Source organism: Manis pentadactyla, chromosome 10, assembly GCF_030020395.1.
Source record: "Manis pentadactyla isolate mManPen7 chromosome 10, mManPen7.hap1, whole genome shotgun sequence".
Classification (NCBI taxonomy): Eukaryota; Metazoa; Chordata; class Mammalia; order Pholidota; family Manidae; genus Manis; species Manis pentadactyla.
The window spans coordinates 96,997,372-97,133,810 of record NC_080028.1 but is presented as its reverse complement, the minus strand read 5'-3'; the positions used below and the strand labels follow the sequence as shown (position 1 = coordinate 97,133,810).

Sequence of the window (136,439 nt, the reverse complement as noted above, 5' to 3'; positions counted from 1 at the left end):
CCCTTGGATGGCAGCTCACACTGAAGCGTGGGCCTCTTCGCCTTAGGGCAGACCCTCCCTGAGCTAGTCACCGTTACCAGGTGAGTTTTAGAAGCTCCTTCCTTCCCATTCTCTTGAGCTCATTTATTTTTCTGGTTTCGTGCATGGGGATGGGATCTTCAATATGACAATGGGATCTGCAATAGAAGCAGAGATAGAGTGTATCTTTATCTGGTTGCTGGCGTTGAAAGGAAAGCTTCTGAAGTCTCACCATCAGCTATGAAGTTCAAGGCTGTAAACCAAACACCTCAGGTTACCAGGTTAAGGAAGGTCCCTCCTATCCCTCATTTGCTAAGAGAATTTTAAAAGATAAAATATATGCATTTGAGAATTTTATTAAATACCTTTTCTGTCATCCATTGAGATTGTATTTTTGGTTCTTTTTCAGATGTGATATTATACTTTTAATAAATTTGAAATCCATGCCAAAATTGACAGTCTGTGTCAGATAAACCAGTTCTGAATTCCTGTGGGTTTGTGTCTGTTGTGTGCCTACATGGGTTCTTGCTCTTAGAATTTTGTCTCCTTCAGTGTGTTCATTCTTCATAATGACGGTGTTTGTAAGTACAGTTTTTACTGTTCTAACAGCCCGCCTAGCTGGAGTAGGTCCTTAGTGAATGCTTTTCAATTTAAGAAGTGTTTTGATTCTGGTAAAATACACATAACGTAAAATATACCATCTGAATCATACATAAGTACACCATGAAGTACTGTTATGTACATTCACATTGCTGGGCAGCCATCACCAACATTCATCTCCAGAACCTTCTTCATCTTGCAAAACTAAAACTGTACCCATTAAGCAACTCACCATGATCCCTTCCACCAGCCCCTGGAAACCAGTATTATACTTTGTCTCTCTGAGTTTGACTGCTCTTGCTACCTCACGTAAGTGGAATCATGCTGTATTTGTCTCTCTGTGGCTGGCTCATTTCACTTAGCATAATGTTATCAAAGTTCTTCCATGTTGTAGCACGTGTCAGAATTTCCTTCCTTTATAAGGCTGGATAATATTCCATCGAATGTATATACACATTTTGCTTATCTGTTTTTACATCAGTGGACACTGGGCTGCTTATACCTTTTGGCTGTTGTGAATAATACTGCAATCAATGATCATGGAAGTACAATTATCTGTTTGAGATCCTGTTTCCAGGTCTTAGGGTACATGCCCAGAACTAGAATTGCTGAACCATAATGGTACCTTCATTTTCAAGTTTTTGAGGAACTTATATACTATGTTCCATATTGGCTATACTATTTTACATTGCAACCAGCAGGGCACAATGGTGCCAACTTCTCCACATCCTCACTATCCCTTGTTTTCTAGTTCTTTTTATTAGAAAATGAGCCATGCTAATGGGTGTGAGGTAGTATCTCTGTGTGGTTTTGATTCACATTTCCCTAATGATTAATGATGTTGAGCATTTTCTCCTGTGCTTTTTGGCCATTTTTTATATCTTCTTTGGAGAAAAGTCTATTCAAGTCCTTTGACCATTTTTCAAATCAGGTTGTTTTGTTGTGGAGTTGTAGAAGTTCTTTATATATTTGATATATTAACCTTTTAATAGAAATGATTTGCGAATATTTTCTCCTATTCCATAGGTTGCCTTTATATTCTGTTGATTGTATCATCTTATGCAGCGAAGTTTTTAATTTGATGAACTTCAGTGTCTGTTTCTTCTTTTGTTGTTGCTCCTAAGAAATTATTGCCAAATTGCCAAATCCAATGTCATGATACTTACCCTCTGTTTTCTTCTAAGAGTTTTATCATTTTAGTTCTCATATTTAGGCATTTGATCCATTTTGAGCTAATATACGGTGTAAGGTAAAGATCCAACTTCATTTTTTTGTTTGAGATGTCTATTTTCCCTACCATCATTTGTTGAAAAGACTACTTTCTCCACTGAATGGTTTTGACATCCTTGACCACATACACAGGGTTTATTTCTGTGTTCTCTATTCGGTTTCATTGATCTTGCTTTGATGCTAGTACCATAGTGTTTTGATTACTGTGGCTTCTTTGTTGCAAGTTTTGAAACTAGGAAGTTTGAGACTTTCCTCTTTCTCAAGATTGTTTTGGCTATTGGGGGTCCTTTGAGATTCTACATCAATTTTAAGATTGTTGTCTTCCAATACGTGAACATGAGTTGTTTTTCCAGTGAATTGTATCTTCTTTCTTTAGCAATGTTTTATAGCCTTCAGTATCCAAGTCTTTAAAGTTCTTGGTTAGTTTATTCCTAAGATTTTCTTCTTTTTGATGGTGGTGTAAATGGAATTATTAATTTCCTTTTTGGATTGTTCATTGTTAGTGTACAGAAATGTAACTGATCATTGTGTGTCGATTTTGTATTCTGCGGCTTTACCAAACTTGCTTATTAGTTTTCAAAGGTGTTTTGTGTGGAATCTTTAGGGTTTTCTACATATACGTTGGTTTTATAAGATGATGTCATCTGAGAACAAAGATAACTTGTTCCTTCCCAATTTGGATGCCTTTTATTTCTTTTTCTTGCTTAATTGCCCTGTCTAGGATTTCTAGTCCTGTATTAAATAGAAGTGGCAAACAAAAGCAGGCATCCTTTTCATATTCCTGATCTTAGAGGAACAGCTTTCAGTCTTTCACCATTGACTGTGATGTTAGCTATGGGCTTGTCTTATGTGGCCTTTATTATGTTAGGTAGTCTCCTTCTATTAGTTGAGTGTTTTTATCATGAGTGTTGAGTTTTGTCAAATGCTTTCTCTGTGTCATTCGAGATGATCATACAGTTTTTTGACTTTCATTTTGTTCATGTGGTATATTACATAAATTGATTTTCCTATGTTGACCCATCCTTGCATTTCAGGAGTAAATCCCACTTGGCTGTGGTGTATAATCCTTTTAATGTGCTCCTGAATTCTTTTTGTGTGTGTGTGTGTGTGGATTTTTATGTCTGTATTCATCAGGGATATTGGTCTGTAGTTTTCTTTTCTGGAAGTGTCTTTTTCTGGCTTTGGTATAGAGGTAATACTAGTAGCCTCATAAAATGGAGTTGGAGGTGTTCCCTCTTACTCAGTTTTCTTTTTTTTTTATTTTATTAATTTATTTTTTTTTAAGAACATTATGTTTACTAGGCTCTCCCCTACCCTAAGTACCCCCCACAATCCCCATTACAGTCACTGTCCTTCAGCATAGTAAGATGTTGTAGAATCACTACTTCTCTTCTCTGTGTTGCAAAGCCCTCCCCCTTTCCCCACCCCCTACATTATACATGCTGATCATAATACCCCCTTTCTTCTTCCCCACCCTTTTCCCTCCCTACCCTCCCATTCTCCCCATTCTCTTTCCCTTTGGTAACTGTTAGTCCATTCTTGGGTTCTGTGCTTCTGCTGCTGTTTTGTTCCTTCAGTTTTTCTTTAGCTCTTATACTCAGATGAGTGAAATCATTTGGTATTTGTCTTTCTCCACTTGGCTTATTTCACTGCGCATAATACCCTCTAGCTCCATCCATGTTGTTGCAAATGGTAGGATTTGTTTTCTTCTTATGGCTGAATAATATTCCATTGTGTATATGTACCACATCTTCTTTATCCATTCATCTACTGATGGACACTTAGGTTGCTTCCATTTCTTGGCTATTGTAAATAGTGCTGCGATAAACATAGGGGTGCATCTGTCTTTTTCAAACTGGAGTGCTGCATCCTTAGGGTAAATTCCTAGAAGTGGAATTCCTGGGTCAAATGGTAAGTCTATTTTGAGCATTTTGAGGAACCTCCATATTGCTTTCCACAATGGTTGACCTAATTTACATTCCCACCAGCAGTGTAGGAGGGTTCCCTTTCTCCACAACCTCGCCAACATTTGTTGTTGTTTGTCTTTTGGATGGTGGCCATCCATACTGGTGTGAGGTGATATCTCATTGTGGTTTTAATTTGCATTTCTCTGATAACTAGTGATGTGGAGCATCTTTTCATGAGTCTGTTGGCCATCTGAATTTCTTCTTTGGAGAACTGTCTGTTCAGCTCCTCTGCCCATTTTTTAATTGGATTATTTGTTTTTTGTTTGTCGAGGAGCATGAGCTCTTTATATATTTTGGATGTCAAGCCTTTATCGGATCTGTTATTTACAAAAATACTCTCCCATACTCTAGGGTACCATTTTGTTCCATTGATGGTGTCCTTTGCTGTACAGAAGCTTTTCAGTTTGATATAGTCCCACTTGTGCATTTTTGCTTTTGTTTTCCTTGCCTGGGGAGATATATTCATGAAGAAGTTGCTAATGTTCACATCCGAGAGATTTTTGCCTATGTTTTTTTCTAAGAGTTTTATGGTTTCATGACTTACATTCAGGTCTTTGATCCATTTTGAATTTACTTTTGTGTATGCAGTTTGACAGTGATCCAGTTTCATTCTCTTACATGTAGCTGTCCAGTTCTGCCAGCACCACCTGTTGAAGAGACTGTCATTTCCCCATTGTACGTCCATGGCTCCTTTATCGAATATTAATTGACCATATATGTCTGGGTTAATGTCTGGAGTCTCTAATCTGTTCCACTGGTCTGTGGCTCTGTTCTTGTGCCAGTACCAAATTGTCTTGATTACTATGGCTTTGTAGTAGAGCTTGAGGTTGGGGAGTGAGATCCCCACCACTTTATTCTTCCTTCTCAGGATTGCTTTGGCTATTCGGGGTCTTTGGTGTTTCCATATGAATTTTTGAACTATTTGTTCCAGTTCCCTGAAGAATGTTGTTGGTAATTTGATAGGGATTGCATCAAATCTGTACGTTGCTTTGGGCAGGATGGCCATTTTGACGATATTAATTCTTCCTAGCCAAGAGCATGGGATGAGTTTCCATTTGTTAGTGTCCTCTTTAACTTCTCTTAAGAGTGTCTTATAGTTTTCAGGGTATAGGTCTTTCACTTCTTTGGTTAGGTTTATTCCTAGGTATTTTATTCTTTTTGATGCAATTGTGAATGGAATTGTTTTCCTGATTTCTCTTTCTATTGGCTCATTGTTAGTGTATAGGAAAGCACCGATTTCTGTGTGTTAATTTTGTATCCTGCAATGTTGCTGTATTCCAATATCAGTTCTAGTAGTTTCAGAGTGGAGTCTTTAAGGTTTTTTATGTACAATATCATGTCATCTGGAAATAGTGACAGTTTAACTTCCTCTTTTCCAATCTGGATTCCTTGTATTTCTCAGTTTTCTTTTAAGAGATTTAGGAAGATTGGATTTAAATCTTTAAGTGCTTGGTAGCATTCACTAGTGAAGCCATCTGGTTCTGGGTTTTTCTGTTTTGGGGAGGTTTTTAATGACTAATTCAGTCTTCTTCCTAGCTATAGGTCTGTTCAGATTTCTGTTATGATTCAGTTTGGACAGTTTTCTTGGAATTTATCCATTTCATCTAGGTTGTTCAATTTGTTGTCAATTCTTCATAGTACTATCACTTTTGTTTCTATAAAAATTGGTCCTGAACTCCCTATTTCATTTCTGATTTTAGTTGAGTCTTTGCTGTCTTTTTTAAAATTAATCAATCTAGCTAAAGGTTTGTCAGTTTGGATTTTTTTTCCCAAAAAACCAATATTTGGTTACATTGCTTTTTTTCCCCTTGTTTTTCTATTCTCTATTTCATTTATCTCTAATCTTTATGATTTTCTTCCTTTTGCTACCTTTGGGTTTCATTTGTCCATTTTTGGTTCCTACTTAAGGTGTAAAGTTAGGTGGTTGACATGAGATCTTTCTTCTTTTCTAATGCAAGCATTTATAGCTATGAATTTCCTTTACAGCATTGCTTTCCCTAAATCCCATAGCTGTGATATATTGTATTTTTGTGTTCATTTGTCTCATGATAATTTACAATTCAGCTTGTGATTTCTCTGGCCCACTGGTTGTTAAAGAGCCTGTTGTTTAATTTACACCATTTGTGGTTTTTCCAGTTTTCCTTCTGGTATTGATTTCTAATTTCTCTCCATTGTTATTAGAAAAGATTGGTTTCAATTTTTAAAAATTTATTAAGACTTGAGACTCATTTTCTGGCCTTATATGTGGTCTGTCCTAGAGAATGTCCTATGTGCACTTGAGAAAATTTTATATCCTGCCGCTGTTGGGTGGCGTGTTCTGAATATGCCTGTGAGGTTCAATTGTTGTTCAGTTTCTCTGCTTCCTTCTGATCTCCTCACTGGTTGCTCTATCTATTGCTGAAAGTGAGGAGATTGAATTCTATTACTATTCTTGTAGAGCTATCTTTTTCTCCCTTCAATTCTATCAATGTTTGCTTTAGATATTTAGGAGCTCTGCTATTTGGTGCATATATATATTTATAATCAATACATCTTGGTGAATTGACCCTTTTATCATTATATAATGTCATCATCTGTTGTAACCATGTTTTCTTAAATTCTGTTTCACTGACACTAGTACAGCCGTGCCCTGCTCTCTTTTGACTACTGTTTGTGTGGATTATCTGCCCTGCCTTTCTCTTCCAACCTATGTGCGTCCTTAGATCTAACGTGAATCTCTTAGAGACAGTATAAATTCAGTTATTGTATTTTGTCAGCTCCAGAATGTCTGTTACCTCTTTGTGCATATATTGTTTTCCTGGTTTCACTTAGTTGTCTGTCTATATTCTCCTTCAGCTGATTGAGCATATTTAAGACAGTTATTTTAAAGTCTGTCAAGTAAGTCAAAGACCTATGCTTCTTGAAAATTGGCTTCTGGAGTTTACTTTGTCCCTTTAAATGTGATTCTGTCCTGGTTTGGGGTTTATTCATAGAGTTTGTGACCTTGAGCTTCCTGAATCTGAGTCAGGTCCCTCAAATCTCTTTCTCATTCTGGAATTTCTGTTGAATACATTGGACTCCCTCAGTTCATTCTTTCTTCAGTTCACTAATTTTCTACTGAATTTATCTGTTAAGTTTTAAATTTCAGTGACTATTTTCCATTTCTGGAATTAGTGCTTATCATTTTTCAATATCTTTTATGTATTGAACAGTCTCAAGTTCTAGCATCTGAAGGTTTCAGTGGGTGAGAAAGATTCTCTCTTTGATCAAACTCTGCCCAGGCTCCTCAGAAATCTCTTAACTCGGCCCTGACTCTTGGGCTTCTGCGGTCACCGCTGCATCGTTCAAGTTTAGCAGGAATTTTGATAAGTTGCTTTAGCCAGAATCCACCCTGCTCCTTGGTTATAACTTCCCACTTCTCCTTATTGTATTCAGACCCGAGCCCCATCTCCCCCGCCCCATCGCGGTGGTCCCACCTGAGTAAATCCTGCCTCATCTCGCTTTGCTGCTGACTTCTGTGCCTGTGCTGTGGGGCTTCAGCCATGCGAGTTGTGCCCCAGGGTTGCCAGACAGTGTAGCAAACTACATTCAAATTCCTGGACGGCAGGTCAGTGGTTATGAATTTTCCAGAGGTGGCTTCATAGCTGCCGCTTTGTGCCAGAGGAGGTTGGGTTGGCTAGACCTGGTGTGGAAGGGAGAAGCCTAAGAACTACTCCTTTGCGAATAACTCTTAGCTCCTGCCAGGGGCACAGGCACTCAGTGAGCTAAGAGAAAGGACCTGGTTTCCCCTCTGGGACCGAAGGCAGAGGTCGGAGTGCTTGCTGGCCAGGGTAGCTTACCGCACAGTGGAGTAGGGTCCAGGGGCACCAAGCCCCGGGCACCTAGGTGGATGTAGGTGGCCACCAGCGTGCAAGCAGGTGGGAGCTCCTGGGTGCCACAGGCATTCTGGAGGCACAGACTGAGGAACGGCGTGGGGTTCACCTGAAACCCAGTGCCCACAGTCACTGTCCCCTTAGGAGGCTCACAGGCTCATTTGGGGCTAGTGGCCTGCACAGGGTTCCAGGCATAGCGTCACACTCACCACCCTGAAGCAGTTTCCCAAACTGGAGTGTGGGTCCTGGAAGAAGGCCTGGCAGGTGGGGCTTTGTCCTGGGCAACCTGCTGAGTTTCCTCTGCGGCCCCGCAGTCGTTACTCACCTGGTGGGGCAAACCCAAGACTCAGGCCTCCCGGCTGGACCTCCTTTCTCTTGGGCAGCTCTACCAGCTGCATCAGCCTCGGAATCTCAGCAAGCGGGGCCACACATCCACCTGCAGTGTCGGTGCCCTAGTGAGGAAGGGCTGGCCCTCCAGCTCACCTGCCCGGCCAGGGTGAACTCCTCGAGGCTGCTGGCCACTCTGCCATTGGGCAGCATCAGCTCATTGCCAGCCTCGTTGTCGCTGGTGCCCAGAAGGCTTGCAGATGTGCCTGTGGGGCAGGTGGGGACACCGCGCCCTGACAGCCTGCCCCTTGTTGTGCTAACCAGGGTTGGAGGGGGGGCCAAACCCTGCGACCCCTACACCACCAGCCTAGGTTCTAAACTTCATATAAGGGAGAGGAGAAAGTGGGAAAGCCAGGGGAATGCAGAAAGCGTTTGTTATCCCCGGGTGGCCAGGGTGCAGGGTGTTCAGGGCTGCCTGACTGGAGCAAAGCACGTGTGTGAGAGCCGCCCTCACATCTGAGCAGTGCCGCGAGCCCTGGGCTGGAACCCGGCTGTGGCAACATGGACTCATAAATTAACCTCGGTCTGGTCACCCGTACACCGACGGCGGTTAGGGAGCACAGCTCTGCTCGTCCGTCCGCAGTCAGAGCTGCCTCCCGGCCTGGAGGAGGGACTGTTCCCAATGTGATCAAAGCAGGGAGGCATGGCCTTTGACCTTCCTCCAGTTCAGACCATTTGGACTGTTCTTCCCATGCCCGCTTGAGTTGCGAGCCCCCAGGGAGTCCTGGGCTCCAGCCGCACAAGGGCACTGGGACTGCGGCTCATGGGGGATCGTGGCCACGGCCCTGGGAACTGACTGCCATCTATGCGAGGCCAGGCCACCAGCTGCGGGGCTGCCAGTGAGGGCACAGACTCACCGTGGAGCCAGAGGCCCCACGTCAGGCTGCAGAGGCCAGCTTGGATGTCACAGGAGCAAGAGACGCCATCTGCACTGGTCAGATCGATCTCAGGGACGTGTTTCCATGTCTTGGCAGGAGGCAGATCCAGGTCTGGACAGTTCCCCATAGGTGGGGAGGTGTTGTATAGCCTGTAGGTCTGGGGCCCGAGACGTGACAGGAGGCAGGGAAGCACTGGCCCTGTGGCCCCCTTGGTGGCCGGCCCCTCCCCCTCTCACATGCTCACCTCCAGGCTGGGGTAGAGCATGGGGGTTGTGTGCTTCAGCTCCACGCGCAGAGATGTGAGCCCTGAGCCTGCCCCGCTCACCGTCAGGGAGAAGAGGTTATGAGCAAACTCTTTGGCCAGGAGCAGGCTGCCACAGCGGGCACCCAAATCCCACATCTGGCCCCGGCCCCCACGGCATGATCTGGCAAGGAGAGGCCCCAGGCAGGGTGAGAAAGGCCAGCTCTGTCCCCTGAAGTGGGGGTGGTCCCACAGGCACCCCAGGAAGCTGGAGTCTGCCTGGCCTTTTCTGTGGCCAGTGTCCTCGTGGGCAGCTAGTTTGGTGATTAGATGGCACAAGGACTGATCCAGGCCTGAACCTTCTGCTGCATGAGAAGCCGTCACACAAGGTCACATATTACACATGTCGGGAATAGGTGACAGGATGGGGATAGTGGCTAAGGGATTCAGGGTGTCCTTGGGGAAAGGAAAATGTCCTACAATTGACTGTGGAGATGGAGGCCCTGAGCCACTGTATCCCCACGTGCAGTAGAGGATCCCCGCCCTGGTACAGCTGTCCTGGCCACGCCCTGGGCACTCGTTACCCATAGGAGTGAGCGACGTTTCTGGCTCCTCTTGGCAGAGCTGGAAACCATGTCCCACAGAGGGCCATACTCCAAGCCTCTGCACCATGTCCAGTCCCAGCACAACCCGTGGCTGCAGGCCCTGCCTGACCGAGTGTCTGGACTCAACGGGCCACCTTCTGGCTCTGAATGGAGGTCTGCCTTTTGCTTCCCTGCATGGCCCACTGGGCAGGAGCTGGCCTGGAGCCCTGAGCTGCACACCACACCTCTGTACTTGGCCCAGGCTTTTATATTCTGGACAAAAGCTTGGATTTGTAGGCCAGCCCTAGTCCTGTATGACCTTGGGAAGCCCAAGACCAGAGATGGGCCCACGCTGCCAAGCCCTGCTGCCATGGAGGAGGCTGGCACGAGACTCACACTCAGAGTGGCCCCCCGGCGGGTGGTTTTTGAGCCGGTAGCACTGAGCCAGGACGTTGGTTCTGAACAGCTCTCGGAGCAGCCGCAGCAGCTTCTCCTCCACCAGGTAACTGGTCACCCGAGCCACATCCAGGGGCTCGTCCCCTGCGGGCAGCAGGGGCATCATCACCACCACGGAGCAGTTCCTAGAGGGAACACAGAGCTGCTGGGAGCCACCAGCATGAGCTGTGCCTGTCACACCTCCCTCCCATAGCTGCAGGAGGTGACATGCAGGGTCCTGCCCAGAATGGCTTCAGCGGCATTCGCCTCCTGTCAGGGAGGGAGCTATCTTTGTCTTGGGAAATAGCATGAGGAGGAGGGGACAGGCTGGGGTGTGTGTGTGACACAGATGCCTTATCTTGCTCTAAGGGGTGAACTATGCACTGCCCGCCAGGGCTGGGGGTCAGTGTAGGGCCCACATGTGGGGCTCTGTGAGGGTGCAGAAGCATTGGCAGAAATGGGGTCAGAGCCAAAGGGAACATCAGGAATTTTACCATTGAGAGAGGGCTCTGGAACTTTCTCAGGATGCAGAATGGGGGCCAGTTGACCCTTTGGGATCTAAAGGAACAGAGATCTCAGCCCACATTGGGGTTGGAGGGGTGGGGAATACTTCCCACCCTCTGTTGGGGTAGAGAAGCAGTTCCTTCCCCCAGCAAGTGCAGGGGCCCTGCAGCTGGGGCAGGAAGCAGCCTTGAAGGCCTCCTGCTCCCTGAATCCCTCTAAGGGCTCCAGCATCCACGGGCGCCCTATTTAGAGCTGGACTCAAGCCCAAATGACCCCCAGCCGGGCTCCAGTCTGAGGGAAAGGGGCTACAAGCCTATGAATGCAGGCAGCCTCTGGAAGCTGCAAAAAGGAAAGGAATGGCTTTTCCCCTACAACCTGTACAAGGAACCAGCCCTTGTCTTTAGCCCTTTTGATTTCAGGCTTCTGACCCCCAGAACTACACAAGAATAAATCTGTGTTGTTTTCAGCCACTGACTTTTTGATTATTTGCTACGGCAGCAATGGGAACAAAGCCCCGATCTGCTACCCCTACAGGCACCCTCACCGCTCCATAAGTGGACCCTCTGTCCTTCCAGTTGTCAAGCCAAAAGCCTTGGTACCACCCCTGCCTCCTGTCACCACCTACATCCATCTGTCAGAAATCCTACAGGCTGGACATTAAAACTCATCCAGAATCTGACCACCTCACACTCCCTCCACAGCTGCCATTGCTCAGTGGAGCCACCATCCCATCTCACCAGGACCACCACAACTGAGGCCTACTTTATACCAGGGTCCCCACTTCTATCCACAGCACCCCCTGCTCCCATCTTTCTTCTCAACACCAGGGTCAGAGTGATCTTCTTACGTGGAAGACAGTTCACATCCTTCCCCAGCTCAACATCTTCTGAGCATTCCCATTCAGAGTAGGTACCAAATTCCTCACAAACATGCCAGGCCACCTGGAACGCTTTTGCCTCTCAGACTGATCCTCCTCCTCACACCCTCCACTCTAGCCCCACTGGCTTCCTTGATATTCCTCAAGCAAGCCAGCCATGTTCCCACCTCTGGGCCTTTGCACCAGCTACGGCCTCTGCCTGGCACTCTCGACCAACAATGTCTGCACAGCTTACTCCCTCTACTCCTTCAAGTCCTTGTTCAAACGCTGCCTTCTCACTGAAGCTGCCGTGGGGGTCACACTATTTAGCCCCCCACCCACTGGTCTTGCCTCATTTTCTCTGTGGCATTTGCCACCTAACATACTAGATCAGAAGTTGGTAAACTGGTCACAGGCTGAATCCAGCCTGTGTTCTGTTGTTTTGGATGGGCTGTAAGCTAAAAATGACTTTTATGCGTTTAAAAGATTATTAAAAAACAAAAAGAAACACACGAGAGTCCATCAGGCCTACACAGCCTGAAAACTTTACCCTCAGGCCCTTTGTAGGCAAGGTTTGCCAACCCCTGGTGGAGATAACCTGGTTAAGGTATTTAGTGGCCGTCTCCCCAGTAATCTGTGGCCTCCATGAGTGCACCGGTCTGTCATGTTCACGGCTGTATCTGTACTTAAGACAGTGCCTGCTCAGAGAAAGTGCTCATCAACTATCTATGAATGAAGAAGCTCCTCGATTTCCTCAGCCGGGAAACGGGGATTGAAGAGGCCTGTGTCACAAGGAGGTCATAAGGAGTAACGCCCAGCGCGCTCCAGCACAGGGTCTGGCGTGCGGCAGGAGAGGAGGAAAGGACAGGCTCTCGTTACCTGGCCGAGAAGCTGTACAGGTCCACCAAGGGGTTGCAGAGCCACCTCAGGGCCCAGGAGGAGGTGGCATTGGCCCAAGACAGCATCTGGTGGGCCGCCTGTAGGGGGAAGGGACAGGAAGAGCCGTCAGAGCCATCCTCACCCAGCAGGCCCACATCCCACCCCTCGACCCACCTCACTGGCTCCACAGAGATCCTCGTGGCTTCGAGGGCTGCCCCAGTGGGCCCGGACCCCCAGGTTCCTGGCATCCTGGACACCCAGGCCTCCAGTGGCTGCACGGCCTCCTCAACCAGCTGCTGCCACACCTCCTCTACGGGGCATAGTGTCACCTCCAAGTAGGCATCCTTCAGCGTGGCCAGGGGACCTGCAATAGGCAGCCACTGCCCGTACCCAGGTAGGAAAGCCAGCCCTCAGGACACCCCAGGCCTCCATGAAGCACGGCCCATTACCTGGAATAAGGTGCAGCACCAGAGGCTCGGCAGGAGTGTTAGGGTGGCGGGCCTGGGACTGCCCCTCTGAGAGGCTCCTTCACACGCTGGGCCCTGCTGGCATCTGGGAACCTGGATTTCAGGAGGGCTTCTGCCATCCTCAGTACCCGTAAGAGGGCCCACTGGGCCTAAACTGTTTGTACAAACACGTGGTTTACGCTAAACACTCCTTTTCCTTTGTGAGTCTGGAATGTTGGCACATGTCCGGCAGAGGCTGCCTGTGTGACCAGCCCCCAGGAAAACCCGGGCTCGGGGTCTCTAACGACCTCCCCTGGTGGATGACGTATGACACGTGGCATCATAGTTCAAAGCTGAGGGAATGGAGGGCGCCGCGTGTGACCCCACTGGGCGGGGACCCTGGACGCCTGTGCCTGGTACCCCCGGTACTGTGGCCGCTGTACCTCTTCCCTCTGCTGATCTTGTTCTGGCTCCTTTCCCTGTAACACATCAGAACTGCGAGCACCACTGATGGCGAACAGAGTCCTAGGGAGCCGCCCAACCGGGGGAGCTGGGGGCTTCTGACAGAGGCGTGAGCTGCCCGGCAGGAGCACTAGCCAGAGGGACACAGCCCTGGGGCTGGGCAGGCTCGTGGGGCTCCCCACTGGGCCCGCCATCCGTCAGGTACTCCTGGGCTGTGGAGAGGCCGGCGGTCCCCAGCACCGCCGGGAGGAGGCTCAGGGCAGCAGCCGTTCACTGACCAGGACAGAAGCCTCACCCAGATATAGGCTGTGGAGTCCCACAACAGTGGGCCTCGTGGAAAGAAAGCCATAAACCCAAGAGGAGTCGGGTGGGGGATGAAGAATCATGGGCAGCAGTCCCTAAAGAAATAAGGCTGCCAGCATACGGGGTATTAGCTCTTACCACCTGACCAGGAGGGAGATGGTGTAGGGGGAGAACATGAAGGCTGAGGTCCATGAGGAATAAGGCGGGAGGAGCCCACAGAAGCTGGGCTGCAGGCGCACAGGGAGTCAGGTGATCTTTCTGACTGAAGCAGCCCCGCAGGAGGAGGGCAAGGGCTGGGGGCAGGGCCCCAGGGTCGGGCGTGGGTGCCCGGGCTGGGTCGCACCCACTCGCCTGTCCTCAGGTGCCAGCTCCTTCCACAGCTGCTCCAGTGCCGCCTGCAGCCCCTCCAGGTGCAGCTCTAAGCGGTGAGTCAGCACCCGCCTGGCCTGGCCACAGCGCACAGCCACCGCCCAGCCCCTCGCCCGCACAGCCCCTAGCCCCGCCTGGGACAGCTGCTCAGGGTGCCCACCACACTGCCCAGGGTGCCCACTGGTTGTACCTGGGCCAGGAAATTGAGGCGGAATCAATGCGAGGGTCTGGGACACAGAGCACCCGGGCCTGGTGAGCGTGGAGGCACGAGGTGGGCCAGATGGGTGTCCCTCAACAGAGCCCTCTTTCCCATTGTCCAAGTGTGTCCCCACCACCCCAGTGCAGTCCACCTACCAGGTGCTGGAACCTTCTCACGTAGGCGTTGAAGCTTCGGATCTTTTCCCCAGCCGGGCTTGCACCTGGGACCCGATAGATGCAATCCCGGACTGCGGACAGCGGGACACGCTGGGGCCTCCAGCAGGCTCCACAGGGATGAATGGACAGAAGGCTCTCAGTGCCAGCAGCAGGGCCCAAGATGTGTCTGCCCCCCGTGGGGCTGCCTCTGTCCTACTTGGCATGGCCAGACCCAAAGGGCTCACAGCTCCTGGCACTGTGGCCTCCTCCCTGGAGAGCAAAGAAACGCTCCCCCTGCCCTGGCGCCCTCACCTCCATACGGCCCAGCATCGTCCTCTGGCAGCCGTGCACAGCTAAGCAAAGGCTCTGGTTGGCAGCCTGCAGGGTTAGGCGTCCCAGGGGATGGACCGGCTGCCCGCTATCCTGGAGCACAGCCTCTGCCTCCGCCACCCACCTGTGGGCACATGCCCATAGCACCAAGCTCTCCTCCTGGCTCCCTGGGGTCAGGAAAGGACCTGTTGCACCCAGGACTTGTCTGCCTGCCTCCCAGCTGCCACTCCTACCCCGCAGCCCTGCCTTCTGTACCTCCATCGCCCTACAGGTCTTGAACTGTGCCACCTACATTAGCTCCCTAAAGCCTGGTTTCTTCCTTGCGCCCATCTGGACCCTTTCCCCCCCACCTCCCCTCCCATCACAGTCGACACAGCTGGCGAGGGGGAGCTCATCCTAGCCTCCACGCTGGGAGCCACAAAGTCCGTCCTTTGATTTCTGAGCTCTCAACATCCTGATCTCCATCGACTCTTAGGCCAAGCTGGGACCCTGCCCTGGCCCTGAGCCACCCTGCTGCCGCCACTCACCTCCCTCATGGGCCACAGAGGCGTGGAGGAGGTTCTGGGCCCGGGACACTGACAGCCTCACCTTCTTGGCCCCACCACCCACATCTCCCTCCAGCTGGACCAAGCTTTGAAGAGGCACTGAGGTGGAGATACGGCCCAGCAGGCCAAACCGCTGAGCCCTGCGCGTGAAGATCTGTGAGGGGGAGAGCAGACCCCTGAGTGGGGCTCTGGTTTCTGTCCCTTGTCAACCCCAGCTCCAGGGAGGGAAAAGACAGTGGCCCCCTGCCCACCCTCACACCCCTACCGCAGGGCTCAGGATCGGAACCCGTTATAAAAGGTGATTAAAATCCACACCTGGGCCTAACAACGCAGCAGTGCCCACCATCCATGTGGCTTAAAAACTCCTGCTGCCCAGGCCTCACCCCAGAGATTCTGACTTAAGTGCTCGAGGCCTGGGAATTGGCATTTTTACCATTCCCGGGGCCCCGGTGTTTCTCCCACCAGGCCAGGTTTTCTGCATCACACGAGAACACCGGAAATGTCTCAGCAAGTTCAAGGCGACATCGTGGGAGGTTTTTTTTCCTTACGGGACAGGGTTGGGTGGTGTGAGAATCAAAGTCAGGAAAAGCTACAGAGACCCTCAGACAAGGAACCCTACAGGACACCCTGCAGGGGTAGGCGACGGGCTAATGGGGGAAAATATTGGGGAGACAGCTCTGACTTAGACTCAGCTGCCTGTATTCTAGTCCGAACACTGCAACTAGCAAGCTGTGCAACCTTGAATAAGTGTGTTACCCTCTCTGGGCCACAATTTCAAAAACTACAAGATGATGTTGAATGGTTGAAAGTTTAAGAGGAATCAAAATTATGGGTTGAACTGTGCTCCTCAAAAAGCCATGTTTAAGATTCTAACTCTGGTCCCTGTGAACGTGATACTATTTGGAAATAGAGCCTTTGCAGATGTGATAAAGCTGAGGCCACAGAGGACTGGAGTGGGACCTAAGCCCAGTGACTGATGTTCTCACAAGAAGGCCATGAGAGTCGGAGGCAGAGGTGGGGACAAAGCCACTAGCCGCTCCACACCAAGGCGTACTGGCAGCCAGTGGGCACAGAGAGAGGCAAAGGGGCACAGTCTCACCCATACCTCAGGACTCCCGGCCTCCAGAGCTGAGAAGGAAGAACTTTCCATTGTTAAACCACCAAGTTGGGGTAACTAGCACGGCAGCCATAAAAATCTACTGCAGGCTCTCGAGTCTTCTTCCCCAGAGATTTCCGATGGGAGGGTGGGATGCAGCCCCGGAGTCCTCATGTGACTTCACAGTGGTCAGGTGAGCTGGGCTGGGGGTGGTAGGCTGCAAACCACACCCGGGGTCTCTGTCCTGGGCGGCCTCCTGCATCTGAGCACCCCTCCCAACCCACGTCCCTGTCACAGAGTGGTGAGGCCCGGCTGGATGGCCACTGTGCATGCAACCCAGGTGAGCCTCATCTCCCCGATCTGATCGCCTCTGCTCAGGGGTGTCTGGGTTGCTGTGAGGACCAGAGGCTGAGAAAGGCCCCGACCCACTTCAAGAATCCCAGAGTGGGGCTAGCAGAAAAGAGGTGGGTAAATGAGAAGGGGCTCATTCCCGGGCCTCCAGTTCCAGGAGGCAGGCCTTGGGGCACTGGGATTACAGATGTGGGAGTGGCTGGCAAGCCGGGTAACAAGAGTCGGCCCTGCAGAACCAGGGCCACGAAAGCTCTTTGGAAATAGCCATGGCCCCAGAAATGCGCTGAGCGAGCTCTAGACGCAGAAATGCCATCCTCGCCCAGCTCCAGATGCTGGAAGGGAGCACTCATCTCAGGAGCACCTGCTGTGTGCATGCACTTGGCAAACGTTGTGCCTTTTGCCTCCCAACAACTGCAGAGGAGGGGGGACTAGTTCCCATTTGATAGAAGAGAAGACTGAGGCCAGAAGGAGGACCATCTCGAGGTCATCCTGCCAGGGAGACACAGAGGCAGGTGGGCAGTGCACACATGGGCACCTCCTGCATGCCTGTGCTGTGGGCGGAGGGAAGGGGTACCCAGCATCCCACCAGCTACCCCCTAAGTATATCTGATCCGCACTTACAGCTGAGGAAACAGGGCTCACAGGGGCCTTTCCCGAGGTCTCATGAACCCAGCTCTGCCCCTTCCTCCCTCCCTGGGCTGCTGGGGGGTGTGAGGGGGGAAGACTGAGCCAATAATAGCTAATACTTACTTTGTGGCTGCTTTGTGTCAAGAACTCTAAGCACTAAGCGGCCTACACATACTAGCCTGCTTAACCCTTGCACTGCTAACATCCCCCGCGAGGTGTCCTAGGTGCGACTATTCTTCCCCACCTCACAGGTGAGGCGACAGAGGCACAGACAGATGAAGCGAGCTGCCGCCTAGGAAGAGGATGCGCTGCGTCTCAAAGCCAGGTGTCTCTCCGTTACAGAAGGGCCGGATGTTGGGACAGGTAGGAGCTGCTTTTTCTCTGGGCTGGGACCAGGCAGGCCCTGGGCGTCCCAACCCCCAGTTACCCCGTCCCAGCCAGGATGCAAGCCTGCAGTTCCACTAACGGCCACTAGAAGGCAGAGCTGCAAAGCTGCGGCAAGGCAGCTGGCCAGAGGACAGACAGAAGGCTTCTTCCCATGGGGCGGACAGCCCCGACCTGGCCACCCACCTCCAGCTCCCCGGAGAAATCAGGCATCTGGGGCCTGCTGTGGTTGCGGAGGGTCAGGCTGAGGTGCAGGCCATGGTCCGGTCCAGGTCAGGTGCAAGGCCCAACTGGCAGTGGGAACGTAGTAGGAGCTCCCCACGGCTCAGGGTGTGCTCCCCCGAGATGGAGAGGGCCTAGGATGAGAGGGTGGAAATCAGCAGCCAGGTAGGCACAGGGGAAGTGCAGGCAGCTGGGACTGTGGCAGTCGCCTGTTTGGTCTCCCAGCCTCCACTCCTGGCCCAGCCCACAGCCCTTCTCCACTTGGCAGCTAGAGTGACCTTAAAAATGCAAATCAAACATTATCCACCTGCTCAAAGCCCTCTGCTTTCCCACTGCACCGGGAAGAGAAGCCAGTGTCCTTGGCATGGGTCAGCATTATCTTCTTAACCTCACCTCCTTGCTTTCTAAGGGCTGCCCTGTGTTCCTTAAACACCCTAGGCACTCTTTTGCCACAGGGCCTTTGCACCAGCTGTTCCCTCCTGCCACAGAGCTGTCTGTGAGGCCCCTGCAATCCCCTGTCCCATTCCTTCACAGCATGCACCACACTTGGCTACATATCATGCATCTCGTTTGTTTTATCTTCCTCCACCCACTGGGACAAGAGCTCCAGGAGAGGGGGGCACCTGGTCTGTCCCTTTCACCATCCTTGTCTCTGTTTCGAGAATAGAGCCTGGCATAAGTAAAACCCACAAATGCTTTCGGAATGGATGGATGAATCAATTGGAAGCTGGGAGGCCCAAATCCATCTCACTGCCTAATCTTGTAAATAAGTTTTTATTGGAACATGGCCACACCTATTCGTTCTATATCATCTAGGACAGCTTTTGTGAATACAATAGCAGAGCTGAGTACATGTAATTGAGACCATACAGTCTGTAAAACCTAAAATATTTGTTATCTGACCCTTTACAGAAAAAAGTTAAGGACTCTTGGGATGGTTGGATATATTAGAAGATGGATGGATGTATGGGTGGGTGGGTGGGGATGGATGGATGGGATGGGAGGATAGAGGTATGAATAGAATGGGAGGATGGAGGGAGCAGGGAGGGATGGACAGGAGAATGGGTAGAAGGACCAGTCAACCAGTTGAAAACCCAGGAGGATGATGGGGGGAAGGGTGCCAACACCTCACCTCTAATGACCTGATGTGACAGCAGCTTTCGCTTATGAATTAGGCACCCTTCCTGTGTCATGTCTCTTAAATCTCACAATCACCCCACATGCTGGAACCTAGTGCTTCTTCCATTCTTCAGATGGAGCACTGGGCGTTCTGAGAGGAGATGTGTCCCACCCATGGTCACCCAGTGGTCAGTGGCAGAGCCATGAGGTTGGCACCCAGCTCCCTGCTCATGCCCCTGCCCCATGCAGTGCCCTCCTCTTTCCTCACCCCCAGGGGTCCTTGCCCACCACCCCCCAGGACAGGCTCACACTGGGCAGGTCACAGAGCCCCAGGTTCAGGCAGTGGCGCAGCCAGTGGGCATAGTCGGTCTCCACTTCTCCCGGGGAGCTCTGTGTGGTGCAGGAGGCCATGAGGACATGTCGCAGGGTGGCCTCTGCATGGACCTTGTCTGGCTGGGAAGGCCAGTGCCTCTGGATGAGGGGGCACTGTGGGATGAGAGCTCATCGGGTAAGAGAGCATGCTTGTGGCCAGCCGCAGCTGGGAAATTCTCATGCGAGGACAGCAGGCACTGGAAACTGTAGAGCCCCGGTCAGCCGCAGCAGCCACCCTTGACAGGCTTGTGGGGAGCACTGAGGCGGCGGAGCCCATGGGTCCCAAAAGCCAGCTGGGAGACCCCTGAGAGAGCCAGGGGCTTTGGGGACTAGCCATCGCCATTCCTCCGTGATGCAGTCCCCACCTCAGTCTCTGAAGAACAGCGTTGGCTCCAAAGGCACCCCGTGTGGCAGTGATGCTGGGAAGACTCCAACCTGACACCTCTGCTCCATGTGCACCCCCTCCCTGAAGCCCACGGCCACCACAGCTCCTTGTCAGGTCTGCCCCTGGTGCCTGCCTCATGCTGGGCACCTTGCTGTCCTTACCTCCCAGCGCGGCACTCGGGTTGGAGAAGGGCTCTTGGACCCACGTCACGGATGAGAAAACCAAGGCTCACAGTGGGGAAGTGAGTTGCCCATGGCCGCACGCGCAGCTAGCGCTGACACCCAGGACACTGAGGCCCCAGAACCAGGCACCTCCTGCAGCAGGCGGCTGCCCTGTGGGTTGCCTGCCTGGAACCAGCTCCGCAGGCCTCACCTCATACGTCAGGTTCTGCTGCACCCGGCGTTGGCCCCATGACAGATGGCGCTGCTCGCTGAACTCAGCTGGGCCCTGCATTAAAGCCCCACCAGCTCTGAGGGTGCCCAGGCCCCAGGTTTCCTGGAGCTGACAGGGAGCAGGACAGAGTATGTGGTTCAGGGCCAGCCAGGGGCCCAGAGTTAGGGAGTGTGCTGGCTCTGCAGGCCAGCCAGTGTGTACCTGCCCCAGGGAGGCAGCCAGGCAGCCCCCACAGAAGGTGCTGTGTGCCGAGGACCTGTCTGCCCAGCTGAGGTGCAAGGTCACAGGCTGCCCTCTGTTTCAGGCAAGCTGTACCTGCGTTGAGATTGAGGAGGCAGGGGCTGGTCAGTGGCAGGGGGGCGAGGAGAGGCTGATGCCCCCCATTTTGTGGGGGTGAGTAGAGGATAGAGGAGTGGAAAGGCTGGTGGGGGAGGGGGAGGGTAGAGAAGCTGGTGGCTCCTATGGGGATGAAGGCTGGGGGGGCAGAGCCGTGTCTGCAAAAGCTGAGCCACACCCCGAAGTGTTTAGATGGAAAACGCCTCATTACCAACCCCCAGACTTGTCATTTCCAAACACAGAATGCAATCTGAGCCCCTCACCGGGGCCTGCAGGCTGCTATGGACCGCACTGTGCCCCACCCCCACGCGTGTACGTGGGAGACCGGGTCCCCAGGGTGGTGGGACTGTGAGGTGACTGGGTTCAGATGAGATCATGAGGCTCCCTCAGGACGGGATGAGTGCCCCACAGAGCTCTCTCTCCCGATGCCCAAGGACACCGCAGGGAGGCTGCAAGCCAGAAAGGGGGCTTGCCCCAGACCGTGGCCATGCAGGCACCTCGACCTCTGGCTACTCCAGAAGTGTAGGATAGGACATAAATTTTGGTTGTATAAGCCCCCTGGCCTTGGCATTTTGTTATGGCAGGCAGCCCGAGCCGACCAAGGTAGGACGCCTGCATGATCTGCCCCCCACCTGACCTCATCTCCCTGTGACCTGTCCCCACCTGTCACCCCGTCCCAGTGGGATCACGTCTGGCTCTTCCTTAAGCACCCAGCCTGTGCCCACCCCAGGGCCTTTGCCCGTGCTGTGCCCACCACGGGGAATGCTGCTGGTTCCAGCTTGTCACACGGTGGCTCCTGACAAGCCACCTCCCCAACGAGGCCGTAACTGACCGCCCCATCCAGGTATTCTCTATCTCAGAATCCCCTTTACTTTCTTCATGCTGCTTAGCACAAGTCTTACTGTTTTTCTTCATTTGTTCATTTGCTTGAATTTTGGACAGGGCCTTTGCCTGCTCTGCCTGGCACTCACAGCCTGCCTGCTGCCTGGATGAAGATGGATGCTTAGAGGCGAGGGGCCCAGTTACCCTGCCCCTAACTCTGCTGCATGGAAGATGAATCGCACAGGCTTGTAAAACTCGCTCACTAAATGTGAGCTCGTTGGAGGCAGGAACCAGGTCTGTGCCTCGGACACTGCCTGGCATACAGTAGGTGCTTAATAAGGTACTGGTGAAGAAACGAAGGAAGGAAGGACCCCTCAGGGCCCCAGGCTTCAGGAACTGCGTTTCCGGAGAAGTTCTTTGTGGCTGATGAGCAAACAGGATCCCCTTCCCCTGCACAGGGCACCCAGGTGCCCCACCTGTGGTCTCAGCCACCCCGAGGCCCCGCCCACCCAGGGCGTGGCAGACACTTCCTTCTCACCCGCCTGCCGCCGGCCTCGGCCTCGGCCTCGGCAGGCCGCCCGGTCAGGCTGAAGGGGTGAGCCAAGGCCAGGTGGACAGCCAGCTTGCCCGTCTCCAGCCGCAGAGAGGAGACCACGACCTGGGCGGGGGGACACGCTGAGCCAGAGGCCACTCCCAAGGAAGACATACCCCCAACGCAAGCAGTGTGGACAGCCTTCTTCAAGCTCAAGGGTGTGGGGACGGCTGGCTCTGAGCACAAACCCCGCACTGTGGGGGGGCCCTTGGAGAGCTCCAGCCCATTCTGCAGAAGGGGAAGCCGAGGCTCGGAGGGGAGCAGTCAAGGACAAGTATATGACAGGCATAGGACGTGGTGGCTGACGAGAGCACTGGAGGCATTCATAGGTTCAAATCCCAGCCCTGCCTTCCGCTAGCTCTGTGACTCTGGGCAAGTCACGGAATGTCTCTGAGCTTTGATTTCATCATCTGGAAATGCGGCCGAGCCCAGCGTGTGAGACGTCTTCAGTGCCTGATGGCCACAGGCATTCTGGCTGTGGCTCAGGGCTCATTCGAACCCAGGTGCCACCCTGACCCAGTGCCTTCCCCACAGTCCCTTGGGGACTGGGCCCAGCTGGGCTGGCCCAGTAAGGCTCCTCGGGCCAGGCAGGGCCCCAAGCTCAGGCTGCAGAGTAGAGTTCTGGGGTTTCCTTCCAGCGCCGACACCTACCTGGGCCTTGCCATCCCAGCCCACGGCCAGGTGGTCCCGGCGGCTGCGTCCTGATTGCTCTGAGGACGGGCGGAGGCTGCAGTGCCACGGTAGGGAGAGGGCCAGCGGGTCGGTGAGCTCCACTGGGTGGGGACACGAGGAGGGACAGTCATGCGAGCTGAGAATACGGGCTCGAGGCCGAGGCTCAGCTGACAGAGACCCAACTGGGCAGGTGGCCACTCTGGGGCCACGTCCCCAGGTATTCCGCACAAAACAGAGAAGCTGCAGCTTCTCCCCGCACCACTCCGTGAACTCCTGTCCCCGTGCAAGTCCGAATCCCCACTCCTCCCTTTGCAATGAGACTTTGCACCTCCGCCAACAAGACGTGCAATCTCTCCCCGGCCCTTGAGCCTGCACTGGCCTTGGGACTTGCTAGTAGAATTTGGTAAAGTTGACGCTGCCAATCCCAGCCTGGGCCTCAGCTCCCACTTGCTCTCTGGGTCCCCTGCCCAGCCACCACGAGAAAAAATCCAGACTGGCCTTCTGGACGGTGACACCACATAGAGGAGAGCCTGGCTGTTCCGGCTGACACTGTCCTGGATCAGCTGAACTCGGGCCCAACCCCACACGAGCTAGAGAGCCGGACCCAAACCAGCGACACCACCTACCCAGCCTAGGGCCGCCCTGATGCACGAGTAAGACCAGAACCATCATGAGGCTGTCAAACTCTTAGAAGAAAACATAGGAAGAAATCTCTTGAATATAAATGCGAGCAACGTTTTCCTGAACACATCTCCTCAGGCTAGGGAAACAAAAGCAAAAATAAACAAGAGTTTATTTTTATAAGACTGCATTTATATTTTATAAGACTGCATCACACGAAAAAGCTTCTGTACATCAAAGGACACTATCAACATAACAAAAAGGCTTCCTACATTATGGGAAAATATGTTCATAAATGATTTATCCTATAAGGGTTAATATCTAAAATACATGAAGAGCTTACATGCCTCAACACCCAAAGAACAAAGAACCCAATGAAAAAATGGGTGGAGGATCTGAACAAACACTCCTCCAAAGAAATGCAAATGGCCATCAATCACATGAAAAGATGCTCCACATCACTAATCATCAGGGAAATGCAAATTAAAACCACAATGAGATATCACCTCACACCAGTAAGGATGGCCAGCATCGAAAAGTCTAAGAACAACAAATGCTGCTGAGGATGCGGAGAAAGGGGAACCCTCCTACACTGCTGGTGGGAATGTGAGCTATTTCAACCATCATGGAAAGCAATCTGGAGGTTCCTCAGAAAACTAAAAATAGAAATACCATTTGACCTGGGAATCCCACTCCTTGGAATTTACCCAAAGAACACAACTTCTCAGATTCAAAAAGACATATGCACTCATATGTTTATTGCAGCACTTTTTCCAATAGCCAAGATATGGAAGCAATCTCAGTGTCCATCAGTAGATGAATGGATAAAGAAGATGTGGTACATATACAGAATGGAAAACTATTCAGCCATAAGAAAAAAACAAATCCTACCATTTGGAACAACGTGGACGGAACTGGAGGACATTAATGCTCAGTGAAATAAGCCAGGCAGAGAAAGACAAATGCCAAATGATTTCCCTCATTTGTGGAGTATAGCAATGAAGCAATACTGAAGGAACAAAACAGCAGCAGACTCAGTGACTCCAAGAATGAACTAGTGGTTACCAAAGGGAAGGGGTGTTGGGAGGACGAGTGGGGAGGGAGGGAGAAGGGGATTGAGGGGTATTATGTTTAGTACACATGGTGTGGGGTATCACGAGAACAGTGTAGCACAGAGCAGGCACATAGTGGATCTGTGGCATCTTACTACACTGACGGACAGTGACTACTTTGGGATGTGGGTGGGGACTTGATAATATGGAAGTAAACACATTGTTTTTTCATGTGAAACCTTCATAAGACTGTATATCAATCATACTTTAATAAAAATAAATTAAGAAAAAAAAAGACAATGTGGACTGTAGTCCGTCGGACGGGCTTGCCACTGACCTTTGAAGAAGTCAGCAGAGCCCAGAAGGAGTGCCTGTGGGATTATGATGGGGATTATGTTCAATCTACAGCCGTTATAACAAGAACCGTCATCCAACTGAATCTTCGAATACGTGAACATGTCACCTCTCTTCGTTTATTCAAGTGTTCCTTAGTTTTTCTCAGTAATGTTTTCTTATTTTTTATTAAGGTATCATTGATATTCAATGTTATGAAGGATTCGCATGAGCACCATGGTGGTCACTAGATTCACCCATATTACCAAGTCCCCCCATCCTCCTTTGCAGTCACTGTCCCTCAGTGTAGTAAAATGCTGTGGAGTCAGTATTTGTCTTCTCTGTGCTGTATTGCCCTCCCCGTGACCCCCCTCCATTATATGTGCTAATCATAATGCCCTTTAATTCCCTTCCCCCTCTCTCCCCACACACCCTTTCTCAGTATGATTTACTGTTTTACCCGAAGTTTCCCAGCGGTCCCCTCCGCATCCCGTACACCTGAGGGAACATTTCCCTCTCTGCTGGATGCAGCGTCCTCTCCCTAGCAACAAGATACCACCCGCCGTAGAGCGAGCGGCTCTAGGTCTGAGGACGTGGTATCGTAAAGCGGCGAGTGTCGTAAACCAGGTGCGGTGCGGAGAGGCGCAGGATGTGTCTGGAGCATTGGGACGGCCGCAGGAGGAGCAGACGGCCGGCCTCAGGTGTGGGTGCGGAGAGCCGGCGGTGCAGCAACGGTGAGTAGCGGAGGGGACCGGGGAGCGGCGGAGTCAGGGGGAGCCGGGCAGCCGGGGCGGCCGGAGCAGGGCCGGCCAAGTGGGTGGGAGCGCTCTCTGCCCGCCTCCGCTGCCGCAGCTGTCGGAGCCGCTCCGCTCTCCCTGAGCCGTCGCGTCTCTCCCCTGGTCTCTCTCCTGCTGGCCGCTCCTGCCGCCGCTGCCGCCCCCCGGGACGTTTCGCCGGCGCCGCCTCCCTGGCGCTGGGCGGGCGGCCGGGACGCGGCCGGCCAGTTTTCTGGTCTGGGCGGAGCGGGTTTTGCCCACTGTTCAGCCTCTCGCCGGGCCGGGCCGGGCGGCGGGCTGCATGTCGGCGAGCGCGCGTCCGGGCAGAGCGCGCCGCGGGCGGTCCGGGCTGGGCCAGCGGCGATGAGGGTGCGATCCGCCGGCGAGGCGCTCCCGCGGAATGGGAGGCGGCGGGACGGAGGCGCGGGGCCCTCAGCAGCCCCGCTCCTAGGGTCCCGAATGGCCGCGGCGAGGTGAGCCCAGGGAGTGCGGTCCACGTTCCGTGGGGAGGTGTGCGGCGGCCTGGGACTCCGGGCGCGAGCGGGCACCTATTTGCCGCCGTGGGAGACCTGGAGCTGGAGGCGAGCATGGCGACAGGTGCCTTTGCGTAGTTATCCGGTTTCAGGGACGGGGAGGCACCACAGACAGATCCCCTCGCCCGGGAGAGCTGCTTTTCCGTGCCGGGACGGGGCTCTGTGTGGACGCCTTTTTTCTCCTTGGTGTTTTTAGGGAAGTTGTTATCCGGCCAGAGTCGCGGGTCGCAGCACCCGGGTAATGGAGCTTGGATGGCGCGCTGTGTCTGGGGTGGCAGGCGGGTGGGGGAGGGGTCAGACGGCCCGAGGGTCGAACGCCCCGCTGCCAGCATTGCAGTTGCAGTGTTTATTGATTTGTGTGAGTTGCTTGCATGTCTGCTTTTGTCGGGGGCGATACTGTGCTGTTCTCTACCTCTAGTTCGGTGAGCAGTGAGATGTGTGCTGATTACTGTTGTCTGGACAGGTCCTGTGGCGAGAGGAGGGAGAGTTGTCCGCCCGGGGGCGGGGGGCTCTGGCGAGGGCCCCCGCCTGAAGATCGGGTACCTGTTTGTATAGTAATGGGCGGCAACGACCCTGCCGCCAGCTGCAGCCCAGGCTGTATTAGAAATTTCGTGTAGGTTTTCGACCAAATGGCTCCTTGTGACTCCTGCGTTATTTTTATTTATTTATTTTTCATTTTGGTATCATGAATATACACTTACATGAGCAGCTTTGTGGTTACCAGATTGTTCCTATTATCAAGTCCCCACCACATACCCCGTTACAATCACTGTCCTGCGTTATTTTTTAAATGAGTTTTTAGGACTAGGGCAGTAAAGGTGCCTATGTTGATGGGATTGCTGTACCTTCCAGTAAAATGAGGAAATGTGTGTCTGAGTGCCAACTCTCTGCCGCTACCCAGGCTCCCTGGCTCCCTTTCTCCCTCCCCTCCTGGATGCGAAACTCGAGTTTCTGTAACCGTTCCTGGCAGTTTTAGATTTTGTGTGGGATTTCCTAGAAGCAGATACCAAGATTTTAACTGGTTCATGATGTTTCCTTCCAATTGTAAACACGTACAATATATTGGGCTGACACTGAAATCACTTCTTTCATGAATTATTTTTAGTTATTCAAGTAAATGTTCGCTTTTTAAATTATTTATTTATTTTTATTTTGGTATCATTAATATACACTGACATGAGCAACATTGTGGTTACTAGATTTCCCCGTTATCAAGTCCCCACCACATACCCCATTACAGTCACTGTCTATCAGCATAGTAAGATGCTATAGAAACACTACTTGTCTTCTCTGTGCTATACTGCCTTCGCTGTGTCTACAACCCCAACCCCCTACATTATGTGTGCTAATCGTAATGCCCACTTTTCCCCATATCCCTCGCTTCCCACCCATCCTCCCCAGTCTCTTCCCTTTGGTAACTGTTAGTACATTCTTGGGATCTGTGATTCAGTTTTTTTTTTGTTCTTACACTCGACATATGAGTGAAATCACTTGATACTTGTCTTTCTCCGCATGGCTTATTTTACTGAGCATAATGCCCTCTAGCTCCATTCATGCTGTTGCAAATGGTAGGATTTCTTTTCTCCTTAAGGCTGACTAATACTACATTGTATATATGTACCATAGCTTCTTTATCCATTCATCTGCTAATGGACACTGAGGTTGCTTCCATATCTTGGCTATTGTAAATAGTGCTGTGATAAACAAAGGGGTGCATATGTCTTTTTGGGTCTGCGATTCTGTTTTGTTAGGATACGTTCCTAAGAGTGGAATTCCTGGGTCAAATGGTATCTCTATTTTGAGTTTTTTCTTGAGTGGACGTGGTCCTGAACATTTCAACACATGGACCAGCGATAACTGCCCGTCTGGCACCTTGGGAAAAAAGGCTTGTAAGCTGGCCTCCTCTGTGTCCCTGGAGTAATAGCACAGTTGGCCTCCAGAGATCACAGTAGTGTACCCAAATCGTCCGGGAGGTAGGAACATCTTATGGGGAAGTTTAGTTTTATCTTTATGGCCAGTGCATGTACCTCCCGTAGCCCTATCTACTGACCCATCTGTAACTCGCACAGGGACGGGGCTGAAAGTCTGGTATACTAGACCAGGACGAGATCCCATTCCTGCCACTGTACCTGCAGGGGAGCGGTATGGTGCCTGCGGGGAGGAAAGAGCTGTTCCCCACCTTCCGGCTGCTGTGCCTGTCTCCACTGCCTGAACCAGTGGGCCGAGCACACAGATAGAAGCTTTTGTCCCAGAGCAGCCAGATATGGATCCCTGCTTTCCACAAGTGGCCAGAATCCCAGTCTCCCCAGGAACTCTGCCTGTCCCAGCTTTCCAACCCTGTAATCAGAAGAGTATGATGAAAGCACCATGAAATGTAGGTTTGTGCTCCCAGCGCAGATCTCCAGAGCTAGGTATTCAGCAGTCCCAAGCCTTCCACTCCCTCCCTGCTCACTCTTCCTACCGCCGGTGAGCCACTGAGCCACAGCTTTGGTACAGTTCCCCCATTCGGTGAGGTCTGCTCTTTTCTCCAGGTGTATGCAGTCTGGCGCCGTCCTCTTTCCTGTTGCTCTCTCAGGATTAGTTGCGCCAACTATATTTTCTAATTGTATCCAGTTTTAGGAGGAAGCCTCTGTCTCTCCTCTCATGCCACCATCTTTAATCCTTCTCACATTATTCTTTATTTTAATCCTCAAATTCTCTTAAGGTTTGTCCACTTTCAGGTGGGCTCTCAAGTCATTTTTTTCTTCTTCCTTTTAAATTTTTTAAGTTTTGAAAAAGACTTTCTTTTTCATTACAGTTACAATTTCACAGCAAAATTGAGCAGAAGGCACAGCTGTTTCCAGCACACTCCCTGCCCCCTTCCCACACAGCTCCCCTCACTGTCAAAATCCCTCCCAGGAGTGGGACATTTATCACACTCAATGAACCTACAATAACACATTATTGTCACCCAAAGTCCATACTTTACATTAGGGTTCACTCTTGGTGTATATTCTATGGGTTTTCAGAAATGTACACTGATGTGTATCTCCCATTGTAGTATATAGACTATCTTGTTTCCTTTTCAAATACCATTTTATGAGCTCTTCCTGGCTTTCTGGTGGAAGAAATTCCAGGTTTCTCTTCTATTTCCCCTGAACAAATCTGGAATCTACCATTTCTCCAAGAAACCTAGGTTCCTTTTAGTGAGAAATGGTATTTAGAAACCAAAATCTGGAATGTAGGAGTGCCCATTGCTACTAGGATTTCTTGGCTTTTAGATCCTCTCAGTGCACAAAGCTGAGAACATCAAATATATTTATAGAGGATTGATAAACATACATATTTCTTTATTTACCCATAACCATTGTTGTAAACATGTTGTCTCTCAGCAACAGCAATAAAGCCTTGATGCATAGTTTACTTCTATGACATAAATACTCCCTTCATGGTTAATTTTAAGCTACCAATGGTTTGACAACCATCTCAGAAAATTCCTGAAAATTTAACAATTGGTTGTAGAGAATAAGGATGACTCCAGCATAGCAGTAAAATATATCTATATCTATGTCTACATCTACTTCTATCTGTGCCTCTATTATTCTATCAGTCTATCAGCATAGTCCAAAACAACTTTTTGTGATGAAGTCAATAGTCTATATCTGCTTGGTTTGATGCAATAATCACTGGACACAGGTAGCTATTGAGCACTTCACATATTGCCACTGTAAAGATGAAACTTGTATTATATTTTACTTCATTGATTGAACTAAAATTTAAATAGGCACATGTGCCTAGTGGCTGACATACTGAAAGCAGAGCTCTAAACTTTGAGTACATGGAGTTCATGTTAACTCCATGGATGAAAGAATTTGTTAGAGGAATTTACTAACAACAGCATCCTAGAAACCATCATTAGGAAATCAGAACTATTTAAACCTTTCTTACATGCATTTTGTATTGTTTTTAGCTGTGAGGTACATGAATATGGCAGGTGCCATATTCATTTCAGTGCTTAACTATCTAAAGGTTCTAATATAGTCCCAATCAAATAGATTAGAACCTGACCATGCTTAGATTGTCCTGGGAGAAAATCAAAAGGGAGACCAACTTATCTTCACAAGGGTTGTTTGCTGAGCATAACGTAGAGCAAAGAGTGGGGACGTGTACTAAGGAAGATGACATTCAGGGCATGATTGAATAAGCACTGCTAACTCTACTCACTGGGCCCTGTTTTTCTATATTTCATGCTGGTCAGTGCCCTTTTAATGATACATTCTTTCTTCTGCTATTCTATGCTATTTTTTAGAGTAGGATCAATCGCCACTCTTCTAGCTTTTGTCCATGTCTGTAATTTCTAACATATCACAGAGATCATTTATTGAAAACCTGTGCCTCTGGCCTTCTGTTACCTGATGCCTCTCAAAGGTATAATAATCCATGCTTCCTAAACTAGAGTGTGCACACAAATCACCCATACCAAGAATGTTCAGATTTTGATTCAATAGTTCTATGGTGGGGTTTAATTTTCTGCATTTTGAATAAGTTCCCATGTGCAACTGATATTCCATGGACCACACTTTGAGTAGGAAGAGTTATCCATAGCCCAGTATTGTCCTCTTAAGTCCCCTCAAACATGTGAAGATGAAATATCTTTTGCTTTTCCTTACAATTAAGCCTATACTGCAAAATCTCTCAACAAAGTCAGCTATACGTTAGATAGACTTATTTCATATTTTCCTGGAGGAGAATGCTATCCCACATCCTTGTAGAGAAAGTACTTTTTAAAGGGACATGCTGATCACACCATGTATGTTAGACACACCATGTATGAATTCTTAAAGGGACATGCTGATCACACCATGTATGTTAGAAATGCTAGCTCATGAAATTACCCATTCACATTGGGGGGAAGGGTGTCATAACCAACCACAGAAGGTAAAGAATAGTATTAGCCTTGGGAAAAACTGAATCAAGACAACTTTAGCCTTTTTTGTCTTTTAAAGATAGATATCATAGTGCAGACCACTCCCAGCTGGACTCTGAACTGCTTTCCCATTTTTTCCCTAACGATTTGGGAGTTCAACTTTGATTTCTCCTCATCTAACCTGTGATGTTGTACATTCATTTGCTTTACCTCAATGTCTTTCTCTCCTTTTAGTTCTGTCTGATATGGAGCTTGTGGCCCAATCTATTATCTTTATTTTTGCTGGATATGAGTCCACAAGCAGTGTTCTTTCCTTCCTTATGTATTTATTGGCCACTCACCCTGATGTCCAGCAGAAACTGCAAGAGGAGATTGATGCAACTTTCCCAGATAAGGTGAGAGGGTGATATCCAGAGAGGGTGGGAGAAGGTGAAGGTTTAGCAAGAAGGCCTCCTCAGCATTTCCTAGGAGGATTTTTGCAAAACACAGAAGCATCAATTCTTACACCTGCACATTAAGGAAGGATTTATGGAAAGAAAAGAAAGTGAGAAATGTAGGTAAAATACATTATTCACAGAAATATAAGATCTTTGAGAAAAAAGCACTGGTGCTAGTATACAGTTATCTGTTACCAAAATACTCCCAAATAAAAATCACACACAAAGTATTTGTGGCACCTAACTTTAAGCATTTATTGCTCAAGTGTCTAGATAGCTATCTCTGTTGGTATTTGCTTGACCTGCCTTCGTCTGGCTGTAGGCTGATCTAGGTTGGCCTTGACTAGACTGGCAGGGCTGACTCAGCCCACACCCATGCATCCATGCATCTCTCCTATTCCAGAAAACTAGCCCGGGTGTGTTATTCTCGGGGCAATAACAGACAGCTAGAGCAAGAAGCCCGATCTGTGGGTGCCCTTCTAAACTCTGCTTGCATCACACTTGGCCAACATTCCATTGCTTCAAAGCAGGCCACATGGTCAACCCCAGAGTCAGAATGGAAAGACACCACCACATTAGAGGGCAAAGGGCACAAACACAGGAGGGGTCAAGAAATGGGGCCATTCATGCAGTTTACCACACTGGGTAACTTTGCTGAACAGGAGAGGCTTGGTATGTAGGAAAGATCATAATAGGATATAGAACATATGAATTTCAGCCCTGACTCTGGTTTTCACAAGGCTATCACCTTCCTAACTCATAGGTCCTTCAAATATAAAGTATGGATACATTTTAGGACCTACCTGAAATAGAGATTTTCTTTCCTCTGTGGTAAATCACATTTGGGGATCCTTTTGATTGCAATAAGATGGAAAGGTCACTATGAGACAGAGCTTAGCTAGAGCACTGTGTTCCCCCATTTTTATAATAATTATTACAGTCTTAACAACAACACTAATACCTCACATTTGCTTCTTACTATGTATGTCTGCTTTAAATGCTTTATACTTATAAATGAATTCAATCTTGCTAAAATTCTGTATTAGGATAGGCCAGGATATGTTTCAGGAACAGATGAACCCTCAAATCTCAGTGGCTTTACATAGCAAAGGTTTACTTATAACTCATATTTCTATGTCCAACATGGATTGTAGGTGGAGGATGGGTGTGTGAGTGTCTGCTCCACATAGTTACTCAGGGATTCACACAAAACAGGCTCCACTTTCTTACAGCACCATTCTCTGGAATGTGAAGAGTTCATGTTGGCTGGGAATAAAGATCTAGAGTGGTGCTCATTGGCTTTTCAAATGTTTTGATCCCAAAGTGACATACATCCCCTCAGTTCACAGCCCATTTGCATGCTGTTGTCCCCTAACTTCAGGTTCACTGGGAAATGTGGGGGACAACATGGATATTGGGTGACCAGTGAATATCTCTGCCACCAAATCCTGTGAGGCCCAACTCCCATTATCTGCTTATAGCATAAAGGTTAACTGAGCTTCAGAGAGATGAAACACCTTTCATACACTCTCCTGTCACTACCAGTGAAAAAGCCAAGCTATGGGCTGATGTCTGGCTACTGAGCCAAACACTTAGCCTCGACAATGTTGCCCATGAAATATAACACCAAGTGACAGCCATGTATTGCCCATGCTATTTTCAGATCTCTCTTTGCCCAAACCAGAATTCTTTGTGCTGCCAGGAGAACTGGCCTCTGGGGCTCAAGTGGCTTGTCTGAGATCTTCAGAACATATGGTCAAACCCAGAAGTGACAACTGAGACTATTCCAGCAACAGAGAAAGGGGGTGCAGGTGGGGTTCTGATCCTCTTTATAACATCCTCTAGAGCTGAAATACTGTGCCTGGTAGCATCCATTCATCCATTCATACCCTTCATTTGTCATATTAGGTATAGAAAGGAACTAGATTCTCCCCAGATTATTCAGAGATTTTATATAATAGAGTATTTCTCTCAAAATTCAATATATATTATCAGAGAGTTAACTAGTAAGTAAGAATTTTCCACTACAAACTTTATGTCGAATAGGAGATTTGCTGTTTTACACATTCTCTCTCTTTGGCATAGATGTTTGAGCTCCCTTATGAAAGGAAACAGTGACATTGACATATTTCACTTGTCAGTAAGGGTCATGGTCTTGGGCCACTTTGTCCAAATGAGAAACAAAAACCATGACATGGTAACGGGAGGGGTTTCAGGGCCTGTTTAGGGATTGTCCCAGTGGTCTCCCATTGTCCTGGCTGCTCTGCACATCTAATGGGCTGCTGAGCAGTCAAAGGACATGATAGATACTAAAATGTGTATAAGTGGGAAGGTCCCTTACCAAAATTAATTATCCCTTGGAGTTCCTGTGCTCCAGCAGTAATGCCTAGACTGAGTTGGGAGTTGATCCCAAATCTTGATTTCTCTAAATCTGTTTCTTCCCAGACGCTCCCTTCCTACGATGCCCTGGTGCAGATGGAGTACCTAGACATGGTGGTGAATGAATCTCTCAGATTATTCCCAGTTGCTGGTAGACTTGAGCAACTCTGTAAGAAAGATGTGGAGATCAAAGGGGTGCTCATTCCCAAGGGGACAGTGGTGATGGTGCCCATCTTTGTTCTTCATCAAGACCCAGAGCTCCGGCCAGAACCTGAGTTCCGCCCAGAAAGGTACAGGGCCCCTGGAGAGGGAACCCACCCTGGTCTGGGCTGGTTGGAGCATATTCTCACATCCCTTGGCAGAGATGACAAACGTGTGGTTGTGTGATCATTTATTTGTACATATTTTTATTTTTAGATTTTTCATTACAAGAATCATCATTGTTTATTGCCAAAATTTTACATACCTAGGACTAGAAAAAGAAAATCATAGCTGTTTACAGTCCCAATACCTTCAGACAGGTCTCATTAGTAATGTGATGTTGTCCTAAGTACATTTTCTATGTATATATTAGGGTGGTATTATATCTTATTTGAATTTTAACCTTGCCTTATTAGATATTGAACTGTGAAGAACATGCTATATGGGTGTGATTGTTTCCACATGTCATAATAGACTTAAGCACTAATTTCAGGTAGGCCTCTATTGCTATGTACTTCGCTCTTAGAACTGCTTTTGCAGCATCCATATATTTTGAACTGTCGTATTTTTTTTTGGTATCATTAATATACAATTACATGAGCAACATTGTGATTACTAGATACCCCCATTATCAAGTCCCCATCACACACCCCATTACAGTCACTGTCCATCAGTGTAGTAAGATGCTACAGAATCACTCCTTATCTATACTGCCTCTGTGCTATAATGCCTTCCCCGTTCCCCCCGCTAGATTATGTGTTGTCGTAATGCCCGTTATTCCCCTTCTCCCTCCCTTCCTACCCATTCTCCCCAGTCACTTTCCCTTTGGCAACTGTTAGTCCATTCTTGGGTTCTGTGAGTCTGCTGCTGTTTTATTCCTTCAGCTTTTACTTTGTTCTTATGCTCCACAGATGAGTAAAATCATTTGGTGCTTGTCTTTCTCCAACTGGCTTATTTCAGTGAGCATAACACCCTCTAGCTCCATCCATGTTGTTGCAAATAGTAGGATTTGTTTTCTTCTTATGGCTGAATAATACTCCATTGTGTATATGTACCACATCTTCTTTATCCATTCATCTACTGATGGTCACTTACGTTGCTTCCATATCTTGGCTATTGTAAATAGTGCTGCAATAAATATAGGGGTGCATATGTCTTTTTCAAACTGGGCTCCTGCATACTTAGGGTAAATTCCTAGGAGTGGAATTCCTGGGTCAAATGGTATTTCTATTTTGAGCTTTTTGAGGAACCTCCATACTGCTTTCCACAGTGGTTGAACTAGCTTACATTCCCACCAGCAGTGTAGGATGGTTCCCCTTTCTCCACATCCTCGCCAGCATTTGTTCCTATTCTTTTCTTTGTTGGCTATCCTAACTGGTGTGAGGTGATATCTCATTTGTGGTTTTAATTTACATTTCCCTAATAATTAGCCATGTAGAGCATCTTTTCATGTGTCTGTTGGCCATCTGAATTTCTTCTTTGGTGGATTGTTCATATCCCCCACCCATTTTTTTTGGTATCATTAATATACAATTACATGAGCAACATTGTGGTTACTAGATTCCCCCCATTTTCAAGTCCGCATCACATACCCCATTGCAATCACTGTCCATCAGTGTAGTAAGATGCCATAGAATCACTACTTGTCTTCTCTGTGCTATACTGCCTTTCCCGTGCCCCACCACTACATTATGTCATCCTCTGCCCATTTTTTAATAGGATTATTTGCTTTTTGGGTGTTGAGGCATATGAGTTCTTTATATATTTTGGATGTTAACCCCTTGTCAGATATGTCATTTACAAATATATTCTCCCATATGGTAGGATGCCTTTTTGTTCTGCTGATAGAACTGTTGTATTTTTGTTTCCATTTGTCTCCATGTATTGCTTGATTTCTTCTTTGATTTGTTCATTGAGCCATTGGATGTTTAGCCTCTTTGTGTTTGTGGTTTCTTTTGTTTTCTTCTTGTAATTGATTTCTAGTTTCATATCATTGTGATCCAAAAAGATGCTTGATGCAATTTCAGTCTCTTTGAATTTATCAAGGCTCTTTTTGTGTCCTAATATGTGATCTTTTCTAGAGAATGTTCCATGTGCACTTGGGAAAAATGTGTATCCTGCTGCTTTGCAGTGGAATGCTCTGTATATCTGTTAAGTCCATCTGGTCTAATGTGTTGTTCTATGTCTCTGTTTCCTTATTTACTTTCTGAATGGATGATATGTCCACTGATATAAGTGCAGTGTTAAGGTCTCTTAATATGATTGTGTTGCTATTTCCCCCTTTAGGTCTGTTAGTGCTTGTTTTATATATTTAGGTGCTCCTATGTTGGTTGCATAGATATTTACAATTGTTATATCCTCTTCTTGACTGATCCCTTTATATTTATAATATATATTTATATTTATATTATATATATATATAATATATAATATATATTTATAATATATATTATATTTATGGGATGTCCTTCTTTGTCTCTTGTTACTTTCTTTGTTTTAAAGTTTATTTTTTCTGATAAAAGTACTGCTCCTCCTGCTTTTTCCCCCCTTTTATTTGCATGAAATACGTTCTTTCCATCCCACTTTCAGTCATGTATGTCTTTAGGTCTGAAATGAATGTCCTGTAGGCAGCACATAGATGGGTCTTGTTTCTCTATCCATTCTGCCACCCTATGTCTTTTGATTAGTGCATCTGGTCCACTTACATTTAAGGTAATTGCTGATAGGTATATACTTGCTTCCACTTTATTAATTGTTTTCTGGTTGGTTTTGTAGTTTTTCTCTGTTCTGTTCTTCCTCTCTTATCTCTTCTCCTACTATTTGATGGTTTTCTGTAGTGTTATGCTTGGATTTTTTTTTAATTTTTGTGTATTATATTCTTTGGGTTTGCAGTTACCATAAGGGCCATAGTTTCTTAAATATATAGCAGTCTATATTAAAGTTGATGGTCACTCTGTTTCTAACACAACCTGAAAGTACTACTTTTTTATTCTTTCTCCTCCATAGTTTATGTGTAAGATGTCATAATCTACATCTCTTATGCATCCCTTGACTGATTTTGTGTATAGTTGATTTTACTACTTTGTTTTTTTAACTACATACTTGCTCAGTAAGTAACTGGCCTACTACTATTACTATAGGTTTGTTTTCATTGATGAAAAATATTTAGGCTTAAGAACACTTCCATCTATAGAAGTCCTTTTACATGTCCTGTAAGGCCAGTTTATTGGTGCTGAACTCATAACCATAGTTTATCTGGGAAACTTTTCATCTCCCCTTCAATTCTGAATGGTAACCTTGCTGGGTAGAGGATTCCTGGTTGTAGGTTCTTCCCTTTCAATACATTAAATATTTCATGCCACTCCTTTCTGGCCTGTAAAGTTTCTGCTGAGAAATCTGCTGATAGTCTTATGGAGTTTCCCTTATTGGTAACTATCCGCCTCTCTCTTGCTGCACCTAAGATTCTCTCTTTCTCTTTAATCTTTGCCACTTTAATTACTATATGTGTTGTCTCCGTGGGGTTTCTTTTGTTAGGGGCCCTCTATGCTTCCAGGACCTGGGTGTCTATTTCCTTCCCCAGATATTGGGGATGTTCTCAGCTATTATTTCTTCAAAGAGATTTTCTACTCCTTTGTCTCTCTCTTCTCATTCTGGGACCTCTGTTATGTGAATTGTTTCATTTAGATTTGTCACACAGCTCTCTTAGCATCCCTTCATTTTTAGAAATTCTTTTTTCTCTGTTTTTCAACTTGGTTGTTTTCCTGTTCTCTAATTTCCATCTCATCAATTCTCTCCTCTATTTCCAGCAATCTACTATTTATTCCCTTCATTGTATTTTTCATTTCACTTATTGTTCTTTAGCTCTGTGTAGCTGTTTTTCAAATCTATCTCTCTGATGAAGTTCTCACTGAGATCATCATTTTTTTCCCACAGGTCAGTGAGCATCTTTATGACTGTTACTTTGAAATCTTTATCGAGAAGATTGGTAATCTCTGTCTCATTTGGCCCACTTTCTGATGTCTTATCCTGTACTTTTTCTTGGGACATACTCCTCTGCCTCCTCATTTTGTCTGGGTTTCTATATTTCTTGCTATGTATGAGATGGATCAGCTCTGCCTCCTGATTTAGAAAGTAATGGCTTTATGAAGTGGGCATCCTGTGGTGCCCAGAAGGTCAAGACTCCTTGCTCAACAACAGTGAAGCTGCTGTTCCTGTTGGTGGGCTGTGGCTGGGACAGCCTTCCAGTCTGCCTGCTGGTAGTGGTTGATCTCTGTCAGCAAAGGCTGACAGATCACCTCAGGGTGCCCCACTGCATGGGGTGCAGTGCTTCTGCAGGGGCCACTGTGGGTAGGGCCTCCTTCAGCCTGCCGGACAGCAATGGTGGCCACTGCTGTGGCAATGGGGAAGGCATGGCAGGTGCACAGGGGAGTGTGACACAGGGCTGGGCCGCAAGGGAGATGGATCCTGAGTTTGGAGCCAGATCCCACAGAAGTCTCACCAGTTGGTCTGAGAGAAGGTTGGGAAAGCTGGGAATGCCTCACTCTGCCTACCAGAAAGCAAAGACTGATGGCTGCTGTGTGGAGCAGGACAGGCAGAAGGGTGGGCAGGTGCACAGGAAGCACTTCGGGGCTGAGCTGTCAGCAAGGGATATGGAGTATTTGGGTGTGGCTCCTGCAAGAGCCCAAGGAGTTCAAGGAGTTGGGCTCAAGAAGGGCTGGGAGAGTGTCATCCACCTGCCCTTTCTCCTCTGGAGAGAGCTCCTGTCAACCCCTGCCCTTCCGGCACACTTCCCACTGCTGGTAAATCTTTCAAACTGCCTCCACTGTGTTGGGTCTCAGCAGGACTGGTGGAGTTTGCCTGTTCTCCACAAGCATCACGAGTCTCAGCCTCCCGAAGTGCTCCTACTCTCCCTGGAGTCCAGCCCTGTTAATCACCAAAGCCTAGTGCAATGTGCACTTGTGTTCCCAGAGCATATCTCAGGGCCAGGTGTGCAGGGTTCCTGAGCACTTTTCCCCTCCCCACTCTCTTCCTCTCTCCCACTTGTTGGCTGGAATGGGAGAAGACCTTGGGTCCCTGATCATGCTCTGCCTTTACCCTTCTCTGTGTGGTCTTCTCTTCTTCACCATGTGTGCTGGTCTGTTCTGCAGTCCTCAGGCAGTTTTCAGGGTTAGTTGTATTTGCTGTAGTGGCTCCCTTCATGTGCATGTAGGAGGTGGTTTCTGCCCTACTCCAACATCTTTTTTACCACAATCCCCCATTTGCTCTTGAGTTATTGCAGACATCAGGCTGAGGACCTGTGGAACCTGCTCCCTGCTGGGAAAGCAGCCTCATGAGGGTGGAGGTGGGCACAGGTTCTCGGTACTGCCTGTGGCTGCAGTCCTGTGCCAGCTCCCTCCACTTTGATATGGGGTGACTCTTCCAAAGTTAAGTCACATGCTCTCAGACACTGAGACATCCTCCCTGGACGGGCCTGGAGCTTGGTTTTCTGGGAATACAGAACCAAGGTCTGCTTTGAGCACAGGTTGAGTTCTGCATAGAGTTGATGCTGTCCTGTGTACTGTGTAGGTGAGCAGAATTTGGAATGACCTCTGGGGCACTACCTAGGATGTAGGCTTTTTGGCCCCTGACTAGAAGCCCCTGAGTGGTGGGATGTTGTCTTGTTTGCCAGGGTTTCCCCAGTGCTAGGATAGCGTCTACCCATAGTACTTGCTAACGACAATGTCAGATTAAAGCCGCCCTCATTTTTCTGGACAAGAGGACCTATGTGGTTCCTCCATGTTCATCAGTTCCCCATCCTGCATCTTCACAACCACAACTCAGAGGCCATTCACTGTCCTCCTCTTTGATTGATTCAGGCATCAAACAGAGTAAGTGCTTACCCTTGTGTGTCAGGGATGGGGTCAGGCAGTGAGGATCTAATGGTTAAAAAATGCCTATTTGGAGGGGTTTTGGCTCAAGTATATGTGTATCTGACATATACACAAGCATTTCCCTAGACACATTTGTGGAATACTTTCAGTGCATCTGTGTGAGCCCACTGCCTGCCTGGCCACCATCAACCCATGTCAGCCACCCCACCCACACTCCAAGGCTACTCTCCTAATTCCCAGAGTATTCAAAGGCACATCCATATCATTTGTATCTATTCTAGAATGTTCTCCAAATAATAATGACTCTTTAACTAATATATCACTACATTGCCATTATCACTTTCCCCATATCCACATTTTTCCTTAAAATAATCAAATGTTGAGGAATGAGATTTGAATAACTCATGGGTCTAACCTTGGAGGAATGTGAAGCTAGTGCAACAGACAGACAAGGAGAGCAGGGATTGTACTGCAGCAGAGCAGAGCCTGCTGCCCACAGCAATCACCTGACTTCAGCGGGTCTGTGGGGAGAGGGAGCAGAGGAGGAGCAGGGGGAGGGGCCCAGGAAGGGGAGAGAAGGGGAAATACCACCTGCAGCAGTTGGAGGCCTGTCTCCTGCTCCATCCTCTGTGAGCATCTGGCCAGGTAAGTGGTGGGGGGAGACAGGAAGCCCCTCTTCCTTCAGTCAGCCTCATTTCCTACTTGCCTTTGAGTGTGAGCATCTCCCCACCCTGAATGTCATTTCAGCATTCAAAGGTGAATTTCTTTTAAACAGCACTCATCTCATCTCCTCAATGAGACTGAAAGCCCCTGCAGGGCAGAGGGGACAGGAGGGGCTGTCGCTGGGGCTCTCACACCAAGTGCCCGGGTGGGACGTCCTGACTCACCCACAGCGTGGCCCTGTGCACCTCTGGCTGGGGAGCCTGGGTGAGAACCCACTGTGGACCTTTGTGGTTCTCATGTTACTTTAACTTGTCTTCATCTACTATTGTGGGTCCAGGTTCAGTAAGAAGAACAAGGACAGCATAAATCCGTACACATACCTGCCTTTTGGAAGTGGACCCCGAAACTGCATCGGCATGAGGTTCGCTCTCCTGAACATGAAACTTGCTATCGTCGAGTCCTGCAGAACTTCTCCTTCAAACCTTGTAAACAAACACAGGTCAGACTGATAACTCACTGGATAAATAATGTTTAATGGGAGTTTTTTTTAACTAAGGGATATATATGTACATATGTATGTAAAATAATGTGTTCTATTGAAAGAATAATTTGCTCCATAGGCCAGAGAATCTATGTGGAGCCACGTGTGACTCTGGGAGTCCTCAGCTGTGGAGCACTAAGTATGCACCCCAACTGTAAAGGTCACCTATGGCCCGTGCAGTTACTGTGATGTGATTATGCACAGACCTTTGAACTTGAGCAAAGTTTAAATTCGGTTTCCAGGGCACAGGAAGGAGGGGTGTGTTCCTTGAAAAATGCAAGTATTAAAATTCACTCAAGGAAAAATAGGTAGTCAAACTGCCCCTATATCTTTTAAAGATATTGACTGATAGTTAAAAAATAAGAACCAAAGACATATGATGCTTAAAGTAGTTTTTAAATGTTTATGTCCTTAATATGTCTTGTCTACTTGCTTCTGTTCTTGGCTGGCTCCATTAACTGGTTCTCATGTTTGATTACGTGTGGCAGATCCCCTTGAAATTAAGCAATCAAGGATTCATTGGACTGCAAAAACCCATTGTTCTAAAGGTTGAGTCGAGAGATGGAACCTTGAGCGGCACTTGACTTTCCATAAAGATCCCGCTTTGTTCTTCCGGAAGCTGGATCCCACACCACCAGAGACCTCAGCTGAGTCTGTGAGTAAACCCAGGAATGAAGAGGATGTTAATGTAGTGCACGTGATGAGTAGGGCTTCCGAGTGTTCATTTCACTTTCCAGTGTCCCAGTGGAGTATTATATATCCTGGTAACATGCAGGAGGACACTTATGAGCGCCAGCTTACCTGGTTCTCTGGACTCTCTCTGTCCACCCCAAGTGAGCACCTTCTGCTCCTCCTGAGATCTGATCAAAATGAAATTTCTCAACAATTTCATCAACCATCTCTAATGAAAACAAGAATGATTGCAGTGACAATTATAACACGCCAATTTCTATATTAGGTATTACATTGATCAAGTCAATAAACATCTCTTTACAAAGTATTATCTGATGTCTTTGTGCGCATTGGGGGGTATCTATAAACCGAACAGAGAGATCCAGTGACTCAATGTTCTTGATCTTCCCAATCACTGGGTGGGGGGCCTCTCAGAAATCCAATGTTATATTAATAGATGAGAGTTCATCCACCATGAATTTGCCCAAAGCTTAGTAAGTATATTCATACATTAATCCTACCTTTTTGGAGTGTATATCTCTTCTAACACTCAACTGAGGCACTTAATATTATATTTTTGACTTTTGGTTGATTTAGTGTTTTTATCTCATCTCCCCTGACATTTCTGGAAGGAAGGAGGGATTTGCTTAAACCTCTGTGTTCCGAGCTCAACTCCCCAGGGCCTTAACACAGTGAACATAGAAGGAAAGATGGTCAATTGGTCAATTCATTGAGCAGAAAGGCGACCAGCATGCGACAGTTTCAGCTGGTATCAGGAGCTCATTGTTCCCCTTTGCCTCCCCTCTGCACCCTTCCTCCTCCCGCGCCCTTTTGTCCCTTCCCTTCCCTTCCCTTCCTTTCTCTTCCCTTCCCTACTCTCCTTCCCTTGTCCTTCCCTCCTGGATAATCAGCCCATGGAGCAAACAGGGAGCGCTGAGTACCTGTCAGCTATTATTTTCATAGACTAATTCTCCCCAGACCTCAGGAGGCCATACTGGTTTTGAAGTTGGGCTCCGGTGTTGCCAGCTCCAGGTTCATCTGCCATTTTGGAAAATAACTTCAAACACCTTTCACAGAGGTTTCAGCATGAAATCACTGGGTCACAGCTGATGCTGATCAAGCCTTTCCCCAAGCACTGTGAACATCCCCCTTCCAGGAGGGCCCTTGTCACCGCGGAGCGGGGGCAGCCTCGGGGGATGCGCTGCAGGGCCTGAGGGACAGGCTCCCACCGCGCTCTCTCCAGCCCTCCCTCGGAATCACTTGCTGGGCCCAGAGTTCCGACAAGACTCTCTCGTGGTGTGGAGGCTGCGTGGTGCCCGGGATACAGGAAAAGCTAGGCTGAGACAGGTTTCCCTCTTCAAGGGTCAAAGATAGGCGGGACTAGGGAAATGCCGAGCCAACATTGGTTAGTTCAGGGACTTGCTGCCTCTCCTGTGACAGGCTGGCTGAGAATTCTGCAGATTGGCTACTGGCCGTGGGGCAGGAGGGCCTCTGCTGGGTCCAAATTTTCACATTCACCTCTTCTGGCCAAGATTTATCCTTTCCATGGAAACTTGATTGAAGATGCAGAAACTCTTGAACGTGTGGTACTGCATGTGTGTATGTGTGAATGTATGATTTTATCTATCATCTGTTTGTCTCTATCTTTCAGTCATCTATACCTACCTGTTCATCTCTCTGTTATCTACCTACCTATCCATCTATGTCATCCATGTACATCCATCCTATCTATCTATATCTATCTATCATATCTGCGTATCTACAAGAAGGGCAATAATGTCTGATGAAGCCCAGGCATACCAGCCTCCAGCTGTCTGAGTCTTTCCAAACCAGATGCAGAAAAAGAGCCCTCAGAATTACCCCAGCCCCAGCCTGTCTGCACCCCATGAGAGACCCAAGCAGGAGGTAACCAGCTGAACCCAGTCAACCCAAGATTCATAGCAAAATAATAGATCATTACTGTCCACTGTTTCAGGGTGGCCCGTCATCCCACAGTAGGAAAATGGAACATCCCTCCTTCACCTCAGGTAGAGTAAGATGTAGGCGACCAGAAGAGATGACAACTGAGAGAAACTAGAGGAAGCAGAAGTCATACACCATGCCCACCATGTGTTAGTGCTTCCCAGGTCAGCCCATTCATGTCTGAGGACACCACACAAGGTGTGACTGCCCAGAGGCAATCACCAGGTGCACTGAAAGCTGGCTGCCACAGCCCACTGCCACGGCTGGCCTGCCTAGAGCTATGCTGGGAGCTCAAGGCTTGGTGTCAAGGAGACACAGCACATGAAAGGTGCGCAATAAAGTTAGGACCCTCCCTCTCTCTTTTGTCCTAACCCTTGTGAGTCCAAGGTCACCCCTGCTTAGACCTTGGCACTCCTTCCTCTGAACTGACCCACAGCCCTGCTACTGCCATGACTCACAGGAACTTAAAGGTTACCCTGCTTCCTCCAGTTTCCCATGTGGTTCTCTGGCAGTTCCCTTGACCCAGGCAGATGTGTGTGTGTATCTTTTGGGTGGTTGTTCCAGTTACCAGTTGCTACTTCATACAAGAACCCCAAACCGAGCAGCCTACAAGAGCCATTTTATTTGGTCCCTATTTTATGAGTCAGGTATTTGGAGAGGGTTTGGCTGGGCACTTCTTGCTGAGTGCCTTCCATGGGGTGGCCATCAGAGGGTGCTGGGCCGTGTCGTGGCTGGACTAGGCTGGATGTCCTAGAGGGCACACTCACGTGGCTAGAGCTCCGCCAGTGCTGTGGACCACAGCACCCCCAGGCAGCTGGGCTCACACTGCCCTGTGGCTGGATTCTGGGAGGGGGGATGTCCAAGGAACCGGCACTCAAGTTCAGAGATTCTGATCCTCCAGGCACATACATCAACCACCTGGGGAGCTGGACACACCGTGAGTCATCAGAATTGCTGGACTCCCTTCCCCTGTGGGGCATTCCACCTTACTTTCAAGCAATTTGTTATTTCCCAGATATACACTGAAATTTTTAAGCAATGAAGAGAGAATTCAGGACCCTTTAATTTCATCTTGGAAAGAGGCTCTCCATAACGTAATCATGACAAGCAATGTGCCTACCTGAGATGAATTAGGCAGCTCAGGTTACCATAACAAAATACCAGAGACTGGGTGTTTTGAACACAAGTGTATTTTCTCACAGTTCTGGAAAGCCTGGAAGTTCAAGATCCAGGTACCAGCAGGGTCGATTCCACTCTGAGGCCTCTTGGCTTGTAGGTACCACCCTCTCTCTGTCTGCTCGCATGGCCCTTCCTCTGCATGCACAGGAAGAGGGAGAACTCTGATGTCTCTTTGTCTTATCAGGACACCAGTTCTATGGAATTAGGAACCTACCCAGGGTGAGGGCTTTCAATATATTGATGTCAGTGGAGAGGATGGTGGAAGGAGGAGAAGGACATGGGATAAGAAGGTGGCTTTTCAATTCAGTCTGGTATTCAAACTAATCTCTTTTTAAATTAATTATTTTTTAATTGTGGTAAAATACACAGAACATTAAATTTACCATGTTGGCCATTTTTCAGTGTGCAGTTCTGTGGTGTAAGTACATTCACATGACTGTGCAGCCATCCCAACCATCCGCCTTCAGGACTTTGCCATCTTCTCCAGATGGAACTTTGGACCCATGAGACACTCGCTCTCCTTCTCCCCACCTGCCTCGGTCCTTGGCACCCAGCTTCTACTTTCTGGCTCTATGAATCTGACTCCTCTAGGGACCTCACAGAAATGGGGTCATACAGTGTTTGTCCTTTTGTGACAGGTTTACTTCCCTTAGCTAAGTGTCCTCAAGGTTCATCCCTGTGACAGAATTCCCTTCCTTTATAAGTATGAATAATATTCATCTGACTGCCATTTCCTCTGGCAGGGTTACATGATTCTAAAGCACTTGGAAGGTTAGGGGTCCTCTGGAGGCCTTGCAGGGTACAGCCAAGACACTGTGGGCCCTGGTATGGAGGGCTGCATGGTCCCAGCAGGGTCCTTCTGCCTTGGCTTTTGGGGGTCATGACATTAAGACTCTCTCAGAGAACCCCAACACAGAAATTAGAGCTGTCAATCACTCTGTGACTTGGCATACTGACTCTGCTGGAAGGATCCTTTGCTTCAGAGGGGGATGGTCCTTGGGGATGCACTCTAGGGGCTCTGATGAAATTACAGGGCCTGGGGCTGGAGTGGGTGATGTACAAACGTTGTTTTCTGGTGTTTTCCACCTGGACACAGTCTCAGATATGGTTCCCAAGTCCCAACCAGCTGAGGAGAGAAGAGAATGCCTCTCTAATTCATAGCAAGGGCACTGAGCATGTCCCCTAAGACATGTCTATACATCCTTTGTGCACTCACATGTGCCCAGGCCTTAGATATGGGCCCAAGGCACCCATCCCATGGGTTTCCTCAGAAGAAGGGAATTAAACATGGGCTTTTATTTCCTGGCAGAGAGCTGAGGCTGCTGACTCCCTCCCAGCTCTGCCTGTTCCATCACTGCAGACTTAGGGTTTTGACTGTAATTTGTGGGGAGGTTTCTGAGATAATATTCTAATTTTTCTCTTTTGGACCCTGCATTTTCCATTCTTGGTGTGCAGTTTAGAAAATCCCCCTGCTTTTCAAAAATGAAGTCCTGTGTATACAGGGTTGGAGGCATGACTAATGGTGGTTTTTTCTCACTTGATTAATTTAAACTAGATCCAGAAATTTTTTGGAAAGAGTTTCAATACTGTCCTAGCAAAGATATGCCTTTTTTATAGTAATCTTTTTGTTCCTCTGTTAAGTCTGTTTGCTCTCATTGCTAAGCAAGTTTGCATCCATTGTGTTCATACACCACAACCATGTTAAGAGTGTTTTACATATTTATTTGAATGTTCTCTGTTCCTGTTCAAATGCTCTGCCTATTTTCTGTTGAATTGTCTGCCTTTTCCTTAGCAAGTTTTTAGGGGTTCTTCATATACCCTGGTTTGGAGTTCTTTGTTCAACATATGTCCCAATATCTTTTTCTACTCTGTAGCTTGCCTTTTTATTCTTCTGATGGTAAATTTTGATAATTGGAAGTTCTTAATCTTAATGTAGTTCAATCTTTTGATTTTTATCCTGTATTTTGTTTTTATGTCCTGTTTAAGAAGTTTGTGCTACTCCCAGGTCATAAATAGTTTTCCAATTTTTCTTCTAAAAGATTCTTTATTGTCTTATATTTCATATTTAGATTTAAAATTCACCTGGAAATTGTCATCTGCAAATAGTGACAGTTTAACTTCTTCTTTACCAATCTGGATTCCTTGTATTTCTTTATTTTGTCTGATTGCCGTGGCTAGGACCTCCAGTACTATGTTAAATAACAGTGGAGAGAGTGGGCATCCCTGTCTAGTTCCCGATCTCAGAGGAAATGCTTTCAGCTTCTCGCTGTTCAATATAATGTTGGCTGTGGGTTTATCATAGATGGCCTTTATTATGTTGAGGTACTTGCCCTCTATTCCCATTTTGCTGAGAGTTTTTATCATGAATGGATGTTGAACTTTGTCAAATGCTTTTTCAGCATCTATGGAGATGATCATGTGGTTTTTGTCTTTCTTTTTGTTGATGTGGTGGATGATGTTGATGGACTTTCGAATGTTGTACCATCCTTGCATCCCTGGGATGAATCCCACTTGATCATGGTGTATGATCCTTTTGATGTATTTTTGAATTCGGTTTGCTAATATTTTGTTGAGTATTTTTGCATCTACGTTCATCAGGGATATTGGTCTGTAGTTTTCTTTTTTGGTGGGGTCTTTGCCTGGTTTTGGTATTAGGGTGATGTTAGCTTCATAGAATGAGTTTGGGAGTATCCCCTCCTCCTCTATTTTTTGGAAAACTTTAAGGAGAATGGGTATTATGTCTTCCCTGTATGTCTGATAAAATTCCAAGGTAAATCCATCTGGCCCGGGGGTTTTGTTCTTTGGTAGTTTTTTGATTACCTCTTCAATTTCGTTGCTGGTAATTGGTCTGTTTAGATTTTCTGTTTCTTTCTGGGTCAATCTTGGAAGGTTGTATTTTTCTAGGAAGTTCTCCATTTCTCCTAGGTTTCCCAGCTTGTTAGCATATAGGTTTTCATAGTATTCTCTAATAATTCTTTGTATTTCTGTGGGGTCCATCGTGATTTTTCCTTTCTCGTTTCTGATACTGTTGATTTCTGTTGACTCTCTTTTCTTCTTAATAAGTCTGGCTAGAGGCTTATCTATTTTGTTTATTTTCTCGAAGAACCAGCTCTTGGTTTCATTGATTTTTGCTATTGTTTTATTCTTCTCAATTTTATTTATTTCTTCTCTGATCTTTATTATGTCCCTCCTTCTGCTGACCTTAGGCCTCGTCTGTTCTTCTTTTTCCAATTTCGATAATTGTGACATTAGACCATTCATTTGGGATTGCTCTTCCTTTTTTAAATACGCTTGGATTGCTATATACTTTCCTCTTAAGACTGCTTTTGCTGTGTCCCACAGAAGTTGGGGCTTAGTGTTGTTGTTGTCATTTGTTTCCATATATTGCTGGATCTCCATTTTGATTTGGTCATTGATCCATTGATTATTTAGGAGCGTGTTGTTAAGCCTCCATGTGTTTGTGAGCCTCTTTGCTTTCTTTGTACAGTTTATTTCTAGTTTTATGCCTTTGTGGTCTGAAAAGTTGGTTGGTAGGATTTCAATCTTTTGGAATTTTCTGAGGCTCTTTTTGTGGCCTAGTATGTGGTCTATTCTGGAGAATGTTCCATGTGCACTTGAGAAGAATGTATATCCCGCTGCTTTTGGATGTAGAGTTCTATAGATGTCGATTAGGTCCATCTGCTCTACTGTGTTGTTCAGTGCTTCCGTGTCCTTACTTATTTTCTGCCCAGTGGATCTATCCTTTAGGGTGAGTGGTGTGTTGAAGTCTCCTAGAATGAATGCATTGCAGTCTATATCCCCCTTTAGTTCTGTTAGTATTTGTTTCACATATGCTGGTGCTCCTGTGTTGGGTGCATATATATTTAGAATAGTTATATCCTCTTGTTTGACTGAGCCCTTTATCATTATGTAGTGTCCTTCTTTATCTCTTGTTACTTTCTTTGTTTTGAAGTCTATTTTGTCTGATATTAGTACTGCAACCCCTGCTTTCTTCTCACTGTTGTTTGCTTGAAATATGTTTTTCCATCCCTTGACTTTTAGTCTGTACATGTCTTTGGGTTTGAGGTGAGTTTCTTGTAAGCAGCATATAGATGGGTCTTGCTTTTTTATCCATTCTGTTACTCTGTGTCTTTTGATTGGTGCATTCAATCCGTTAACATTTAGGGTGACTATTGAAAGATATGTACTTATTGCCATTGCAGGCTTTAAATTCGTGGTTACCAAAGGTTCAAGGTTAGCCTCTATAGCATCTTACTGCCTAACTTACCTCACTTATTGAGCTGTTATATACACTGTCTGGAGATTCTTTTCTTCTCTCCCTTCCTGTTCCTCCTCCTCGATTCTTCATATGTTGGGTGTTTTGTGCTGTGCTCCTTCTAGGAGTGCTCCCATCTAGAGCAGTCCCTGTAAGATGTTCTGTAGAGGTGGTTTGTGGAAAGCAAATTCCCTCAGCTTTTGTTTGTCTGGGAATTGTTTAATCCCACCGTCATATTTGAATGATAGTCGTGCTGGATACAGTATCCTTGGTTCAAGGCCCTTCTGTTTCATTGTATTAAATATATCATGCCATTCTCTTCTGGCCTGTAGGGTTTCTGTTGAGAAATCTGACGTTAGCCTGATGGGTTTCCCTTTATAGGTGACCTTTTTCTCTCTAGCTGCCTTTAACACTCTTTCCTTGTCCTTGATCTTTGCCATTTTAATTATTATGTGTCTTGGTGTTGCCCTTCTTGGATCCTTTCTGTTGGGGGTTCTGTGTATTTCCGTGGTCTGTTCGATTACTTCCTCCCCCAGGGTGGGGAAGTTTTCAGCAATTATTTCTTCTAAGATACTTTCCATCTCTTTTCCTCTCTCTTCTTCTTCTGGGACCCCTATAATACGGATATTGTTCCTTTTGGATTGGTCACACAGTTCTCTTAATATTGTTTCATTCCTGGAGATCCTTTTGTCTCTCTCTATGTCAGCTTCTATGCGTTCCTGTTCTCTGATTTCAATTCCATCAATGGCCTCTTGCATTCTATCCATTCTGCTTATAAACCCTTCCAGAGTTTGTTTCATTTCTGCGATCTCCTTTCTGGCATCTGTGATCTCCTTCCGGACTTCATCCCATTTCTCTTGTGTATTTCTCTGCATCTCTGTCAGCATGTTTATGATTCTTATTTTGAATTCTTTGTCAGGAAGACTGGTTAGGTCTGTCTCCTTCTCTGGTGTTGTCTCTGTGATCTTTGTCAGCCTGTAGCTTTGCCTTTTCATGGTGATAGGAATAGTCTGCCGAACTGGGACGAGTGACGGCTGGAAGGACTTCCTTTCTTGTTGGTTTGTGGCCCTCCTCTCCTGGGAGAACAGCGACCTCTAGTGGCTTGTGCTGCGCAGCTGCGCGCAGACAGTGTTTCTGCTTCCTGCCCGGCTGCTATGGAGTTAATCTCCGCTGTTGCTGTGGGCGTGGCCTGGCTCGGGTAGCTACTCCAAAATGGTGGAGTCGCGTTGGAGCAGGAGCTGCTGGGAGGCTATTTATCTCCGTAACGGGCCTCCCTGCTCCCTGCAGCCCAGGGGTTAGGGTGCCCAGAGATCCCGGATTCCCTACCTCTGGATTAAGTGACCCGCCCTGCCCCTTTAAGACTTCCAAAAAGCACCCGCCAAAACAAAACAACGAACACCAAAAGAAAAAAAAATTTTTTAATTAAAAAAAAAAAAAAAAAGTTTTTAATTAAAAAAAAAAAAAAAAGGTGGTTGTTCGTTTTTCTTTATTCTCCGGTGCCAGCCTCAGGCCTCTGCTCACCGGTCTTTCTGCCCTGTTTCCCTAGTATTGGGGTCCCTATCCCTTTAAGACTTCCAAAAAGCGCTCGCCAAAACAAAACAGCAAAAAAGCAAAAAAAAAAAAAAAATGGTCGCGCGCTTTTCTTATGCCCTCTGTCTCCCAGCCTCCAGTGCCTGCTCACTGTTCTTGCTGCCCTGTTTTCCTAGTATCGAGCGCCCTGCACTCTGGCCCGGATGGCGGGGGCTGGGTGTTCGGCAGTCCTGGGCTCCGTCTCCCTCCCGCTCTGCCTGCTCTTCTCCCGCCGGGAGCTGGGGGGAGGGGCGCTCGGCTCCCACGGGGCCGGGGCTTGTATCTTACCCCCTTCGCGAGGCGCTGGGTTCTCTCAGGTGCGGATGTGGTCTGGATATTGTCCTGTGTCCTCTGGTCTTTATTCTAGGAAGGGTTGTCTTTGTTATATTTTCATAGATATATGTTGTTTTGGGAGGAGATTTCCGCTGCTCTACTCACGCCGCCATCTTCTGCCCCTCCCTGTACATAAAAAACCCTAAAGACTCCACCCCAAAACTACTAGAACTGATATCAGAATACAGCAAAGTTGCAGGATACAAAATCAACACACAGAAATCTGTGGCTTTCCTATATACTAACAATGAACCAACAAAAAGAGAAATCAGGAAAACAACTCCATTCACAATTGCATCAAAAAAAATAAAATACCTAGGAATAAACCTAACCAAAGAAGTGAAAGACTTATACTCTGAAAACTACAAGTCACTCTTAAGAGAAATTAAAGGGGACACTAACAGATGGAAACTCATCCCATGCTCATGGCTAGGAAGAATTAATATCGTCAAAATGGCCATCCTGCCCAAAGCAATATACAGATTTGATGCAATCCCTATGAAACTACCAGCAACATTCTTCAATGAACTGGAACAAATAATTCAAAAATTCATATGGAACCACCAAAGACCCCGAATAGCCAAAGCAATCCTGAGAAAGAAGAATAAAGTAGGGGGGATCTCACTCCCCAACTTCAAGCTCTACTATAAAGCCATAGTAATCAAGACAATTTGGTACTGGCACAAGAGCAGAGCCACAGACCAATGAAACAGACTAGAGAATCCAGACATTAACCCAGACATATATGGTCAATTAATATTTGATAAAGGAGCCATGGACATACAATGGCGAAATGACAGTCTCTTCAACAGGTGGTGCTGGCAAAACTGGACAGCTACATGTAGGAGAATGAAACTGGACCATTGTCTAACCCCATATACAAAAGTAAACTCAAAATGGATCAAAGACCTGAATGTAAGCCATGAAACCATTAAACTCCTGGAAGAAAACATAGGCGAAAACCTCTTAGACATAAACATGAGTGACCTCTTCTTGAACATATCTCCCCGGGCAAGGAAAACAACAGCAAAAATGAGTAAGTGGGACTATATTAAGCTGAAAAGCTTCTGTACAGCAAAAGACACCATCAATAGAACAAGAAGGATCCCTACAGTATGGGAGAATATATTTGAAAATGACACATCCGATAAAGGCTTGACGTCCAGAATATATAAGGAGCTCTCACGCCTCAACAAACAAAAAACAAATAACCCAATTAAAAAATGGGCAGAGGAACTGAACAGACAGTTCTCCAAAAAAGAAATACAGATGGCCAACAGACACATGAAAAGATGCTCCACATCGCTAATTATCAGAGAAATGCAAATTAAAACTACAATGAGGTATCACCTCACACCAGTAAGGATGGCTGCCATCCAAAAGACAAACAACAACAAATGTTGGCGAGGCTGTGGAGAAAGGGGAACCCTCCTACACTGCTGGTGGGAATGTAAGTTAGTTCAACCATTGTGGAAAGCAGTATGGAGGTACATCAAAATGCTCAAAACAGACTTACCATTTGACCCAGGAATTGCACTCCTAGGAATTTACCCTAAGAATGCAGCAATCAAGTTTGAGAAAGACAGATGCACCCCTATGTTTATTGCAGCACTATTTACAATAGCCAAGAATTGGAAGCAACCTAAATGTCCATCAATAGATGAATGGATAAAGAAGATGTGGTACATATACACAATGGAATACTACTCAGCTATAAGAAAAGGGCAAATCCAATCATTTGCAGCAACATGGATGGAGCTGGAGGGTATTATGCTCAGTGAAACAAGCCAAGCGGAGAAAGAGAAATACCAAATGATTTCACTTATCTGTGGAATATAAGAACAAAGGAAAAACTGAAGGAACAAAACAGCAGCAGAATCACAGAACTCAAGAATGGACTAACAGGTACCAAAGGGAAAGGGACTGGGGAGGATGGGTGGGTAGGGAGGGATAAGGGGGGGAGAAGTATGGGGGTATTAAGATTAGCATGCATGGGGGGGTAGGAGAAAAGGGAGGGCTGTACAACACAGAGAAGGCAAGTAGTGATTCTACAACATTTTGCTATGCTGATGGACAGTGACTGTAAAGGGGTTTATAGGGGGGACCTGGTATAGGGGAGAGCCTAGTAAACATAATATTCGTCATGTAAGTGTAGATTAGTGATACCAAAAACAAAGCAAAAAAAAAAAAAAAGGGCAGTTCCTGTGTGGTAACCTCCAACGAGTTCTACACAAGGGTATAAAGGGCATATAAAAGTGCAGGCAAAGGGTCTGTTTGTGTTTATACAGAGGATCAAAGCCTAATTGGGCTACCCCGAAAATGAACTAAGATACGATATGAAAAAGAACTTCCAACATCTGCACTCTCTGGAAGACTCATGCCAGAAGATGATCATCAAAAAACCCCAACAAAGATCCACACACTGCTACAGCTGTAGATGCACTCATCCCACCAGTTCCTGGACTTGCCATGGGAATGAGGAAGGAGATATCTAAGCTGGCCTGTGCATACAGTAAAACAACAAATTTGACTGGATCTATACTGTTGGAACTCAACCAAGAATTTGGAGAAGTGCAAATTGTAGCACTCCAAAGTCTTACAACTACAAACTATTTACTGTTAAAAGAACATAAGGGATGTGAACATTCCCCAGGAATGGGTTGTTTTAATTTGTCTGATTTCTCTCAGACTGTTCAAGTTCAGTTGGACAATATCCACCATATCATAGATAAGTTTTCACAAATGCCTAAGGTGCCTAACTGGTTTTCTTGGTTTCACTGGAGATGGCTGGTAATTACAGATATGCTTTGGTTATGTAATTATACTCCTATTATGTTAATGTGTGTGCGCAATTTAAGTAGTAGCTTAAAACCTATACATGCTGAAGAACTCTACAAGAAGATATATCAAAGAAATAATCAATCTTCCCATGTTTTCTTCCGCCTGCTACTTCTATAGCTTTTCTTCTTCCTTCCTAATTACAACCCTTAAATAGAATTCGTGCCTCATATCAAATTTACCGAGTATCATAATTCTTCCAAGTGGTAAAGATACCTCAAGACAAATGCTGGGCATAGAAGCCACAGGGCATAAATATGCAAAGAAGTAAAAAGCTAACTTTTTCAAACAATAAGGCTTCCCTCTCACTTACCAACTTCACATTTCCCTGTATGGCCCCGGACGATGACTGGTTAGCCAGAGACGGGTAAGATTCCTCAAGGGAGGAACAACCTAAGACAGGCACAGTCGCAGGGGGGCCATCAGGTGAGAAATTGGGGATCAACAGAGGTGAGGCTTAGAACCTCACCCCCCCGTTCTGAGAGAAATCTTCTGCATACATGGATGTTATTGCCCTGGTCTAGCTTGGATTAACACATAGTCTACAGGCACACACCTGATCATCTACATTTGCTCTCTTACAACACTAAACTATGTTTTCTACCTTTATCTTGTATCTACCTACCACTTCAGCATTTTATTAAAAATAATAATAATAAAGAGAGAAATGTGGTATCCACATATAAATCAAGTATAAAAACCAAATGAGTATTCATATTTGAACTGACTGTTTAGAGTTCATAATGCATGAGCAAAACCGAAAGTTTCTGTGATGACTGCCCTTGTACTGTTCACTATGTAACTTATTCACTATGTAAGAATTTGTTCTACATGTAAGAACTTGTTTGTTATGCCTCAGAAGATTGGAGACTGACAAAAATTAGGCTTGGGGTGGATTAATGATTGTGTATTGAGCATTGACTCCCCTATACAGAATTTTATTGTCGTTAACAACCATTTGATCAATAAATATGAGAGATGCCCTCACAAAAAAAAAAAAAAAAAAAAAAAAAAAAAGGACAGACTTCCAATGGTAAAATAAATAAGTAACCGGGATGTAATGTATAGCATAAGGAATATAGTCAAGATATTGTAACAGCTTGGTAGGGTGATAGCTGGAACCTAGAATTATGTATATAAATGTTCTACCACTGTGTTGTACACTTGAAACTAATGTAATGTAATACTGTGTGTCAACTACCCTTCAATAAAAAATAATTATTTTAAAAAAAAAAAATTCACCTGGAAATTAGGTATATGTATGGTGTGAGGTTGGACTAAAACATACTTTATCTCATATTGATATCCAATTCACCCAGCATTACTTATTGAAAAACCATCCTTTTCCCACTGCATTGTAATGTCATTTGTCATATGTGAGGTATGCTTCCAGACTATTATGCCCTATCTGTCTGCTTATATAACCTTGTGCCAATAGCACACTGTTTCAGTTATTATGGCTTAAGTCTTGACATCTAGTAATGTAAATCCATCCACCTTGCTTTTCTTCAAGATTATCTTGACTATTCTTGACTCACTATATAATTCCCCCTCTACCTACCCAAAACTGCTTTTATTTCAATTGACATTGCATTGACTCCATAGGTGTATTTTGAGAAAACTGATACCTTTAAATATAGTCTCCCAATACAGCAACATGTTATATCCCTCCTCTTATTTAAGTCTTTTAAACTATTCTTAAAAATATTTTGTTGTTTGTACAAAGCAAAAACTGAAAGAACAAAACAGCAACAGACTCACAGAACCCAAGAATGGACTAACAGTTACCAAAGGGAAAGTGACTGGGGAGGGTGGGTGGAAAGGGAGGGAGAAGGGGATTAAGGGGCATTATGATTAGCACACATAATATAAGGGGGGCACGGGGAAGGAAGCAGAGCACAGAGAAGACAAGTAGTGTTTCTATAGCATCTTACTATGCTGGTGGACAGTGACTGTAATGGGGTATGTGGTGGGGACTTGATAACAGGGGGAATGTAGTAACTACAATGTTGCTCATGTGAAACCTGAGCATAAGATTGTATATCAATGATGCCTTAATAAAAAAATATTTTGTTGTTTGTAATGTAGAGATCTTACACATATTTCATTAGATTTAATCTTTGGTATTTGAAGCTTTTGGTTCTATACTTTCTCTATCTTCCTGTTTCATTAACTTTCTCATTCTGTCTGGGTCACTGGCACTGAATTGATGGAGCTCCATATGCAGTAGCTTGAAAATACTCTTTCCCATGTCCACCTCTAAATTCATGTTACTATACCACCAAAGTACAGTATTTATCATTAACTAGAATATCATACATTCGATGTCCTATGTTAAGATAACTGATTGATCCATCCTGAGCATGATCTGAGTGTTCATTAACCCTTTTCTTCTCTGGATATGGACACCTCCTCTCTGAATATTTGGCACTACATTACAGTCTTCCAGACCTGAGTCAAATAATTCATTAAGTCCAAATTCTAATGTCTAAGCTAAGACCGTCATTCCCACTTGGTGAATGAGTTTGCTGGGCTTTCACTTCCCATGTTGTGTCCTTTTTCTTATATTACAAAATAATCCTAACTCACATGGTTCGAGCCTTTTCCTAAGGATTTTTATGCCCTTCATACAGGTTTTTTTCATCAAACTACTAGTATATTCTAGCCTTAGTTTGTGCCATTGAGGAGATAACAGAAACCCCCATTTTTCACCCAACATATCCCTAGGATTTGATCTCTGCAGTGCATTGCACAGTGAGCAAAGGACTTTTGAAAGCTGCCTGACTTGATTGTTTGGACTAAGCAAGGGGATCCCTAACCTACCCCTGTGTAAGGGAACAAGTCCATAGCAGTTATCGCAGGAACCATATGGGCAATTTCAGCTCAGATGGGGACACTGCTGGAACTCAACCAATAGCCACAGGTAAAGTGAGATGGGGTGAGGAGGAATGGAATCTTGCCTCCTTGAGTGCCACTGTTAGGTGCCTAAAAATAATTAAAAGCAGTAACTGGGTTACATGTCATAGAGAAACAAATGAATACTGAGTGTGTGTGTGCGTGTGTGTGTGTGTGTGTGTGTGTGTGTGTGTGTGTGTGTGTTATCTCAGGTTGCAGGGTGTGTATTGGCTACCAACTGTCACAGTAATACTATGGAGCAACCATCCTAAAGATCAATGGCTTTAAACAACTATTTGTTCTTATTCATGCACATGTGAGCTGGGGGTGAGCTCACTTGCTCTGCTTCAGGTTGTGAGTTTATGTGTTTGGCTCCATTCCATGTCTTGGGCTCAGATTTTCTCATTTTTTGATTGGGAGACACAGACTGGAGGGAACGCAGCTACCCAACAGAAACTGTTGATGTCGGCTGTGGGAGCTTAAGAGGCTAAGCCCAATTGAGCAAACATATTCCCTTGCTTCCTCATTTCTATTTATATCCTATTGGCAAAAACAAGTCATATTACCAAAGTTTATGGGTAGGGCATAATGTCCCACCTCTAATAGGAAGAGCTGAAAAGTTACATGGCAAGTCACATGAAAAGAGCATTTAAGGAGATAATAATTAAGGCTGGTAATGCAGTCCAGTACAGTCTGTCCTTTTGGATCATAATTATTCATGATTCTCTACATGCAAACTATGCTTATTACACCCCCAAGATCTCCAGAAGTCTGCTAGAATCACAGTACCAGGTTCAAAGACAGAGATCTCAGAATCCACATCAGTTCTGATTGAAATTCCTCTTGATTCTATGGAAGACCTATGAATTAACATAAGAAGTTATTTGCCCCACACCCACCCAGCATGGAACAGGAACAAGATAACTGCAATACACACTTCCAATCACAAAGAGAAAGATGGGGAAGCATATAACAGTCATTGACAGGCAATTCTGAAACCTCACTGAACAAATGTTGTCGGGTCTTAGAAATTGAGAATGCTTCTGGATTATACTGCAATTTGGATCCCTACAAGTAGATCTTTATTTCATTGTCCACTGTAGCACACAATTCTTTTCCTGTCATTTGCAAAAAGGGCATTCCAAAGTATGTCCTTAGATTTTCCAATTGTTTCTTCCCTTATAAAATTCGGGGTCTACGTTCTGAGAGAAATCTTCCGCATACGTGGATGTTTTATTGCCCTTGTCTAGCGTGGATTAACACATAGGCTACAGGCACACACCTGATCATCTACATTTGCTCTCTTACAACACTAAACTATGTTTTCTACCTTTATCTTGTATCTACCTACCACTTCAGCATTTTATTAAAAATAATAATAATAGAGAGAGAAATGTGGTATCCACATATAAATCAAGTATAAAAATCAAATGAATATTCATATTTGAACTGACTGTTTATAGTTCATAATGCATGAGCAAAACCAAAAGCTTCTGTGATGACTGCCCCTGTAATGTTCACCATGTAACTTATTCACTATGTAAGAATTTGTACTCCATGTAAGAACTTGTTCGTTAAGCTTCAAAAGATTGGAGACTGACGAAAATTAGGCTTGGGGTGGATTAATGATTGTGCATTGAGCATTGACTCCCCTATACAGAATTTTATTGTTGTTAACAACCATTTGATCAATAAATATGAGAGATGCCCTCACACAAAAAAAATAAAAATAAAATAAAAATAAAATAAAATTGGGGGTCTAAAGGTCATTTAACATCCCAAGCAGTCTCAGTGTCTTTGACAATACAGTTCTCTCAGAAACTTTGTGAGTTTTCTGTGTATTTGATTCTAGTCAACTCCTTATGTCAAAAGCCACACTCACAGATCTTTATAAGGCACACCCTGCTTTCTAGACTTAATCACTGGTACTTCAGGTACATCAGACTATTGTGGGATCATACCCGTAAACTTCCTAGAAGCCAATTTGTCCAATTGGAAGGATCTACTAGCCACTTAATTACATTGAAGGTCTTGTAAGAGTGTAAAGCCAAACAAATCATTTATCTCTTCTTCATTCTGAGGCTATTTTTTACTAACATTAACCTGAATTGGGTCTTTTTTATGAAGCTATGTAAGTAGTTAAACCTTTGACTCTCTGAGAAGTGGTTTAATTTTCCAACAGTGCAATTTCTGGACTCTATATATTCTCTGTAAGCTCTAATTTTACAAATTAGACAATTCTTTTCTGAGCTTGTCTCTTTATCTCAGGCACTTGAGATCAAATTCTGCCTGGAAAGCTATTTTGCCCAAGTCCATGAGTTCACTAGATATATTTCTTATCTTCCTAATTATCACAAAGGACAGTTTCATCACATTTTTCCCTCTCTATAAAAGGGGCACCATTTCCAGTCCCCTATAATAGTTTTATGACCACTTTTCCAACCCCCTCTGAGAGTTTTCTCACAACCCACAACCATGTTCCCAAACTGCCACATGTTGTTTTTGTTACAGCATCAAAAGTCACCACAAAAAAAGAAAGTTACACACCAATATCCCTGATGAACATAGATTGCTGTCTACTTCCAGGTACCAATTCCAATATCAATTAGTTATTAGCATGATAATGTTGCATCAAAGAAAACCTACCCCCACCAAGGAGAAATGAGATCTCCCCTCATAATGAGTCAACAGAGGCTTAGATGGAAAATTTGGACTTTTATCTCACATAGCAGTGAAAGGCTGTGTGCCTGACCCTATCCCAACCAGGCCAATGTCAAAGGAAGCCAGATAAAATAGAAAGTGCATGTAAAATCCAGAGCCTCCTATCATAATACCAAAATGTTCTGGTTTTCATTAAAAAATCACGCATCAAAAGTCACCACAAAAAAAGAAAGTTACACACCAGTATCCCTGATGAACATAGATTGAACAATACTCAACAAAATATTAGCAAACCAAATTCAAAAATACATCAAAAAGATCATCCACATGATCAAGTGGGATTTATTCCAGGGATGCAAACATGGTACAATATTCAAAAACCCATCAACATCATCCACCACATCCACAAAAAGGACAAAAATCACATAATCATCTCCGTAGATGCTGAAAATGCATTTGACAAAATTCAACACCCATTCATGATAAAAACTCTCAACAAAATGGGTATAGAGAGCAAGTACCTCAACATAATAAAGGCCATATATGACAAACCCACAGCCAACATCATACTTAACAGCAAAAAACTGAAAGCTTTTCCTTTAAGATCGGGAACAAGACAAGGATGCCCACTCTCCCCACTTTAATTCAACATAGTTCTGCAGGTCCTAGCCATGTCAATCAGACAACACAAAGAAATAAAAGGCATCCAGATTGGCAAGGAAGAAGTTAAACTTTCACTGTTTGCAAATGACATGATGCTGTACATGAAAAACCCTAAAGCATCCACCCAAAACTACTAGAATTCATAACTGAACCCAGCAGAGTTGCAGGATACAAAATTAATACATAGAAATATGTGGCATTCCTTTATACTAACAATGAACTAGCAGGACGAGAAATCAGGAAAACAATTCCATTTACAATTGCATTAAAAAGAATAAAATACCTAGGAATAAGCCTAACCAGGGAGGCAAATGACCTATACCCTGAAAACTACAAGACACTCATGAGAGAAATTAAAGAAGACACATGGATAGGAAGAATTAATATTGTCAAAATGGCCATGCTGCCTAAAGCAATTTACAGATGCAATTCAATCGCTATCAAAATACCAACAGCATTCCTCAATGAACTAGAACAAATAGTTCTAAAATTCATATGGAACCACAAAAGATCCTGAATAGCCAAAGCAATCATGATAAGGAAGAATAAAGCTGGGGGGATTATGCTCCCCAACTTCAAGCTCTACTACAAAGCCACAGTAATCAACACAATTTTGTCCTGGCACAAGAACAGACCCATAGATCAATGGAGCAGACTAGAGAACCCAGAAATAAACCCACACATATATGGTCAATCAATATACAATAAAGAAGCCATGGATATACAATGGGGAAATGACAACCTCTTCAACAACTAGTGTTGGCAAAACTGGACAGCTGCATTCAAGAGAATGAAACTGGATTATTGTCTAACTCCATACACAAATCAAAGACCTGAATGTAAGTCATGAAACCATAAAACTCTTAGAAGAAAACATAGGCAAAACTCTTGAATATAAACATGAGCAACTTTTTCCTGAACACATCTCCTTGGGCAAGGGAAACAAAAGCAAAAATGAACAAATGGGACTACATCAGACTAAAAAGCTTCTGTACAGCAAAGGACACCATCAGTAGAACAAGAAGGCATCCTACAATATGGGAGAAAATTTTGTAAATGACATATCCGATAAGAGGTTAACATCCAAAATATATAAAGAACTAACATGCCTCAACACCCAAAAAGCAAATAACCCAGTTAAAAATTTGGCAGAGGATCTGAACAGACACTTCTCCAAAGAAGAAATTCAGATGGCCAACAGGCACATGAAAAGATGCTCCACATCGCTAATTATCAGGGAAATGCAAATTTAAACCACAATGAGATATCACCTCACACCAGTTAGGATGGCCAACATCCAAAAGACAAGAAACAACAAGTGCTGGCAAGGATGCGGAGAAAGGAGAACCCTCCTACACTGTTGGTGGGAATGTAAATTAGTTCAGCCATTGTGGAAAGCAGTATGAAAGTTAATTTAAAAACTCAAAATAGAAATACTATTTGACCCAGGAATTCCACTCCTAGAAACTTACCTGAAGAAAACAAGATCCCTGATTCAAAAAGACATATGCACCTCTATGTTTATTGCATCACTATTTACAATAGCCAAGATATGGAAGCAACCTAAGTGGCCATCAGTAGATGAATGAATATAGAAGATATGGTACATATAAACAATGGAATATTATCCAGCCATAAGAAATAAACAAATCCTACCATTTTCAACAACATGGGTGGAGCTAGAGGATATCATGCTCAGTGAAATAAGCCAGGCGGAGAAAGACAAGTAGCAAATGATTTCACTCATTTGTGGAGTATAACAACAAAGCAAAACTGAAGGAACCAAACAGCAGAGGACTCACAGACCCCAAGAAGGGACTAGCAGTTACCAAAGGGGAGGGGCTGGGGAGAGCGGGTGGGGAAGGAGGGAGAAGGGGGTTAAGGGGCATTATAATTAGCACCCATAACATAGGTGGGCCATGGAAAAGGCAGTATAGCATGGAGAAAACAATAATTCTATAGCATCTTACTATGCTGATGGACAGTGACCGCAGTTGGCTGGGGGGGACTTGATAATATGGATGAATGTTGTAACCACAATGTTGCTCTTGTGAAACCTTCATAAGATTTTACATTAATGATACCTTAATTTTAAAAAATCACACATCATAACAAGAACCAGAAGATCTCAAACTGTATGAAAAAAGAAAATCAATAGATGGTTAACAGAGAGATAAGAGATGTCAGAATTATCTAATAGCTATTTTAAAGCAGTGATCATAAAAATGCTCCAGTAAGCAATTATGAACATGCTTGAAACAAATGAAAAAATAGAAACCCTCAGCAAAGAGTTTTGGCAATGAATGAATATCAATGTCAATTTCCCAGTTGTGATATTGTACTATAGTTTTGCACAATGTTACTGTTGGAGGAACCTAGATAAAGGGTGCACAGAATCTTTATTCTTTCACACAACTGCATGTCAATCTATAATTATCTCAAAATTAAAACTTTGATTAAAAATATTACATAGCTCAGATTTAGGAAAAGAGACTGAAACACAGCATTTTTAGTGTCAATTAACACTTAGATATTTAAGCTTATTGAAGATGAATGTGTGGCTATCTTGTCCCATCTCATTGTTGATCATTCATTCATTCATTCAACAAATAACTGTATTTATATTCAGCAATATATGTATTCAACAAATATATATTAGGTGTCCATTACATGTAATATACCATATCAAGAGGAGGTGATGCTAACTACAAACACCACTTATTGAGAGACTGTGTTACAGGTATATAAATATATAACTCATTTTTTTCCATTAAAAAAACCCACTGGAGTGGGTTGTGGAGAAAGTGAAGGTTTCTATGGCCAGGATTTTCACCTGGCCCTGGTCCGCTTGCTCACTACACACGTGTGGGCAATACACTTATTGACTCTATATAAAGAGCTCCACCCAGTGCTGTGAGCTGCTGCACGGCTGTAGGGCTGCTTGGCTGCAGGAGAGCAGACCCTGGAGTGGTGGTAGTGCTGAGGACAGACTGAGAATGCTGTGAGGGCTGAGAGGTCCAGAGGCAGAGACCAGTGTGCTGCATGCAGACTTACCATGAGTGGAGGGGATTCTAGTGATTGACCTGCCACCGTGGGAATAAAGTTGGGTAATAAACCCTTTTACTCCAAGAACGTTTTCCATTGTCATTTCTGGGTCTCACAGAATTCACAGTGAACCAGGGCTGAAACCCATTGGCAAAACATAGATGTTATCATAATTACCAGTTTACTGTGAGCATATGTTTTTAAAGGTTAAGCCCATGATGCTCAAAAATATAGAATAAACATATATCAAAGATCTTATTTGACTAATTAATGTGAAGATCAATAAAATGATAAAACTGGTTCCAAGACCTTTTGTAACAGATTTATATAGTTCATCAGTAAAAGCATTTTTGACAACACAAATCAACAGAACAATGTTAGGATAAGATTTCTAGGTCAGATAGAAAAATAGTTAATGTCCTAAGGGCAATAATAACCTTTGAGTTTGTCTTTCACCTGGACAGAAATCAGGTTAACACATAATGGCACAGTGTCTGGGCTCTAACTGAATAGTAAATCACAAAGCTAAACATACATTCTTCTAGGTAAATAAGTAAGCCTTGGGCTGGCTTATTAAATAATGCTGCATTTTGCCATTGAAAGGGCATTTGGCCATCCTCTTGCATTATTGCCAAGTTTTGCATAATTTTTTATTAACAAAATTGATTAGTAAGATCAGACCCCTAGTAAGTAGATGAGCCCAAATTTGAATACTGTTCTAACTCCCAATCTTATTCTCTTCCAGATAAACCATATTGCCTTTGAATATCCCCAGCCTAATGAGATAAGCAGGCAAGTAAACAAAAAGTATGGTAAAGTGTAAAAAGTGATTATAGAAATATAAACAGGGTATGCTGGGGAAACATGGAGTCAATAAGCCTTATGTGGGCAAGGAATGCTACTCAGGGGAGATGACTCAAGCTCAGTGAAGACAGGTGTTTACAGTGCGTCAGGTGTAGAAGGGAAGAAATGATGTCCCAGGAAGAAGAGGAAGCATGTGTTATATGCACAGGTGTAAGGATAATGGAGCATTTTCAGGACTGAGGATAGATTTAAGATTTTGATAGTATTGAAGGATATCAAAGGGCACTAGGCACAGACTGGCTCACGTGGAAATTCCACCAAACCTTCAGGAAATGGGTCATTTTCACTCAATTTGAACTATACCATAACACTAAAAAGGAAAGCTTTAGGTGTGGTGGTGTTTGTTTTTGTTTATTATAATTCAATATAATGATGCTAATATTTGGACTATTTTGAAGTCACTTCTGCCCGACTTTCAGTTGAATGTTCTTTCAAGTCCTTCCCTTTGAAATGTTTAAAAAGCCCTAATTGAGTGTTGTGTGCTATTTCTTTGATGTACTTGATTATATTTCCTAATATTATATTCCAAGATTTAACATTTTATAAATGAGATTGGCCTATAGGAGTTTTACAGTGATAAATTAAATCTTGAGAAAAAAATCAAAATACAGAAATTTATCTAAACCCTATGGTTCTACGAGAAAGACAGCATTTTAAGAGAAAAGGTTACAGTGAAATTAAAGTTAGCAAAATGTGTGTAATGGAAAGATCACAGGCTTTGGAGTCAGTCTTGAGGAGCTCTGGGACTAAGGTAAGTTAAGTGAGATGTCTGGGGGGTAACATTTAAGGAGGCACCACTTCCAGGGTCCTGCAAGGGTAGGATTGGCCCATAAAGTGAGTGCTTCCTTAAATCTGCCCCTCAGGTGTCTCACTTGCCTCACCCTAGACGGACCCTGGTGCCCAGCCCACACTACCTCCAAGATGGCAGGTAAGTTACTTAAGCTCTTTAAGCCTCTTTTATTTTTTTCTACACATTGGGTTGATACTGTCTACCTACTCACAAGATTGTGTGAGAATTGAGAGATCTTATGTGATTTATCAAGCAAATTGTCTGGAATAGCACAGGTGCACATTAAAATTAGTTTTTTTGTGCTCGCTACCCAACCCCGTTCAGAAAGGTGCTTGCTACAGGAGAAGTAGGTAGAACCTAGATAATAATGGGCCTTTTTTTGCACTGCTAGGAGTTTGAACTCTGTCTGGAACAGTGTTTCTCAAAGTGTGTTACCTCTACCACCAGCACCAGCACCACTTGGGAGCTTATTAGTGATGTAATTTCTGAGCTTCCTAATCAGAAACTCTAGTGGTGGGGCCCAGCCAACTGCTTGGAACAAGCCCCTCCGCATGATGCTAATGCCCACTAATGTTTGGGAAGCGCTGCTCTAGAAGAACATGAGAATAATTGTGGGATTTTTTTTTTTTCTCATAATCCTTTTTCCATCATGAGGCTTACCAACCACCGTTGCTGGTACTCTTGATCTCTTTTCGGCCTCCTATAGACTCTCAGCTTCATCTGTGAGACTAAATTAGTTGTTGAATTTTAAAGTACTGCCTCTGAAACAGTGTTAAATGTTGGTACTCTACCTGCCTGTAGAAATCTGTTAGTGGACAGTTCTAATTTAAGTTCTGAATTGATAGCAGAGTTCCAGTTGGTGAAAAGGAAATAGAGTTTCCTAACCTTTTCTTAGTCCTAGATTTGAAACTGAGCAAAACATCTTTTATAATTCTATTTCTTTTTGTACATTTCTCATCTCCTAATGATCCTCCCAACATATTGCTGAGTACATTATCCTTTATTTAGAAGGTAGAAGACCCCTTCCCCCCAACTTCCATCCCTCCATGCGATTGGTATCTGCTTCAGATTAACGGAAAAACGTTTACCTATACTTGTGTATAAAAGTCTAATAATCTCATCATCATCCTTTACATATTTCAATTTTTGAAGGATTTTTTTTGTTTTGGGTCCCAGGCCTGGAAGGAGACCCCATGGTGGGAGGAGACAGTGCTGTGCAGAACCCACGGGGCAGGAGTAGGAGGCGGCCTGAACTCTGTCTCTAATTCTGGAATTTTAAGCAAGAAAGCAATATGAAATGATTTAAGTAACAGAAACATTAAAAGGTGTAATTAAATGGATGAGAGGGATTCAAGACAAGACAGGGAGACTCATTAGGGAGCTATTTTGTTAGAATAGCAGTTACATCTGAACAAAAATAGTGGAAGTGGTAGTGAACAGGAAATAGGTTTGCAATTATTTGGATAGCAGAAATCATGTAAATTTGAAACTTCTCAAGTGAGAATCTAGGTCTTGGTCATCTGTACATGTGCAAAACTTGAGATATTATATGGGTCACTTCAAGTTACCAAGAAATGCTTGCTTTTGAGTGAATGAATCCAGGATATGTCCTACTATATCTATATTTAAGTGATATATTTGGGTGTAATCTCTGTTTATAAAAACCTTGGTCCCTTGCATATGGAAGATGAACAAAAGAGGTGATGTTAGGGCTCCTTGGCCCTTGATATACCAAGAAAAAATGGGCAACATTAACTTGGAATTTTTCCCTCTGTAACATTCCTTTCATTGGCATCCAGTTATAGCGATTTAGCCAAATGCAGTCAGGAGACTTGTGAGAATCGCTGAACCCAAGATAATGCCACCTTGCTTTGCTTGCCAGATGTGAAGCAATACATGAAGTGCTCAGTCAGTCCCCATAGTGATTGAGATCATTGCCTCCCAAAGGTTTCGACCTCCTTGGCCGGTGAAGATCCTGTGGGGATGACACTTGCCTGTGCAGCTCTTTGTCCTCACCGCTGTGGTTCTCAGGACTTTAGTGAAGGACAGCGACAACCCCATGGTCAAAGCTAATTAGTAGGCTCTCAGCTACACCTTGCTCATCTCCCTCACCCTGTGCTTCCCCTGCTCCTCACTCTTCACTGGCTGTCCCAACACCGCCACAGGCATCCTCTGATGAATGACACTTGGCATTGTGTTTACTGTGGCTGTTTGCACCATCTTGGCTAAACCCATCACTAGTTCTGGCTTTCCAGGTCACAACACTAGATAGAAAGATGAGGCAGGGGTTGCTGTCAGGGGCACCTAATTCTACCATTCCCATATGCTCACTGATTCAGTTTACTGTCTGTGTAGTCGGGCTGGGAACCTCTCCCCTTTCCCTGACAGAGATGCCCATTCTGGGCCGACCCTCCTTACCATTGTGGGCAAGAAGGGCTGTCATTGTGTACTACCTTTCCTTAGCATACTTGGGCTCCTGGGCTTTTCTGGCCGGGAGCTACCTGACACTTTCAATGAAGCCAAGTTCCTGGCATTCAGCATGCTGGTGGTGTGTGGCATCTAGATCACATTTCCGCCTGTGTCCGACAGCACCAAAGGGAAGGTCATGGTGGCTGTGGAGATCTTTCTCATCTTGGCTTCCAGGGCGGGGTTACAAGGATGCACCTTTGCCCCAAGTTCTATAATATTCTCCTAAAGCCAGAGAGAACTACCCTGCCAGGATAATGGGTAAAACAAACTCTGGGGGAAAATAAATATTCTAAGGCTTTACTTCATGAATTTCGTAAAACATTTAGGAAACTTTAAAATTAAGCAGTTCTCTTTCCCACACCTTGCCCCCTCAATGTTTTAACCATTTTCCCACTGATTTGGAATGTCATCACTATTATAAATTTAATCCCTATATAAACATCTGTGTCCCTGACCCACGGTTCTTTCGTTGATTCTCTCCCTGAATAAGTAACACATTGTTTTAATTTCCTGGATTTCATTGCCTGTTCTCACAGCACCTGTTCTCACGGCACCTGTTTGTCACTGTTGCTCTTTTTCAGTCATTTTGTGTTACCAGTTCACAACATTACCAGTGTTCTCTTTGATTTGACTTTTTAAATTGCCTTGGCAAATTTCTTAACACACACTAAGAGATTTGGATTGGAATCGTTTTGAATTTAAAGACTAGTTTGCGAGAGAACTGACCTCTTTGCAATAAAATTTCCCACTCAGGAGTGTGCTTTCACTCCACTTATTCCAACGTTTTCATTTTATTTATTGATGTTTTATTACATTTTCTGACTGGTTATTTGGGTTATTAAGTAACGTGTTGTTTCTTGAGCTTACTCGTTGGTTCCAATGGTTTGTAAATTGATTCTCTTGGACTTCTATGGTATGAAAAATAATATAATGAATTTTTTTTCCTGCTCAAGCTTTACCCTTTTTTCTTTCTTGAGATATTGGCAAGATTCTCTGATACAGTGTTTACTGGTAGTAGTAATTGTGAGTTTTGTATTGTTATTGGCGTTAGTGGGAATGTTCCTAATGTTTTCAGCTATTTCATGTTTGGGTCCATGTTTTTGGATCATACCTTTTCTTAATCCAAATGAATATTTTATTAATGATGAAAATTCAACCCAAGGTAATTTTCTTGCATAAATTTTTTTAAATTGTGATGAAATACCCATAATAAGAGTTACTTTCTTAGCCACGTTTCAGCGTACAGTCCAGTAGTGTTAAGTACCTTAACACTGTGTACAACCAGTCTCCAGAATCTTCCCACACTGAAATTCCATAGCCACTAAGCAACTCCCCAGCTTCTGGATTTCACCGTTCTATATTCTCTATCAATTTGATCACTCTAGGTACTTCATATAAGTAGAATCATATGTCTTTCCATGAATGGCTAATTTCAGTGAGTATAACATCCTCAAGTTTTGTAGCATGAGTCAGAATTATCTTCTTTTAAGACTGAGTAATATTCCATCATATGTATATATTACATTTTGTTTATCCACTCACTTATCAATGGACACTTGGGTTGCTTCCACTTTTGGCTGTTATGAATAATGCTGCTATAAACATGGGCATACAAATACCTCTTCAAGATCCTGCTTCCAATTCTTTTGGGAATATACCCAGAAGTAGAATTGCTAGACCATGTGGTAATTCTATTTTTAATTGTTTGAAGAACAGAAAACTTTTTTTTATAGTGGCTGCACCATTTTATATTTTCAGAAATAGTATACAAAGGTTCCAATTTTTCCACATCCTCACCAACACTTGCTATTTTATTTTTTTTAATAATAGCCATTCTAGTCAGCATTTCATTGTTTTTATTTGTTTTAAAGGGTGAGATTTTCTCCTGTTTCATTGAGACATAATTGACATACACCATGGTGTTATTCCAAGGTATACCAATAAATGTATATATTGCAAAATGATTACCACAAGAAGTTTAGTTAACATCCATACCTTTACATAGTTACAATTTTTTTTCTTGTAAGGACTTTTAAGATCTAATCTCTCAGAAACTTTCATATATGCAATACAGTATTGTTAACTATAGTCACTGTGATATACATTAGATCCCCAGGACTTAATTATCTTACAACTAGAAGTTTTTATCTTTTGACCACCTTCACCCATTTCTCCCCATAGCCCCAGCCTCACCTCTGGAAGCCGCCAGTCTGTTCTCAGTGTTTGTGAGTTTGATTGTGCAAATTCTACACATAAGTGAGATCATATAGTATTTCTTTCTCTGACATTTCACTTAGCATAATGCCTTCAAGGTCCATTCATGTTGTCAGAACAGCAGGATTTCCCTTTTTATGGCTGAATAATATTCCATTGTGTATCTATACCACATTTTCTTTATTCATTCATCTGTAGATGGACACCTAGGTTGTTTGCATGCGTTGACTATTATAAATAATGCTGCAATGAACATGGGGTACAGGTATAATTTTGAGATAGTGATTTTGCTTTCTTTGGATTTGTACTCAGAAATGAAACTGCTGGATCATATTGTAGTTTATTTTTGTTTCAGGGAACTCTATACTATTTTCAATATTTTCAATAGTAGCTGTACAATTTACATTCCAGTAACAACAGTGCAAAAGTGTTCCTATTTTTCCACATCTTCATCAACACCTACCTCTTGTCTTTTCATTGTGGTTTGGCTTTGCATTTCCCTGAGGCTTAGTGATACTGAGAATCTTTTTAGGTACATGTCTGCCATTTGTATCTCTTCTTTGGAAAAACATCTATTCAGTTCCTCTGCCCATTTTTTAATCCTATTGTTTGTTTCTGCTATTGAGTTGTATGAGTTCCTTACATGTTTTGGATATAAACGCCTTATCAGATATATGATTTGCAACTATTTTCACCCATTCAGTATGTTGCCTTTTCATTTTGTTGACGGTTTTCTTTGCTGTGTAGAAGATTTATAGTTTGATGTAGTCCCACTTATTTTTGCCTTTGTTGCCTTTGCTCTTGGTATCAAATCCAAAAAATCATTGCCAAGACCAATGTTAAGAAGCTTACCCATTTATGTTTTTTTCTCAAAGTTTTATGGTTTCAAATCTTACTTTCAATTCTTTAATCTAATTTGAGCTGATTTTTACTAATCATATCGCCTATGTTCAGTGATGTTGAGCATCTTTTCATGCGCTTACTGGCCATCTGTATAACTTGTTTGGAGAAATGTCTATTCAAGTCCTTTGCCTATTTTTCAATCATGATGTTTTGTTGCCGTTGAGTTGTAGTCACTCATTATATATTCTGGATATTAACACCTTATCAGATGTGTGGTTTACAAATTTTTTTCTCTCATTCCATTTTGCCTTTCCACTCTGTGTGTCCTTTGTTGAACATGTTTTAAATTTTGATGTAGTTGAATTTATCTACTTTTAATTTTTTTGCCTGTGCTTTTTGTGTCATATCCAAGAAATCACTGGCAAATCCAGTGTCATTAAGCTCTTCCCATTTTCTTCAAAAGGGTTTGGCTCTTACATTTAGGTTTTTGATACATTTTCAGTTAAATTTTGTATATGGTGTAAGATAATGATCCAATTTCATTCTCTGGCATGTGGATATCCAGTTTTCCCAGCACCTACACTTTCTCCATTGAATGGTCTTGACATCCTGGTTGAAAATCACTTGACCACATATGTGAAGGTTTATTTCTGGGATCTCTGTTCTGTTCCATTGGTCCATGTATCTGTCTTTATGCCAGTACCACACTGTTTTAATTACTGTAATTTTGTGGGAAGTTTTGAAATCAGATATTGTGAGTTCTGCCATTTTATTCACTTTCAGGATTGTTTTGGCTCTTTGGGGTCCTTTGATTCCATATGAATTTTAGGATAGGTTTTTCTATTTCTGAAAAAAATACCATTGGTATTTTGATAAGGTTTGTATTGACTCTGTAGGTCACTTTGGGTAGTATGGATGTCTTAACAATATTTAGTCTTCTCATCCATGAGCACAGTATATCTTTTCATTTATCTATCTCTTTAATTTCTTTCAGCAGTGTTTTATAGTTTTCAGTGTACAAAGCTTTCACTTCCATGGATAAGTTAGTTCCCAAGTATTTTACTCTTTTTTGTTGCTATTGTAAATGGAATGAAATTGAACTCTTACCTTATACTATATACAAAATTTAACCCAAAAATGTATCAAAAACCAAAATGTAAGAGCTAAAACTGTGTCTTATCAAGCTAAAGCTAAGTCTTACCAAGCTGTCTACTGTACATAACTCTTAGAAGAAAACATAAGGGGTGCTCCATGACATTGGATTTACTAATGATTTATTGGATATGACACAAAAAGTGGAGGCAACAAAAGTAAAAATAGATGCATCAAAAAATAACTTATACTTGTGCTCATCAAAATACACAACAGAGTGAATAGGCAACCTATGGAATTACAGGAAACATTTGTAAGCCATTTATCTGATAAGGGGTTACTATCTAGAATATATAAAGAACAATTAAAATAATATAGGGTTAAATCTCTTCTCAAGGGGAGCCCTAACAGCACTATATTATTTACTATTGGCAGATGCTAGTATTACATAAATAACCATTCATAAACTTGGCTCAGATAGTTTAATTCTCAAATAATCTTATAGCATTCCTGACAAGCACATAGTTGTGTGTAGAGAGAGGGAGAATTAGCAGAGGACCACCACCTCTCTCTAACTGAGATTATGTGGTAGGTGTTTATGCAACACCCTTGTGCCTTCAGAAACAACACAGGCACAGTTTCTGTGCAAATTAACCCTACTTATAGGGCAAATCCAACCTTAGAGCTAGATGGATAAGATGACACCCAACTCATGACAGGCAGCTCACCTTATTATAGAATGCCCAAAAGCTATTTCTCAAAGGGAAAATAGTTGCTTTGTCAAAGAGGACATAACTTTGCTCTCAAACCCTAAGGGTATTCTTCTGAAGATGGTCCCTGAGCTTCATGACTCTTTTTTTAACTAGTATAGAAAACAAGATATAGAAATTTGTCCCTTACTTTGCCATCCCCAGACACATAGACCCCAGAAAAGTTCACGGAGATGTCAGGCCTCTGCATTTGCATAGATTAATATCTGGCTATGAGACAAATGAGTCTTACCAAGCCTTCCATTGTATTAATTCACTTTTATAATCTCTTCCCGTTCCTGAGTCACATATCACTAATGTCATGTGGAATAGTAAAATAAGCTAGGTCCCTTTTATTTATTAATCCATGAAACAAATAGTCACTGAGCACTCATTTCATACCAGGCTCTTTTCTTGGCTCTGGTGAAATAATCATAAACAAAGTAAAGTCCTTGTCTTCATGGAGCTTACATTCTAGTAAAACAGACAATAAATATGATGCAGCATAGTAGAATATCATGCAACATCAGGCAAAGTAGAAGCTGGGGACAGAGAATGAAGAGTGCTGCTCTAGATAGGGTACTTGGGGAATCACATTTTGCCGAGGTTACATTTAAAAAGAGATTAAAAGGAAGTAAGAGAATGCCTAGCACTTTCCAGGCTTCATCTTGGACTTCTCAGCCTCTAGAACTATGAGAAATAGGTGTTTGTTGTTTAAGACGTCCAGGCCATGGTGTTTTGTTATAGACTAAGATAGTACCCTGTGGTGCTTAGGGGCCTGAGACCAACTTAGAATACTGGAATTGTGTGTCAGCCGCTTCATTCTGCAGTAGTCATCAGGGATCTGGGCCTTGAAAAATCTGAGAGGTTTACCCTGATCAGTTTAAGGAGCTTATTCCATCCCACTCTTAGATGCCAGGCAACTGCAGTTGCACTCTTGGAGTAATAATCTCTCTCCCCAGCACTCTCCTCAGAGCCTTAGCTATGTCCTTATTCCTGAGAGTATAAATCAAAGGATTCAGTGTGGGAGTAATGATGCTATTGAACACAGAACCAACTTTGTCTTGCAATGGAGTGTGCTGGGACCTGGGCCTCAGATATGAGAAGATGCAGGCACCAAACCACAGGGAAACCACAGTGAGGTGAGAGCTACAAGTGGCAAAGGCATTTCTCTTACTGCCAGCTGAGCGCAGCTGAATGACACTGTGGAGGATGAAGACACAGGATGTGGAAACCAGGAAGATTGGGAAGAGGAGAAGCAAGACGCTGCTGATGTACACTGTGTTCTCATAAATGGTGATGTCTCCACATACCAACTTCATAACAGCTGGAAACTCAACAGTAGAAGTGGTGGATTTTTCGAGGCCCACAAAAAGGGAAATGCATCAAAATTGCCATGTGAATTAGGGAGTTTATGGATGCTCCCAACCATGACATGAGAGCCATCATCAGTCCCACCTCTCTGTTCATGAGAACGGTGTAACGCAGTGGATGGCAGATGGCAACATAGCGGTCATAGGACATGAGAGCTAGCAGAAGACACTCGGCACCACCCAGAGACAAATAGAGGAAGTGCTGCGTCGCACAGCCCACAAAGGAGATGGACTTCTTGCCAGATAGGTAGTTGGTAGCCACCTTGGGGATGGTTGTGGAGACATGCATCAGATCCATGAGGGAGAGCTGGCTGAGTAGGCGGTACATGGGTGTATGAAGCCGGGGATCGGCACAGATGAGGAGAATGGTGAGGGTGTTGCCACTCACCGCCACAAGGAAGACCACCATGGTCAAGGAGAAAGGAAGACGGTGGGTGAGGGAGTCACCAAAGAAACCTTCAAGGATGAAGTCTGCCGGAGAGATCTGATTCCTCTGCCACATCTCCCCTTTCTCAGTCCCTGGGGAGCAGGAAGTGGAGATCAAGTGTGACATCTGAAATACTGGGGTTCCGCATACCTGACGATAAGCAGCTTTTGGTCTGGGAAAGAATTTTTGAAGAGAATTTTTGTCTATTTCTCATCATTCAACAACTCTAATTATTGAAATAATCTTTTTTAAAAGGAGAGCACTTCAAATCTTCATGAGCACAATCACTCTGCAGTTCCAGAATATCCAGACTCTAGTAAGTGCCAAACTTAGAAACAAAAGTCTTTCCTCATCAAGGAAGAAATATATACAGACATATATATATGTATATTTATACAAATATATACTTTTGTAACTGTGTGTATATATATACTTTATATAAGGTATATACTTCATATACTGTTTTATGTATATTATATATATTTTTATAAGTTTATATATATATATACTGTCTTTTCCTTATTGTATCAGTCAGATTTAACCAGGGAAGTTGAACCACTCAGAGATTGATACATACATATACATTTAATGGATTGTACAGAAATCTGGCCTTCATTGATTGTGAAAGCTTTTTAAACAGTCTAAGTAAGGCTGTCACCATTGTGTTGGATACTGGATCTTGAAGTCCATGTGGCAAGCGGTCTGGAAAGGAAGGTGGATATAAAGTGTGGTAGACTGAGAGCAGGCCGGAACCCACTAGCACGGGCGGTAATCCCATGAGGGCAGGCTGAACTCATGCCAGTTCTTGCTGCCTCTGGAGTCGGTGTTACGGTTATCTTGCAGAAGCTGGGACCCTTCTTAATGAGGCTAAACACACACCTAGCCCAGAAGTCAGAGATGCTAAGGAAGGATCAGGAAGGTAGGGCAATCACAGGCCTAGCTGCTGCTTCCCACCAAGAGGTGAGTCAGCAGATAAGCAACAATGTGTATAAACCGCAAAGTGGCTGCTTTCCTTCTGCCCTCTAAATCTCCCTGAGAATCTCTCCTACCCCCACCTTAACCAGAAACACACAGAAATGGGAATTCTGGGAAATGTAGCTCATCCTAACCACACATTAGAAAACCAGAGTCTATCCCCTGTCAATTTGGCACACATGCACTTCTCCTGAAGAAAGATGTGCTTAATTCCAAAATAAACACACCAAAGTCATCCTTCTGCTTAATGTGATATAACTATCCTGCATACAACTGAAAACATGCAAAATATTCATATAAAAGCAAGAAAGAAATACCCATTACTACTGGCCACACAGTGGGTCACCATATCCTAGCCCTTTCTGTGGACGTCAGCACTCTTTTTCAGTCACTCCTGTTCATGCCAATGGACTCCCAAACAAAGTAGCTATGGCAGCAGGGATGGAGGCTACACATGGGCTTAGCAACCTGGACTTCTACTCACCAAGGCCAGTCTAGGTACAGCCACTGCTGGATGCCCAACCTGCCAACAGCAGATACCAACACTGAGCTCCTGATACGGCATCGTCCCCCAGGGGAATCAGCCAGGTGCTTGATGGTACACTGATTATACTAGATAGCCTCCATCGTGGAAGATGACATTGCTTTGTTCCTGTTGGAGTAGACATTTACTCTGGATATGGATTTGCCTTCCTTGGCTACAGTTCTGCTGCCAACACTACCACCTATGGACTTCTAGAACACTTTATTCACTAAGCTTTTCCATGAAGCATTGCTCTAAGGAGCTAATTTCACCACAAATGAAGTGTGGGAATGGGCCCACGCTTATGGAATCCACTGGTCTTACTGTGTTCTCTATCACTCTGAAACAACTGACTTGACAGAACGGTGGAGTGGCCTCTTGAAGACTGAATCATAGCACAGGCATTTGGCAACACCTCATGCTGCTGGAGCAATGCCTTCCAAGATGTGGTATGTGCTCTTAGTCTGCATGCAGTATACGGTGCTGCTTCTCCCATTGCAGAGGTTCACAAGACCAGGTATCAAGAGGTGGAAATGGGACAGAGTCCTCTCACTGTGACATCTATTATGTGACCCACCAGCAAAATGTTTGTTGCGTGCCCTTGCACTTTTAGCCTCTGCTGGTTTAGACGTCTTAGTTCCAAGGGAGGAATTCTTCCAACAGGTGACACAATAATGGTTCTGTTGACTGAGAGTTGAAACTACCACCCTGCCACTCGACACACTCCATATAACTGAATCAACAATCAAAAAGGCTACTATACTGGCTGGTGTGACTGATCCTGGCCAGCAGGGGAAACTGAGCACGTCTAGGAATGCACATTTTCTAGGGTGCCTCTCTGTACTCAAATGTCCTGTGATGAAAGCCAGTGGAAAACTACAACAAGCCAATTCAGACAGGACTCCTAATGGCCCAGATCCTTCAGGAATGAAAGTCTGGGTCACCCGACCAAAGAACCGTGACCAACTGTGGACAAAGAGACTATGGATTGGGTAGCGAAAGAAGGTGGTTATAAACACGAACCGTGACCAGGTGAGCAGCGGCAGAAACAAAAACTGTAATAGCTATAGGTATTTCCTCCTTATATTGATGTGAATACTGTGCAGGGGAAGGATGTATGTGTGTGTGTATTCCCCTCAGTCATTCCCTTTTCTCACATAGGATAAATTAATATAATTAACTTCATGGCTCAGTATTTTAAGTTGCAGGACATAAAAGGGAGAGTATGAATCAGATTGGAATAGAATGAATTTTACCTAAAGATAAAAAAGGGATTTTTGCATCCTCTTATGGAAAATGGGTTGGTGTGTTTTATATTCTTTTCTTGGGAAAAAGTTACCATGTTTTTGGTTGTACATGGAATAGTTGTATCATATTAGGTGGAAGAATAACTTGGCATTGTCTTTATTTACAGATTAAGTTTGGTTTAAAGAGAGGTGTATGGGTACCAAGTAGACCATAACAAGCCTTTGTACTTATGTACCTGAAAACAAACGAGATATGTCCTGGGTAGACATGAGAGCCTTCAATTATGGATCAGGCTGATAAAACAAGGATTTTAACAGTTAATCAGCCAAATTTCCCAATCAGCCCCCTATCTAATTTTCACAGGAATACTGATCAGAATAAGAGCTTGATCTCCATGCTGAAACCCAAGTAAAAAACAATTGATCCTCCAAATATCCACCCTATCCCTCTTTGTGTCTTCCCCCTAAACATCTCCCTAGATCTTCATGCATCCCAGGTTATCTCTTTTTTAAAGTGAAGAACTCAGAAGTGAATGTATTTATCAAAGCTGAAGTTGACCAGTAAGAAAGAGGTCACATTTATTACCTCTCTCCATTTTAATGCAGCCTAGGATCTTTTTGGCTGTCACCTCCCACTGTTATTTCAAACTCAGCTTCTTGTGAACTAAGAGCCCAGTTTCTCCATGCTCCCCGGATTACTCCAACCCAGTCAAACGGCCCACACATTTTCCTTTACTTAGGTATACGTGTATGTCCCTCTTTCCTTGTTAGTTTCTATCTTTTTCTATAAATCTCCATTGCTCCCTGTATGGCCCCGGAAGATGACTGGTTAGCCAGAGACAGGTAAGATTCCTCAAGGGAGGAACAACCTAAGACAGGCACAGTCGCAGGGGGGCCATCAGGTGAGAAAATGGGGATCAACAGAGGTGAGGCTTAGAACCTCACCCCCCCTGTTCTGAGAGAAATCTTCTGCATCCGTGGATGTTTTGTTGCCCTTGTCTAGCTTGGATTAACACTTAGTCTACAGGCACACACCTGATCATCTACATTTGCCCTCTTACAGCACTAAATTATGTTTTCCACCTTTATCTTGCATCTACCTACCACTTCAGCATTTTATTAAAAATAATAATAATAATAATAATAAGGGAGAAATGTGGGATTCACATATAAATCAAGTATAAAAATCAAACGAATATTCATATTTGACCTGATTGTTTATAGTTCATAATGCGTGATCAAAACCAAAAGTTTCTGTGATGACTGCCTTTGTACTGTTCACCATGTAAGAACTTACTCACTATGTAAGAATTTGTTCACCATGTAAGAACTTGTTTGTTGTGCTTCAGAAGATTGGAGACTGACGAGAATTAGGCTTGGGGTGGATTAATAATTGTGCATTGAGCATTGAGTCCCCTATACAGAATTTTACTGTTGTTAACAACCATTTGATCAATAAATATGAGAGATGCCCTCTCAAAAAAAAAAAATCTCCATTGCATAAGTTCTTCCATCATCTCTTTCAGGTCTCCCTTCCTCCCTTAGGCAACTTCCCTAACAATCTCCCATTCTGATTTGTGGCCCTCAGGCGGCTTCTTTCCTCTACCTTCTCAAGCAGTCGCCTCATGGACTGACCAAATATCAACCTCTGACTTAAGGGATGGAGAAATTAGCTAACAATGTCAGAGGATGCCCTAGTTTCTAATAAAGTTTTCCTGGTTATCTCAAGACCCAACATTTACCTTACCTGGAATTCCCTCTGCAGATCTGAGGGCAGAACAAGTATAGAAGTGAAATGGAGAGGGCAGGATAGGCCCACAGTGACCCACACAATGGCTGTGGGGCATCCAAACAGGCCTTTTCCCAGGTGCTCATCAGACTTCCTTCTCTAACCCCGGAAATCTCCATTTACTGGTGGAAATGGCATAGAGGGTGCTGTCCTGTACAGTCGTCATTGTTCACATGAATTATCCTCGGTATCCTCATTCACCAGGAGTGACAGTAGATGTAATTCTGTAACGCTCTTACAATCTGTGCTCAGTTTTTGTACTCCATCAGCACACATTTGGACAGATTAAGTTCTCTGACCTCTGCTAGTTGTGCCTCTGAATTATACATATGCTTCCTCTGGCTCTAAACATATACCTAAGCTGCCTCTCCATCCCAAAATGACACTGAGAGCCTGGGCAATAGAAATTTCCATGAATGTTATCTGATTAAGAAGCTATACTTAATCCCAACTTAGTCATCAATGAGTCCAGGGTCAAAAGAAATGTTACGGGTTTTCTGCTTTTGTGGATCACTCAAGGCACTCTCTTCCTAGGTTTAAACCTCCTTTCCTGCTTAATAAAATAAGGATTTGGCTCTAGCATTGGTATTTTTAGAATAAGCCCCTTCCTGACTCAGCAGGAATCACAGGGGTTAGAATGAAGACAGACTTGGCCTGACATGAGCTGATCATGCGGCAAGAGGGGCACCATCTGTGAGAAATAAAACATCCTTGTAACCCAGAGGATCTATGACATCAGCTGAGGCAAACGGAGAACACTAAATACACAGCATCAGGGATTCCAACCCAGAGGACACATCCTGAATCTCTTCTGGAAACCATTCCTCAAGATGCCAGTTAGACTTGCTGCATCCATTGCGATAAGCACTCCCAAGGGGCTTTGCTTGAAGTTTATTTGTAAGGGGAATTAGATGTTTTGAGGAGTGTGGCTCTGAAGATAACATGGGAATATCTTCTCCAAGGGCCAATTAACAATGAATAGAAGCAACTCCTGGAATCTAGCTGTTTTTCATCTTGGAACCCAGATCCCTCTGGCCCCTTTCCATCCAACCCTTTTGAGAAGACAGTGAGAAAGATCTAGTCCCCGTTGCCCAGAGAACCCTTCTGAGGGTTTCCCCCTTGTGCCATAACGTAGAAAAGAAGGAATGGAAGCAGACAATTTCTGCTGGTGTGACCCATCCTAGTTGTCAGTCACACTCCAATTTTACAGATTATATTAACATAATACATGAAAAGATGTCAGATACAGAAGTAAAAGAATATGGCAGATCTGTGCATCTCCTTGTCTCCTATCTTCTCATTCTCATGCCCTGATCTTCCTCCTCATTATCAGTGTATGTTGAACTATTCTTTGTTTCTCTATCTCAACTCAGATACAAAATGTCTTACTTCACTGAGCTTATTATTTATTCTTTGAGTAGATTCAAGGTATCATCATCACTTTCTTCATAACGTCCTATCTGATGCTTTTGCCTGGCATTCTCCTTCTCACCAGAATATGTATCTCTAAGGCAGCTATGGCATTTATATAATTCAATGATTTATTTGACAAATATTTGATGATCCCCTTCTATGTCCCAAGCCCTATATTGAGTAGCATGTACACATTAATTAACAAGCAGTCATGGTCCCTTAACCCATAGGACTTAAAGATAAAACAAATAAATAAACAAATACAGAATATCAGATTGGGTTAAGAATTTGTATCAACCAAAACTCTTCAAAAGTAAGTGACATAAGTCAAAATGGCCATCCTGCCTAAAGCAATCTACAGATTCAATGCAATCCCTATCAAAATACCAACAGCATTCTTCAACAAACTAGAGCAAATAGTTCTAAAATTCATATGGAACCACAAAAGACCCCAAATAGCCAAAGCAATCCTGAGAAGGAAGAATAAAACAGGGGGAGTAAGCTCCCTGACTTCAAGCTCTACTACAAAACCACAATCATCAAGACAATTTGGTACTGGCACAAAAACAGACCCATAGACCAATGGAACAGACTAGAGAACCCAGATACAAACCCAAGCATATATGGTCAATTAATATACAATAAAGGAGCCATGGGTATACAATGGGAAAATGACAGCCTCTTCAACAACTGGTGTTGGCAAAACTGGACAGCTACATGCAAGAGAATGAAACTGGATTTTTGTCTAGCCCCATACACAAAAGTAAACTCGAAATGGATCAAAGACCTGAATGTAAGTCATGAAACCATAAAACTCTTAGAAATAGGCAAAACTCTCTTGAATATAAACATGAGCAACTTTTTCCTGAATGCATCTCCTCAGGCAAGGGAAACAAAATCAAAAATGAACAAATGGGACTACATCATGCTAAAAAGTTTCTGTACAGCAAAGGACACCATCAGAACAAAAAGGCATCCTACAGTATGGGAGAATATATTTGTAAATGACATAGCCAATAAGGGGTTAACATCCAAAATATATAAAGAACTCACATGCCTCAACACCCAAAAAGCAGATAACCTATTAAAAAATGGGTAGAGGATATGAACAGACACTTCTCCAAAGAAGAAATTCAGATGGCCAACAGGCACATGAAAAGATGCTCCACATCACTAATTATCAGGGAAATGCAAATTAAAACCACAGTGAGGTATCACCTCACAACAGTTAGGACGGCCAGCATAGAAAAGAATAGGAACAAATGCTGGTGAGGATGCGGAGAAAGGGGAACCCTCCTACACTGCTGGTGGGAATGTAAACTGATTCAACTATTGTGGAAAGCAGTATGGAGGTTCCTCAAAAAACTCAAAATAGAAATACCATTTGACCCAGGAATTCCACTCCTAGGAATTTACCCTAAGAATGCAGCAGCCAAGTTTCAAAAAGACATATGTACCGCAATGTTTATCGCAGCACTATTAATAATAGCCAAGAAATGGAAGCAACCTAAGTGTCCATCAGTAGGTGAATGGATAAAGAAGACATGGTACATATACACAATGGAGTATTATTCAGCCATAAGAAGAAAACAAATCCTACCATTTGCAACAACATGGATGGAGCTAGAGGGTATTATGCTCAGTGAAATAAGCCAGGTGGAGAAAGACAAGTACCAAATGATTTCACTCATCTGTGGAGTATAAGAACAAAGCAAAAACTTAAGGAACAAAACAGCAGCAGAATCACAGAACCCAAGAATGGACTAAGAGTTACCAAAGGGAAATGGACTGGCGAGGGTGGGTAGGAAGGCAGGGTGAAGGGGAATAAGGGCCATTAAGATTAGTACATATAACATAGTGGGGGGCACGGGGAGGGCAGTACAGCACAGAGAAGACAAGTAGTGACTCTATTATAGCATCTTACTACACTGATGGACAGCGACTGTAATGCGGTATGTGGTGGAGACTTGTTAATGGGGGGATCTAGTAACCACAATGTTGCTCATGTGATTGTATATTAATGATACCAATACTTTTTTTAAGTTTGAAAAAAAAGCAAGCGACATAAAACAAAACTTGCACTATCTTAAGGGAAGGGTGTAGAATCAGCAATGAATGGGGTAAAGCTGATCTCAGAATGAGCTAGATCCAGTCATTTGAACAGTGTCAGTGCCTCTTTTTCCATCTTTCACCTTGGCTTAGGTCTCCATGTTGACATTCTCTCAGGCCCTTTTATATGGAGGGCACACACGTGGATGGAAGCTCTGATGCCATATTTATGGCTTAAAATCCAATGCTCCCCCACTTCCAATTTACAAAACTCTGGGAAAGAAATCAATTCCACAGTTTAACTTGGTGACCACCCCTTGGAGCAGTTGAATTATGCTCAACTCCCCACATTAAATCATGATAGGAATATCATGACAGGAAACTAATAAAATGGCTTTAAAAACAGAGGGTTAAGGATTATCATGTAAGATTAATTATGAAAGAAACTACTCTGACAAAAATATACATCTTTCCCAAATTTCAGAACCATTTAAAAAGCAAACAAAATAGATATATACATAGAAAAATGTTTTAAAATCAGAGAGCATATGAATACAGTGTGACAGAATTCAGGACAAAAATACCTAAGCTATTAATCAATGTAAACAGACTTAATCTAGCTTTCATAGAAAAGGATTTTCAAATTAGGTCACAAAGCAAAATCAAACTCTATGCAGTATAAAAGAATGTATCTCTAAAAATTGAAGAATGGGCAGAGCCAAATGAAAATTTTTTAAATAAGGATTTTGAGCTTATCATTTGAAAAACTGGAATTCAATTCCAAAGGCATGAAAGACAAAGAAAACACCAAATATTAAGTAATATTAAAGGGCATTCTCTGAAGTGTAAATAATAGTGAAACAAAAATCAGTTAAAATGTTGCACAAATGGATGCACACATAATGAAAATAAAGTAGTTATGAAAATATAAACACTGACACAGCAGCAACACTTAATAAAGCTCCTTAATAAAAAGGAATTTAATAAAGTTCCTTAATAAAATTACAGAAACTTCAAAGAGAAACAGAAATTCACTGGAGGAAGAAAAGTTTAATCCACCTCTCTCAATCGAAGTAAGGTTGAGTGGACAAAAATATAAGTAAAGGCTGAAGAAAAAAAGATACCTAAGCAACATAATAAGATAGCTCATAGTGGTCCACTGAAGAATCTGGATGGTGTAGTGATTAAACACAGGATTATGGGACCAGAGGCACTGAGTTCAAATCTCAATTTTACTGCTTACTGGGTATGTGAGGTCAGGCAAGTCACTTCAACAATCTGTGCTTACATCCTTTTTTTAAAAAATGATGGCAAAAATAATTATATATACTTCATAGACTTCTGCTTCTGACCAAGATACAGTGACATGGGTGGGATTTTCCCTCCTGCCTGAAACAATGAAAACACTGCATAAACTGAATGAAACAACAGCTTAAGATGCTGGACATCAGACCAAAAAAAGACAGTGATCCTGGCCTTGAGAGCTTCCAGGCTGTGGTGCTGGGAAGAAGACGCCAGGTGGGACTGAACCAGCATCCTGAGTTGAGAAGATAGAGTTGAGAGTCTGCAAATTCCAAGCTTACTAGAATTTTCTGGGCAGAGCACTGAAGAGAAGAAAGCTGCACAGAGAGACGGGCAGGAGCTCTCCCTCAGGTCCTGAGCAGAGTATTGATCACCCCATGTGTTTGGTAAAACGACCCAATTCTGGGAAAAAGAACTACTGAAAACTTTGGGGGAACAATACCTCAATCTGGACCAGGCCAGGAAAGGTGCCTGTTCCTAGCCAGACAAACTGAAAAATACATTTTGGAGGACCGGGTGCAATATTCAAAAAGAGTCTTGCCTCAGTAGTGAAGAATAATTAGACCTACTCTAAACCCTGCTATGGTTCTGCCTAACAAATCCTAAAAGCAAGATCCGAAAGGATAATAATCCCAATATTTTAACTTCATTCTAGAACAAAGCTCAAGAATATTTGCAGGAATACAAAAATATCCAGCACACAAGGCAAAATTTACAATGTCTAGCATCCATTAAAAATTTACCAGACATACACAGACACAGGAAACTATTACCCATGTGAATAGAAAAATCAGTGACTTGAAACCGGAACTGATACTTAATAGACCGATTTGAGGTATCTTATGTTGATTACATCAGACAGAATTACCAGACGGACATTAAAACACTTATACCTGTAACCTGTTCAAAATGCTAGAGGAAAAATTAAACATGTTACTAGAGACAAGGAAAATAACACATACACACACACACACGTTTCTAGAGTTGAAAACTATAATATCTGAAATGAAAAACACACCAGAGGAATTAGTAGCAGAGTGGACAATGCAAAAGAAAATACTGGTGCACGAAGATGTAGCAATAGAAACTATCCAAAATGAAACAAGATTCGGAAAAACATCTGAGAAATAATGAACAAAGCATCTGTAAGCTTTAGGACAACCTCAAATAGCCTAATATACATAAAATTGGAGTCTTAAAAAAGCAGAGGCAGAAGGGACAGAAAAAATATTTTAGGAAAAAATAGAATGCTATTAACTAACCAGACCTGACACTTAAAGAGCACTCCACTCAATCAAAGAATAATATACCACTTTCAAGTACATATGGAACATTTATCAAGACAGACCATATTCTGGCCTGTCAATACACTTTAAAAAAATTTAAGTCACACACAGTTATTTTCTCAGAACACAATGTTATTAGAAATTCTAACAGATCTCCAGAAAAATCCCAAACATTTGGAAACTAAATAGCATACCTCCTAAGTAACCCATATCAAAGGAGAAATCAAAAGAAGGTACTTTTGCTTAAACCACTTTACTGAAGTACGATTGACAAAAAGTTGTATATATTTAACAAAATTTGATGAGTTTGGAGATGTGTCCATGAAACCATCCTCATAATACCCTACACCTCCAGTTTTCTTCTGTCTTATTATTTGCTTGTGTGTGATAAGAACATGTAACATAAGCTCCTCCCTCTTAGAAAATGTTTAAGTATACAACACAGTGTTGTTAACTATAGGGTCTTTGCTGCACGGTAGGTCGCTAGAACTTAATCATCTTGTATAACTGAAACTTTGTACCCTTTGACTAATCTCTCCCCTTCTCCCCCTTTCCCCCAGTCCCTTGCAACCACTAATCTAATCTCTGCTCCTGAGTTTGACTATTTTAGATTCCTTACGTAAGTGGTATCATATAGCATTCATCCTTCTGCCTGGCTTATTTCACTTAGCTAATCCTCCAGGTTCACCCATGTCACAGTGACAGGATTTCCTTTTTTTTTTAAGGCTGAATAATATTTTATTGTGATAATAACATTTTCTTTATCCATTCATCTGATAATGGACATTTAGATTGCTTCCATGTCTCAGTTATTGTGAATAATACCGCATGAACATGGGAGAGCAGGTACCTACCTCTTTCAGATACCAATTTCAAGTCTTTGGTTGTGTTTAGAAGAGGGATGGCTAGATCACATGGTAGCTATTTTTAATTTTTTGAGGACCCTCCATACTGTTTGTCATAATCTGCTTTCTTGGTAACAGCCATCCAAACAAGTGTAAGGTGGTATCTCCTTGTGGTTTTGATTTGCATGTCCCTGATTAGTCATATTGAGCACCTTTTCGTGTACCTGTTGGGCATTTGTATGTCTTCTTTGGGGAAATGTCTACTCAGATCCTTTGCTCATTTGTAATAGGGTTATGTGATTTTTGGTACTGAGTTATTAGGAATCCTTTATAATATTTTGGTTATTAACCCTTTACCAAATTATGGTTTAAATATTTTTTCCATTTTGCAGGTTGTCTTTTCATTTTCTTTTGCTATGCAGTTTTAATTTAATGCAATTCCACTTTTATTTTTGTTGCCTATGCTTTTGATGTCATATCCAAGAAATCATTGACAATCCAATGTCAAGAAGCCTTTTCTCTTTTTCCTTCTAGGAGTTTTACAGTTTGACATTTCATTTTTTAAACTATTTATGAGTTAACTTTTGTGTATAGCATAAGGACCCAATTTCATTCTTTTGCATGTGGATATCTAATTTTCCAAAAACCACTTATTGGAGAGCCTATAATTTCCCCATTGTGTATTCTTGGTCTCCTTATTGAGGAACAGTTGGCCAAAACATCAAAATTAAAATTATTTTTTAAGAGGTATAGCTCTTTAAAGATCCAATAGGTGAAATAAAATGAAATTTTTAAATACTATACTTTAATACTTTATTAAAATATTTGTCCTGCCGAAAAGAAGGTAAGAAAAGAGTAATAGAGAAAAAATATCGCAAATCTTAAACAGCAAATTTTTGAACTCAACTATATCAATAATTTCATTAAGTATAGATGGACTAAACAGATCAATTAAAGGCCAGAGATTTTTACAATGGATAAAGAAGCAAGATGTGAAAGTGTGTGTGTCATACTAAATGAGAAACCAAAAATGGGATTATCTGTCAACAAGCATTCTTTAGGTGTAGACCATCATACTGATAATGGTAAAAATGTGAGGAAAAGCAGATAAGCTGAACTTTCAAGTTTATTCAGAGGACCTTGATCCCTTTGACTATGGAAATCTTCTCCACTTCCAAATCCTGTCTCCTGCATCCTTTCTTTTATCCCTGAAAGGAGCCAAGGTCACCAGAATTGAAGGCTGTACTCATCAGCATGGGTGTTCTATGACAAATATCTTTCCCAAAATCTTTTTTGAGTCTTAGTTACCTGGGTTTCTTTGTTGTGTCTCCTTTCCAAGATTTTTTTCTTTTTGGTCATTTCATACCCCCTTACACCTTTCAACATACCAGAAGATGTTTAAAGCAAGTAAATATTTAAAGAATTAATAATAACAGTGTATGTGTGTTTACTGTGTAATAGTAAAATGTATGCCAACAATGGAACAAGGACTGGGAAGCAAAGTCATACTGTTATAAATAATTTCACCACATGAAGTAACACATTTGAAGACAGATGCAAATTTTTCAAAAGGTACATTGTAGACCCTATAACAATTAATAAAAAGATGTTTTAAAATATAAGAAGTAGAGAAGATAAAATTAATTTTTAGAATGCTCAACAAAGCTAGAGAAAGCAGGAAAGAAAGAAAAAACATAGAAGAAATGAACCATAGAAAACAGCTAGCAAGACAATACATTTTAATCCAACTATACAAGCAATAACTTTAAAGGTGAATTGTTTAACAGTTAAAAATTGACAGACTGGATAAAAAAAGCATGACCCAACTATATGAGGTTAACTAGTCAGGGTTCTCCAGAGAAACAGAGCCAGTAGGATGGATCACTGGCCATTGGCTCAAGTGATCACATAGGCCAAGAAGTTCCACAACACGTTGTCTGCAAACTGGAGAATGAAGAGAACTAGTGGTGTAATTCATCCCAAGTCTGAAGGCCTGAGAACCAGAGGAACTAATGGTATAAGTTCCGGTTGGTGTCTCAAGTCCCAAGAATCAAGGGACTGATCATTTAAGGCCCAGCCCAAGTCTAAAGGCCCAAGAACCAGGAGCACCAATGTCCAGGGGCAGAAGATGGTATCTCAGCTCAAGCAGAGAAAATTTGTCCTTCCTCTTGCCTTTTCATTCTATTCAAGCTCTCAACTAATTGAACAATGTCTACCCACATTGGTGAGAGTGATCTTTTTTTTTTTTGAGAGGGCATTTCTCATTTATTGATCAAATGGTTTTTAACAACAATAAAATTCTGTACAGGGGACTCAATGCACAATCATTAATCAACCTCAAGCCTAATTCTCAACAGTCTCCAATCTTCTGAAGCATAACGAACAAGTTCTTACATAGTGAATAAGTTCTTACATGGTGAACAGTGCAAGGGCGGTCATATCACAGAAACTTTCGGTTTTGATCACGCGTCATGAACTATAAACAATCAAGTCAGATATGATTATTCGTTTGATTTTTATACTTGATTTATATGTGAATCCCACATTTCTCCCTTATTATTATTTTTTAATAAAATGCTGAAGTGGTAGGTAGATTCAAGATAAAGGTAGAAAACATAATTTAGTGCTGTAAGAGGGCAAATGTAGATGATCAGGTCTGTGCCTATAGACTAAGTGTTAATCCAAGCTAGACAAGGGCAACAAAACATCCATGGATGCAGAAGATTTCTCTCAAAACAGTGGGGGTGAGGTTCTAAGCCTCACCTCTGTTGATCCCCATTTTCTCACCTGATGGCCCCCCTGCGACTGTGCCTGTCTTAGGTTGTTCCTCCCTTGAGGAATCTTACCCGTCTCTGGCTAACCAGTCATTTTCCAGAGGAGAGTGATCTCTTTACTCAGTTTATTGAATCAGATGTTAATCTCTTTTCAGAAACACCCTCATAGATACACCCAGAAATGTTTTACCAGCTATCTGGGCATCCCATAATCAAGTTGACACATAAAATTAACTATTACGGAGGTCCACAAGAAACCTATTTTAATATTATGACAGACTTTTAGTTTCAGCTCCAACATGTAAAGTATTTGGAAGTTGTAACTCACATCCTTACAGGAAAAAGATGGGAAAACTGAAAATCAATGGCTTCTCTTGGACCCATCAAAGAACTGACATTGCATGGCAAACTGCCACCCTAAAATCTGGATAGAAAGACAAATCTAGAGTGAAACCTGAGATGTGCTTACGTAAAGCAAAATCCACTGGAGTCATAAACTGGTTAAGAATATTTAAATGGTAGAATTGCTGGAGTGAGAAACTTCTGGGAGCTACATATTGTTGGGGAGGAGAGGACCTATTTCCTAAGTTTTACTCCCAGGCACTTCACCAAATTTCTCAAGTGTGAGAAGCTAACAAAGATCCCCTCATGGCTCTGGCAGGGGGAGAAGGACTAGAAATCACTGAAAAATGTGCCCAGCGTGTTTTCTGTAACAAAAGCCTAGTCTCTAGGGGAAAGACATTAGCAGGGTCACACAGTGTGGGCAGCTTAGAGCCCCAATGCATGTACCCACCAACTCTGGCAGCCAGAGTGGTGCAAGTCTAGGCTGCAACCTGAGATGGTCAAGATCACCTGGAGAAGGTGCAGGATAAATACTCATTGCCAAAGAGTCTTCTGGTAAGTCTTATTGCTGCTTCCAGAGCTAAAGTTTCCATGGTGAAAAAAAGCTTGAGAAATGCTGCTAATGAGTATATAGCACATTAACATAGTAAAGACTCAGAACTCCATACATAAAACTGAACACTGTTGTTGCACATTTACTCTCAATCCTGTTTGTACTGTCAGAAGCATCTGAAGAGTTTATTTTTAACAAATACAACACCTGGGTCCCACCCCACACCTGAGGAGATGAGAGGGGCCAATATCAAAACTCAAAAGAGAAGAAAATAATTGCTAAATGGGTACAGTGAAAGGAAAACTTTTCACAGCAAAAGGTTCAACTTCTTTGCAATAATCAGTGAAGGAAACTAGAAAGTGTTATCCCAAAATACATCATCTTTCATATAGAAATTCTGAGCTGAAGGGAATTCAGCAGTAGCAAACCCAGAAAGAGCTCCCCCTTTACTGCCTAAAGGCAGGATACAAATTCTCCTGTTATTCAACAACACTTAGCCAAGAGATGGCACCAGAGAAATCTGCAAACATTACTCCATTAGTTTTTACAGATACTTACATCACCCCCTGTCTGCCACCTTGGAAGTCTAAAATTGCTTTGTCCTGTCACTTCTCCAAAACGTATTGTTCTTTGTTGAAGATACTATGTTAGCCAGAATTCCAAACCACCACTTTGAGTTACTCTTCATTTTAGGTTTCTCCTATGTTCTGTGCACTGCATATGTTAATAACTGATTTTCTCATTAATCTTTTTGCTCGAATCCCAACCGAAAACTTAAGATGAGCAAAGGTGAAGTTTTACCTCCCCTAAAGTAGTATAAAAGGGGGCTCATGAAAGCTTAAGAGGAAAAGGTTGGAATCACTGCCACCAGGGATGCAAAAGGATGTCAAGGGATGAAAAAATGAAGTTTTTTTTACCAAGGAGCTCAAAGAGCCCACCTGGAGTCAGAGAGCAAGACTTTGTAACAGAACCAGACAACCTCGTTCAACAGCCCAGAAGGGAGAGTAGGGGAAAGGTACTGATGAGTTTCCTAAGGGCAGGAAACTAACAAGGCAGGTACTGGAGGAAGAGCTGATGGCTTAAATCAACAGAAATCTATTATCTCACGGTTATAGAAGGCTAGAAGGCTGGAAGTCTGAAATCAAGGTGTGTCGGCAGGGCCATGCTCCTTTGGAAGCTTCTAGGGAAGGATTCTTCCTTGCCTTTTCCAGGTTCTAGCAGCTCCAGGTTTATGATAGCATAACTCCAATCTCTCCCACAGCCATCTTCCCTGTGTCTTCACATGGCTTTTCCATGTGTGTGTGAGTGTGTACAAATTTCCCTCTAATTATAAGGACACCAGTCATCTTGGATTAGGGCCCACCCTAATGACCCCATCGTAATTTCCAAATAAGGTCATATTCACACACAGGACTTCAACACATCTTTTTTGGAAGGCACAGTTCAACTCTTAACAGTTATGTTACAGAGTTAAGGAGAACTCAGCAGAAATCACTGAATGTGGGGGTTGCTCAGGCTAAATAGGATGACAAGCCGGGATGGGCAAGGACAGAGGCAAGGGGAGAACAGTTAGGGAGGGCGCTGAAAGTCTGTAAGGCTTGTTAAATCACTGCCAGAGTCTATGAAGTCTGGGAGGATATTAAATGTTAGTAGTGCTGAGATTATCTGCAACTTTACATTTCCTTTATGCTTTTTGTATGTTCCAAGTTTTCTACACTAAGTACACAATTTTTATAATCAGAGATCAATCATTATTTAAAGAGAACTATGCAGTCATTATCACATCCTTTGTGTAGTCAGAAAAAAGGCAAAGGGAGGAAAACACACAGGGTAAAAATATGTAACAAAATTAAAACCTGAAACAAAGATGACACTGACCCACAGTTAGCAATACAAATAAATGTAGGGTAGAGAAGAGTGCAGGCTTTCATCTTGGACAGATCTGGATTTAATCCCAACATTTGCATATGCCAGCTCCAACGGCTTAATTTCTTGTTTAGAAAAAGAGGATTGCATTTCCATCTCAGCTGTCTAGAACATTATGTGAAGGGGCTGGCATGATATAAATACTTACCAAGTGTTTCCCAGCATTTTCAATATGGCATTAATAACCCTGTATATACAATATATGAATTTCACAAATGGCTAGCATTTCGAACACTTGAGGGCAGAGACATGGGTGGCTGAAGAGAGTAATAGCACAGTCAAGGGAAGGGAAGATTTCCCCAATGTTCTGATCCAGAAAAGGAAGGGATAACAGTGCCTACTGGAAAGAAGGGGAATTACACAACTGAATAGAAAGGGAGTCTATAAATCTGTTAAATTTCAAAAAAAGTGAGATAACCCCGTATGTGTTGGGATGTCTATAGTATGTGCCTATGGCACCAGTTAGAGGACACTTCAGCCTGCAAGTGACCAAAAGGTGATAGAAAATGCCTTATACAATAAGGAAACAGTAATCTCACATAACAAGAAACTTGGGATTAGGGAAATTCCAACAGTTTAATGATGCCAACAAAGACCACATTTCCCCTCCCCACCTGCTACTGCTGTGCTCGCCTCAGTTTCAATACACTGCTAATGGAAGAGAGGCTGCGTGCCCCCAAACACCTTTTAAAAACTACAAAAACTTTCCCCAGAAGCACCCCAGAAAATGTCTTATTCTGTCTCACTGTCCAGAACTACCCCTCCTGAAGCACTTGGAGGGCACATACCAAACAGTTCAGTTAGAACCAGAACCAGAAGAGGAGGGGAAGAGTGGGGTCAGCGGCTTCTGGAAAGGCAGCCAGCACGGTCTGCCCTGTGTCCATGAGCAGTGTACACAGCATATGAGACTGGAATCTGCATGGACGGCACTGATATACCATCCGATGGGTATGTATCAAGTGGCAGAGGAGGGCCAAGGGATATACAGGGAGTACAGGGAGAGGTGCTTGGGCAGGGGAAGAAGAGCCTCATTTCCCACCAGTCAGTGGGGGGATGACTAAAGATGCTAATGGACTCAACCAAAAAAACGGCCGGAGGCGTGAGACCTTAGGACAAGAGAAAGTGTGGAGGTGCGTTCCATCCACAGCATTGTAGAACGAGAGGTCCCCAGCCCCGTGATCTAGGAAGACTCCCACCCGGTGAAGAGAGGGCTCCTGCTTAGTAGGACTTACAGGGACGCCTATTAGGGGCCAGTAGCCTGCTGGACTCCAACGGAGCGCCCAGACTCCCCCTTCGGGGGACATTTGCAAATGATCCATAATCCCCATAACGTCCTCCCGACACACCCCCACAGCAATCTCCAGGCTATCTCGGTTCTCAGCTTCCCAGTAATGTTTCCCTGAAGTGAAAACATTTTTCCCCAAAACACAGGGTAAGTGCTGAAATCTCTCCACAAAGTGTGTGTTTTTCTGAGGACGCTTCCATCCAGCAAAGTAGCTCCATGCTGTAGAAAATAATGGCCAGGAACCAGCTGATGATGGATTTTTCACGTATCTCCCTTCCTGGGAGAAGACCAGTGTGGCATGAGCTGTGTTTTCAGACAGATTTACAGCCACTGCAGAGAAAACAAGAGCTGAGATAAATACCACCAGCAGCCCTCCTCCAGAAATGCCCCTCGGTTCCAGCTTCAGGTCCATCCTCCTCCTCCTAACAAGCACTGTTAGGGTGAGACTCCTCCTGGCCTCTCCACTGATCCTCAGCTGGGCCTACGAGGTGCAGCACGGCCTTTAGCAATGTGAAATCTTAATTTCCCCTCTGCTCTAAAAGACCAAGACCTAGAAAATGAGGAGCTCATTATTTCATGGTCCCAAGTCTTCACAGTAAGCATAAAATTTGAAGGAAAAAAAATTCTGCTGTTGAATGAGGACCAGACCAAGGCCGCTGACTGGCAGGTGCTCTGCACAGGCACACACAGATGTCGCCGTGAATGAGGTTTCTCTTCACTGGCTCAGTGGGTCACCAGGCGTCTCCCCAGACCCCCCAAGAGATCATTCAAAACAGAACATACTAGTCTAGGTCCTCTTTCGCCCTCTGGGATTAAGCCCCTGTGCACACACTGACAGCTTGTCTTCTCTGTCCTCTACCTCCACCTAAACACTCACACTTGAAACCATGAGCTCGTGTCTCTTCTTTCCCTCTGACCCTCGATGGCTAATCAGTCACCAAGTCCTATTGGTTCTACCTCCCAAATGTCACTTGGGTTCATTTCCTCCTCTCCATCCCCACTGCCCCTATCTTTACTCAGACCTTCTCACTTCAACTGTGTCTGTACCTTCCTCCCTGCCTCCAAATTCTTCCCTCTCCCAGACTTTCCATGCCTCTCTAGTTTGTTTTTTTCAATCAGGAATTGATGTTAGGTTTTGACAAATACTTTTTCTGCATCTACTGAGATGATCATGGTTTTCCTTTTTTTGAGTTTGCTACTAAAATTTTGGTGAATTCCACTCATTTTTCAAATGTTAAACCAACCCTGCTTTTCTGGGATAAATCCCATTTGGTTGTGATATATTCTGCTTTCTTTTTTTTTTTTTTTTTTTGGTATCATTAATATACAGTCACATGAGCAACATTGTGGTCACACCCCATTACAGTCACTGTCCATCAGCGTAATAAGATGCTACTGAGTCACTACTTGCCTTCTCTGTGCTATACTGCCTTCCCCATGACCCCCACTATATCGTGTGTGCTACTCGTAATGCCCCTTATTCCCCTTCTTTCTCCCTTCCCACCCACCCTCACCAGTCCATTTCCCTTTAGTAACTGTTAGTCCATTCTTGGGTTCTGTGAGTCTGCTACTGTTTTGTTCCTTCAGTTTTTGCTTTGTTCTCATGCTCCACAGATTAGTTAAATCATTTGGTACTTGTCTTTCTCTGCCTGGCTTATTTCACTGAGCATAATACCCTCTAGCCCCATCCACGTTGTTGTAAATGGTAGGATTTGTTTTCTTCTTATGGCTGACTAATATTCCATTGTGTATATGTACCACGTCTTCTTTATCCATTCATCTACTGATGGACACTTAGGTTGCTTCCATTTATTGGCTATTGTAAATAGTGCTGCAATAAAAATAGGGGTGCATATGTCTTTTTGAAATTGGGCTCCTGCATTCTTAGGGTAAATTCCTAGGAGTGGAATTCCTGGGTCAAATGGTATTTCTATTTTTAGTTTTTTGAGGATATATTCTGCTTTTAATACATTGTTAGATATCAATTTGCTAAAATTTTCTTTAGAATTCTCCCATCTGTATTCATGAGGGACATCTATAGTTCTGGTCATGTCTTTGATTTTTGGCAACATGATAATGCAGTCCTCATAGAATGAATAAGGAAATATTCTCTTCAATTTTTTATGATTTTGTGTAGGCTATTTATTTCTTAAATGTTTGGTGAATTCACCAGTGAAGACACTTGGGAAGATTTTTAACACCAATTTCTTTAACAGAAATAAGGTTATTCCAGTTAACTATTTATTCTTGGGTAAGCTTTTATTATTTGTGCCTTTTAAGGACTTGTCCATTCATCTACATTGTCAAATTTATGAGCATAAAGTTGCTTAATATTCCCTTATTATCCTATTAATATCTATGGAATCTGTAGTGAGGTTGCCTCCCATTACTAGTATTAGCAATGTATGTCTTCTCCTTTTCTCTGGTCATTCTGGTTAAAGAAGTAGCAGTAAAATCGATATTCTCAAAGAACCAGCTTTCTGTTTGATTTTTCCATTGTTTTTCTGTATTCCAATGATTTCTGCCCTGATTTTTATTATTTCCATTCTTCTGTTTACTCTTGGCTTTATTTTTTCTTCCTTTTTCTAGTGACTTAAGGTGGAAACTAAGGTCACTGATTTGAGAACTTTTTCCTTGTCTAATATAGGTGGTTGGTGCTACAAATTTCCCCTGAAGTAATGCTTTAGCTGCATCCCACAAATTCTGATATATTAATTTCCTTTTCACTCAGTTCAAAGTACTTTCTATTTCCCTTTTGATTTCTCCATTAATTCACAGGTTACTGAAAAGTGTTTTAGTTCCTAATACTTGGGGATATTCCAAGGATATTTTTGTTACTTATTTCTGACTTAAATGCATTATGGTCAGAGAAAATACTTTCATAATTTGAATCCTTTTGAATTTACTGAAATTTGTTTTTATAGCCTATCTTCGTCTATACAGGAAAATGTTCCATGCACACTTAAAAAAGGATGCATATTCTGCTGTTGGTTATTCTATAAACACCAGTGGGGTCAAGTTGGTTACTAGCATTACTCGAGTCTTCTATATCTTCCTGATTTTCTGCCTACTTGTTCTAAAAATTATTGAAAAAAAGGTACTGAAAACTTCCGGCTATAATTGTGGATTTGTCTATTTCTCCTTGTAGCTCAATTAGTTTTCCCTTAGTATATTTAAAGCTCTATTATTAGATGTGTAAATGTTTAGAACTGTTATGTCCTCCTGATAAACAGACCCCTTTGTCATTAGGAAATGACCTTGTTTATCTCTGGTAATATTCTTTGTTCTTAAATCTACTTTGATGTTAATATAGTCACTCCAGATTTCTTTTGACTGTTTGTATGGTGTATCTTTTTCCGTTGTTTCACTTTTAACATATATGGCTCTATATTTAATGTTTCTTACAGCATGTAGTTGGGACTTCCTTTTTTATCCAACTAATCTCTGCCTTTTGATTAGTATATTCAGACCATTTACAGTAATACAAAATTGATTATGATTAGGTTTGTGTCTATCATCTTGCTCTTTGCTTTCTAGTTATCCTATTTGTTCTTTATTCCTCTTTTTCTGTCTTTTTGATTAAGCAAGTGTTTTTTATAATTCTGCTTACCTATTTTGTTGGATTAGCTTTATTTTTTTTTTTAGTGGTTGCTGTAGGTTTAGAGTATAGACATTTAACTTATCACAGCCTACCTTCAAGTGCTATTATACTTCACATATTAAAAACTGTATAATAGTATACTTCCATTTCTCCCCTCCAACATTCACACTACTGTTCTTGTGCATTTTACTTGTAAATATGTTACAAACTCCATGTCATTTTTTGTCTGTCTGTTTACATAGTTAATTACTGTTATTAGCCAGGGTTCTCCAGAAAATGGAACAGGATGTGTATTACACAGAGAGAGCAAGAGATAATAAGGAATTGGCTCAACACGATTATAGGGACTGGCAAGTCTATATCTTCTGTGTGTGACAGCATGCACAAGATCCAGGAAAAACTGATGTTCCAGTTCAAACGCCATCAGGTAGGAAGAGCCAGAGCTACAGATGAATTCCAAAGGCAGTCTGCTAGAGAATTTCTTCTTGCTTGACAGGAAAAGTCAGCCTTTTTCTATTCAGGCTTTCAACTGATATTAGATGAGTTCCACAAACATTAGGAAGGGCAAACTGCTTTACTGAAGTTTCCCAGTTTAAATGTTAATCTCATACAAAAACATTCTCACACCAACACCCAAAATAATGTTTGATCAAAATATGGACACCTGTGACTCAATCAAGTTAACACATGAATTAACCATACTATTACCCTTTAATGGTATTTAGATAATGGCAAAATAATGTATATTTATTTATGTCATTATCATTTCAGGAGATTTTTTATTCCCTTGTGTAGATCCAGACTTACATCTGGTATCATTTTCCTTTTGATTGAAGGACTTTAACATTTCTGGCAGTATTAGTCTGTTGCTGGTAAACTCAATTTCTGGATATCAAATATCATTATTTCACCACTTTTTTAAATGTATTTTAACTAAAGTATTTTTGAAATACCATATTACATTGGCTTCAATTGTACAACATAGTGATTCAATAGTTACCCACATTAAACCACCACCCCCAACTATCACAGTTGAGTACAGTTACTATCTGTCAACACAGAAAGATGTTACATAGCCAGTGACTGTATCCTCCATGCTGTACTTCTCTTCTATCCCCATGACCAACTTATATTATCATTGAGATTTTGTGCCTCTTTATCTCCCTCACTCACCCAATCCACCTACCCCTCACCTTTGTTTTTGAAGAGTATTTTTGCCAGGAATAAAATTCTAGGTTAACACTGTTTTCCTTTTAGGAAAGATTTTGCTCACTTGCATTGTTTTCAATAAAAAATATGATATCATCTGTATCCTCGTTCCACTGTAAGTAACATGTCCTTTCTCTTGTTGCATTTTTAATTTCTATCACTAGTTTTTCATTTTTTTAATTCTCTTTATCACTGGTTTTGGTGCAGTTTTCGTATTTCTTGCAATTTGGGTCTGTAGAGCCTCTTAGATCTGCATACTTAGTTTTTTATCAAATTTAGAAAATTTTTAGCTATTATTTCTTAAAGTATTTTTTCAATCCATCCCCATCCCACTTTTTCCTGCAGGGACCCAAATTATCATACATAAGGCTATATGAAGTTGTCCCACAGATGCTCTTCATGTTATAAGTTTTTTTCTCTATGTATTTCATTTTGGATGTTTTCCACTACTACATCTTCAAGTTCACCGATCTTTCCTTCTACAATGTCTAATCACCTATTAATCCCAACCAGTGTATTCTTTATCTCAGTCACTATAACTTTCACCTCTAGAAATTTGATCTGGGATTTTTTTCTATGTACCATGTCTCTATATGCACCTTTACAGAATAGTTTTAATAACTGTATCAATGTCCTTCTATGCTTATTCTAACATCTGGGTCAATCCTGGATCAGTTTCAGTTGATCATTCTCCTCAGCATGGGTCACATTTTCCTACCTTTTTGCATGTCTGGTAATCTTGGATTGAATGGCAGACACTGTGGATGTACATTGTTGGGTACTCATTTTTTAAAATTCCTATTAATCTTGAGTTTTGTCCTGAGATGCAGTTGCTTGACTTTACCCAGTGCCCCATGAACTATGTTTTCTAGTCTGGCTGGTAGGAATAGGCATTGTTCTTAGCCCTGTGTGAGCTCTAAAAACTTTTTCTTCTAATCATTTCAGAAACTTCCTTCCTCAACTGCAGGTAGCTCTTCACCAGCATGTGCTGATCAGTATTCTGCTGAATACTGAGGGATGCCCTGTGGTGATCAGGGTTCTCTCTCCATATAGCAATTTCCTCTCCAGTACTCTGTCCAGTACTCTGCAAACTCCCTGCTTTGTTCGCCCTGGATTCTCAGCTCAGGAAGTCCACCTAGCTCCATCTCTGTTACCCCTTCTCAGATGGCCTGGACTCAAAGCTGTAAGCTAGGGCAATCATAGGGTTCACCTCATTCATTTCACATTTCTCAGAGATCACTGTCTTTCACTGCCTCATGTCCAGTGTTTTGAAAACCGTTGTTTCATGTACTATGTCTATTTTGTTTTCATTTTTGTTTTTGTAGTTAACATAGTTTCAGTCAGAAGAATAAATCCAGTCCTCATTTCATCATTTTTAGCTGGAAGTGGACATCCGCAATATGGTTCCTAATCAGGGATGTGCACATGTGAATTGTTTGAATAGCTTTTTCCAGTACATACCTTGGTTCTCCCCTGGAGATCCAGTAAGTTTATCTTCAGTCTTTCATCATTCATCTTCCCAACCTTAGCTCCTGCTTTCCCTCACAATGCACCTTATGTAGTCAGAGCAGATGCCCTCCTTTCCATTTTGTCCATACCTTAGCTCCTGCTGCCTCTGCTCAGAGGAGTATGCCCCCATCTTCTACTTGGCAAACTCTTACACTTTCCTCAAATTCCAGAACTGACACCTCTGCTGTGAAAACCTTCCATTTTACCTCCAGCAGAACTCCTCCTCTGTATTTCTATAGTATTTTCTCCATACCACTTGATAAATACTGGATCCCACTATATTACAATAATTATTGTATATATATCTCTCTCTCCAGTTTGCTTATGCATTCTTAGAGCTTTTCCTTTTGTATCACTAATAGCTTATAACACATAGTGTTAATAAATGTTTCCTGGATGAAGCATATATCCACTTACTCCTAAGTTACTACCTTTTTCCTGACCCTCCTGTTGGCTGCATGCTCTTTTTCCTCTTTCCTCCCCAGACTTCTCTGCTTCTTCTCTGATTTGAAAGATTTCTAGGGAGCTCCAACTCCTAGAAATTCTGCTCACCTTGGAATCGCTTCAGCATTTCCTTCATCACTGGAATCTGGCACACAGTCTTCACCTTTAGAACTTCAAGGGAATAGTTCACATCCTCGTTCTCACTCCTAAGGAAAGTACAGAAAGCTGCTCTCTTTAGGAGAAAAGTAGGGCAGCCAAGACCCCCAACTCCCACCTGAAGGGTCTAAGCCCAAAGCTCAGATCACTTCTCTCCCATTCATCCTTACAAAAGTGAACAGAAGAATTCCACCTCCATGGACCCCTTTAGGGTGTGCCCAGATTGCTCTATGGAACCCAGGCCTTGTTTCCTGTCTGCCCACCCTGTACCTTTACCAATCCACTCAGGTCCCCATAAGAATTCAGGAGCTCATACCTGATCAACACATCTTTTGGATTCTGTGAAGAGAAGAAAGAAAGAAGTTATGCACCTTCCTCTTAAGATCTGATGCTCAACTTTGTGAGCACGTAATTTTCTGTCAGTTGCTTTTGTTACTGTCCATGATCTCATGCCACCAATGCCATCGATTAATGCAATGCAGTCCTTTTCTTCATGGGACACCCCCTGCACTATTTGACAACCTCTTCCTTGAAATCCTATTCTTTCTCTTTTGGCACTCTGACATTAACTTTCTCTGGGCTTTTTGCCTACTTCTCCATCACTTCGCTTTCAAGCACAGACAATAACAAATGTTGGTGAGGATATGATAGGAAGATAAAATGGTTCAGCCACTTTGGAAGACAGTTTGGCAGTTTCTTAAAAACTTAAGTGTAAATATACTATACAGCCCAGCAATTCTGCTCCTATTATCTACTCCAGAGAAATGAAAACATGTCCACACAAAGAATGGCAGGCAAATGTGCACAGCAACTTTATTCTTAAAGCCAAAAAATGGAAACCTAGCAATTGGTGAACAGATAAACAAAATGAGGTATATACTCTACAACAGAATACTACCTGGGAATAGGAAACAAGAATGCAAATGCAATACTAATACCAAGAATGGGCCTCACAGGCATACTAAAAGAAAGAATCCAGACATAAAGGACACATATTATACGGTTCTGTTTATAGGCTATATCTAGAAAAGGGAACTCTATAGTCAGAAAGTAGGCTGTCTGGAGCTGGGGGGTAGGAACAGAGATTAACTGTAAACCAGCACAAAGGGATTTCACTGGAGTGACAGAAATGTCCTAAAACTGGACTGTGGTAAGGAATGCATGACTTGATAAAATTATAAAAATCACTCAACTGTACATTTAAAATGGGTGAATTATGTATATATATTATACCTCCAGAAAGCTGGGTGGTTTTTTTTTATTGTATATCAAAATGGTGAATTACCATATGAAGAAGCACTCAGCCTCACTGGTCATCAATGGAATGCCATCTGCCTTACAGGAGGGAGAGGTGCTGACTGAAGGCTTGAGATAACATTATACACCATTCAGGATGGCTAAAATCAAAGACATTCAAGTACGGACAAGCATACAGAGCAACTGGATCTCTCACACACTGCCAGTAACAGTGTAAACCAATACAAGCACTTTGGGAATCGGTTTGGAATCATCTACTAAAGCTGACCACATGGATGTCCTGTGACCAGGTGCATAACCAAAAGAGATGTGTACATATGTGCAACAAAAAAGACATGTTCGTCACTACTTTTTGTAACAGTAAAAACTAGAAAAAACCCAAATTTTGCTAATAGTAAAGTGAGCAATATGTGCTGGTATACCAATACACTGGAATACTATACAGCAGCACTGTGAAAATTTGGGCTGGAAAAGTCAGGGCTGGGAGGCATGTTCTGCACATTACAGAATGTTTAGCAGCACCCATGGCCTCTACATGAGATGCTAGTAGTAACCATCCCCAAGCTGCGACAATGGAAAATGTCTCCCAATACTGCCCCTGGTTGAGAACTGCTGCGATGCACTGATGCACCTGCACCAGCATGGCCTGACCTCACAAACGATGCTGAGCAAAAAGAGCCAGGTACAAAGGACTGCATCCTGAAAGCTTCTTACTCAAAAACAGGCAAAACAAAACAGTGTAAATAGTCTGGAGAGAGACTACATTTGAAAGAAGGCAAGGGGCATTGGCCGGGGGCATGAGGAGGGCTTTTGGTATGTTACTCATGTTCTGTTTCTTGACTTCGGTGGGGGTTCCATGGGTGGGTCACTTGGTAATAATATGTTAAGCTTATGATTTACGCATTTTTCTCTACAGATGTTAAACTTAAAATATTTTTAAACATGTTTATTTTACTATGACAATAAAGTCAGAATCTGTGGACAGAGTTGAAGCAATACTTTGAGATGAAAGTATAGCTTCAGTGTGTTTCCCAGCAAACTAAAGGTTAAACAGAAATAAGTTAAGCATGCCAACTCAAAAAGCTGAGGAAAGAGCTACAGAGCACACCAAAAACCAATAAGAAAAAAACAATAATAGTAAGAGCAGATATTATTTCACTGCAAGCAGTATTTGTGATGGTAACGGTGCCGGGGGCAACCTGGGTGGGTAACAGAGGAAACAGGCAAAATGTGGTGGATGGACACATGAATTAAATGTCTATAAAGCAAAAAGAATGGATTTTAGAAACACAGTTCCTAAGGAAAAAAGAAACAGAATGCAACAGGAATCTAAATCATCGCATAAATCAAAATACATAAACCCAAGCAATACTATGCATTTTGCAAGAACACATTTAAATGAAAAGATAAAACTTAAGCATGAGAGAATGTTTTTGTTTTTTATGTTTCTATGTTTGTAAGGACAATAATGCAAGTGAGCTATAAGCTAAAAGTGAAGAAACAAAACAATGGAGGGATGAATAGATGGATCAGCAAAGTTCTCTTTGGCTCTGAGATTCTATGACCCAGTTCCATCTTCTTTATAATCATTTCTCTAGACCTGCACTTACAGTGGAAGAATATCAAGTTATATCAATCTGATTGTAATGATTAAAAATTAGTAAAAAAGACATATTTCCCTTAAAAACTGTTAAATTATCTATTTGTGATTTTACATTTGCTTTCTTTTACTGTTTTACAAAGTATACAAACATATTAAAACATGGATGGAGAAGTCTTAGATGTACTTCAGATCCCTCATAAACTATAGACTATATGATTCTAAGTATCACATATTACCTGAGCTCAGCATACCTAAATTTCATATTAATTTCTTTTGAATGGTGAATCTTTAACTCTTTAATTGTACAATGACAATTAGACTATCACAACTATCAACAGAGAGAAAACATTTCTTCTATTAAACTCACTCACCAGGAAAGACATTCAGCTCTAAAGAAAAGAGGGGGTTACATTAGTGATGTCAACTAAACCCTGCCAACCTGTCTCACCTGCAGCAACATCAGGGTGGAACTCTGGCTCTTCTCCCCAACCTCTAAGATGAGCTTCTTCAACGACGTGATTATCTGATGGAGCCTTAGTTTGTTCTCATTGCGTTTCTTCTTTGTCTCTTCTTCTTCTTCGCTCAGTCTCTGAAGAAACAGTTGCTCTTCTTCAGCGAGGAAGTTGTGCAGCTTTGCAAACTCTGCGCTCAGTCTCATTCGCTGATTCTTCATCTTCTCCTACAGCCACATGAGATTTGCTCAGTCCTTGTTTGGCCTGGCCCTCGCCCTTAAGTTCCTTACATTTGACTCCCCAACAATCCATGGCCCTTCCATCTTAACCACCTCCTCCAGAAAAGCTCCTGCCCACACCCCATAAATTTCCACTACTCCTCTATTTTCACTTACTTGATAACTTTGTACTAATCTTTATAATATTAATTCATTTGTTCTAACATGAGTCTCTACTACTGACAGCAATGCCTTGTTTGTATATTTTTAAACTCAAATGCACTTTCACATCTATTTCTTCCCTCAGAATACCTACTGTTTAGTTTTGTTAAATCTTCAGACATGAGTGTGTGTGTGTGCATTGTGCCTCCCAACTGGACCAGCATCTCTGAAAGCAAAGTCCGTTTACTTTTCACAAGGCCACAGACCCCCGGACTACAAACTAGGGATTGTATTTAGGAAAATGTGGGAAGGAGAGAGGCACTATCTTAGAGATATGGGGATGAAGTGAGTGGAACTCACATCATCCAACGTCACAGGTCAGTAGACACTTCCTGTTCTATCACCTAATCTGGCAAAGGGCCTGACAACTGATGACATCCTGCAAGGTCTTCCCAGCAAAACTACAAAACCAAAGGGCCTCAGGGACAAGAAACGCCCAGCCACTACTCTCTTACCTTCCACTCTGCAGCGTTCTTCAGTTCCATGTCCTGTAAACGCAAGGCTTGCTTCATCTTGGCCGTCAGACTGCACTGAGTCTTAAGAAGTTTTTCCTGCCAGCAGAAACACGTATCAGAGAAAAATCATCTCTCCAAGCATCTTCCTTGTTCAGGAGCTAAAAAGTCACCTGATCCAAACAGGGAATGAGATCGAGAAAATGCTGAAGATAATCACAGGCCTATATACAAGAAATATTCTGGTCTGAAATCATCATGATACTATGCAGAATTGGCCTATTAAGCTGAAAACAAAACCTGTTGGAAAATTAATAAATACCTAGTATTGACAAAGGAGAAGGCCTCTGGCACCACGATAGGCAAGTAAATAAGTGCCATCTTTTTGAAGGCTACCTGGCAAGAGTTAGCAAACTTTAAAATGTGCAAATCCTACTTCCAACAATCTATGCAACAAGACACTAGCAAAAACAATAAATATGCATAGGAATGTTCACTGCAACATTCATTATCTATAAATGGGGAATTACTAAATATGTATATTGATACTTGGTATCAATTTCAGGTAGTTCTCTATATATTGATATATTAAGTTAAAGCTATAAAACAATAGTATTTTATAATTCTGCTTGGAAAAGAAAACACTTGAATCTGTTCATGTGTGTGTTTGAATAGAAGGAAAATCTGGAAAGATATATTCCTAAGTATTACTAACACTGGTTATTTCTGAGGCATAGGAATGACTTGGAAGTTGGTGGGGGTGGGGGAGAGCACCCTGAATTTCTACAAGAGGCATTATACCATTTTTGTAATTTAAAAACCCAAATAAGCTATTAAAAAACAAAATGAACCAATCAGCATTGGCATAGTGGGCTGCAGCAGGACAGCACCCGATAGCAGAAGAGCAGACATGAGCTTAGAGACAGAAGCAGGTAAGTCGGCGACACACACAAGAAAACCCATAGGAAAGGATGACCAAATGGCTGCAGGAGGAAGGGGTCCAGATTCAGCCCCTGGGTTCTGGCTTCAGTAACTGCATGGGTTGTAGGTTATTTGCCAAATTAGGAAATATAGGAGAATGGGCATGTGTAAATGATAGGAAAGAAAATTAATCCAACTTGAATAAAGTAAGTTTGAGATGCCTGCGGGATATCCAAATGGATATAGTTAGTTAAGAGTCAAGAAAGATCTGAGCTAGAGAAACAGACTTAAGAGGTTAAAGCAGGTAGGTGAAACCATGGGTGTGAGTAAAGTCATCCAGTAAGATTCTACAGAGTAAGAAGAGATCAAGGCTGGAACTGGGAACAGCTACATTTAAGGGGTATGCAGAGGACAACAATGCTGCAAAGAGGTTAAGATGAGTGGTTGGTGAAAAAATGAGAGAATGGTTTCCTATATACTAAAGGAAGAGAAAATTTAAATTAAAAAATTAAATGATGGACAGTGTCCTAGGGCAACTTTCTATGTCTGAATGTATGTCAAAATAAAAAGCTAAAAGAAAAAAAATGAACTAAGAAATAATAGGAAAAAAATGAATAGGACTAAAAAATAAGAAATGTTAATTGTTCCCTAGGAAAGTAATAAAAATAACTAACACTCTTCTTCCAGCCATTTACAAATGACAATGGCTAAAATAAAGTTAGATAATTTAAAAGCCAAACTGGCTGGTGAGGATGTGGAGCAACCAGAACTCTTGTAAACTGTTGATAGCTGTGTGAAATGGTACAACCTCTTTGGAAAAAAGGTCTGGCTAGACACACATTAATCCTAGGGCCCAGCAATTCTACCCCTAGGCCCAGGAAAAATGAAAACATGTCTACAAAAAGACCTCTATAATACTCATGGAAGCTTTATTTCTAAGAGCCCAAAGCAGTGAACAGCCCAGGAAGATAAGCAAAGAGTGGTGTGTCCACATAATGGAATACTACTCAACAGCAAAACCTGCACAGTAAAAGAAAAAAGTGTGCCGATACGCACAAAAACAATGAGTCTCAAAATCAATATGCTGACCAAGAGGCATCTATTTAAAAGAACACAAACTATATGATTCCATTTATAAGACACTGCAGAACAGGCAAACAAATAAGTGGTGGGTGGAATAAATCAGAACAGTGGTTGCACTTGGTGGGGTAAGGAGAGAGAATAACTGGGAAAGGGTATGGAAGCTTCCTGGGGTGATGGAAATTTTCTTTATCTTGAGAAGGGCTTGGGATGCCCAAGTGTATTCGTTTGTCAGCGTTCAGCAAATGTACATTAAAGATGTGCATATTTACCATAAACAAATGTTAAATCTGGTTAATGATATGCATGCTAACGTATAGGAGGAAATGCACTGTCTGCAATTAACTTTAAAATGCTTCAAAGGGAAATAAGAATTGATGGATGGAAAGGATACAGATGGATAGATAGGTGATAAACAGTAAAATGTTAACAGCAGAATCTAGATGTGGGTATGCCAGTCTTTTAAAATTCTTCCAACTTTGATATATGCTTGAAAATTGCAAAGTAAGATATTGGGGGAAAATAAAATCAGAGTATAAAGGGATTTACATGGTTCCTGTTATATATGACAAAATCACTTGTGCTGTTTTCTTTCTAACACAATGTTTTCTAACATTATATGATCTATTTATTACCCCTAGCTGTTAAGCAGGTATATAATCCTGCTCTCAGTAAGCTCTCTCAAGTAATTTTAATCCTTGATTCAATTATGTAACTGCCATTTTGTGATCACTGTCAAATTGGATGCACTTATGAGGCTTGTATTGAGATGAGTAAGTCCTTTAAATATGACCAAGATTTTGTTAAAGTTTTCACTTTTACTTGATAATGAAAACAAATTAAGTAATATTTTAAACAGAATTTTTCAATTGTTTTAAAGCTTTTAAAAATTCTGCTATACATGAATTATCCTGTAGGGCTGGTTCTACTTAAGTCTTTGAATACTGCCGCAGTTGGGATCTAAGGAGGGGCTCTGACTAAACTTTGGGAACCCATTAGAAATCTCCTTCTTGCAATAACACATACTGCCACGAGGTGGCAGGAGGACACCACCAAGCATTTCAAAACGTGCAAAAAAATTTTTTTAAATCACTCTTAATTTAACATCAGAAAACTGTTAAGTATATATATCCATAAGTAAAACAAAAGTGCATGCTCTTATAGAACTAAGATTACTTGTGATCATATAGTTCAAACAACATTAAACTTCAAATCAGAAGATTTGAGTGGCAGCCTAGACCTTCACACACTGTCTGTGAGCAAGTCAACCCCACCCATTTTCTGAGCTGCAGCTTCTTCACCTGTAAGATGAAGCAACGAGGCTTGATGTCGCTTAAATACCGTCCCCGCTCTTAGGTTCTATGACTTTCAGTCATTGTACCCTCTGCATTCAATCCAAGCGGCAGGTCTACCTCCAAAACAGTTTTCAAATCAGCATACTTGCTGTCTCCACTGCCCCTTTAAGTTCAAGCCACCCATCATGTCCCCTGGACAACTACAATAACCTCCTGACTGGTCTTCCTACTTCCAATCTTGTCCTTCTCTCGTCCAACATCTTTAAAATCCGGTGATACCATATCACTCCTCTTCATCGGCTCTCATCACCAGGAAAATTCAACACCTTGTAGTGGCCCAACGTGACCCCGCCCTTGCCTACATCTCCCAACTCATTTCCAGCTACTTTCCCCTTGCTGATGGTACTCCAGGCACATAGACCTCTTTTAGTTTCATAAATATGTCCAGTACTTCCCAGCCTCGGGGGTCTTTGCACTTGTTGTGCACTGCCTGGAATGTTCTTCCCAGTTCCCGAGATGGCTCACTCCTCATCCATCAAGTCCCAATGCAAATGTCACCTCCTCAGAAAAGGCTATCCTGTTCACCTTTATTAAAGCCCATTACTTCTCCGGCATAGCATATTATTTCTTTCACAGTACATATTACAATCTGTGTTTATTTATTTGTCTATTATCTACCTCCTACCCCAGTCCAACTAGACTGCAAGTGCCATGGAAACAATCTTCACCTGTCTCGTTCACCATGGTATTCCCAGTGTGTGTCTGACACAAAACAGGTGTTCAAGAAGTATTTGTTAAATGAATTAATAGCAATGGAGGGATTAGCTCCTAGAGTCAGCAGACTCAACACTGGCATGAGGGTTAAGAGCTGGGCTTGGAAGCCCTCTCCACGCAATTTGCTCTCTCAAGTCTATGAAACCCTTTCACTTCCTGTTCTTTTTCTCCGTAACCCCCATCAATGACTCTCTTTGAAACAACGTACATTTCAAAAGATTTTTTGTGATTTCCCTCCATGAAAATAAGAAGGTGCAGGTCCATGGTTCTCTATCCTATCTGTATATCAGAATCACCTAGAGAACTTTTAAACAACGCTCATGCCAAGGGCCCCATCAACTGAATAAAATTCCTGGGGAGAGGCAGCAGGGAGGCCTGGCTTGGGTAGTTCTTTAAAGTATTCCCAGGTGGTCCTAAGGTGTACCTGAGCCACTGGTGTGGACCAAGCAGCAAGCAGAGCGGGCTAGAAATTCATCAAAGCAGGTTTCGTGGATGCCATGCTCAGGGGCTCAGAGCCTGAGCAGAAGCATCTGGCATGCAGTTTGCAGGGATCAGATGTGGGCATAGGATGGGGGTTATTTTCCATGGACTTTAGGAACTCCCAACTCTAAGACACTGTGCAGCCATACCACATGCTGTGCCACACTACCACACTGCTGAATATGCTGTTCCCTCGGCCTGAACATCCTCTCCCAACCTTGCTGAACTCACCCTTCAAGACAAACCTCACGTTTCACTCCTCCATGAGGTCACTCCTCACCGATTCCTCCAACCTCAGGCCTTCTAAGTACTTGGTAGAAACTTAAATAACTCTCACACTGAAATTATCAGTCTTTGTGTTATGTGCCTATAAGACAAGTCCCATGTCTTTCTCATACATTGATGTGTAGATTCTAGAACAATGCCTGGTATATGGAAGCATCAATAAAGTTTACTGAATGAAGGAATGAATAGATAGTTTCTAGTCCCACTTCGCATCTTTTTTCCTGTTTGTAGTCAGCAGATAAAACTTGACAGCATTTCATACTTTACAAAACACCTTAACTTGCATTATTAAATTCATGTATTCGACCAGTACTTACTAGATACCCACTCTGTTGGAGCCCACTGGTGTTACACCGTCAGTAATGGAAGGGGTAGGGCTACTCTGGAAAGGATGACCAAGGAAGATCTTCAAGCTAAAAGCTAGAAGTATCTAAAGATAGAAGGTGTGGGTAGAGAAAGAGAACAGGCTTGAAACAAAAGCAGGAAGGCCAGTGTGGCTAGAGCAGAGTAAGATAAACTGATTTATTCAACTGAAGCTTCTTAACCAATAATTAAGATAGGTAGGCCTGATAACCTCCAAATTCAAACATTAAGTGATTTTCCCATCTGATGGAAGAAAGCTAGTAACCAAACCCAGCCTCATCACTGCAACCCAGGCTTGTCCCAAACCATCAGCTGTCGAGGACATCTGTAGATACAGACCTGCACTGTCCAATACAGCATCCATTAGCGACCTGAGCACCTGATGTGGATAGTCTGAATTGATATGTGCTGTAAACGTAAAGTACCCACAGATTTCACAGACCTATTACGAAAAAAAAAGTAAAATACCTCACTGATAATTTTTCATACCAATTAATGTTTATTACTACTTTGGACAATTGGGTCAAATAAAATATATTAAAGTTAGCATCACTGTTTCTTTTCACCACTAGAAAAATGTTTTGATTACTTATGTTGCTGGCATTATGTTTCTATTGGACAGCACTGGTATACAACCTCAGTACGTCTCCAACCAGGAGCTCCCACGGGCCAGGCCCTTGCAAATTCTGCACAGCGATGACAGCTTGCACTGCCTGAACCCCCAACCCCCATCCCAGTTTTAACTTCAGCTCTGAGATCCGCGTGTCCCTTAACTTCTTTGAGCCTGGCGGGGGCTGTTCATGCTTCCAAAGGGAACAGCAGCCACCTCCTGGGTCTTTCATGAGAATTAAGTAAACGTTCCCGGGCAGCATCGGCAGCCCGTAACGGCCGGCTCACCCGGTAGCTCTCGAATGCCTCGTCGATGGGCGCCATGGTGTGGGCCTGGTGCTCCCGGGACTCCCTGCACACCAAGCACACGGGCCGCTGGTCGTCCTCGCAGAATAGCCGCAGCGGCTCCCAGTGGCGGCCGCACAAGCCGGGGGGCACGGTGTCCTGGCGCCGGCGCCGCGTCTTCTCCGTCAGCCGAGCCAGGGCCCAGTTGGGCCGCAGCGCGGCGGACGCCGACGGCTGCCGGCACTCGGGGCAGGGGAACGTGCCGCCGCCCGGCGCCCAGCTTCGGCGCAGGCAGCCACGGCAGAAGTTGTGGCCGCACTCGATGGACACCGGGTCCTCGAAATAGTCCAAACAGATGGAGCAGGTCAAGTCCTCCTGGAGGTCCTCGGCTGCCATGCCGCTTTTCTGCCCCTGGGCCAGAGTCGGGTCTATGTGAGGCGCTGGAGTGGCCTGCGGACTACAGGTGGGGACACCGGCGGCCCTCGAGCCCGCGGACAGCGCCTCCGCCGGAGGAGAAAGTACAGACTCTCTTCCGGGACTCGGGACCCAGGCCGGGCGGGTGACATCCGGGTAGCGGCCCCTCCCCGCGCGACCGCTAGGCGTTTGAGAGCGTGAGTCCGGCCCCGCAGGGTTTCCGCCGGAGAAGGGCGAGCCGGCGGTCGGGGCCTGGCCGCGGGGCCTGAAGAGACGCGGCTGCGCCTCCGGCCAACGATAGAGATGAGGAAATCCCCCAGAAAGCCTAGAGAGGCCTTGACTAGCCGTCGGGGCTGGAGAGGCCCTGGGGGCCGTTTGGCCAGCCTTTCAAGTTTGAGGTGTGAGATCCACGTTAGCTGGACGCTCGCGGCGATTTAAATTCTGGAGTCCTAGGCTAGCTGGAGCTCAGAGGGACTTTCTGGTCGTGCGGCAGCCTTGGGGCCTGGAGGGCCAGGAGGACTACGATCTGTGCAGCTGGACTTGGAGTGGGGCCATGGAGGCACTGGTCCCGTTAGGCTTGCTCCCCTTTTTCCTTCATCAGCTTCCTTTCTCAGGGAAAGAGGCCCATTCTCGGCCTCCAACCCCAAGGTCTATCCTAAAAGGCAGGATATTCTATTGCCCCATGAAGCCCACCAACTCGAAGCCCACAGACTCTCCTGTAGTTTGAGGAGTCGGGCCAACCAGACAGCCAGCATTCCAAGAGGCAAACAGGAAAGGCAGTTTAGCCCCAGGAGCTAGTGGAGAACTGTCTGATCGCCCCACCACCCTGATTTCTCTCCCTCTCTTCTCAGACACAGGAGACAGATGCCAGGTAGAGAAAGCCCATTCTCAGAGCATGGGACACACTCATGCAGTCAGATCGGGATTCTAACAGTTGAATTAGGGGAAAGAATCCAGGGTGAGATGGTTCCCCAGATTTGAGACTTCTACCAGTGTTACAGGTGGTTCAACTCCCAGAAGTTCTGTGGGATCTGCTGAGTGGCTGTCATCTATGATGATTGGAAGGAGCAGATCCTGGTAGCTGGTGCTGCAGTTCCTGACCCAGTTCAAGACCAGGGTGTCAGAACACTGCCTGGAGAATGCTGCTGAAGCTGTAGATGCCATGAGGACATTGTGATAGATCCGACAGGACCAGGAGAGTGTGTGAAGAGATCAAGTTTCTTAAGTGGGAGTACTTAAAATTCAGAATCATAGATACAGTACCTTTTGTACCCAACTTGAACAGCAACCATTTTGCTATCCCAAGGAACATCCATGGAGACTTTCAACAAACAATATGCTTGCCTGTTGCAGAGAATTATCTATTTCCCTTTAATGGATTTTTTATCTTGTGTTTCTGAGGTGCCCTTTTTTTAATTCTTCCCACTCCATTCCTTTTCTTATGAATGAAGTTTTTTAATTCTTGTGTCCCAATATTAGATACTGTGTTTCCAATAATATTCTCTAGAAGTAGTTGCTGAATGTATGATTAAATTATTTGGAAGGAGGGTTCCTGTGATCTCTGGGGGTTTTTGATGAAAGTCCCACAGAATAGTTTTTTAATGTTTAAATTACACAACTAATAAATGCATTTTCTTTACAAACTGGAATATTTTGTAAAGGAATCTGAGTCAGTATGAACCAAGCAGGAAGAAATGCTCTTATCAGTTACTGATGTTTGCTGTGTTTGTGGTGTATGTGTCTGTGTGTCTGCCTATGTATTAAGTAGCTGACATAAGGTCCTGTATCTCCTTAAGGTCGTTATGTCTTCTGCCCTGCTGTACTCCTGAAATGAACTTCCATCTTTCCTGAAAATACTGAGGTTCACTAAGTCAGTTTTATTCATATGGAATTCATAAGGCAACTTCAGGGAACCTCAAATAGCCAAACTATTTTGAAAAAGAAGAACAAAGTAAGAGGACTCACATTCCCAATTTCAGACTTTATTTCAAAGCTAAAGTAATCAAAACACGTGGTCTGGGCATAAGGACAAACAAACAGATCCATGGAATAGAATTGAGAGTCCAGAAATAATGCCATACATCTACAAGCAATTTATTTTCAAAAGGATATCAAAACCATAATGAAAAAAAATAAGCATTTCAATAAATGATGCTGGGACAACCAGATATCATGCAAAAGAATTAAGTTGGGCCCTTATCTCATGCCATATACAAAATTAATTCAAAATCAATCAAAGACCTAAATATAAAGCTAAAACTATAAAACTCTTAGAAGGAAACAAAGGTGTAAATTTTCATAGCCACAGATTAGGCATCAGTTTCTTAAATATAACAACAAAGTCATAAAAACAAAAGAAAAAATTGATAAACTAAATTTCATCAAAATTAAAAACTTCTGTGCATCAAGGACACTATCAATAAAGTGAAAGACAACCCACTGAATGGGAGAAAATATTTGGAAATCATAAGGACCTGATAAAGATCTAGTATCCAAAATATATAAAGAACTCAACAAAGATACAAATAACCCAGTTAAAAAATGGGCAAAGGATTTGAATAAATATTTCTCCAAAGAAGATATACAAATGGCCAATAAGCCAATGAAAAGATGCTCAAAATCATTAAGTCACTAGGGAAATGCCTATCAAAACAACGAGGTACCACTTCACCCCAACTAGGATGGCTAGAATTTAAAAATCAAACCAACAAAAACAAAATATACCAATCATTGGCAAGGATGGGATCAATCAGAACCAATTTATACATTGCTGTGGGGAATGTAAAATAGTACAACTGCTGTGGAAAACAATTCAGCAGTTCCTCAGAAAGTTAAAGAGTTACTATATGCCCCAGCAATTCCACTCAGTATTCCCGAGAGAATTGAAAGCATATGTTCACACAAAAACTAATACATGAATTTCATAGCACCTTTACTGATAATAACTGAAAAGTGGAAACAATCCAAATGTCCGTCAACTGAAAAACAGATAAACAAAACGTGGCAAGCCATGCAATGAAATAATAGTCAACCATTAAAAAAAAGGAATGTTCTTGGTTTCACTGGATGTGGCTGGTAATTGTAGGTCTGCTTTTGTTATGTATTTGTATTCCTATTCTGTTGATCATATTCTGTTAATTGCTGAGAATGTGAAGGCAAGGAAGAACTGAGGAGAGAGATTTCCAAAAACAAGGTGGGGCCGGCAGGGGGGTGGGGGACACACTTGGACAGAAATGACAGAGATTCAAGAAAAGACAAGCATGATATTCAGCTTCAAATTATCTGCTGAATCACACTGGGATGTAAACCTCCCTTCCTATGACCCCTGACCCAGCAGTAAAATTCTACTGTCTTTTCTGTGTAGTATTGAGAGAGGGGCATGAGTTTAAAAAGTAGGGAGTTGGCCCCACATATGAGTGGTGGCTGTGCTGGAGACAGCGGGGCAGCTGCAGTGCACCAGGCAGACGAGACCTGGGCAAAAATTGCAGCTGGCCGTGGTCCAGGGGACATAAGCCTCTGAATTCCCAGTAAGGGTGTGTCTGGACGTTTGAATAAATCTCTTCTATATATTAAAGAACAGCAGGTTATACATGCTTGGAAGCCAGTCTGAATATGACGTATGCCACGGGGCTGGGGGGTTTGTAGGTCACGGTGAGACAGAGACCATGGATGTAGTCAGAGTAGGGTGAGGGCCTCTGGAAAAAGCAAGGCAGGATATTTACAGTCAGAGCAGTGTAACTACATGCAAGGAAACCCCCTACCAGAACTCCGTATTAAACAATTAAGCAAAGTCAGAGTCACATTAGTTCTCTAAAGTAAAATATCAAACTAAGAATATAAGCATTCTTCAGTGAAAATTAGTTAAAACTAAAAAGCCAGGAGTAACTTAGCCTGGAATGTTTGAACATCCCCCAGATAAGAAAATACCTCAGCATAGCCCATGTCTTATTTGTGTCAATTAAATTAAGCTATTATAAAATTTACTTCAGCCTGCTAAAAAACCCAGTTTATCTTTAACTTTACCCAGATGCTGCTTTTCCTCCTCCAGCCCTAATTAAGTCAATAACTCAGCTCACCTTGAAAGCAAAACAGGCAGCCTTGACTAATACACTCCCAAACCAAAAAAACTGTTACTCTGAGAAAGGATCAAAGCAGTAAATTTCTTAATGTTAACTCTACAAAATAGTCCGGAAAACTGATAAGAAACTTAGTGCCTCTTTAAAGATAAACATTTAGAGACCATCTGGTGAATCTGCATCCCTAGCTCTTTGTCTCTCAACTGCCTATAAATCCCCCAGACAACGGACTCTCTTGTCCCCTCCTCGCGTTAGCCAGCAGCTCTATTCTCTCACTGTATCTCTAAATAAAAGCCTCTCCCTGGCTCTCCTACCTTGACTGTTTGCTAAGTTCATTCTTCGACTCTGCAAACAAGAACCCCGGCATCAACAGGACTCTGAACTTGGGGGGAACAGAGAACATGAAACAACAGATAAGCAGAGTCTCTATAGCAGAAAGGAAGATCGTCTTCAGCAGCAGGAATGCTGACAACAGCCATGAATATTTATAAGGCAGGACAGGGGAGAGGCGCGGTTTTATGGAGGCTTCTGCTGGCTGACTCAGAAGCAAGCCCATGAAAATCATGCTGCTCACACCAGAGAATCCTGGCGAGGAGGCACTAGCAGGCATTCCTCACAGAAATGCTTCAGACAGCACGGCCCACCAAGGCCCTTATTGCTGCTTCAACAGCCTCTAATTCGCCATGGAGGTAAATCCGCACTCACTGGATGCACAGGAAGATCTAAACCACTGGGCTCCATTCAAAGCAAGGAGGGGTCTTCATAACTCTGCAAAGTGGAGAATCAAGCAGAAGCTGAGGCTTTTTCTAAGTGGGAAGAGACCTAAAGGGAAGGGCAGCGGAGACACCTGCCTGAGCACTCTGGTCCTGGTTCAGGAGCCAGGGAGGACTCCTGGGAGGAGAGGTCTGGTGAGTGGGGGTGGGGGTGGGAGATGGGCTCAGAGCACATCTGCTTGGAACCTGGTTTTCTCCTTGTAACCTGTGGAAGTTATACTTCCCGAGGATGAGGGGCCTGCCGCGGGAGAGCATCAGGGCAAAGACATCAGGGGCAGGAAGAAAGAGGGACTTCGGGGCCCTTCTCACCTGCTTCTCGGAACTGCTCTTTTGTTTCCAGTGCTGGGAAATTATCAGTTGGATCCTGGTGTCTTTTGGTCCTCTTTGAAGTTGGGACGTAACTACGAGAGGGAGATCTCTGCTTCCAGGTCCTCCGCCATTGGCCCAGGCCCAGGAGCATGAGCTCCAAAAGGGTGAAGGAGAGGCAGAGCCCACTGACCCCAAACATGGTCTTCAGGAAGATGGTCTTCTCGGAGGGGCGGGACAGGGTACAGGTTATGCTCCCTGGGCAAGGCTCTCGACGGCATGCAAAGGAGCTGGGCATCTTGAACCCATACAGGTGGTACTGCCCCACCAAGGCTGCCCCCTCCAGGACCAGCCGCACCCCCAGCTGGGCTACATAGGCCCAGAGCAGCCTGGGGCTTCCAGCCCCTGAGGCATCTCCACTGCCCTCCCCTGGGCTGAGCAAGGTCTCCTCTTCCTTCCTCACCTCCCCTGATTCTTCCCAGTGCCAGATCACATGATAAAGGGTGAAACCCACGTAGAGGGCTCCGGGCACAGCCACGGAGATGACCTGGAAGGCCCAGAAACGCAGTGGAGATAGGGGGTGGAAGTCGTCATAGCAGGCGGCCTTGCAGCCTGGCTGCGGCGTGTGACACACAAATTCCCTCTGCTCATCGCTGTAGATCCCCGTCCCGCTGGCAGCTAGCAGCACGAGGCGGAAGCCCAGCAGCACGGGCAGCAGGAGGCGCCCCACGGGGGTGGAGTGCCGGCTCTCCTCAACCACCAGCCGCCTCAGGAACCTGCCACACATCCTGCGGGGGCGCGGAGGACAGAGAGGAGGTTACTGTCGTTTAAGAGAAGCACCAGGCCGCCTCTTCCCTCCTAATCCCAGGATGGGTAGGGCAAGCCTTCGTGCTCCTCTCCAAGAATCTGGTTGATCAACTACCAAAACCCTGCACCTGTTCGAAGTTAATGGAATCATCTATGTAATATAATAACGATGAGTGGGTGTGGTTGTGACTCTCTCCCTTCTGTCCCCTCTTCTGTACTGCTGGACCAAAGAGGAACTCCAGGCAGAGGGACACTCGGGTCTGCCTTTGTCACTGTCTTCCCCTCCCTTCCTCTTACCCTTCCCAGAGGCTAAATAGTAAGAAGCCCAGAGTCCTCTGGAAACTGTTGCTTCCCCAGGTGGTGGCTGCCAGGTCTGATGGTCCTGTCAGGTCGTGAAGGGACGCAGCGCGAACTTGGGAGGGGGGAGTGTGAGTCGCCTGCCGTCTGCTTTTCTCAGGTCCTGCTCACAGGTGTGTCAGTCTGGCCTCTGCTTCCATTGCAGTGGTAAGACTGAGATGCAGCTGGGACTCCATGGGGATCAAGTGAACAGAACGAGTGTCAAGACTTGCTTTAGTTTGATATTCTTTAGATCTAACCAGCCTGGCAAAAGGAGAACATTTTTAAGAAAACCCAGAAAAATCTACTAGTTAAATGTAATGGGTTTGGGGCCAATGACAGAGCCAACTGGAGACAAATTCGAAAATCACCTCTACTTTGTCATAGTTCCTTGAGCTTATATATCCCTCACGGTGAGAGGTGACTGTGGTCAGGGGCAGGCTGCAGAAATTCCTGAATCTCAATTCTCTGGACAAAATACATATCAAATATAATACCATCGTGCTGCCAGCTTTATCTTTGTCCTGATCGGCAGCCTTCCTCGATGCCCTGCTGTGCTAACCATCCCCATTCAGCCCAAACTCTTATATGCCTGGTCCCATCACTCTCAGAAGACCATGCAAACCTCCCATTCCATGGAGAAAAAAACAGAGGCTCCCTGATGGAAAACCCCGCAGCCATTACATCCCTCCATGTCTCCAGTCACTTCCTTCCAGACCATCTTCGAGAAATGAGTGACCCTGCACTGTCCGAGGCTACTCTCCCTCCCAACTTTGTGTCCTCGGGTCTCTCCTAGCAGGCTTCTTCAAGGATCTGATCCCCAGGCTATAGTCCCTCTATTTCAGACCACTCTTGTTTCCTCCTCATGAACTTACTTAGGTTTCTCTCTTTAATAAGAGACCTCTAATAAGCTGAATTTCTAAGTTAACATGGCAGCAAAGGAGACATTCCTAATTTGTCTCCTATCAAATATAATTCCCAGAAAGATGCACGAAGCAATTTCAAATGGGCATTAGTGTTACAAACCATAAATAAGAACAGGCAGAATCATCACTTCTGTGCAGTTGGAAGGAGTGGATTGAGATGCTTCCAGGAGACTCCTCTGAGGGTCTCAGCTGACCAGAGAAACATGTTGCCATGCACCAAATGTGAGAAACCATATTTTGAGCCACTAGGAATCCCAGTTTGAACCTCCACCTGCTCCTCAGGCCCAACTCTACCTCCATCATAGACTGTTAAGACTCAGAAGTCTATCAGGTGCTGAAAATTCTTTTCTATAAAACTGAGTTAAAATTTTAGAAGAAAGCTATTTTCAGGCTCTAGAAAATTGCAAATTTGGTTTCATGATTAAATATTGAAGAGAGAGATGTGTCCCCTCTCATTCCCAAGACTCCTTGAAAATGAGAGTAAATGGATCTTTGAGCATATAAACCCACTACACACGGAGTAGAAGACAGATCATCACAACTGGGATCTGCTTTGAAGGCAATAGGAAGGATTCTGAGGAAAATCAGAATCACATTGGGTAATTCTTCCATAGTTCTGAGGAAGAAGACAAATAATTGGAAATAATAAAAGGTAAATAGATCAAGGAACAAAATCTCTTTCCTAATTTGAAAATCAAGACAAGGAAACAAAATCCCTGGCTTACTTGGTGAGTGAGAAAACACTTAGTGCCTGGGAAAAAAATACTTTCTCAATAAATGTTTTGGTTTTTTAGCATGTTATTGAGCTCCACAGAGGACCAAAGGGAAGGTCAGGTTCCAAAGGTGGTCCTGGGTTTCTCAGCCTTGGCCCTGTTGACATCTGAGGCCTGATCCTCTGGTTTGGAGACGGGAGTCGTGCTGTCCTGTGCCTTGTAAAATGTTCAGCAGAATTCCTGGCCTCTATCCACTAGATGCCAATACCGCCCCCCACCCACAAATGTCTCCAGACACTGCTGATGTCTCCTGAGGTCAAAGGTACCTCTGGTTTGGGTAGCACTGGTCCCTCACCTCTCCTCTCTTAGTTTCCATTCCCAGCTCTGTGGAGCAAGACGTCTGTACCACAGCATCTCAGGAGGTTCTTATTTGGTGGGATAACCATCAGCCCGTTTACAGGCTGGTTGTGCACCCTCCTTCCACCAGCACCACCTGTTAGGAGAAGGCAGCCCCTCCCCATCTCATAAGTCTATGGGGTCCCTGCATGCAGGAGAGGCAGCCCCAGACTTTGAGGGTTTCTGCCCTGGGACTGCTACAGAGTTTCCAGACTAAATGTTAATTTGGTAAATACTCAAGACTTGCTCTCAGTCTCATCTCATTACAAAGTGCAGGCCAAGGCCCCTCTAAATCCATTTCCAGCACATTCCCAGCAGACGTGGGATTTAATATGGAGCAGACCTGGCGTATTCCAAACGTTCCATATTTGACTTGTTTCCAGAGGCCCTGTTTCTCGTTCTTTGTCTCTCTCATGTCCACCCCAGACCCACAGCCAGTCATCCACATGTCCCCTGAGAGGCTCTAGGAAATAAACTTTGGTGTCCCAAGCTCACCACACAGCTTTGGGGGTTTGGAAAGGAAAGAGCAGAAAAAGCAGGACAAGAGGACTTGCCTGAGAACCCTTTGCTCCACCGCTGTTACCACCAAAACAGTGCTCATTCTACATGCATTGTGGGGCCTCGTGGAAGGTTCAGACAAGATCCTGCCCGATTCCTCAGAGTCAGCCGACCACAGGGAGCTTCCTACCCAACCATGACAAACACAGTCTCCCGCCTTCCTCCTCTCCCGCTTTCCTGGGACCCTGCGGACTCCCCCTTCTGTCCCAGCCTGCCCCAGGCCACCGGCTCAGTCCCTGAGACCCACATTCTCTCACAAACAAGCCTGTCTCTTTGTCTTCAGGGGTCAGAGCCCCCAGGCTGAACTTCAGGATGGAGGGAACTGAGGGCTCAGCATTGTTGGCAGAGCCTGGTTCGAAGGACGCTGCTGTTTCCAGGAGTGCACAGAGTGTTTGCAAGTAAGTCTACACGGAGGGGGTTGGCAGCAGCTGAGCCATGTCAAGATTTCAGTCAGTGAAGCTCAAGGGCTGGGAGGGGGAGGAAAGCCCAGAGTGTGAGGAGATTTTCAAACAGGTAAGTCGATTTTTTTTTTAATTCTACCATAATTTTGGTAAGTTTTGTAAGCATCCCTATTCTTTTGGAGAAAATGTTCAGGATCCCATTGGTGGCAAACTCCATCTCCGACAGTCAAGTATGAGGGAGGGATGTCCAGTGAGGCCTGCAGGACCTGGTTCATTGCTGCCCTCCCCCCAGCCACCCTACCAGCCGGAAAACGGTCTGGATTCTTTGATTCAAAGTGTGATCCCTGGAGCAGCAGCACCGGGATCGCTGGGAATACAGAATCTCAGGCCATATGGCAGCCTTAGCAAATCAAACCTGAATGTTAATAATGTCCCCAGACCACTAGCCTGTGCGTTAGCATTGGAGGAACCCGTCTAGAGTCCCGGGAAGCCCCCAACCTCGCAGTCCCCAGGCCCTGTGCCAGCCCAGCTGCTCTCTGCCCTAGCACTCACCTGGCAGCTTTGAGCAGAAGCACCAAGGACAGGAAAGAGGCCGAGAGAGAGTCCTGCGCCTGGAGCCCACAGGGTCCCTTGATCCCCAGGGCCTGCCTCCCCCCACCACCCACATCTTCCTCCTCCCCTTTTCATTCCTGGCAGCCTTAGGCAGGGTGAAAGGATTGCAGCTTGGTGGATGGACTGCAGGAAAGGCAGCCCTTCTGGTAAAGAATGGGCTCCAGAGAACAGCCCTCCGCTGGTGGAAGGTGTATATCTTCTAAGAGCACTGAGGCAGGGATTTCAGAAAGGGAAAAATAGCTTTGTCCAGTGGGGTGGGGGGTGCTCACAGGCAACAATAGGGATAATTTCCATAACTTTAACACTATTAAGTCTCCTGCTTTCCTGGCCAAGGACCCAAAGCACAGATTTACCTGAGAGAGAGAGACAGAGAGACAGAGAGACAGAGAGACAGAGAGAGAGAGAGAGAGAGAGTGTGTGTGTGTGAGTACGTGCTTCATTTCCTCAGTAGGATGTATCCCCTAACTCACTGTGTGCCCCTCAGCAACTCAGGGAGCCAGCCCAGTTCCTCTCCACCAGGCCCAACAAGAACATGACACTCGCTGCATACGCATTCCTGCAGCATGGCTAGAGCCAGGGCGCCAGGTCTCCACCAAAATGGGGAAGGGGTAAGGCGGGGGCGAGAGAGCGACTCACCCGGTGAAGTCTGGCCAGAGCTAATACTGCACTCTGCAGTGGGGAGTTGGAGGGAACCTCAGTTCCAGATATACCCCCATGGATATGTGAGGCATCCTTCCTCGATTTTCTAGCATTTAATAATGTCACAGAGAAGTGTAAGTCCAGCTTGGTAGTCTCATCTTTTAACTGATTTAATTTTCTTGACACTTTGCCAAATGGATCCTTTTTCACCTTTGAAGCCTGTTCCCTCCTCCAGAAGATCCTATTAAGCAAGTCAGAAAATAACTTCCTGCAGGCTCTCTCCTGGGCATGGTCACGTGGGTCCATAGGATATATTGATGGGCCAACATAAATACTTTGGGCCAACAAACCAGGTGTGCAGGCCAATTCCAGTGCAGCCACATCTACCTCCATCTCCCAGAAATCTAATCTCCTGCCTTTTTTATTTTTCAGGCAGGAGCCCCTAGCTGTATGTGCATATGTGAGGGGCTCACCAGACTTGAGCTGGGAGAAAGAGCTCCTTCAACCCTGTCCCTTGAGAAGAACTAACTGCACACCTCTTCCCGAAGACATCCTCTCTCCAAAACTAATCCTCTATCCCTCTAATTTCCAACAACCCTGCCATTGCATACAGTTTTGATGTGGGTGCCAAGTTTAAGAGCAACATAACATTATGTATTTATTTGGGGTTTTTTTCCTTTGAAATATTTCATCTCAGATGAGCAAATCACTTTAGACTGTCATGTGTTGTCTTTTCTAAAATGTTGCATCTAGAAATCAAATTTTCCAAGTTAATGGACTGTGACACTAATATATATTCATATATATATGCTTGTATTTATATGACAGATATCCTAAGTGCTATTTAGCTATTAACTCACTTACCCCTCATAACAACATCATGAGGTAAGTATTATTATTATCCTCTTTCATAGAGGAGAGAGATGAAGAATAGAGAAGTTAAGTAACTTATTCAAGGTCAACCAGCTAGTGAGTGGAGCTGTTGGGATTTGAACAAGCAATCTGGCTATAAATAGTAAACCCTTAAACACTATTATATTCTGCCTCTGCTAGCCTCCCTGTTATTCAAACTACCAATCTTTAAAGAGCTTTTGATTGTAAATCCATTGTATTTCCATAGCCTCTAGAAAATAAAAATCCTCCGCTTATCTGTTCCACATCGGAATGACTAACTCCATTGTTCACCAGGAATCCCAAACCTGGGTGCCATCACTGGCAGTTCTCCTGCACCGACCACATCTTATTGATTTACCAGCTGTACAGATCCTGTCCCTTGAATTAAGAAGGTGTTTCAGTTCAAGACCAAATTACTGAAACATCATCCTAGTGTCCCTGCTCCTAGACTTTGTCCCCCTCTGATCTGTACTGTGCATTGCCGACAGAAGATTTAACCCAGTTCTTATTTAGATTTACCAACACATTTACCAGTTTCTTTGCTCAGGGTTGCTTCTTGAATCCCACGCCTTCCTTGTAGTTAAATTTTCTTTTTTTTTTTTTAAACCATCTTAACCATTTGGATTGTTTCCACTTTTCAGTTATTATCAGTAAAGGTGCTATGAAATTCATGTATTAGTTTTTGTGTGAACATATGCTTTCAATTCTCTCGGGAATACTGAGTGGAATTGCTGGGGCACATTGTTGTGCAACAGCTCTCTAGACTCTTTCATCTTGCAAAACTGAAACTTTGTACTCATTTTCTCCCTCCCCTGGGCCCCTGGCAACACCAATCTACTTTCTGTTTCTTTGAAGTTGACTCCTCTAGATAATTCATATCACTGGACTCATACAGCATTTGCCTTTTTGTGACCAGCTTAGATCACTTAGCACAGTATCTCCAAGGTTGATCTAAGTTGTAGTATCTATCAGAATTTCATTCCTTTTAAAGATCAAATAACATCCCATTGTACATATGTATGTCCATACATACATTTTTATCACTCCGCTTAAAATATTTTTTTTATTTTCTATCATTATTTCTTCTGGATTCCATGAAACGTTTAGAAGTATGTTTTAAATTTCAAAATGTATGGGAGTTTCCTACTTCTTTTGTTAATTGCACCACAGTCTGAAAGAACAGCCCTTTAATTTAACTGAGGCTGACTCTATGGGCTGACATGCTCAGTTTTCTTAAATACTCCATCTGTGCTTGAAAATAATGTTTTTCTTTGACTGTTGAGTACCTTATAAGTCACTAGATTATTCTTACATCTTGTTTTACATCCATACTGTGAATGCAGTAACCATGTGCTACATGTGGCTATTGAGCATCTGAAATGTGACTGGTACAGCTGAAGAACTGAATCTGTTAAGATTATCTAATTAAAAAAAATAATTTTTACTTAAATTTTAAAAAGGGAAGTCTGTAAAGTATCTTTCTGTTAAACACAACCTTATGGTTTTAGTAGGACATTTTCCTTTAACCATGTACTGCATAATACTTATGTTTATTGTAGTGCAAGTATCAGGTGTGTGCACTGTTTCTAGTAAATCACGTAAACATATCATCAGTTGGGGCAGTGACAATGGATTGATTCAGTTCAATGAATTTCTTTCTACATACTGATGTAACATTAAATGTGTTTATTCAATATTTTATGCAAACAGCACAAGTTACAACAATACCTATGAAATGCTTTTTATTTTCATTATAATATAATTAAACTATTTTACTAGCTTAAAAAATAAGTAAGGATAAATGTTGAAATTTGAGATGAAGACATACTACTGATGCAGAATCAAGTGGGATAAAAAATCTAATATTGTGACCAGGACAATAAAGAGAAAAGAAACTGGAAAAAAGCGGGTCTCAAATTTCACAATGAATGACAACCACGATTTGCTGAGGCAGAGCAAAATTTTAAAACCATTTGTTGTCATAAAGAAATTGAGATAATAAAGTTTACTATATTAAGACATTGTTAGCACATAGGTAGTGAATTTGATAAGAAATTTCCTCTCAATAGTCAACAAAGTATTAACAAAATTAGTCACCTAAATTACATGCCCAACAAAAAGTTTTTAAGCCGTTTTTATCTTCTGAATTCATAACTGTGGCCAGCTATGAAATAGCTTAGATTCTTGCACACAAAAGGGAAACCATTTTTAAGATGGAAGATGAATTATATTAATATATTAAGATGGAAGATGGAAAATAAATTATTTCAATTACGGAAATTTTTTTAGAAAATTATGAGGTAAAGTTTTAAAAAAAGGATATTTCACAGAACAATGAAAGAAAAGATCATTAAGCTACCAAACAATCACCCATAGAATTCCAGACCTTCTGTCAAAGATTAATTGATAAAAAATCTGAAAAATTATGAGAACTTCTCTTTAGCCTTAGATGAATCATGTGATATGAAACACTGCCCAATTAATATTTTAGATACATTTTGTCTCAATATACTTCCAAATTGATGAATAAATGTTGTCGATTCTTGGCCCCAAAAAATCAAACTTGTGGTATACATATTTTGCAATCTTTTACAATTATCAAAGAATTTCAGCTACAAATGAAAAACAATTTCTATCATAATGGACAGTTCCCAGATGCTTTTGTTTTGCTGTATTCTACTATATGATACATATTGAAAATATTTGTGCTCAGTTTTCTGAAGCAGATTCTAATAAAATTGTCATGAATACAGTTGATAAAACCAGTGAGTGTTTTCTGCAGTTCCTTTCACCAATATCTTAAAGTTTTCAGTGTAAAGCTTTCACTTCCTTGGTTAAATTCAGTCATAAGCACCTTATCATTTTTTATGCTTTTGAAAATGGGATTGTTTTCTTATTTCTTTTTCATCTAGTCCATTGTTATATAGAAACACAACTTATTTTTGTATGTTGATTTTGTATCCTTCAACTTTACTGAATTATTTGATTAATTCTAACATTTTTTGGTGGAGTCTTTAAGATTGTCTGTATACAAGATTACATCGTAAGCAAACAGAGACAATTTTATTTCTTCCTTTCTAATTTGAATGCCTTTTAATTTATTTTTCTTGTCTAATTGTTCTGAGTAGGACTTCCAGTACTATGTTGAATAGGAGTGGTGAGAGTGGGCATCCTTGTCATGTTCCTGATCTTAGAGGGAAAGCTTTCACCACTGAATATGTCAGTCATAGGTTTGCCATATATGGCTTATATTATATTGAGATATTTTCCTTCCACATCCAATTTACTGAGAGTTTTTATCATGAAAGGATGTTGAATTTTGTCAAATGCTTTTTCTGCATCTATTGAAATGATCATATGATATTTGTTTTTCATTCTACTATTGTGGTGTATCACATTTATTGATTGTGTGTATTGAACCATCCTTGCATCCCAGGGATAAATTCCACTTGATCATGGTGTAGGATCCTTTTAATTTGCTGTTGAATTTTGTTTGCTGGTATTTTGTTGAGCATTTTTACATCTATATTCATCAGGGATATTGGCCTGTAGCTTTCTTTTCTTGTAATACCCTTACCTGGCATCAGGGTAATGCTGGCCTTGTAAAATGAGTTTGGAATTGTTTCCTCCTTTTCTATTTTTGAAAGAGTTTGAGAAGGATTGCCTTTAATTCTTCTCTAAATGTTTGGTAGAATTCACCCACGAAGTCATCTGGACCTGTTTTTCTTTGGGGGGAGGTTTTTGATTATTGATTCAATCTCCTTACCTATTATTGGTGTGTTCAGATTTTTTTATTCATGATTCAGACTTGTAGGTTGTATATTTCTAGAAGATTATACATTTCTTCTAAGTCGTCCAATTTTTTTATAATTGCTCATAATAGGTTCTTTGATCCTTTGTATTTCTGTGGTATCAGTTGTAATGTTTCCTCTTTCATTTATAATTTTATTTATTTGAGTCCTTTCCCTTTTTTTCTTGGTAAGCCTAGCTAAAGCTGTGTTAATTTTGTTTATCTTTTCAAAAAAACAGCTCTTAGTTTCACTGATCTTTCCTATTGCATTTCTGATCTCTGTTTCATTTATTTTTACTCTGGAAGAAGCAGGAGGAGAAATAAAGGTGGCTCTAGTGTCAGATTCAATTACTTCTCAAGGAGGATCCACTGAGTCAGGTGCCTTTAGCACATTTTTGCTCATGGCATGTGGTCATCTACTTGGAAACTGAGAGCTGTGACCCCACCATTCAGGGCTCTGCAGATGGTCCAGCCAGAGTGACCAACATCCTTATCTAAATGTCTGAAGTGGGGGTGGAAAGTGGGGAGATACACAGGGCCCAGGGAATAAGGACATTTTTCAAAGTTGCATGAATTTCTCCCTATTCCTCAATGGCTCCATTTATAAGTCTCCACAGTGCCCGGGTCAGTGTGGGTATCAGGGGAGGTGGTTAAGTTTGGTGCTGGGAGGGGGTTGGGGGAGTCTGCCTAGTTATTTCTAAGCTTCTGACAGGACCCTAAAGCACCAAGACAAACTTCTCTTTCACAATAAGTATCTGAGGATTGGTGCCAGGAAATCAGCCGCTAAGGGTAAAGAGAGTTCTCATTACCCTTCTTTATTCCACCAGACAATGCCCTCTTTGTCTCTCCTCTTCCCACCAGATGAGACCAGCCTCCTCCCACAGCCATATGTGGATGACATGTGCCAAGATCTGGAGCAGCAGGGTGCAGGGATCCCCAAGGGTAGGGAGTGGAAAGAAGCACCTCTGTACCCCACAGTGTTGGGAGGAGAAATTTTTCTTCTCTCCCTCCTTCTCTTTTCCACAGCTGGACTGGCTGAAGGCAGAGTGAGAGGCAACCAGGAGCAAGGGTTCAGGAGGGGTCCCCAGAAGGAAAGTGTCAGTAAAAGAAGGAAACATCTCCCCAGATAATAGAATACAACAGCACTGGGCCTGGGACCCTGTGTGGCCTGGAGAGAAGGGAGCCACACTAGTCCTGGGCCCACCATCACCTGAGGAACAAAAACATACACTAATAATTTCTTAAGCCTGTGCAGGTTTAACTGAGATGGGACTGGTGGTTACCATGAGGGAGTTGGGGGTTGGGGGAAGGAGGTTGAGGGTGATAAAGAGGCACAAAAATTCTCACTGATAATGTAGTTTGGTCATGGGGATAGTAGTACAGCATGGAGAATATAGCAAATGATTCTGTAACATCTCCCAATGTTGACAGACAGCAGCTGTACTAAAGGGGGGTGGGATTTAATAATGTGGGTAACTGTTGAACCACTGTGTGGTATACTTGAAACTAATATAAGATTGTGTAACAATGATACTTCAGTTAAAAAAAGAAGACTGTGTAGGTTTGAAATCTGTAACATTTACAAATAGTCAACAAATCCATTTCTCACCAGGATGGCAAGGTTTCAATTTAGCAACAAGTTTAACTCAACTGGCAGGATTGAGGCAGCATCCTGGATTTATTCCACACTGATCCCACTCTGGTTCATTAGGTGAACTTCTAGAAAATTCTCCTTCCTGCATTTTCTACCATATAAAGGCAAGTCCTCGCCCACATGAGCATGCAGTGCCGGCAGGCTGGCAGGAAGAAAAGCCAGGAGACCAAAGCTGCGGGCAGCTGTTAATCCCAATGATCAGGTCTTTCTTCTTTCCAAATTTCCCAGGCTTGGTGTTGTCATCCCCCGGTCTTCAGCCACTGCTTGCCCCGACAATCAGGCCTTTCTCTACAACTGTAAGAGCAGCAAACCCCTGGGACCCTTGAGCCACGTGATAGGGATGGAGGATGGGAGGACAGCCAAGGTCAGAAGGCCAGGAAGGACATCTTTGGGAAACATCGTGGACAATTCCAAGGCCAGAGAAGGCCAGAGGACTGAGGACTGTGCACGGAGGGTAAGGATATGGTGTTTCACAAGCTCAAGGCGCTGTCCTGGGTAGGCCTGAAAAGGAGAGTTAGCAGGAAGGAAACATCAAAGTCCCACAAGATCAACAAAAGACACGAGTAGACATACACAGACATTTCTGCAGCCCCTGTCCCACAACACATCTCCTTTCCTCCTTCCCTTCACTGACTCTCAAGGAAATGACTTGAGAGTCAGCTCTTATCTGGGCATATATGACATCTCAGCCCCACACCCCACCTGTCTGAGGCTGATCCCACTTTAGAAGGGGTCAGACTCACTCCTGCCCAGGGATGTTGTGGGGCAACCTCGGGGTCAGTCAGACCTGGGTTCACGTGGTGGCTCCCAGTCACCAGTGGGACTGTCTGCCCAGTACCCCCATTGCCAGGGACATTGCTCAGCATGGAGAACTATAGCCCACAGTTCATAGTTCATGCTGGGTGCTCCCTAAATGCTTTCCCCTCCATAGACTGTTACAGCTACATGGAACCCTAAGGATCATTCTGCCTTCTTTGCTTCACTGACTGCTGACTCGTGTCCAGGGCAGGAGCGTCTGAGCCCAGGCCATGTGCCCCTGTTCTACTGTAAGGGAGGCTGGGAAAAGGGGAACCTCGTTGTTTCTGCCCAGTAATGGAAAGGCCTGGACTCCCCAAGCAGAGAAAGGGAGGGAGGCAGAGATGTAAATTGTCTCCTCAGAGGCTTCTCAGGTGAAATCTGAAACAGGCCCACAAGCAGAGGACAGGGAGAAACCAAGGAAAGAGGCAGGCCACTTCTCGGTGGTAAGGGCAGTTTAATACACAAGGAACTTACATAAGAAGCTTCCTTGCATAGCCACAGACAAGTAGATCTCTGCACCTGCCGCCAAATCTCAAAATTTATTTAGAGGCCTTCACTAGGTTCAGTCACATATATACAGTCCAGATGGTCTCAACACCCTATCGCTATCTCAAGGCTGCGTCCTTGGGGCAGCTTCTGGGAACAGGAAAAGCGAGTGGGACAGAGGACAAAGGACAGAGGAGGGGGTGGGGAGCCTCTGATTGCTGAGTCCAGCTCACAGGTCAACGGACAGTCGTGTCTTCCTGATGGCCTTCCCTAACGGTGTGGGACAGTGAGGGTCACACCCTACTCAGGCCCAGGCTCTGGGCACGTTCAGAGCCTTTCCAGAGGGGAGGGAGGAAGTGAGGTCTGACTTCACCCAAATCCCCCTACACCCAGGGATGGAGATGTGATAATAGACTGGAAGGGTGACACACACCCAGGCTTCTGCCCCTCCCTACCTCCTCTTGGCCCCCATCCATTGGCATTGTTTTACCCAGGGAGACACAGAGGCCCAGTCCACAGACCAGCTGTCTGCAGACTTGCTGAGCACCCACTCCGCCGAGCATGGCTCTTGCATCTTTTTCTCAAGCAGTTGGGGAGGAGCCCATCCTGGCACTCTCATTGGCCTGTGGCTTCACCTCCCCAAAGCTGGGCTCAAAGCCCAGCCATTCCCATGACTACACCTGGCTGTACCTCCAAGCAGTCTTCTTTGAGCCCCAGGATCTGGGGAAGCCCAGAATCTTCCAGTTGGGCACAGTGGGCACAATGTTGCCTGTCCTACTATCCCTACTGCTGCTCCTGTGTCCTGCAGCTCCCCAGGAGACCCACGCTGGTGAGTTGGGAAGCAAGGGTGGCTCTGGAGAAGAATAGAGTGGGATTAATAAACAGGACAGACAGCTGGAGAAGGATGCCTGATGCGGCTGAGATTCCCAAGGGTAGAGTGGGAATGGGTGTCCAACTAACTCAGCTGGCACACTTCCAGAAGCATTCAGGGAGCCCCTGGACTCATGCTAAAAGAGACCTTAAAGAATCAGAATCTAAAACCCTTAGATGAACAAAGGTTCATCTGGTCTTAGACCAGAGAGGCAAAGGGGCCTGCCCAGAGTCATACAGGCAGGACAGAACAGGAGCCACCAGGAAGAACTTGTCCCTCCCCTCCTCCCAATGGTTGGATGTACATGTCTGACTCTCGGGGAAAGACAGAGCAAAAGAAAGGAGCATATGTGAATGCACCCTTGCAAGAATAATGTCAGTACTTGAACGAGGAACCTGCCATATGACCTCCAATATTACTGACACCCATGTGAGTTATATCATGAACTAATTATGGAATTAATTATGGAAATGTCCCCCTGCTTGCAGTCCCTGCCTCATACCAAAATGCCAAAATGCAAGGTACAGCCCTGGGAATTCTTGAGATCCAGATCCTGGCCTTATGCTGTGCCAAATCATTCTAGGTCATTTCCTGAATTTTCTAGTAAATTCTCCTTCCCTCACTTTCTAACTGTATGTATGTGTCAGGTTACCCTGAGCTATGCCCCACTAACAAAGTTTTTAGTGGCTTAACCCAACAAATGTTTTATTTCCTGCTCATGTAAAATTGAATAAAGATCAGGTAACTTTGCTGTCCTCCATGAGGTGACTCAGGAACCCAAGCTACTTGCATCTTAAGAGTCTTCTGTTTCATCCTGTGGCCTCCACAGTCATCACCTAAATAGAAGAGAGACAGAGGGGGCAAACCACCTCACAGGGCCTCGGACCAGAAGACAGACATCACTTCCATTCCCGTTCCCTTTTGACAGAACTTGATCACATGTCCCAATATACCTACAAGGAGGCTGAGAAATATTATCTTCTTATTGTTAGGCTGGAGAAAGGAAAAACAAGGACATGCAAACAGAACAGAGAGATGCCATAGGGGGAGAACAGACCAGACCCCAAAATCCGTGCCATATATGGAAAGGGGACAGCTCTCCCTGAATTCCACCCTGATATGCCACCTAAGACCCGGATGTCAGCCTCCTCCCTCTTGGAAGGAAAAAAGTTTCTAGTTGACTATCATGTCACCTTTAGCCAATCATACCTCTCCACACCCCCTAGGATAGCTTGCCCACTCCTCCCCCTCCTAACACCTTATAAGCCCCCACCTCCCTGACCGGGTGTGACTTCTCTGGCCTGTGACAAGAAGGCCACAGAACCTCACCCGGTGGTATTCAAATAAATTACCTGGCCCTTTGTTGCCTCTCTTTGCCTGCTTATTTCGGCTAGAATTTATCTTACACTTATATGCCAAGAAGAGCGAAGAGAGTAGGGAAGACACAGAATGGACTCTGAACTATCATCCACAGATATGAAGTGCAGTGAGCAAGCCTCCAGTGGTATGAGGCTGACGGCAGGGTGCAGAGGGCTGGGGAGGACCAGGTCCCCCTTCCTGGCCCTCTGCTCCTCCACTTTGGAACATGCCTGCACGGACCCCACACCTCAACATATTCTCCTCTTTTGCAGGGCCTTACTCCCTGAGCTTCCTGTACACAGGGCTGTCCAAGCCCAGCAAGGGCTTCCCCAGCTTTCAGGCCACTGCCTTCCTCAATGACCAGGCCTTCTTCCATTATGATAGTGAAGGCAGGAAGGCTGAGCCTCTGGGCCCGTGGAGCCAAGTGGAGGGCATGGAGGACTGGGAGAAGGAGAGTGAACTTCAGAAGGCCAGGGAGGACATCTTCATGGTGACCCTGAGAGACATCATGGACTATTACAAGGACAAAGAAGGTCAGTGGACTATGGATCCCTGGAGAGGGAGGGTCTTAGCTCAAGAGACAGCCCCTCAACTGCAGTCCCGTGAGCAGAAAGGGTCAGCAGGATAGAAATAATCCCTGTCCCAGAGGAGGAATGGAAGGTGCATGTGAACACACACAGTGTCTCTGCATCCCCCATCACACATCTGCTTCCCTCCTTCCCCTCACTGCCCCTCATTCCCAGGCCTCCACTCACAGGAAGTGATGTCAGAGTCAGCACTCATCCGGGCACATGTGACCTCTCAGCTCCACTTCCCTACTGGTCTCAGGATGGTCGCATGTTAGCAGATATCAGACTCATACCTACCAGGGATGTTGGAGGGAGAGTGGGCCAGCCTCAGGCACAGTCAGACCTGGGTTCACTGTCTCTGCCAGTCATTAGCTGTTTGACAGTGAGTTTGTTCTTAATTATCTGGTCTGAATCTACAAAAATTGGGACGAGACCTGCCTCCAAGAGATTCTGTAAAACTTACCTTAATTCCAGGAAGGCTAGAACAGTCTGCCTTGCTCTTCCCTGTAGCCCCACCACTGAGGACAGCCAATAATTCTTGCTCAAATGAGCTATGCCAAATGATGGAAAGATAGTACTTAGCATAAACCATGGCCTGTGCAAGGAGATCAGGAAGGACTGAGTTCAAAACTGCAGACCATTACAGTTGCATGAAATCATGAAGACCCTTCCAGCAATAAGAAGCAGACTTGGGAGGGGTCACCTGGGCTTGGGGTGTGAATAGCCAGTGCAGTGTAGAGCACAGAGACTAGTTCCTGTGTCTCCTGAGCCCAGCACTCTCTCTCCTGAACCACACTGTCTGTGCCCCCATCCCCAAGTCAGCCCACTGCGGGCCTGGGGAGCTGTTGGTGTTAAGTTCTTATAGGGCAGGTGTCAAAAGATGGGTTTCTCAGTACAAAAATGTCCAGAAGTACATGGATTCTGAAAGTATCCAAAAAGAGACAAGAATGAGGCAGAAATCTGAAGAATATGGAATGGAAAGCTGTAAGGAAAATGGCCTGGGCTGTAGGCACCAGTGCCCCAGAAGGACAGCAGAAGACACTTTGATTGGTAGGAACAGAAATGTTGAAGTGACCGATTATAAATAAGGAGGGTAAATGAACAAAAGCTTTGCTAGAAAATAACAGGAGCTAAGGTTTATTGAGCACTTACTCTGTACCAGCACAGTGTTGACATTGCCATCTCAGGGATGAGAAAAGTGAAGCACAGAGTTAATGGCTCAAGGTCATGCACCAGGCCACACAGGGATGGAGAGAAGTCTGGGATTTGAGGCCAGAAAGCTTGAGATCAGAGCCTGGGCCAAGAACACTAATCCGTCCCGGGGAAACATCTAGTTTTATTGCCAAAATGAAGGGGTGTGTCTCCCTTCCCGAAGGAGGCCAACCTCCAATCTCCAAGCGATGTTGCTAATTGGGAAGGGAGGAGGGGCTTTAGAGATTTGTACTGAATATAACCGACACCCAGCGAGAGGGAAGAAATGACTGAATTGTGTTTACTCCCATGGTGACTTCAACTCCACCTAGAACCAAGGAAACAGGAGAGATTTCATAATCTATAGAACACTACAATAATTTCTATTTGACTTGGAAATGCACTTCAGTGTGGCTGTGTCAGGTGCCTGAGAACTCCCAGTATTTTCAAAGTTCATTAAAGGAGATGACACAGAGGGGCTGGAAAATCTCCCCACAGTCGGGAGCTCTCTGAAATTCTCTGGCTAGTAAGAATGTCATTCATCTCAGACCGGCTCAAAACACCAAACCAAACCACTTTTCCCTGTCTCTGTTTGCTGCATGTCTGGCTCATAACCCATCTGCCAAGATAAAAGGATTGCATGCTTAGCTTTCAAAAGCCTTTCTTCTGCCCATCGAGCTGCGAGAGTTATTAGGACGGCATTGATGCTAGGCTGACTGGCTTTTGGTGGGGCCGGGGGTGGATGCAGGGTCTCACACCTTTCAGGGAATATTTGGTTGTGAGCTCCGGAATAACAAAAGCAGCAGAGCATTCTGGAGGTATGCCTACGATGGACGGGACTTCATCGAGTTCAACAAAGAAATTCCAGCCTGGGTCCCCCAGGACCCAGCAGCTCTAAACACCAAGAAGAAGTGGGAGGCTGCAAAAGTCTATGTGCAGCGGGCCAAAGCCTACCTGGAAGAGGAATGCCCAGGGATGCTGCAGAGGTACCTGCTCTACAGCAGGATCCACCTGGACCGGCAAGGTACCTGGTGCCTCTCTGTGTAATGAGAGTGAGGGTCTTGTGGGACAGGGCAGGGAGGGGTGCGATGGACGGAACTAAGGGGCAGGGCCTAGACTGGGGGAGGAGGGAGCCACAAAGCCCACTCAGAGGTTTGGGGGGAAAACAGAAAAATGTCTGGGGGCATTCACCATTTCTTGCCTTCGGTCATCAATACACGGTGGAGGGGCAGGAGGCAAGAGAGTGGCCACAGACATTCCATGATCCCGTGGGGAAAGCTCATGGACCCCTCAGCCTTTGCTGACCATCTTCAGGTTCCCTGGGGAGGCAGACAGAGAGCCAGGACCCGGAGCTCTGCTCATCACCAACATCCAGGGAGTGGGGAGAGGAGAGCTGTGAGCAGGGAGACGCCTACCTCAGGCCCTTAAAAGCCACACTCTGTCCCTCCACAGAGCCTCCCTCTGTGACACTCACCAGCCACATGGTCCCTGGAAAACACAGGACACTCAAGTGCCTGGCCTATGACTTCTACCCCCGAGGAATCAGTCTGCGCTGGACTCGGGGAGGTGATGCACAGGACACTGAGGCGGGGGGAGACGTCCTTCCCAGCGGAAATGGCACCTACCAGTCCTGGGTGGTGGTAGGAGTGCCCCCTCAGGACAGAGGCCCCCGCTCCTGCCATGTGGAGCACAGCAGCCTGGCCCAGCCCCTTGCTGTGCAGTGGGACAGGAGGCAGGAAGCAGGGGCTGGAGGTGATGTGGGGACTTGGGCGCAGTAGCTACCCTTCCTGTGGGCCACAAGAGCAATGAACCCTACAACTCACTGCCAATGTCATCAGTGAGGCCTGGGTGGCAGGCAAGAGACATGTGGTGGGTTCGGAGATGAAAGACTTTTGAATGCCTGGCACCACACTGACTCACTGCCAAGCCGCCTTGCAGAGCCCAATTTTCTTATCTGTAAAATCAAATCAACAATAATCACCTTTTTAAAGTGTGAAATGCTGTCTAAATGTGAGATGTTTTGCATTCATCCTGCCGCCACCTCCCGCAAGCATTTGACTCCTCTGAAATTCTTGGTATTTCCCCAAAGCAATGTTCACCTGGGGTATCTAGCATGGTATGGGTCACCTGGCCCCTTGGGTATCATTCAGGAGCCCACTGCTGATGTCCCCTCTGGCCATGAGGTCGCAGGAGCTCTTCAGTACAAACCCCAGCCTCTTCTGCACCTCATTTTCCCAGTGGTCCCTCGCTCCTGTGAGACGCAGCCCTCCGGTCCAGCCACTCAACCTCTCCCATGTTGACCTTGGGGCCACACACCATAGTTCATGTCTCCAGGACCCACCCCCCTGGAAGCAGGAATCAGTCCTGATGTTCCTGGACTCCCCCCACATTCATTTCAGTATGCTCTTTTAACTGAGTCACCTTCCACCGTACACAGATTAAAACTCTGAAAGACGGAGCAGAGCTCTCGCAGCTGCCTTTTGTATTCAGCTCTCCTGCCCGGAACTGCTTTTCCTTCCCACATGACATGACCTTCCAAAGACAACAGTCCAGGCTGAGCTCCTTGAGGAAATCATTCCCAGGCTTCAGAATTCCGAGCGACTCTCTTTTCTTTCTTGAAATACCATATTTGAAAATTCAAAGCTGAGAAATGGCTTCTTTAGTTTATGTGAAATCCACATTCCTCTCCTCTGGAGCACAAAAAAAATAAAGTCCTGTTTAAACAGTAGGTGGGCTGCAGGGAAGAAAATCCAAAAGGGAAAGATACAGCAATCGATACTTCAGAACATCATGACCCTTTGAACAAACAAAGAAAACCACGTGACAGGAGAAAGACTTCAGATCAATGAGAAAACCCAAAGTCCCACCCGAACAGGCCAGGGGCTAAGGCAGATTGGAAGGTAAGGCCCCACCCCACCTAGGACTGGAGAGACAGGTGGAGTGGGCCAGGCGAGGAAACCTCAGAGGACCTGTGCTGGCCCGGTGGGCTCAACGGGAGAGGGGCACAGAGACCCTCAGACACCCAGGGAAACTTCCTGGAGATATTCAGACACCAGAGGAGGTGTGTGGGCCTGAGACAGCTTGCCAAGAAGAAATAAAAAGACTGTTCCTGACCAGTCTGGGAGGGGTGGGTCCCCAGGGCCTAACAGGGAAGTGACCCCAGAGCAGGACTGGGCTGTGGGCATCGACGGGGCATCCAGGGAGGATAAAGGAGTCCAGAGACCAACTGTGGAACCACAGTGATTTTTCTGCAGGCGGGACCAACTTCAAGAGCACTCTGAGGCAGTCCCATCCCAGGAGGACTTTGTTGCCACAAAATTACCTGCTGCTTAACAATTCCTCAGTTACTCAGTACTACAATGCGTCTCCTGGAGGATTCCTCTGGGAACAGGTCAGCTAGACTGCAGGGATGGAGTGCCGTGAATTAGGCAGGGGATGCCCGCCAGGTGCAGGACTTACACACATTCTCTGTCCAAGCCCTCTTCAATTCTGGCAAGAACTCACTGTTCTAGACAAAGAAACCTTTTTGTTCATCAGACATATTTAGTGTTTTCTCTGTATTTTCTTTGCCCCTTTATTGGTGGATTCATTCAACAATTATCTATTGAGTGTCTGTTGTCTGCTTGTACTCCAGTAAGCACGGGAGACCCAGTAGAACAAGGTCGCACACAGGTCATCTGCCTCAGCTGCCCTGGGTGGCTTTCGCTCTCCCTGATGTCTTCTGTTGGAATACCCAGAAGCTCTGTCCTGGACTGCAGCAGAGACAATGTTGCATGCCCACCAAACCAGTTCATTGTCCTCCTGGACGCACAGCATGGTTGCAGCCCCAGCCACCCCACCCCCACCCCCACCTCTAGGGTCGTGTGTCTCTGTCCACCCTATGGATGTAGGTGGAAGTGAGACAGGCTGCTTCTAGGCCTGGTCTCTCTAAACCCTCTAATAATCTTTCACACTCTCTCTTCCTTCCTCTTCTATAAAGTCTATCAGGGCTTAGAAGGGGGCAGAACCACTGGGCAGAAAGTTCTGGGGTCCCTGACTGAGTGGAGTCCCTCCCCTTCAGGTTACTGCACTCACTGGACAATGAAGAAAGTGACAAACCCTATACTTTGTAAAGCCTTTGGGATGTGGAGGGGATTTTTGTACTTGGTCAGCCTTTCCTAACGCATGGCCCTCCGTTGTTTCCCATGTGCCTGCAGTCTCCTAGGCTTTTCACTCATTCCCGTGGATTGAAAAACCATCCATCTGCTGAAAGCTCCCACATTTAGATCTTCAGCCCACCCTTCTCTTCTAAGCCAGGAACTGGAAGATCACCTCAAGCTCTCCTTTCCCTACCCACCCCTCCCAGCCCATCACCCAGTCCTCCCTGACTGCCCACACCTCCACCTCCAGGCCGTCCTCCAGACTCCAGGTCGATGAGATTGAGAGAGACTGAGATATTCTGAACCCTGACCCTGTTACAAGAAAAAACAACTCACAGCTTCTCCCCTGCGTGAGTTTTCAAACTGACCCACACAGGGCACTGTTTCCAAAG

General features: G+C 43.9%; 5 protein-coding genes and 1 pseudogene across 9 annotated transcripts; 3 read left to right on the top strand and 3 right to left on the bottom strand.

The window, feature by feature from the left end:
• The first annotated feature begins 25,265 nt into the window (after nt 1-25,265).
• On the top strand, nt 25,266-41,922 carry LOC130679170 (cytochrome P450 3A19-like). The gene is given in 6 exon segments (XM_057487361.1): nt 25,266-25,350; nt 31,066-31,226; nt 33,714-33,937; nt 40,719-40,831; nt 40,834-40,880; nt 41,411-41,922. Coding segments are annotated over 6 exon segments (726 nt in total). The 3' UTR covers nt 41,507-41,922.
• Nucleotides 41,923-43,479: 1,557 nt separating this feature from the next.
• Nucleotides 43,480-67,621, top strand: LOC118922118 (vomeronasal type-2 receptor 116-like; annotated as a pseudogene).
• Nucleotides 67,622-68,956: 1,335 nt separating this feature from the next.
• LOC118922110 (olfactory receptor 2AE1) lies at nt 68,957-74,119 on the bottom strand. The gene is given in 2 exon segments (XM_036904457.2): nt 68,957-73,352; nt 73,354-74,119. Coding segments are annotated over 2 exon segments (1,017 nt in total). The 5' UTR covers nt 73,942-74,119; the 3' UTR covers nt 68,957-72,923.
• A 12,847-nt stretch (nt 74,120-86,966) lies between these two features.
• On the bottom strand, nt 86,967-110,080 carry TRIM4 (tripartite motif containing 4). Of its 5 annotated transcripts, XM_057487355.1 has the most exons (8): nt 109,343-110,077; nt 108,411-108,512; nt 103,251-103,346; nt 102,352-102,582; nt 99,360-99,382; nt 98,996-99,093; nt 92,108-92,454; nt 86,967-92,068 (listed from the first exon to the last, which is right to left on the bottom strand). In XM_057487355.1, the coding sequence occupies exons 1-8, from the start codon at nt 109,733-109,735 to the stop codon at nt 91,868-91,870; spliced, it is 1,491 nt and encodes a 496-aa protein (XP_057343338.1). In that variant the 5' UTR covers nt 109,736-110,077; the 3' UTR covers nt 86,967-91,867. The 5 variants fall into 5 exon arrangements, with proteins under 5 accessions (XP_057343338.1, XP_036760592.2, XP_057343339.1 ...); XM_036904697.2 differs by having other exon boundaries at nt 86,967-92,454; XM_057487356.1 differs by lacking the exon at nt 102,352-102,582 and having other exon boundaries at nt 86,967-92,454; nt 109,343-110,080.
• A 4,789-nt stretch (nt 110,081-114,869) lies between these two features.
• On the bottom strand, nt 114,870-115,742 carry GJC3 (gap junction protein gamma 3). Its single transcript, XM_036904456.2, has one exon. The coding sequence runs from the start codon at nt 115,693-115,695 to the stop codon at nt 114,871-114,873; it is 825 nt and encodes a 274-aa protein (XP_036760351.1). The 5' UTR covers nt 115,696-115,742; the 3' UTR covers nt 114,870.
• Nucleotides 115,743-128,464: 12,722 nt separating this feature from the next.
• Nucleotides 128,465-133,887, top strand: AZGP1 (alpha-2-glycoprotein 1, zinc-binding). The gene is made up of 4 exons (XM_036904696.2): nt 128,465-128,747; nt 130,421-130,681; nt 132,657-132,932; nt 133,361-133,887. The coding sequence occupies exons 1-4, from the start codon at nt 128,480-128,482 to the stop codon at nt 133,684-133,686; spliced, it is 1,131 nt and encodes a 376-aa protein (XP_036760591.2). The 5' UTR covers nt 128,465-128,479; the 3' UTR covers nt 133,687-133,887.
• The last annotated feature ends 2,552 nt before the right edge of the window (nt 133,888-136,439 follow it).

Excerpts from the sequence above, each read along its gene's own strand:
- TRIM4 (XM_036904697.2), bottom strand. The coding sequence starts at position 109,735 with ATGGCAGCCGAGGACCTCCAGGAGGACTTGACCTGCTCCATCTGTTTG. Across the intron at positions 108,513-109,342 it reads AGGCATTCGAGAGCTACCGG|ATACTTCTAGCTTTTAGCTT; the intron begins GTGAGCCGGCCG and ends TTCTATCTTTAG. Across the intron at positions 92,455-98,995 it reads AATGCTGAAGCGATTCCAAG|TGGCTGTAAATCTGTCTGAA; the intron begins GTGAGCAGAATT and ends TTTTCTCTGCAG.
- GJC3 (XM_036904456.2), bottom strand. The coding sequence starts at position 115,695 with ATGTGTGGCAGGTTCCTGAGGCGGCTGGTGGTTGAGGAGAGCCGGCAC.
- AZGP1 (XM_036904696.2), top strand. The coding sequence starts at position 128,480 with ATGGCTCTTGCATCTTTTTCTCAAGCAGTTGGGGAGGAGCCCATCCTG. Across the intron at positions 128,748-130,420 it reads TCCCCAGGAGACCCACGCTG|GGCCTTACTCCCTGAGCTTC; the intron begins GTGAGTTGGGAA and ends CCTCTTTTGCAG. Across the intron at positions 130,682-132,656 it reads CTATTACAAGGACAAAGAAG|GGTCTCACACCTTTCAGGGA; the intron begins GTCAGTGGACTA and ends GGGTGGATGCAG.